This window comes from Photinus pyralis, unplaced genomic scaffold (genome assembly GCF_008802855.1).
Source record: "Photinus pyralis isolate 1611_PpyrPB1 unplaced genomic scaffold, Ppyr1.3 Ppyr1.4_LG1, whole genome shotgun sequence".
Classification (NCBI taxonomy): domain Eukaryota; kingdom Metazoa; phylum Arthropoda; class Insecta; order Coleoptera; family Lampyridae; genus Photinus; species Photinus pyralis.
The window spans coordinates 39,130,790-39,274,968 of record NW_022170249.1 but is presented as its reverse complement, the minus strand read 5'-3'; the positions used below and the strand labels follow the sequence as shown (position 1 = coordinate 39,274,968).

At 36.2% G+C, this 144,179-nt stretch overlaps 4 protein-coding genes across 6 annotated transcripts; 2 read left to right on the top strand and 2 right to left on the bottom strand.

The window, feature by feature from the left end:
• Positions 1 to 7,263: 7,263 nt before the first annotated feature.
• LOC116158787 (probable cytochrome P450 6a23) lies at positions 7,264 to 9,175 on the bottom strand. Of its 2 annotated transcripts, XM_031471628.1 has the most exons (4): positions 8,065 to 9,175; positions 7,914 to 8,016; positions 7,632 to 7,868; positions 7,264 to 7,587 (listed from the first exon to the last, which is right to left on the bottom strand). In XM_031471628.1, the coding sequence occupies exons 1-4, from the start codon at positions 9,034 to 9,036 to the stop codon at positions 7,376 to 7,378; spliced, it is 1,524 nt and encodes a 507-aa protein (XP_031327488.1). In that variant the 5' UTR covers positions 9,037 to 9,175; the 3' UTR covers positions 7,264 to 7,375. The 2 variants fall into 2 exon arrangements, with proteins under 2 accessions (XP_031327488.1, XP_031327487.1); XM_031471627.1 differs by having other exon boundaries at positions 7,914 to 9,173.
• A 55,945-nt stretch (positions 9,176 to 65,120) lies between these two features.
• Positions 65,121 to 95,432, top strand: LOC116159313 (protein Tob1-like). The gene is made up of 3 exons (XM_031472270.1): positions 65,121 to 65,276; positions 92,082 to 92,954; positions 93,035 to 95,432. Exons 2-3 carry the CDS (start codon positions 92,209 to 92,211, stop codon positions 93,414 to 93,416), a joined length of 1,128 nt encoding a protein of 375 aa, XP_031328130.1. The 5' UTR covers positions 65,121 to 65,276; positions 92,082 to 92,208; the 3' UTR covers positions 93,417 to 95,432.
• Positions 95,433 to 108,939: 13,507 nt separating this feature from the next.
• On the bottom strand, positions 108,940 to 126,500 carry LOC116160400 (zinc finger protein 184-like). Of its 2 annotated transcripts, none has more exons than XM_031473582.1 (6): positions 126,176 to 126,500; positions 112,884 to 113,045; positions 112,748 to 112,825; positions 112,556 to 112,700; positions 112,357 to 112,506; positions 108,940 to 112,312 (listed from the first exon to the last, which is right to left on the bottom strand). In XM_031473582.1, the coding sequence occupies exons 1-6, from the start codon at positions 126,317 to 126,319 to the stop codon at positions 109,353 to 109,355; spliced, it is 3,639 nt and encodes a 1,212-aa protein (XP_031329442.1). In that variant the 5' UTR covers positions 126,320 to 126,500; the 3' UTR covers positions 108,940 to 109,352. The 2 variants fall into 2 exon arrangements, with proteins under 2 accessions (XP_031329442.1, XP_031329443.1); XM_031473583.1 differs by lacking the exon at positions 126,176 to 126,500 and adding an exon at positions 119,592 to 119,836.
• A 689-nt stretch (positions 126,501 to 127,189) lies between these two features.
• Positions 127,190 to 134,413, top strand: LOC116160401 (E3 ubiquitin-protein ligase Bre1). The gene is made up of 10 exons (XM_031473584.1): positions 127,190 to 127,735; positions 127,788 to 127,974; positions 128,021 to 128,209; positions 131,010 to 131,497; positions 131,549 to 131,980; positions 132,027 to 132,212; positions 132,340 to 132,551; positions 132,604 to 132,757; positions 132,805 to 133,378; positions 133,954 to 134,413. The coding sequence occupies exons 1-10, from the start codon at positions 127,586 to 127,588 to the stop codon at positions 134,331 to 134,333; spliced, it is 2,952 nt and encodes a 983-aa protein (XP_031329444.1). The 5' UTR covers positions 127,190 to 127,585; the 3' UTR covers positions 134,334 to 134,413.
• The last annotated feature ends 9,766 nt before the right edge of the window (positions 134,414 to 144,179 follow it).

Below are 144,179 nucleotides of genomic sequence, written 5' to 3'. Positions count from 1 at the left end.
GCATCAGGAGGTAATCGCTCTCAGAAATCAGTAGAGCCACAAAGTCTGGGATTTGTATCGTATTTCATCTACGATTGAGTTATATTTACAGACTCATAGTGATAGCATTCAATATCATGGAACCTGCAAAGTGGGCATGTTTGGAAAAGACCGGAGAATGATTTATTGGCCTAACTCTAAGGGGTCATCCATTAATCCTACGATGTTTTTTGTAAACTTTTTAAACCCCTCTCTCCCCTGGTGATACGTGGTGAGGTTTAAGATTAACTCCCCTCCCCTACCCAAAATCACGTGTATTTTTTAATAAAAGTATCTTAAAAATCATCAGGATATCTTTAGATCCATGTAAATTTAATTCTGGAAAATGATAAACCGTGATAAAAATGTCTAGACATACATTAAGGTACACGCGATTATCGCACTCCTCCCCCTGTCCCTCCTTGTGATATTTGGTTTTTCTTCAAACCAATTTATTAGAAACATTTTTTATCGTGGCAACAAATGGCACTGTAATCATAGAAACTAATTTTAACTTTTTTCCATGACAGAGACAGATCAGACTATTTTTCCTGCCGCATCTGTCACTTTTCCGGCCGCACCTGTCACATTGCTGAATGTCTATAATGACTCCTGTCAGCATTGACATTAATCAAAAGTTCTATATAAAAGTTAAACTTTCATATTAATAATAATAACTTTATTGTCCTTACAGAACATTCAAATACAGGACAAAGTTTAAACAAATAAAGTAAGTGGAATAGCGAGTATACATGAAATTTAACTAAAATTACTACACCTACGTTTAATTAATTAATCTTACCATATATGTAACAAAATCATAAATTCGTAATTTAACATTACCTAAAAAAATGCGAAAAGAATAAATGAAAAAAGAAAAAAGAAGATGACAAAGGAAAACAGAAAATACCGGGTTTTATCCAATTTCTGACAGTAGAGATTTCAAAGAGGTGTTAAATATATCTGTATGGTGGACTAAACAATTGAACAATTAAAATAGGATTACGGGTAAAATTTACTATAAAACTCGTTTGTAAAATGACATTACTTGACCTTAAAACTTGCATCATACGTCCTATGATCAATTGTGTAAGTAGGTTAATTCCATTTTAATTATTGAAATGCACGTACAATCTGAAAGTGGAGATAATTTTGGTCCCACTCGAATGCAAATTTAGTATATTCGAACACATTTTTTGTTAATATTACGGAAAATGATTTACTAGGGGTTGCAAATTTTGTTGAAACGTCCTCATTCTGTCCTTCTAAGAAGAAATTGGGGTTAATTGTGCTTATGAATGGAATTTTAAACTTTTCTATTTTTTTTCAATTTTTATCATATTATATATATTTTTTTTCATAGGATCTTTCCACAAAACCGTTTAGAGAAAATTCCGTTTTTCTGTCTCTCTAACGATAATTTTAAATGGTAAAAAATAGTGTAGGTAAATAACAAGATATAGCAATAAATGGTAACTTGAAATTAAGGTTTGTCAACTAACAATTGAGTACCCTCACACTGTGCATTAATTATACCGGATAGTGGGACATAAAGAACTCACCTATTTAGGGAAGATAGTATAAATGTAAATAGATAAAGAACGCACATCATGCCATTTAAGAATTTGCAATAGTAAACTGTTTGAAACCATACGTCACTAAAATGGCTTTCACATAAATAAATAAATAAATAAATAAATAAATAAATAAATAAATAAATAAATAAATAAATAAATAAATAAATAAATAAATAAATAAATAAATAATAAATAAATAAATAAATAAATAAATAAATAAATAAATAAATAAATAAATAAATAAATAAATAAATAAATAAATAAATAAATAAATAAATAAATAAATGTCCATGGCTAACACTGAAAACGCCACGTATGCAGCATGCATTCAAGGATACTCATCTCCCCCTCACCCCTCTATAGCCTACAATAGTGACAATCCTAATCCTGCCCCATAGAACATGTATAGTAATGGAAAAATAGGGGAGATCTTTATGTCCCACCCTGTCTTAAGCATATTAGACTTTGTAAAAATTATTCATATAGATATTCATAAAAATACGGTTTACTCAGACATTGTAAACAAAAAGTTGCAATTTTGTAACACCCTGTATAAAACAAGGAAAGAAATTTGCACATTTCTCGACCCAAAATCTCATTCTTGCTTCACTCATCCACCGTCTTGTCTTGATTCTTGCTCACCAACCCCTTCCCTTACTCGTGCGCTCTGGGACATACTTGGCCACCAGAAAGCAAAATAAAGACAGTTACAGGAATTTAAGGAAGATCTGCTGCACTTGTAAAAACTTGTAAAAAGGCTTCAGTAATGAAGACAATACATATTTTTCCTTCGGGTGTCGCCTTTAATTTTATACAAGCATCAATAAAAACTTTCTCTTTTTTTACTGTGACCATCATAAGGGCAAAAACCGGAATTCATAAATAACAGAGACACTTTTGCCACATTTCTTCAGATGAATGTGAATTTTACGCCGTAAAATCTTTCAACGTAGTTTTTGGTACCCTTTTACCGATGAGCACGAATTTTCATGTTTGAAATTCGATTCCAACAAATCATTTTCGTATTATTTTTACCGAAAAAACGTCAAGAACACTTTCAGAGAGATTATGTAATTAAAAACTACAATAAGAAAATATTATTGAATAAAATATGTCAAATCGTCCCATCCCCCTGGTATATCCATTTTCACATTTTAAGACAGTTAAATCATGGAGATAAATCTCCGCCCTCCTACCCTTTCGGGCTTAAGGCACCACCACCCCCTCGCTAGGAAACCACGGTCAAGGGAACCCACATCCAACCAACCGCCAGCACCAAAATCAGCGGGGGAAATCCCTCTTTTGTTTAGAACAACTTCCAAGGACTGGTTGTTACTGCAAAATTCGTTAATTGGGATAAGTTATTTTGTTGGTAAAGTGTAATGCAGTTTACGTGTATATGTATATTGTCACTTATCCCGTCTAGGCTTGGATACGTTATTTTCTTTTATACATATTATATGCTCTTATGTCTTTCCGCCATAGTAGTGTAAGACCTGTATTCCTTGTGTGAGCTTTAAAAGTTTGTAAAATGGTGCATTTTAAATGACACATAAAGTATTTTTAATAAACAAGTTAGAAATTTAAAATTTAAAATCATATTATAAAAGGAGGACAAAACATACATGTTAAAAGAGGTTGTAAAGGGACCGTCTATATACAATTTGGGGAGACACTTTGTTTGGGGGGAAGGGGGGATGCAGATGAACCTTACCTAATCGTCTTCGTCCTCCGTTGGAACTATAAGCTCCTTAAAGAACGCTTCTAATGTTGCGATGACCTCAGAGTGTTTCATTTCGCCTAGGTTTAGCGTGGTCAGCTCTAATCGGGAGAGTTGTAACTTCATTTGGGCTACCTGTCTCGCATTGGTACGCTGTGGGTAGGGGCAATGATAGAATGTGTGCTCGGGGGAAGATTCCTCTCCGCATGCACATCGTACGTTGTGTCTTTTGAGCCTGAATTTGTTAAAATAGTGGCTGTATGGGCCGTGCCCTGTAATCGCCCATATCGTCTCCCTACTCCACCATGTGGTGGTTTGAGGTACCTGCGGCACAATCGCGTGCGTAAAACGCCCCTTTGTACTCTCATCCCAAACTTTCTGCCATTGAGCTAACATATCGTTCCGCGCTTTAGTCTTTAGGTAAGATTTCGGTACTTGCATTGCAATCTCGGTATTGGTACTGCCGTTTCGCGCCGCCCTATCCGCGGCTTTGCTTCCCTCTGACCGCGTATCTTTACTCTCCCATTTTATGCACACTTTGGTGCCGGAGTCCCATATGTTTGTAAGGCATTTGTGTACTGCGTTTATCTGGCCCGTTCCGGCTTTGAATACATTGACGGCGTTTACGGCGCTCTGAGAGTCGCTGATTATTGTGCTGTCTCGAGGATTGTCTTGAATGTATTCTAGTGCTAGATAGATAGCCGCTGCCTCGGCCTGGTAAGTAGTGGAGTAGTCTGGTAGCTTTGCGACCCTAATTTCGGTGGTGTGCGTACCTGAGTACGCAACCATCGCTGCCCTGGTGGCTTCCACTGTCTTAGACCCGTCGACGTAAATCTCTTGCGTACTGTTTATAGTATTATCTACCCACTGACACCTGTGAGCAGGGTGAACTTTGTCTTTAGGGAGGGGAGCTCTCTCAACGTTAGCCTCCGACATCGCGGCGTATACGTCGAAGATTCGTTTAGCCTCGAGGAAAAGAGGCGGAATATTGGATAGTACCTCCAAGCTTCTAGTGGGGGTGGTATTATATGCCCCTAGTATCCTTAAAAGGAATGTTCTTTGTATATTCTCAGAGATCCGTTGGACCCTAGAGTCGAGGCTTCTGCTACCCCATATCTCCGCTCCGTACAGGATTGCCGGTCGGAGGGCATGGAGGTACATAGTTTTAATGTTGTTTGGAGACGCTCCCCAATTCTCACCGGCAATATGAAACAGTCGACTAGACACCTTAGCCGCTGTGTCTTTTATCATCTTAACGTGGTCTATGAAGTAGAACTTCGGGTCTAACAAGATCCCTAGGTATTTAATGTTTTGCGTAGGCTTTATCTTATCGCCCGATACTAAAAGCTCAGGCGGACGTATAGCACTACCCACCGGGCAGAACATGTATTCAGTTTTGAGCGTATTGTATTCGCAATGGTTAAGCTTTGCCCAGCTCTCACACTCTCCCCAGGTCGTAAGCCAGCCAGCCTCTATACGCTTTGCCGAAGTGCCCGCCAACACCAGGACTTGGTCGTCAGCAAATGCCACGGCCTCGACCGACGCCGGCGCACACTCCAGCCCACGCATTGCACGGAGCCATGACTCCATCATTGCTACCCACAAGATCGGCCCAAGGCATGATCCTTGCGGGCAGCCACGGGACAAGGTGACAGCTCCTGAATCCGCCACAATTTTGCGATTCAGAAGGAAGCTAACCGTAGTGGCGTAGATGTTTCGTGGGGTCCCTATCTCTCCCAATCTGTTAACTATTGCCACATGCCAAGCCATATTGAAGGCGTTCTTTAAGTCCAAGGTGACTACCGCACAGTGAAGTCCCTTGTCCTTGTTCGCCTTGACTATATTCATCAAATTCTGTATAGCGGTTATGGTGGATCGACCTTCACGAAAGCCGTACTGGTTGTCAGAAAGATGACCCCCTTTCTCCATAAAATAAGTTAGGCGAGTAGCGCACCACTTATCCAGGACTTTGCCTAGTACCGGCAACAAACTTATTGGCCTCATAGATTTTCCCCCAGGCTGAGGGAGCCACACGATCTTCGCAACCTTCCACTCTTCGGGAAAGTGCCCTAGTGTGATACAGACATTGTAAAGGTCTAGCCACCATTTTGTGTTTCTCGTTATCATACGCTTGGCAATGGGCCACCCTATTCCGTCGTGCCCGGGCGCCTTGTGATCTTTTGCGTTTCTGACAATGTACAGTAGTTCGCTTTTGGTCATACAAGGATCGTCGGGTGACGTGTGCCGATCGTTACTTGAAATTATTCCCTTGAGATCGACCCCACTGTCGTCCGCCGGAAAATAAGTCTCAATGAGACCCCTTTCCGATTCGGACTCGCTTGTAGCCCAGACGCCAGTTGCCGGGTTTTGGTACGTCTGCGGGAACCGGTTGTGTTTTGCCTTTTTGGTGTTCAAGATCTTGTACACAACCCCCCACGGGTTATCGCAGCTGTTCTGTGTGAGGAAATTACGCACGCTGTTAGTCTTTTTGGCCTTTATTAGGTTTTTATACTCCCTGCGTAGTCTCTTATAATTTCGGAGGAGTTGCGTTGCGGAATCTCCCGCCCTACTTGTCTGATACTGCTTTCTGGCACGCCTGGCTGCTCGTCGGGCCCAGCTCCATCATCATTTTCGTATTATTTTTACCGAAAAAACGTCAAGAACACTTTCAGAGAGATTATGTAATTAAAAACTACAATAAGAAAATATTATTGAATAAAATATGTCAAATCGTCCCATCCCCCTGGTATATCCATTTTCACATTTTAAGACAGAAATAGATTTTAAAACTGTAAACTGCGTGGGGATGACGGTGATGGGAATTTAAAAATATCCGCCACCAAATCTCAGAAATATCGCACCGAAATTGTTTCGTATATTTCAATTACAACGTTTCCTTTCAAACCTCTAATTGAAAATAAAATGTTACGCGATTTACATAGATTCACTCTAGCTTAGCTTAGCTTGGCTAAGAATCCTTCTCTCCCACCCAATTTTTACTAATGTACTCGTCGAGCCGAAACGATCCCTACACAAAACAGGATTCGGCTACTTATAAACACATGCGAAGATCAGATGTTCCGGGTTTCCAAAAATCAGTACACCAAAAGAAATAATAAAAGAAAAAATAAGGTTTTGGACCGTGTCAGTAAATTAACAGCCATATTTGCTCGATTATAGGTTGGTTTGGCCAATCGTTGTTACAGTGTAATTTTGTAATCTTTTCCTAGATCCTGGATGACGACAGAATGAAGGAAGCATGCAGGAAAGTTAAAGGAGGCGTTCACCTCCTTGCCCCCCACATCAACAAATATAACAAATAGTTATTATAAACCCGCAGTTTTCTGTTACATTACATCGGTACGCGAACTCTTTGCTTTTTAACCTTTACCTTTCTGTTCTTTATATTCTCAGACAAAGCCATCAATTCAGTTAAACAAAACGATAGTTACATTATCGGAGAAGTATACAATACCTTGTAACGATACAATATTAAAAATATAAAATATTGGATTTTTCCCATCTTATTTGACGGAACGCGAGGTTTGTAAAGTATAATGCATTTTTTTGCCGCTTTCATGTCTGTATATAAATAAGATATTTCGATTTGTATAGCTTATTTGTAACAAATATCTTCGAGGGTTTCGCGATTTGAATGACAGGTTCTGTTAAAAATCTCGTATCTGTAAAACGATGTTGAAATTGGATTAATTCCGTCAAATTCTCAAGCACAATTTCAGCTCGACGAGTACTACACTCATATTCCAGCATGTGCATTTCAATCCGTTTTACATGTAAAAATCCGATACAAGATACAACTGAATACCCAACCTACTTAGTACCCAACCATCCTCAAGTGTGATTTTGAGCTGTAACTTTTTTGGACCGATAGTCTACATAGCTGAACAAGTGTGGATGTGCCGAAACGCTGAAGCTTGACAGTCTCCCAATCAGTAGCTATGGTAGGTAACAGAATTTGTAAATTATTCCACTTGCAAATGAAAATATTTAATAATTACTAATTTGATTCGGCAACATGTTCCGAAATACATCCCATGATTTATAAATCGCAGTCAAAATTCTGTTGATGATTATAAGAATCATTACTAGAAAGTTTTTCAGGAATGACTAATATAGGCGATGATGGATATAAGAGGAAATTTTTGCAATCAAAGGTCATGGGAGTTTTGGTTGACGAATGCAAAGCAAATTTGTAATGCCTTAATAAAGTTACCAAGGCATACTTCACCTGGAGAAGTCCAAACCTGTAAGCTAAAGATATCGTCGAAAATTGTTATGCGCCGACTAATCATTACCTATGCAGATTCGCGGACCGCATCCCATTGGCATCCACGCATCCGAAATCTTATTGGAATATCTTTCTGGATCAAAAACCTCAGGGTTGGGAAAATAATCTGGATCCATATGAAGTCCGTAAGTTGGTATAAATACCGTTGTGCCTTTCTCTATGACTACCCTAGAGCCCGGAACCACGTATTCCTTTGTACATGCTCTACCGTGAATCATTACCGGTGGATACATTCTAAAGGTCTCTGCAGATGAATCTTAAAGATTTAAATTTATAATTCATATTTTACCATAAATGCATTGATCGATGAAGGTCATTTCCGAAAGAGCATCATGAGAAATCTTCCCCTTGTATTTCTTCAACACGCTTCTAATTTCTTCTCTGGCTTTATCCTGGAGTTCAAGATGTTGCGACAGTACATAGATGCAGAAAGAACTTACTGTCGATGGTGCTTCAAGGCCACCCAACAAGAACACGAAGCATTGTGCTACAAGCTCTTTCAAACTTAAACCGTCAGTCGATTCACTTGCCATATCAGGTTTGCTCACTTCGTCTATTTGAAGAAGTATGTGCATAAAGTCATTGCGCACTATTTCATCTTTCTCACGAATCGCAATAATTTCCGTAACGAGCTTGGTAAAATAATCCATCATTTTTGCATTACAAGTCTTTAGCTTTATAATTTTGAAGATATTTGGAATAACATATGACAGTATATGAATAATGGAGCCCCTTAGCGACTGATCGTGGAAAAAGTTCAACAAATGATTTTTAAGTTCAGCATTTCCCTCTTTTAAACTATTGCATTCAAATCCAAACGCACAAGAGGCAATTATATCCATGTTTAGTTTACCAATAATCTCGTGAACGTTAATCACTCCATGGATTCTTGTTTCTCTATCTATTAACTCCATAAGCGTATCGGCATACGTTTCCGGTAAAGTTTCAAGCATCATTTTCGATTTCAACAGTGTGAAGGCTGGGGACAACTTCATCCGCAGTGCTTTCCATCTTTCCCCTTTTAAAGCGGGAAGATATCCAGTCAGTGGATTTTCTTCTTCGTCGATATGTAAGGGACGGTCAGTGAAATGTTCAAAGTCGGTAACCATCACGCGCTTAATTAGGTCTAAGTCTGACACTACCAAAACAGGTTGTGTTAGGAAGTAATAACCACCAAAAGATTTTCGTTGCGCCTTTAGGTCATCATAATACTCTTTAATTTGTACTCCTAGTGGCTTCTTCTGTAACATAATGTCCATCGCATTACCAAAAACCAGGGTTGGCTTCCAAGCGTATACATTCTTTCGTTGCCAATACTCATTAGCCCTCTTGCAATAAATTAAGCACAAAATTACGAACAGAAGAGTTACCGATATAAATCCATAGAATGCATAATGAAGAAAAAACGTCATCTCACTAACTTTACAAAGAAAGAACTCGATTCACAAGGAATTGCTACCCTACTACCGTGGAATTTACTATTTCAGCGCAGTACACAATTTAAGCCCCGTAATCAACAATTTCAGTGTCACTAAAGGTCGACCCTGTTAATACAAAACATCTTTGGCAATTCCACAAGATACGAAGTATCGCATTTGATTTATTTGTGAAAGGTTATCATTGCTTGTATAAAGAATAAAGAATAAAGAATCCCTTTCCGTTTGCTACGGGGGTTCCTTCTGGATTTGAAGATTACCATCGGTTCCGCCCGGCAAGGCAAACCGTCTTCTTCTTAGGCTGCTCAATCGATAAAAAATAAATGCTCCGGCTAACTCACATCGGTGGGCTTTTAACTCTTTTGAAACTGCGTAACAAACCTTGACCTGCCGCCTACCAATCTCCTGCCTCAACTCCTACTCCTCCCTTTCCTACCCCTCGTTCTTCGTTAAAGAACCCAAATAGATAATATATTTAAATGATATTAGAGATACAAACAAATTACAGGGATCTAGCAGTTCTTCTCTCCTCCTTGTAAAAACACTAGCTTAACAATGACAACTAAACTAAATAACAAATCCTATCAGGTGAAACTAATTTACTCAAGGGGTGGCCATCCTCTACAGTTTGAAAATTGCAACAACAGGTAATCGGTTTTTAATCCAGCGTGGGCTGGGACTTATTTAAATAAACACAAAAATTTATCCTACTCTTTGGTAATCGTTCATTGGACTTTAATAAACAATCAAATCAAAAAATTTTTTTTTTTACTATAGCTTAATTACCAAAAAGTGGAATTTTACAGAATGTTACAAATTTAATTAGACTAACCTTTACAACATTTGTACAGCCGATCTTGTGAACTGCTCTTTCCTCTGGTACAGGGTGGATGTGATGAAACCTGACACTTAGGTCTCTGTGACTTCCTAGGGGGTGGCTTGAATTTAACACACGGAAACAAAAATCCACGGTGCCTATCCTTCCTCGGAACGAAAGCAAAGTTTAGCGTTTGAACTGAAACTTAGTCCAGGAAATCCTTCGCGTGGCGAGTGGGAGACGGCTAGTTGCCAAAATTTCTAAGCACGTGTCTTTAATTTTGTTTTATTAGTTTATTAGCTTTGACCGCCTGCGGGAGACGGATTTTTGAGTTAGCGGTACGGCAGAACACAAACTTTTATGATCACTATCCGACGGTAAACCGCGATGGTTCGACGTATTATTTCACCAGCTCTTCTTGGGGCAAATATCTCTCCGAAACGCAGCGCTCCTTCGACAAATGACCGTACGGCACTAGTAGGAAATTCCACCTGGGGCGGATCCCGAAATTATGCGCCTTGAGGACTAGGGAAGCACTTTGACTTATATATCCTCGAGAAATCACAACGTATCCTAACGCGATTCACTGCATCCAAAGTAAACTGGGGTGAAGCTCAAGGGTTCGCCAAAATATCACCTGATTGGAACCTGGGTCTTCTTCGCCAAAAAATCAACGCGAAAAGAAAATAACACTTCGAAACGGGTGCAAAAAGCACGCCACTGCGAGCAACCGAAATAAGCCGGTGGCTCAAACCGCCAAGTGTACCAAAACGATCGTTCAAGGTACGTGTTGACCGCTTGACGTACTAACCGCGAGTCTCTCCAAAAACGATCCCCTTCTTCAGAATTGAAATGACTATTCAATTCATCTAACATTTGTCACATTTCAACCAGTGAAATGTCTCGATTTCAAATTGCTGCGCCAATGGGAACGAATTATAGTGATAATTGCACGTGTGGTATTTCAGCGACAATTCAATGCGATTATTCAATGACATTTGTCAAACTTCCACCAGTGAAATGACGCGAAATTTTGTCGTATTAACCGGAACATTCTTCTTAGTTTGTTAATCAATTTCGACAACCGACTTATCACCACATCTTTTAATTTAATCACTCATAACGAATTAGCTTGGAGCACAAAAGTTCGAATAGAATCAATAGCAAAATGAAAAGCAACTTCCATAATTTATTTTGACGTTTATTGTTGTCATGGAAATACATTCGCGTGGGTAATTATGCTTAATTTTTCTTTTGATTCATTGGATAGTCCTCCGAATACCATTCGTAGTCGAAGTATTTGTAGATTATTTTTGAGCTGCTGCTCCACTCATGCTAGTTACGCTTTTTAATATTAATCAGCGTAACTAGCATTCGTGACAGCACCTCAAAAATATTCGACAATACTTCGACTACTTATGGTATTATATATGAAAAAACCACACCCAAATTACCATAAAACAAAAATGGCTCCCGCTAGAAATTCTCCCATTGGTTTAGATAAAGAAGACTTAACCCACTCTAACTTCGTCGTCAACCTCCAGGAACTGCTGAATAAACTGATCTCACGGTTTTCTGCTGACGACGTGAAAACTCCTTATCTCTTGATGGCTCGGTGCTATATCCGCTCCTATTCTCGGTCTAGACGGCGCCAAAGTTGATAAACGAACGACAAAAAACTCGCATTACTCATGATGACGTCAATCAGCTTTGCACTCTTCCCACGACGAAATTAAATCTGAGCGAAATTAAATCTATCGGACCATAGTCTTGAGCGAACCGAAATGCCCAAACACAAAATTTCTAACCGGAACAAATAATGAAATATACAGGGTGACCTTCACTATCATGACAAGAAATTTCGAAATTTTTAATGAAATTTGGCGCGAAATCAAACCACTCGTTACACGTTTCACATCCTATGCCAACCAGGATACGGGAAAGATATTCTGAATAGGAATTGTTCAAAAATGGCAAAAGTGCATTGAAATCGAACACGTACACGAGGTTAACTTTACAGTTGCGGGTATATCTGTGCTAATATGATAAGTGGATTTGTTTATTAAGGTGTTTTTGTAGTATTTTAGCATTGGAAATGCTTGTTTTGTATGGGTATGAATTTACCAGGTTTGCCGAGTAGAGAAGAAGACATGTTAAAGTTACTACCATTCATCCACATATTATTATTATATTTTAACTTCTTAGACGCTACGGCCTGATGATGACATTAATAAAGGGGAAATCGATCGCCTAAAGAGGAAATTTTAATTTAATAATAGGTAGTTCTAAATATATAGAATACACCCTTGCCCTCTAATATTAAATTCCGTTTTCAAAGTCGAAAATTAATGTAAACTAAAAAAGGAAACGTGTGTACCTCTTCTGCGATTTCTTATAAATAGTTATACGTGGTTGTATTTAGTAACAGGAGCCCTGTATATACAGCTTTTTATAAAAGAAACTGGCCCTACATACCCACATCACTGACTAAAGAGGTTACACCTAACATAAGATTCGACTAATTTAAATTAGTAGAGTAGTCCATAAGTTTAGGTTCCAAACAATGGGCCCATCTGTCCTCATTCATTCGTAATTCAAATTACAGAAGGTAGGTGTTCCACCAAAATCTCATCCCTCCCTTTCGCGAAGAGTGCAGAGTAGACATTTTCAATGCAACGCGTTGCAGAATACGGCTGGACTACCGTAATCTCCACAACTCCTACGGCAAAAGCCACGTATAGCTGTAATTGCTGGAAATTACACACGGTTAAATGTACTAGAAATTGGACAATGTGAAATTTCAAACCAAAATCCAATAGAATTACGTACATCGGAAAACGTCCTCCAAAACTATGTTCTGCTTATAATTATAAGCTTTGTGGGTTAATACTAAAGTGCAGAGATTCGTGTTTGTTCCACATGAGGATGTCGCACGTCGTTAATGAATTTTCCGTACCTATACATTCCAAAAGTTTCAATGCATTCCCTGCTTGTTTTCTATTGGTGCTGCGAAATTATTTAGAAAATAGTTTTACTCTTCTGTTTTGTACGTTGATATATGATCTAAAAAAGAAAACGAACTTAACTCGAAACAAATTCTGGAAATGAATGAAAAATTTGGCCGATTTATAACAGAATTTCAGCGAAAATCTTTGATAATAGGGTTGCTGCACGTTAAGATTGTTCCCCGGATAATTTCAGCTTTTGGCGGATAAAATTCTGCCTGGTGAATTTTCCGAAATCCTGAAAAAGTTCCTCTGTTTAACCATTAGTATACAGGCTGTTTCACCCAAACCGTTACCTAAAAATCTTCAGCCTTCCATTAATAATATAAATCTAGAAAATTGCATACCAACATAGTTTTTCGTGATCTATCAACAGAAAACATTATCACGATCGTTTCACTTCCGGTTCTAATGGATGTGGATAGCAACTCTCTTATTTTAAATAGAGCACCCTGTATTTTATCACATTTTCAAAATCTACATGAAAATCTACGTCGAAAAGGAGGGATTTTCTTACTATCAAAGTAATATTGTTAATAATAGAGACAATGATGAAGCAGTAAAGTGTGCTTCTTTAGAAGTTGGCAAAAACAAAAGGAACAAATTATCATATGCCTGGGCCCAATGTTTCGGGACCTAATAATTCAATATTTATAATTATACAATAATATAATAGGTACCTAATGATTATATAAACGTAATTGTTCATTAGACTTCATGTTGACCCTAATATCGGTTATGCATTTGAATTCGGTACAGGATTATAGTGGATTCTAGTTGCAAAACTACATATTGCCCAGATATGTTTCAAAAATTTAAGGCTCCTCTGTAGTCAATCCGCCATATTGGAAAAATAACTAAACTTTCTTATGAAATGCTGCTTTTGTAGTTGAAGTCTATCAAATTCTCGTTAGTGGATATTCTTTGCAATGATGAAAAGAACGGCGGTACTTAAAAAAAGCTGAAATATCGGTCTCAGTTTTTTAGGAAGATCGTTGAATAGAAAAATCGTTTTTCGTAAATAACAGCCGTTGTAATGGGAGTAGAAAAACCTACAGCACCAATTTGGAAATCCGACAGTATTTTTTACGGCGGTACTTAAAGATATTATTTCCATCTATTATGATAAGGCATATATTTTAAAAAAATAAGTTCCGCGATTTTCAGAAAAGAGCGCAACGTTAACATAAAGGTAGGCAACTCAAATTGCACTTAAACCCCTAAGGCGATATCTCATTACTTGCAAGGGAAAACAAAAGAAACTACCTGGCATTATCCTGGCACATTGTTACCTCGTTCCTAATGACATGGATTAGATAAACTACTATATAATTAGCTAATGTTTATTTTTTTTATAGAAATACTTTTTTATTTCTAAAACATTTTTCATTCTATCTAGATTCTTCAAGAAAGTTGTTTAGGAAGATATCAAATAGTAGCCCCATTTTTTAGCTCAACCCAAGCGGAATACGACCACTTATGTGTTTTAGATACATAGTGAGACGATTATACCAATAATTTGTTGGCTTCTTGTCGCAATTCAGGTGTGGTGTAAAAATGTGACTCCTTTTTGTTTTTTTAACATTTTGTACCATGAAACTGCTTATCTACGTGCATAAAAACATTAAAAAAATGTGGTAGGGCAGGACAAACGCATGACCTCGACATAAGGAGAAAGCACAATACCACAATTAGCATCAATTCAAAAGTAAAGTTTGTCAAGTTAGCGAGACACCACCAAAATGAATATCCGTATCAAAAAAAGCGGCATAATTCGTTGGTTTTCCCCGTTATTAGTGGCAGATATAAAAAATTCTCGCACTTTTAACAAATTTCGGACTATTTACTTTTTCCGTTTGAGTACCTATGCTTTTTGCGAGTCCCGCAATCTTCACATCAACTTTGCTGCGATTTTTTTTAATTTCCATTACTATGTGGCAACAGAAAACGATATGTTCTATATACTGTGTACTTATTTTTAGCGGATTTTTTTAAGAAATAAAAAAATGTGTAATTGTTTGCGTTTTGCCCGTCCGCCCGGGCCCACTTTTTTTAACTACTATTAGGGGAATGGTAATATATATAGTCTTGGAATTTTTTGCAATAAGTAGCCTATACCTTGGAGGTCCGCCAGACGGCCATCACTTTTAGATGTTTTAAGGCCCCCCTCTTTTTTACCCTTATCAAAATAGGGAGTTCGGGGAAGAGAGGGGCTAGTTTTATCCATACTCTAATGAAAGGTCTCAACAAAAGGAATCCATTTTTACCTCTTCGACGCTTCATCGTGATCGGTTATAATTTTTATCTCTATAGCGAATTGCCGGAGGAGGTACTCACAAAGGGCGATTGGGACGTGTGGAACAAATATATCCATTGGTAAGATCAACACGATAAGAGCGAATACAGTTTGTCGGAGGAGAGGCAGAATGAATCGTCTGGACGAGACATCTATTGATGAAGTCGAAGCGAATATCTTGACAACAGAAGAGCCTTATAACCCAACTATTTACTAAGCTATTTCGGTTTAAAAAATGCACTTTATCTGCACAAGAGTTGTGCACAATTTATAATTGTTTCAATATGATCTGATATCAACAAGGATGAATACTTGGTCGTCAAAGAAATAGAGGAATGCCCAATTTCAATTTTCACTACTGAATTAAGGATTTAATAAACCGAATTATGATACCGCACAAACGATGCCAATATCGATACTTACAGACCAAAAGGTGTAAATTCGATTGCTTGATGTCCATGTGATATCTCATGCTTTTTGGTGCCGAATATGGTTCTACCCATAAAAATGGAAGATAGGTTGCAATGACAATATGTATAGACATGTGTTATTGTGTTAGTTACATTTTTACCAGCAGTTTTGTCTGTTCGTAAAAAACCTTCATGGGCCGTGCATAAATAAAACGAATACGCTAGGTAACTGTACAATTATTTTTTGAAAAGATAAGAACTTTTTTTAAATATGTAAATTAATAACCTATTAATTATAAAAATGTCTAAATCAAAGTTAGCAGTAAAATTGATTAAAACAAATAACAGGAAATAATAATGTGTAATTAACTAACAATCTATTGGGAAATGTTAGCAAACATTGTGAATTTTCTCCACTAATTACCTTAGAATCAAGTAATTTACAGAAGATCTCATTATAGACAAATGGAGTAAAAGGAACAGGTATTTGTGTAGCTTTATTCGAATATTGACTACACCTTTTCAATAAACTTGTTTACATAATTAGTCCTTGATCATTATACCTGGTCTATTGTGTTTAACAATAAATGAAGAAAATATGCAAAACTGAAAAGGATAGAAATATACCGTTTTCGCACTCCACGAATATATGTAGAAGTGTGTATTGTTGGTGGTCTAACCAATTGCAATAACATTGAAATGCAAATTGACTACAGAGGAGCCTTAATCAATCATGTCAGCAATGTAGGTGCAAATAGCAGTAGCACAGGACGAATTAGGGGTATTATAAATAGAGTGCGAAAAACAAAGATGTTTGAATTCGTTGGCAAGAAGCGGTAGCTATAATTACAATTTTTAATTTGCAACTAAATAACACATAACACATTGTAATCCACAAATTCCTACAAATTTTGAGCACTCCTACAAAGTTGAAAATTCTCATTTATAACTTTTAATGTGCATTTACGGTCACCGTGCCACCCAAAATTCATTCTTTTACTAAACGATCTAATGAAAACAAGCCGTTTCTAAATGCGGAATGACGTCAGAGTTTTTACTTTTCCAATTTAGTCTAGCACGAAATTTAAGCGTGGTTGTAAGTGACAATTATGTAAAAGGAACACCTAATGAAATGTGAAAATAGTGAGTTGACGTATTTAGATGGGATGTGTATTATATGGAAATAAAGAGAAAAAAAGCGCTTAAATCATCCTTCTTTTTGGTTTTCGGAAGTTCCCGTGTCATTGTTATCTACTTTAATGGCATGTAGTGTATTTAGCCTGAGGTGATTTCGACGTAGTATGTAATAGATTGTAATACATTTTCATATCGAAAAATGTATAAAGATTGTTATATTAATCTACCAAAGAGGTTTCGTGAATAATGCGTATAAAGCGTGGGACGAGATCGAAAGTGAGCTTAGAGAATTTTGCATTTCAGTTCTCAATCTTGATAAATCGGTAGAAATATGAACTTCCTCCAGTTAAATCGTTCAAAATCAATGTTTTTTCTTTTGCTCTTCCTTGTGTTCTCGAAATATCAATAGATCTAAAGTTCTGAACAAAAGTCACAAATGAAAGTCCAAATGTTCTAAATTCTAGGAACCTCTAAAATTCCTTTTATTTTTACGAAAATGGTTAGAAACACTTGAACTCGAAACTTGTACAAAATATCTGCTATTTCGCAGGGACCACCGTAAAAGCAATAACTCCATTGCAAAAAAAACACAAAACATTTCTTCTATATACTTATAAACCTTAATTTTAGAAGGATTCTAAAAGTCTTATTATTCTCTGAGATACAGATGCGTGCATCTCCACCCGTTATACCTATAATTCTGGTATACTGAGTATTTTTTTGCACCTCGAAATGGAGTTCGCGGTTAAAGTTACAAATGTGATCAAGAAATTAAACATGGTACTGGTAAACGCTCGGGGAAACCTTTACATAACGGGTTGTAACCGGGACGCATATTTGAAAATTACTTTCTTTTGCTTAGCCAGGTTAGTTCGTAGGGCATAAAAATCTTCTTAACCTCCTCGTAACTTACCATGAGGTTGAGTGCGACCCACTTTTGAAAGTGTGACTCTCTCTGTCCAAAACTGGGAAGATGCCAAGGAAAGCAATAAAACCAAAACCAATGAAAAACTGCTATATTTGTCTGCAACAAAAATGAATATCACTTCATTAAACTTATTCAAGTTTCTCTATTTAATACATAGCGTACGTTTATAAAGCCCCCCAGGTATGATCATGAAATTGATAGAAATGTATAAAGGGCACCTTAGTAACACGTTTAGAATTTGCGGAAGAAGGCCTAAATTTTCTACAATCTACGTACATTTTGTCATTCTTAAGTGGGCAAAACTGAAAAATTTTATGTGACAGCTTTGTTTATTAATTTATAGGTTTTGTTAACTTCTTCATCTACTAAATTGAAATATGCTGGATTTAACGTGTATATTAACAGAATGTAATAAAACTAGTATAAAAGGTATAATATACAATACAATTTTAGGTTTTGTTCGACTTATACAAAGGTTTACTTTGCGTCGCTAACCAACAAAACCATACATTTGTCTCTATTGGCTATTTCTAATGTTGTACTAATGACAATGATTGTATAAACGCACCATAAGAAAATGGCGGCCACTTACGTATTTAATAAATCCAATTTAAAGCCTCCAAAATGAGAGAACTGGAGAAACTCCGTCCAAAACCATTTCGAGGGTCCCACAAACAATAGGTTAAATCACCAGAATATGATCACATTTAAAAATTTGCAACTAAATCAAAAGAATTTATTAATTATACTCGCTTAGGTTTGGCTGTCGACCAACGAGCTCGTAAAGAAGAACGAACAGGACACAGCTGAGAAGACTCATGCTCAACAATCTTCAGATTATGTGGGCGCATGTACGATTTCGACTACCTTTCTCTCGAATCAAAAAATGCAGTTAAACTGTTTTTGAAATTGTAAAACCTAATTTTGGAAAACATGAAAATTTTCAAAATATTGCAATTCTCGAGGGCCCTTGCTGCTACCTTAAGTGACATTTTTTGTCCTATTTTACACGACATTACAATACCGAAAATTAGGTACCTATTTAACGCATTTCATTCCAATTTGAAAAGAAAATGCGCTATAGTCAACACCTTGCCTATCCAACTTTTTGTTAAATACATAAAAGTTTATAATGTCAGGAGCCTCTCCTACGACTGTACTCATAGATTCAAATATTTCTAGATTTTCTTACAGAAAAATTCAGTCTTGGGTGCTGTTATGAACAAGTACAATAATCAGGGCCGGTTAAACCACAAGGCGAACATAGGCGGCTGCCTGGGGCGCCAAGCTTCAGAGGGCGCCAAAATTAAGCAACATCTTTCAGCGAAAGCGCGTCGGCGGCTCCAAAAAACTTCCCGGTACTTTTTAATGACGCTTCCAGTGTCCGTGGCGAGCGGAGAACGCAGTTTCTCCAAGCTAAAGCTGATAAAGACATTTTTGCGGTCAACAATGTCTCAGAATAGGCTCGTGGACTTGGCAATGATCTCAATTGAATCGAAGGAGGAATGGAATGTAAATTTAGAACAGATAGTCCAGCAGTTCGCGAGAAATAAGGCAAGGAAGATGAATTTTTGATTTTTTATGTGTATATCCCTACCCTAATATCTTTGGATATGCGTTTTTGTATACCTACACCGCCTACACGTTATGTCGTTATGTCATTATGTATTTGAAGAAAACACAATAAAGTATTTATGAACGCCACTTTCTATTTTTTGCCTGGTACTGGTACCTAGGAATAACCTCCGGAAGGGCGCGCTGAGAACATCTCGCCTAGGGCGCCAAATAGCCTTTCACCGGCCCTGACAATAATTACGAACTAATGAAGGTAGTATAATATTATAGTTTAGATAAACAATTTATTTCACAAAAGACAATACAAGTACAATCGAACTTCTTAATTTGGACACACCTTGTTTACTGACAAGAGTGAACCGCTGCTTACGTGCACAATCTAAGTGTAAACTAAATTACTCCAATTCAAATCTTGCAACATGGCACATGCGGTTTGGCTCAATGATGAACTAAATGTACATATCTAAATTACCGTCGCGGGTTTCTCTAAATGAATTACCTTATTATGAGATAATTTAATCAGCGAATCATTTACGGTCGCAAACATATTCGTCAACGGCAAATATGGCTTAAATGAATTATACCGTTTCCGTGTTTTGGCGAAATTACGAAATGTGCATGAGATTCCGACGTTTGATTTATCCCCTTTCACCTGTTAAGACCAGAGTGGGCAGAACGGTAGATTAAGGTCTCGAAAGAGTCTAAATTCTTACATTAATTTATAACTTTATACCCTTTATGATTGCACTAAGACTTTGAAGACTAAGGTAAGATAAACTGATTTAAAAAGCATTATTGGACAAGAAAATACAGGTGTTGCCGTATTTGTTTTAACATACGTCACAATTGGTCAAAAAAGAAACTTTCTAGCCTAGTAATTCACGTGATGAAGAGGATTCAATTTAGACTGGTCCCAGGAAACATGAAGTAAAATTTTTTTTTAACTGAATCAGTTCAGGCGTTTGGTAGTTATCGTGTTCACGGACAGACGGACAGATGGACACCATCGACTCCCCTATAAAGCTTGCATCGCTTTGCTCTGCCGCTTAATAAAGTATAATCCGTGAAATAGAAATGAAACATTCTAGAACCATTCCAACTTCCAGCAGGTGTGTCTCAGGGGAGTAAGTTACGTTTGAAACATAATGCTTATAACCCCCATTTCCCCCATGAAGGATTAGTCATCGGCGATATAGTAGAGAAGGAAGGCGAATGTGACGTAATCTTCCACGGAAATATGATGTGTATTGTTCTAGAGCATTCGAAGAGACTCGGGAATACTCAAAACATTCGGGTTTACTACATAAGCAAATCTAATCGCGATTCAGGGGAGTTCCAATTTCGATGCGCTTGTGATATGTTATAGATTACAAAAGATAAATAATAGTTACTGTTATAAATTAATAATCACAAGATAAAGTGACAGGTGCAGCCAGTAAAGTGACAAGCGGCAAGAAACGCAGTCTGCTCTGCCTTTGAATGAAAAAATAACTGGATTGCTTGCAAGTCAAAATTTATGAAGCCAACATCAGCAGCGCCATCACAAGGCAGTTGTGCGTTTTTTGAAACGAAATTTGACATACGTCAACGGGATTTAATGTGTGTTTTATGCAATTTGTGTTAGTTGTGTTACTTTTATATGATTAATTAAAAATGGAACGCTGAAGTTGTTTTGTAAAAAATTGTGATGCAGTTTATAACATCAAAAACAAGGACGTTAAAACAGAAACGTTTTTCGAGTAACTAAAAGGCTAATTCGGTTCCTTAAATTTTTCCAAATCCATCAATTGAAAATGTCGATAGTTTCTCTGACCAAGAACCAGTTGAAGAAATGACAGTAGATGGAAATGTAACACTTTCCCTGATCATCAAAATATGGATCTTAATCGTTGTGTAATACCCTCACCGTCATGTACTACACGTTATCCTAGGAATTAGTGAGATGCTGCAATAAATATAGTACATTTGTTAAATAAAAATTATTCCACGATCTATTGTTATCACTATCCAAAAATTATATTATTTATTATATAACTTAATTCGTCAGGTATAAAGTTAAACAGTTATCGTATAAATATTTTGTGTGGATATACTTGTCCTTGCAAATTTCATATTTAGCGCCTCAGATTTAGTTCTTATTTTAGTCATACCAAGTGATGGCGCTGCATATGTTGGCTTCAAGTTTTATATTAGATATTATACGACGCTAGCAGTCCAGGTTTAAATGGTCGAAGGCTCTTTAAGAAGTTATTTTAGTTGCATAAAATTAGGCGTCCCTCAGAATAGATTTTGCCATTTAAAAGAACACATAGAGAAAAATAATATACGTAAATCTCTATGTGTACTTCTTAATAAATAGCACTGTATAAATTGACTCACATTCTCTGCAAGAATGAATTAATTTCGTAAATTAATCTCTTTACGTACCTATTTGATTTGTGAACGTCTTTTTTTAATTTTGATGTTCGTCGTAATTTTTGCAGATACATACAAAACAAATGCTCTCTTACCTCCATTACTACTGCTTCTCGGCAGCGGAGTGGCGCTTTGACTGAAGACACAGTTCTAGTTTCAATGGCAGTCGCAATATCCATAAGAAAGATTAAACGAAGATACCAGCACTTACGAACAAACATCTATTGAGTCCGATCTCATTTTCGATACATCCGCGATTAAAGCAATAAAAAGATAAATTTCAATTTTCGTTACGACGATTTTCCGTGGAACACTGCAGTGAACGATTGCTAACGCAATGAAGTGTAATTTCCATTCAATTTCATTTCAAAGAACGTACCTAAATGTCAGGTGTAACGTATTCTAACTTTAATTAATTAGATAGTCGCCCATCTGAACCACCCAATTTACAATTATCCTTGAGTATATTCAGTTCAGGTCACATTAATGGATGTCGTTGAGACTTTTGATTTTTTGCAACAAGATAATGCCTCATTTTTGTGATAAAAGCAAATATAACAACCCTAGGGGCTTTGTCAAAGTACCTACGTAAGTGCAATTTGTGCTCGTTTGGTGACGATCATCCATCATATACTAGAGTTTTGTTGAAGTTAGCACCTTTACCGTCAGTTAGAACTACGATATAGCAATGAAACAGCCCTCTAAAGCGATTATAAAACAAAAATAAAGAAAAATTATCTCAGTGTAACGGAAATAATGAAAAATGCCAGCATTTTTCACGACTTTCGCGTTGCTCTTTTCATACAATCCTGACAAGAAAATGCATTACCAACGCAAGCACGAAATGAAATAGTGCAGCAAAGCTCCGAGTATCAACTTCCTAAATTTAACTTACACTTTTCGAAAGCTGCGTACGTGGAGATAGCTGTTCGGAATTTAGATATATGTTTTAAACTAAGATCTTTATTCTGGATACAGGATAACTATAAGAAACACTATTTATTTAATGTGTCGGATGTAACGGAATGTTTGGTTTAGTGGAAAGAGGCAAATACAAGTTTTCATCCCTTTAGTAGTACTTTTGATATGGGAACCACTATTGACGTAGCACGTTATTAGATTAGATTGTAAACGCTTGCTCTGAAAATTTCACGTTTAATGGGTTATTTCTATAACCAAAAAAACCAGTGTGAAGTTATCAGCTCGCCAAATTGCCGATATTATACATAGAACACTTTAAAGTCGATTTAACCAAATTTGCGTAAGATGGATTAAAGAGTACTAAACTTAAAGGTTAAAGCTATCTCTTCTACTACCAACCATTAGCGACTTTACGTAGATGTGAGATCCACCCTTAAGGAACAAAATAATTAATTAATTAATAATAAATTAAAACCCAGCGAAAGAGAGATTTCAAATTTTAATGATTATTGACATTAAGATTCATCTTCTATACTATACTATATGAAAAGAATTGGCATTCATTTAACGATCGTCCGAACGAGTTAGAATATCATGAAAGAATGAAAGTGGAAAAGAGAGAAAACAAGTGAAAAAGTTATGGTAAACGATTTACAAAAAGCGCATTTCCACTTGCATTCATTTCCCATTTGTAAGATGCAACTTCTTTTAAACTGCATGCGCAAATCTAAATTTTGAAACTAACGTTAGATTTTCTCTCGGATTTTCCTTTGTTCCAAGCGCCTATGTATCAAATTTCATTGAAATACTTTTATAAATAAAAAAGTTTGCAATTCGGTTGAGTCGAGATGCGGAAAGGGCACTGTGAATTTTGAATCGATTCGACTCAACTTTTGGCATTGCGTATTATATAGATAAAGCTATACCCATATTGAATTTCATGCAATTCAGTTCATAACTAACGGAGATCTAAAAGCGATCGGACATTTTTAAACAAAATTATCGTTCACACGGACAGATAGAGGGACAGACAGACAAAGGAACAGACGGACAGACCAACAGACGACAGACAGCAATACAAAATTATAAACGATCTCTAGGATCGTTAATAAACGGTAAAAGTATCAAATTATGGAACATGTAAAAAACGGTTTTTTGGTTTTTTTACAATAACTTTTTTAGCAATAAACGCAGAAAAAATTGCTTCCTTGGTGCAAGCCTCGACACCATAACGAACCAAACAGAGAAAAAAGTAGAAAAATATAGCTCGTAAGATAAAGAACTAGTAGCGTCTCAAAGAACGAGCGGACGGACGGACAAAGTGGCCACAATAGCAAATTTTTTTTTATTTTTGTGGAAATGCGCTAAAAAGACAGACGACTGTATACAATGCCAAATGGTACTCGATATGAGGCTGCATAGATTTTGTACAGGATTGTTGAGTAGCGCCTACATTTAGTAGTAGCACAGATTTATACTTGCTGATTCGTATTTTTTTTAAATACTAGTATCATGGTAGCAATAATTGTATTCATATTTTCATGGAACATCTCTCTCAATTAGCGTTTTAACACAAGTGTGGTACTCCGGGTCTCTTCAAAGATCCAGAAACATAAATATCAACCTTAAAATGGGTTAAAAACCAAAAGGTAGCATTTTTGGTACAATCAGAGCTGGGCAGTATTCGATTTTGTAAATACTTTTTAGTATTCAAATACTTTGTAATTAAATACTTTTATGGAAGCAGTATTTGTATTTGTAACTCAAATACTTTCACAAATATTTAGTATTCGAATACTTCGCAAGGTATTTGAATACTTTGAGAAGTATTCGAATACTTCGCATAGTATTTGAATACTTAACCTTCCTTTTTTACCAAAAATCGACTGCACCAAAATTTCTCGGGAAAACACTTTTTCTTATTAATTTTGGTGCGTAGAATCCAAAATAATTCGTACTTTTTCGATCAGACTTCTCAATCAAAAGTTATAGACTAGAAACCAATTTCGAAAGAAAATTCAAAGGGCTGTAACTTTTGAATTAGTAGCCCAATCTTGGAACTGTTTGAAATTATGGATTCTACAGGCCACATTCTATAAGAAAATTTTTTTTCCGGGTCGATCTGAGACAATTTTTTTGAGGGCCTCAAAAAAGGCAGTGTACAACCTTCCTTTTTTACCAAAAATCGACTGCACCAAAATTTCTCGGAAAAACACTTTTTCTTATTAATTTTGGTGCGTAGAATCCAAAACAATTCGTACTTTTTCGATCAGACTTCTCAATCAAAAGTTATAGACTAAAACCAATTTCGAAAGAAAATTCAAAGGGCTGTAACTTTTGAACTAGTAGCCCAATCTTGGAACTGTTTGAAATTATGGATTCTACAGGCCACATTCTATAAGAAAATTTTTTTCCGGGTCGCTGAGACAATTTTTTCTTCGTGCCTCAAAAAAAGGCAGTGTATAACCTTCCTTTTTTACCAAAAACCGACTGCACCAAAATTTCTCGGGAAAACACTTTTTCTTATTAATTTTGGTGCGTAGAATCCAAAACAATTCGTATACCTTTGATAGTATTAGAATACTTTTGAAAGTCTTTTATCTAGTATACTATTTTAAATTTTTAACGTATTTGAGTGACAAGTATTCGAATACTTTTCAAAGTATTCGAATACTTTTTATAGTATTCGAATACCTTTGATTGTATTAGAATACTTTTGAAAGTATTCGAATACCTTTGAAAGTATTCGAATACTTTTGAAAGTATTCGAATACATTCTAAGTATTTGAATACTTATTTTTTTAAATATTTGAATACTTTTCAATGTATCTGTATCTAGTATTCGCTTGTGCTGGACGTAAAAGTATTTAGTATTCAAATACCTTTGATTTGTGTAAAGTATTTACTATTTAGTATTCAAATACTTTTTGAAAGTATTCTGCCCAGCTCTGGGTACAATACCTACTGTTCAATTTGAAAATTCAAAAGTTAACCACTTGGTACCTACTACCACAGATTTAATGTTTAATGTGCAATTAATTTGAAATAAACTGATACATACACGCGGCAGGGAGGACCACACAAACGTGAAAACACTCAAATTGACGCCGCTAACGTTGAAGCTATATCATTCATAATAAAGTAAGTAAGTAGGCAGGTATTCGATCGATTTTATCTTTTGAATCGCGACCTAAATTACCGTAAAAATATTTTCACGAAAACACACCGAAATCCATTGCGTTAATGGAAGGACCTCATGGAATATTAAAGAGATGCGATTTTCGTAATCGACGTAGTAAAACACTTTTATGCGTATCTGATATACATTTTTCATTTTAAAATACATTATTTAGATTTCTTTTGTTTTACAGTGACACACTCGGAACTTTGTGTATCAATATTATATTAATAACTCATTAGTTTTTTTGCGTTTGTATATAACTAGAAATAATTAAAACAATTTCCATATGTTTCCTTTTGGAAAATGTTGGAGAATTTTCACGATTGATTCAATGTCCCACACATCAGCGTGCCTCATATCCCCCAATTTTACTTGAAATGTTCTAAGTACAAATTTTAAATTGTCCATCACAATCCCTGCGGTTTACGCCGGTCGCCCCATAGTTCCTTCGTTATCTATATTACTATAACTCCTGTAATTACATTTTGGGCAGTATTTTCAATAGAGCTTAGGTACTCCCAAGCATTCCAAAAGTCTTATTTATTGAACAACCTACAAGCATCCCGTTAGCGTTACAATTACGTGTTAAACAACAGCCCTTAGGTGTTACACCTGTAACCACGGAAATATATGCACGGTCTCTGGCGGGAAAATAAATAACTTTTGTAAATTAAGCCTATAATTAACTTAAATAAATACCTTTTTTATTGTGGACTTGAAAATGGAACGAGTTCGTTTCGAAACGATAACGCAGATAGTAAAACACTGAAACACTGAAAACTGAAAAAACATCGGACTACCAATGAACTTAAAAGGTTACTACCTAAAACATAAAATACGGGTTGATCAATTTCACAGTATTGTTTTATCCTTCTTATGTAATGTTTAATTCTGACGTAAATGCCGTCTTCAAGTGATTTACTCGACAACATAACGAACGGCTTTAAAGCATAATTTGCGTTGTTTTCCATTTTCATGGAAAATGACTTACTAATTCTTAAGTACCTATTCAAATCGTGGTGGCCAAATCTCATTGATTCCAACTGACTGCTCCGATTTTTGATGCATAATTCTCTTGCTTTGTTCAGAGTTCGCCACAAAACTACTGTTTACACTTCCATGTGAACAGTTCATAAAATTGCACCTGTACGAATACAAGCAACTGCTATTTTAACTTTTTTACACTAACTAAACATCCCAAAAAGTTACGTACCCATGCAGTTTCATTTTACGCTCGGCGACTGTTTAGAGATAAAAAGTATCGTATCTTTTATTTCCCAAACAAAAGCAGTTAAAACATTTTGGGGTTGCTGTTATTGTGTTTAAAATTTAAGCTCCCGAGACCGCTTAGTGAGCAAATTCGAACGTATTTATAAAAATGAGCAGGTCGCGAAAAATCTAGACAAGGTTTTTTTAGAGAATAAATATCGAGATGTTGTACAACCCGGCTGGTCGTTTGGAAGAAATCGAGCTTTCTATATACAGATGTGTATTATTACGGATGAATTAAAGGGAGTAATGCGTTTTTCGCAATTAAAATTTAATCAATGCGCAAACATGTACGGAAGACAATGTAAACAAACCTCCATCTAGGAATTGCTGAAATCCCGCTATGAGAGTAAAGCTAACAAGCATGTGCATTTTAGCGCGCTTTATGGCTATAATACCCATTTTATGTTTTTCGAAGTTAACTGAGATTGTCATTACATTTAATAGTCTTAGTGCAGTAAACTGCTCTAATTACTTATAAGAGAATCGTTCCCAAGCTATTACGCTAATGTACCTAAGAATATTAGAAAAAGTCTTGATTTAAATGTGAAGGTTAAAGTTGGAGTAGTGGGTCTACTTTAACCAAATATGCATAGACACGACCCAGGTAATTTTTTTATCACTTTGTGGCTCGGCTAATGGTAACAGCTTTATGGGATGTTAAATACTTACAAAAACGCCAAGAGAGACATATAATACACTTATCGGAGTATGCATCCCCTTAATTGCTTGTGCCAAGTGTAGACCCAATTTTTAACAGAATGAAAATCCGCATCTAGTTCATCCAATTGGTGTTTTCGTAACAAGGTTACGTGAGGATGATTCAGAACTTCAAGTTTTCTGTCTTGAAGGGGACGGATACACAAACAAAAAAGCATTTTGAAATTGTTGAACTTTTTCAGTGTTTAGATTATCAGTGCTGTTTATTAAGAAGTAGACATAAGTAATGTGTATTGTTTTTCCCTATGTCTACTTTTAAATGACGAAATCCTTATGAAGGGCGCCTAATTTTATGCCACCTAAAGAGCTTCTTGAAGCAAATAAAGATCTGGTTGACATATTAATTAATTTGAATATTGTTGCTTTGGCTTCCGTATTTCTATTTTCGTTTGTTTGCGATGTATTCAATTGAAGAAAAAGTTGATATTGTCAATTGTTATAGTGTCGGCAACAGTTTAAGGAGCGTAAGAGATTTATTTTCTGTTAAGCCAAACCAACAATATTCTAACTAATTAATATGGTAGCCAGATACTTATTTGTTTTATAAAGTTATTTTGGATGTAGAAAAATAGGCGCTCTTCAGAAGTGATTTTATCTTTTAAAAGTAAACATAGGGAAAAACAATGTTCGCATTAATAGTTATTTACATATGAGTATGGTAAATCAAGGTTTACGTTAGCGAGTGAGATGTTTACTGCCGAAGCGTAGCTGAGGCAGGAATTTCGAAACGAGTAACGTTAACTGATTTAACATACAAATAATGTAAAACATTTTTTAGGCTATCATCACAAAAACGTTGATTTTGTGGTCGCTTTTGCGGCCATAAAGTTTCACTTTATTGTACGCTTCTGTCAAACTTTACTTTATTGTACACATCTGTCAAACTGTATTTATTTGAAACTGATGTGTGAGAACCAGTAATCTGTTTGATAGAAAGCGTCTATCTGGTCTGTCCTCATCAAGGATTGGGTCCATCCACGTGCGTTTTTTTTCATTTTCAGACTTGTAGGAATGTTTCACACTATTTTGCGTAATCACAATGTTCACATTTAAAATTATAGTTTGACGTTTCAATCTTTGCTGCTCGCAGAGACCTTTTTGAAGTGTAGAACCAAAACATGAGGAAGGTGTTATTGCTTACATTATTATACGAAGAATCACCAGCAATTAACCGAGAACACAAGTAGCTACCTATACCTACCATCAAAGTAGGTAATCAGGTTTCTAATAATTGTACATTAACTATAAGGTCTTGGAAGCCACAGTTACGAAGGACCTATTGCATTTGACATTATTAAAATCTTGTGCACCCGAGGAAGTTGCGATTGTACTTTTACTCTCAAACGCCTGCTTTTATATCATATATGACTTAGGGTCGCAAGCGCAACGCTTGCAGCTTCCAAAATTTCATTTGGGGTATCTGAACTGTCGCTATCACCCATTTTGATACGCACAAAACACACGCAAAGATGCTAATTATAGTTTATTACATATGACAGGAAATGCTTTGTTTTTAATTGTCTAAGATAACTATGATTTTCAGAAAAAATATGTTTATGAGCAAATTTTTGAATTCTTTTTTGATGATCGCCTAAAAAATGTTGTGTGCACCTTGGCCAAAAGTGATTTGTTAGGCCTCATCTGAATTGCGGCCTCGGCTACCGCCTCGGCCACAAACAACAGCTTCGGCCAAAAAAGATCACTTTTACGGCCTTGGTACACAAATAACTATTATTTCATACTGTTCTTTCTTTTATTAAAATGCCATACAATTTTTGATTAGAATGTTGTACGCATTCAAATGAAAGCAAAAGTCGCTCACTTGATTTGTATGATCTGACAGTAGTTTGACACAGATTTATACGGATGTCAGTTGATATTTGCAAATAACAACGTGAATGAAGTATACAATAGTTTTATGTCAATTTTTAATAATGCTGTTCAAAATGGTCTTGTTCAACATACACAGCAGCGCAGAGTAAAGTTATTAAAACCTTGGATGACTGTTGAACTGTGCATACGTCAACAATGCAGAAATCTGTTATACAAGAAACTTTAAAAAATCCTCTAAATTGTAAACTTAAGCACGATTATGAAACATTTTCTTTAAATTTAAAAAACGATATGAAAACTCGAAAAAGTAACTATTATTTAAACTTGTTCAATGTGCATAAAAACGACACAAAGCGGCAGTGACAGATTATCAATAACATCTTGGGCTTTAACGAAAAAAAACTACACTTCATTACGTACACGAATTTGAGCAACCTACCATTATGCTAACAAACCCTTTTAACATATCAAGCGAATTTAACATGTTCTTTAAAAACGCTGTCGTTAATCTCAGGAACGCTTTGGATACTACTGATGATTAATTGATTACATTCTAAATGAATACAAAAAAATATTTCCTTGTAATTAAAATCAAAAATAGTTTTGCCTTTTACCCACATGTAAAGAAGAAGTTAGTTGTGTAATCACCAAGTTAAAGCCTAATAAGGCTCCTGGACTGGATGGAAGATCTGCATATGTGGTAAAAAGTGTGAATGATATAATTAGTCCAGTTTTATCAAAAATAATTAACATAAGCTTGCAGAGCGGTGAATTTCCAAGCAGTTTGAAAAACGCCGTTGTGGTACCCCTGTCTAAAAAAGGCGATAGAACAGTTTTAAATAATTATAGGCCGATGCTTTCCGTTTTTTTCAAAAAATTTTGAAAACATTGTTAAATCTAGACTTTTGAAATTTTTAAATATAAATAAGTTTTTTAGTAACAATCAATACGGTTTTGTTGAGGGCAAGTCAACTGAGGACGCTCTGTTGTCTTTCTGCACGGGTATATTCGGTGGTTTAAACTCCAAACAAAAGGTTGCAGGGCTTTTCATTGACATCACCGAAGCTTTTGATTCAGTGGATTCAAATTTTTGTATAAATTGTATTGTGGTTGAGCAGGTGTGTAAATAATAATAATAATAAAGTATCTGGGTATACATCACTGGATGAAAACTCCAATTGCAAGAACCATATAACTGGGGTAAAAAAATATATAAATATGGTTTTGAGGAAATTTTATTTACGAGTATTAAAGTATGTTTGTCCACTGGCTGTCTTGCGAACAATGTATTTTGCGATTGTAGAAAGTAAGATACGGTACGGGTTGTCCTGCTGGGGTGGGACCTATACTACCATCCTATTGTTGTAGCGCAAAAAAGTATTGTAAGACAGATTTTTCGCGTTAGGAGAGGTGAGCATTCATATCCATTCTTTAAAATTCTGAAAGTACTTCCATTTAGCCATCTCTACATCTTCAAAATTTTAGGTATTTTTTATTTAAGGAGTGGCCAATCAGTTTCAAACTCTCTGGTGTATTCAGCTAGGTTAAGAGGTTAAGAGTTGAAACGCGCCACTTTGTTTCTTTTTATGTTTTATGTACATACAGGGTGATTCCTATAGTACCTGCCACCGTTTGGGAGCGTGTAGGTGGTGCGTAGGGGAGTATTTTGATATAGGACACTTGGGGTCGGAAATCTAAAATAAGGGTGCCAGAGCCAAATTTACCTTCTGGAATTTCGGGCCTGTAGGTAGGCAACCCAACCGGCCGGCGGTGCACACGGAGCGATCTCAGGCGGCGATGTGTGGCTGACACTTGATCAGAATTTTGTTTAAACCCACGAAATTCCGTCTGCAACGACGCGTATCAAGTGAATAAACACTATGGCACGTTTTACTAACACGGAATACGCGGACATGCACTTCATGTACGGATTGGCAAATGGTAACGCACGAGCTACACGACGAGCGTACGCTGAGCGGTATCCAAACCGTCAGTTACCCTGCAGACAGGTCTTTCAAGAAGTTCACTTCCGACTGTGCGAGACAGGGCAATTGCAGGTAAGCTGACGGAGGCTTAACTTTACACACAGATTCGTGATGCACATCGATACTTGGGTTATTTAAGCACCCATTTCGAAAAGTTTGTTTGTTTACACCGACCTCCTCCTATTTCGCAGCCCACTAGCGCCCGTGTGCACCGCCGGCCGGTTGGGTTGCCTACCTACAGGCGCGAAATTCCAGAAGGTAAATTTGGCTCTGGCGCCCTTATTTTAGATTTCCGACCCCAAGTGTCCTATATCAAAATACTCCCCTACGCACCACCTACACGCTCCCAAACGGTGGCAGGTAGTATAGGAATCACCCTGTATATTCTTTTTGTTATGATTTTTGTTTTGTTTTGTTATAACAACTCGACCAAAAACATATTTTTTATATTCTTTATATTTGTGAAACTTTTAGTTTTAAGAAGGAGCAGCTGTCCTCTGAAAGATCTCTTTTTTTAGTTATTAATTATATTAGAAACGTACACTCAACACAGCCAGATGGCTCTGAGGTACATGCCATGCTTCACTACAACACAATTAAATAGTATGCTATTGTAATTCATTTGTGATTCATGGCAAATAATATATTCTATTCTATATCTGTGGTTCGACAAAGAAAATAACATTTGGAAACATTTAACGAATTATATTTCTACGAGTTTTAATTCTATGCTTTCTAATTGCAAGTTCACACTTATTTTTATCATCATTCTCGAACTGTAGAGGACATAACAAGAGCAGAATCTACGAGCGAATTCATGGTTATATGATTTCTTTATTTTATATTATTTTATTTTGCCTTTATTTTTGAGTGGGCGGGGTTTCGGCCAAGGCTGCTCTACCATCTCAACCCACTATACATTTACAAATATCCATGTCCGAACTCGGATTCGAACCAAGGACCCTTAACACCACAGTTCAGCTTTAACTGAACTGCGCCACATGGGCCGACTTTGTAACATTTGTGTAAGAATTATAATTGCATTATAGTTGCAGGTCACACTTTTATTTTTTATTAAACTGAGGGATGTGTAACGGACTTTCCGTATACCGATAATATTACAGTGCACACTATTTCAGTTACTTAACCTTGGTTAAGTTGGTTTTTGATTTAACCGTAAAAGGTAATTGGGTCGCAGTGTGCAATTGCAATTTTATTCCAGATGTAGGTAAATAAAAAAAAACATCTGATGTAATTATTTTCACTATTTAACATTAGGGATTTGGTAATTATTCCTTAAAAGTAGCTATCTTGAATTTGTTTACATCAATTCTAAATTAAGGGGTATCAAAGACAGTAACTATATAAAACTTTTTTTATATCTCGTATACTTTAGATGATATAAGACATTGAAGGAAATGACCAATTTTAGTTTTTTTGAAATTACATTTTGAACTTCCACAAGTAAATTTTAAATAAGCATCTAAAACTGTAAAACATTGTCCATTTAACCAAGAAAGTTACTCATGCAATCTCACGCGATGTGGGACACACTGTATATTGAAACGTTAGCAATTTATTTCTGTATTTCGTGTACGTATTTAATGTAAAAATCATTAATTGCTTCTGTTTATGTTTAATGCACCATACTAACTAGAATTTCGGTATTGTCGTCTAAACTCATCTCACACCTACTAATTTTTCGATATGGTTTTTAAAATGATATTGAAACGTCAATGAAATATGAATTACAAAGATACACGTACCACTTTGTTGAAAAACGTGCTGTATACGTGTAGTGTAACACATGTGTAACAAGGTAACTTATTTGACATTGCAAAGCTTCCTTTTGTAAGCAGAGAGCCATTCAAATGTTTGATCATGTGGAATAAACACATTGGCATTGCAATACACCTACATAGGTACATTAAGAAGAAGCAATAAAATAAATTGGGCAGGGGTAGTTTAGCCGGCTTCTGCTGTTGTCAACTACTTACCTACCGACAAATTACTTGTGTTAAATTTTGATTATCTAACAGAGAAAAAATCCGAGATTAAATTAAATACTTTTGCCGCGAAGGCGGTGAACAAGAGGTGTTCATTTTTCCTTGCAACGTTGAACATATCCCCGTGAAGTCTCACGTGCCTAGTTGACCTTTCAAAAATATTCGAAACTCTGACGTAATATTGAGAAGATAATAGGGGAAGGAATATAATCCAACAAATAAAGCATGCTACACCATCGTATTAGCCAGGTTGCGGACAGCATTTTCCGTTATGTTAGACGGCCATTTTTTCTTATAACATAAGAAATATAAATTTTTGTAGAAATAATTTACGGTATGAGGGCTTTTTGTACGATATATTTATAAATAGCGGAACCAATGAAAATGAAGTTCTTATAATGTGTCACTGCGCAGTACGTAATCACCAGAGACTTTCCATGTCTCTGGTAATCACTCATAAAAATAACATTTTCCTGCTAACCTACAATTGTGCAGTGTTTATGTTGGCGGTAGTTCTTTTCTTTTTGTCTAAGAGCATAGTAGGAAGGAAGGCTTTATAAATAAGGATAAGTACTTTCAATGTCATCAACTTCTAAAAAAAGGAGTTCATTTTCACCAACTTTGGACATTTTAACACAATGTAAAATAAAAGTGAGGTTAAGCCTCCTTCAAACTTATAAGCAAAATTGAACACGCCCAGCACACACCGCAACTTAACTTTGCTATAAAAATGTTTTATACTTATAAACTTATATTATAAGGAAAAATGGCCGTCTAACATAACGGAAAATGCTGTCCGCAACCTGGCTATTAGCATTAGTATAATTTTCACTTAGGTACAAATGAAAACATCGTTCAGCCACGTGTAGTACCTAAACCTACTCAACGTGCTTTTAATGAACTATTTGAATGTCTAATTGGAATTGATCCAATAACAATGTATGTGACACTATTTTTACGGTACAGTTACTGAACGGTAGGTAGTCTGTTTGGCGTCAATTGGCGAGAATGCATGGTTAATTAATATCTATCAACTAACATTTTGAGCAGTTTTCTACAACGCTCTGAGAGGCCCACATTAAGTAGATTGGACTTATCATTTTGAGTCCTAATTAAATTTTGATTTTATGCCAAAATTTAACGAAGACGTAGACGGGCGACACTAAAATTATGTTTTAAATTTCGGCATTAACTCGACTTTCCTGTTTTAAGTCCTGTTGTGTTGAAAGCCCCAACTTTTACAAACTGGAAAAGGAGTTATGGCCCAAGGAATTATAATATTACGCCAAAAAGTCACATTGGCAATAAAAGGGTTAAATGAATCCAATGGTTTCAAATAGAATCACTAATAATTGACAGAAACACCTTTACACTACAAACGGAACTTAGTTTTTTGGAACTTCCTTCACAGGAAATTTAATGAATCCTTTTGATTCCTTAAGAAAAAGTTTGATTAAAGTGGCCAACAAATTCAGGAGGTCTTTTGATAACAATACACATAAAAAAAGACATTATCCTCTACCACTTGAAGATCCCTGATTTAAAGTTTTAATCGACCTTATGGATTAGGTAAAAATTCACCTTTTTACAACCGAGAGTAAAGCTGTAAATTGACAAAAGAATACCAATTTATGACTAACCTCTTTATTTACAATTCATTCTTCGAGCTGAAAGGTCTGGAATAAACCACCTTTTGCGCGGCGCGCTTCGAAGGGTAGTCGACTTTGGGCGCCCAAAAGTTTCTTACAGCGCGAATCGCGGTCTCCCTTTCTCGTGTCACTAATAGAAGGTCGAGCTATGTGAAGTACCCAAAAGTTGAATACGATTTTATGCCGGGATTTTAGCGAAATCTAATAAAATGTGAATTATGAATGAACGGGACGTCGGAACTGTGTATCGACAAAGGGAATGTGGTAACCCCCGACGAGATCTTACTGATGGTGGAGTCAAAACTTCAAACGCGAATTGCGAGTGCACGGTAAGTGAGAAAATGGTACCGACAAAGTGAACGTGGTAGCACAGATTTGTCTGTGGTGGTAGCTTTCGGCAAGATCTTATTGATGGTGGAGTCAATATTGGCTAATAAAACACTGATCTGCCACACAAAAATGCGCTGAAGTCCCTTCGATCTCACACGAGGACTTTGATCATTTTTTTGCTTTGCGGCACAAATATGAACTTGAATTTTTGGTTTTACTAACAGTTTTCTTTGCTGTAATTTCGTTTTACACATAAAGTGAAACTGAACTCCCTTTTACTTGAATACACTGCGTCGACACGCGGTAAAGTTTTTAAGAAGTTTGCTGAGGGACTATGTTCTTTACTCACTGAAATCGACCCTATTACGAGTTTTTCAAACTCCCAGACTGGAATGCGTAAATATCCCTTGGTATAGGTTTCTAACAATTTTATTCCTTGTGAACTGGCACTTCTTTGTTAACTGTACGTAACGACACGCAATTTAGTGTCGCGGGTTTATAATGCACTTTTTTTCAATACTCCAGAATGAAATTTGGACTTCACCACGTAATTTTTCCACTAGGACAGATGATAATTTTCTAGAAAACTACTGGTTAAAAAACACTGCGGTCGCCTTGAAAACTACTCGACTGTCTTTTATAAGCTCGATTATTTCCGAACGCTAATAAAGCATCACACATTGGAATCAAAAACAAAACGGCACGAATATAATCATTAGCCAATTATAAATGGGTCTTCAATGAGATACGAGGATCGTTTAATTAGCCTTCTGTTTCGTAACGTTCAGATTTATAGCGTGAGTAAAGTACGTACTAGTTACAATATCAAGCATGACACGACATTCGTTTAAATGGGCTTTAGTTAGCAATGCATACATTCGGAATTCAGGGTGTGATATTGCTATCCCGGTAGTCTAGCATTACCCACACAAAAATACAAGATACTAAAATGTCAAGCAGAACTTCAGAACAGTTATCAAAAATGAGACTGTCACATCAACTATTCGTCAGTAAAATGACTTCAGAGACCGCAACTAGATTTACAAACAAAATCAATCAAATAAATACGCATGTGTCCAATTTCAATGCTTTGCCCGTGACACAGTCGGGGTTTAGACCTGGGCATAGTTGTGTCACATCGTTGCTTAGCATAACAAATGATATCATCAAATCTACCGATCAAGGTAAATTGACAGCATTAATATTGTTAGATTATTCGAAGGCATTCGACACTTTAAACCACAACATTCTTGTAGATGTATTGCACCGAACCGGATTTGGTGACAAAGCTTGCTCTTTATTACGTAGTTACCTTACAAACCGTAGGCAGCAGGTTGTCAAAAAGAAAAATGTTTCACATCAACTGTTCACTACATATGGGGTACCGCAAGGCTCAGTTCTTGGTCCGGTCTTATTTTCACTGTACACTTCCAAATTTCAATTCGCGCTCAAACATCTATCGGCATATCAATATGCAGATGACACACAATTGTTGTACAGTTTCCACGCATCTGATGTTGCTCAAGCAAATGATAATATGAGCTCTGATATTGATACCTTGTAGAAATACCAGAACTCCACGGTTTAAAAATTAACACTTCTAAGTGTTCTGTTATGTTGTTTGGTCCAAAAAAAAGATAGAGAGTTGGTCAAGAACTGCATATCGATTTAAACTCAAAACTCAATAATAAAAATAAAAGAGTGTGCTAAAAACTTGGGATTGTACTTGGATACTGATTTGCGATTTGAAAGACACATCTGGGAAGTTTGCCGGAAAGGATACATAAACCTAAAACTAATATTTGGTCATCGACAGTTTCTTAATCGTAAAGTGAGGGCAATGCTGTGTGAAACATTAGTTCTTTCGCCGTTTAACTACTGTGACCAAATCTTTGGTCCTTCGTCTGATTTTTGGAATAAGGAAGCATGAACACATCTCTCACAAGTTAAAAAAAATTGATTGACTCAATATGTCGAAAAGAAGATTATTACATTCTGCATCCTTATTTCATAAAATCATCTCTACTAAGATGCCTACCTACCTGTATGAAAACATTAAATTCAGTTCTAGTAGTCGACATTACAAATTAATTACCCCTCCACTACATAAAACGCAAATGTTTAAGCGATCTTTTTCATACAATATAGCAAGTGTATATAACAATATTCCCGCGTGTATAAAAAGAAAAGAACAAGGCGCATTTAAACGAAATTATTTTCATTTACTTCTACGCGAGCAAAACAATTGATTATTTTTCTTCCCCTTTTCCTTTTCTTTTTCTTTATTTAGAACCACGACTGATTTATTTACCCCTCTCTCCCTTTCAATATACATATTTTTAAGTTCATTCCACTGAATGTTTTATTTTCTTAGTTTAGGGTGGGATTAAGTGGTAGAGCAGTTCTAGGGTGTCTCACCACAGAACTGAACTTCGCCCCGTTAGATTACAATATATCTATAGACGTAACTACAATGATTTTTGTATTTAGTAATTATTTTAATTTTAATTCAATTGTTTGATCAGCTAAAGCTGTGAATAATCGTTTACTTTTGGTTGTCTTATGAGATTTTGTGTATCTTCGGTTTGCAATATTTATTAAACCGAATTTATTTTTGCGTATCTTGCATATTTTGATATCCTTTGCATTTACATGATAGAATTGCATATTTTAAGATGTATTTAAATTTTTGTTAGATTTAATCGATTTTAATTTCAATTTTTAATACATTTTTTCGGATTTTTATAACGGACGCGATAATGAAACATACTGCAAAAGCCGAAAGGAAGATTTATTGATTTAATTGATGTTTAATTTCATCATTTCCAAACTATTTTATCTTTCTCTTTCTCTACTGTGATGATGGGTGATATTGTGGAAGGTTTGGAAATTGCTCCCAATAGTTTGTCCTTTTCTAATGCACCTATTACTTTAGTTGATGTAGAGTATAGTTTCTCTGCTTAGTGCTTATAAATTAATTCTTAGCGACAGGAGACAATCATTTCGTGCAGAAAACTTAGAGAAACATCTTATTGCTAGTGTTTATCGTAATTCCTTTTTTATTAGAAATTATGCAACATATATAATTTTGTATACGTGTGCATATATATCAAAACTGTTTGCATATTTTTCACTAATATTCTGCATATGCGCATAATTTTACCATTCATTGTGTATTAATACAGGCAGTAAAGAACATTCGGGAAACAATAAAAAAAAAACATTTTTTTAAATTACTTATTAACAGTTGATTTTATCGAAAAAGTACTAATAACAATATTTATAGCACATATAAAGAGCTTTCATTAAAAAAAAGATTAATGAAATTGGATCAATAATTCCAGAGATATAGTTTACTTTATAAAACTCTACATCCGCCATCTTTGATTGGCCGCCATTTCTATTAGCTACCGCTTTGAGATGGCAATCATGATTTTTTGGCATCCTAATAAACCTGTATAACCACTGTAAAAAGGAAAATTGGTACTCCCAAATTATACCGTCATGTCGACTGGCCCATGGACTAAATGGTTATGTGGTCTTTACGGCGAATGTTAATGTTATGTACATCTGTGCGAAAAGTTATTTTGTTATAAAGATAAGGGGGTGACTTAAAGGTTACGATTTTGTGAAAAAGAACGGAAGCACGAAGTAAGCGCCTTTTCTCCATGTTTAACCATTTAATTTCTGATAATTTATGTGAAATGGGTAGCCTTCTCCTGATACCAAAAATTAGTCTTAGGCACGATTTTTGTACAACCTCTATCCTTCTAGAATTACGGTCAGTGAGACAAGGGCCATACACTGTAGAACAGTGGCTGAAATGCGAAAGAACCAAAGAATTACATAATAGAATTACAACCCCTCAATCAGAAAGGACCAGGTCTGCTGAGTAAGCTGCAAGTGTTAGTTGCTCCCAATTAAGCAATTCCTTGGGCAGTTTTCCGCCTGGCCTCGTATTGCGGGCGTTTTTGAAGAAGTGCACTGTTCAATCCGATTAGGGTTATGGGGGTAACTGTTTCGCCAGGTTTTAGAAGCTCATAATACCAAATGATACCACGATGATCTCAGAAGACACAGAGAATTAACTTCAAAAAAAATTTCTTTCGTACGTGGTGAGCAGGATTTCAGAAGTGATTCTTCGGTTTTCTTGCTGCCGTCGCCTTCGGTACTTGTAGGCACAAAACTCGACATAATTAGCAAAAGAAAAAAATGCGTTGATGTACGAAACTTGAACTTTTGTGAATTGGATATTGTTGCGATCTAGACAATTTACACACCATGCATTTGTAGCGGGGGCCATATATTGGTAATTTTCGGTTTCATATTTGTAGATCTATTTACAAACTTTATCATCTTACAATGCCTTATCAATGTAAGTAAAAGCATCTTTCGCATCTTTATGTAATGATGGCCTAAATTCACAGATCAACGAAAATGAACCATCCATACCCTAATTAGTTCTTGAACAAAATAATTACGCAAACTAATATTATGTATGTGGTATCACAGCAATCGCTCCCGGAAAGTTTACCGAAAACAGTTAACCGAAAACAGTTAACCGAAAACAGTTAACCGAAAAACATTTCACCGAAATGGCAATATACCGAAAGAACAATACGTCGAATTTCAATTGACCGAAAAGCAGTTTTACCGAATCACACTCTACCGAAAGGAAAGATTACCGAATATTAACATAACCATCGAGGTGGAAATGTGCTCGCCCGAAAAGATATTTTTTTTTTTGTAAAATTCGCCATCCTCAACCAAACGATCTTACGCCCAATTTGCAAACTGTTGACAGTTCAGGTGGTCCTAGCCAGTTCATAATTTTGCAATGTCTGTTCATCCGCCTGTCTGTCCGTTAGCACGATATCTCGAAAACGAACGGTCCGATTACAATAAAATTTTGCAGGTGGATTCTTTATCAAATTTGTAGATCGGAGTTCGTGAATTGGCAATGTAGGTCAAAAAAATGAAGGCCACGATCTTACTGATGGTTGGGTCAAAACTTCAAACGCGAATTGCGACTGAACGAGACGTCGGAATTTGGAATATTGTTAATGTACAATTATATTAAACAGGAAAGGTCCAAGATGACATTGCTGATACAATTATTACATTAATACTATCAATAGTTAATACTATGTTTCTAACAACGGTAAATTAATGTGAAAGTTTTAACTTGATTATGCACCGTTTGCGAGATAATTAGAAGGGGTTAGTCTCCTTCGTTTAATATTTCATTTTTTTTCAAAACGGGAGAAATTTTCGGTAAACTCTCCTTTCGGTAAACTGTGATTCGGTAAAACTGCTTTTCGGTATATTGAAATTCGACGAATTGTTCTTTCGGTGAATTGTTTATCGGTAAACTATTTTCGGTTCACTGTTTTCGGTAAACTGTTTTCGGAAAACTTTCCTAGACCCCACAGCAATACATCTTTTTCTGTAGAGAAAATGACGAAGGATATTTGCTCAAAAATATCCGTTACATTCGGAAGCACGATTTAAGTTCATATTAACTACAAAGAGGCTTTACTATGCCAAAATTATTATAATCAGAGTGTGTCATATAGGACCATAAATTACCCTGCAGTATAAAACCGCGGCGATTTACATTACTTGAAAAAGTACATTGATATGATTGCTGCAACACTGCTGCAATCACCTTAAAAGAGACAATCACAGATTGGATTTACATATTGCACTACCTCTTTCTAATAATGCATATCCTGTGTAAAAAGGTACGGTACAACAAATATTTTGAAATATTGAGAACACTTTACTTATTAATTTGTTTATATGTTAGGTACGGTTGATATTGATATTAGTCGGTGAATTCGTACGCACTTCAATTTAATCAATTGAATATTTATTAGCGTTGCACGCAAAGAGCCTGCTAGTTCGCGATTTGCAAATAGCTAAACATAGTTTACAGCACCAGATTATGCAAATGGTGACAAATTGATCAAGCGTCGCAATTAGAATAAATTATGAACGTACTCAATAATAAATTGCGGCGACTAGTGAAACTCTGTTGTCGTTACTTCTCTAATCACCCACGGTTTCGTTAGTTAGGTGCGAGATTTTGAAGTACACAAAGTATAGTAGAAAACCAAACGTAAATAAATAACATTTGTGTATACAGGTTCTTTATTTCTAAATGAACCACCGACTGTAACTTGTACTGTAATTAAAAATTCACATTTTCAAAGACACACCAATTCAGATATCTAAGGGGAAGGTTTACCTACTGTTATCATCTCCGCACCCCCGGCTAAAAAAAATCAGGACCCCAATTTCGCATAAAACTTCTGATGCATTGCATTGCTGACAAAAACTGGGCCAAGTGAAGTTTGACGTCCTGATTTGAAGTGAACGTTTTCGCGTCGGAAAAATTTGCTGAGACCAGAACAAGCAATAGTCCCAAGGTGCCAAATCTGAAACTAGCTAGAAACAATGTCATCAAACGAAACAGAAGTGAGTGAGAAGTGCAGTGGGCTAGCTTCAGCCAGCCACGGCATGATTACCCTGCTGGGAAGTTCTATAAGCAAATCCATGAATTGGTCATGGTCTCATGGACTACAATGAATTCCTCAACGCCGTGTCAACGGCAGCTCCGGTGAGTCCGAACGAGACAACGTCCCAAGCGAAGACAAGCCAAGGGCAAGGGGCAACAGGTGCAACTACTATACGGCTTTCCGTTCTTTATATTGGGCCTCTGGGTCGAGTTTTCTGCACCAGAAGAGAAAGGTGACTCAAAACTGCCAACAAAGCATAAATGTTACGTTTACATTTATCTTTTCGGACAATTTGGAAGTGTAACAACAGTTTTAGCTTATTTTTTCCCATGGCATTAAAAAAAATTTGGCATGGATGCATTTGTGTGGCCGTTTGCTGCACGAGCGCGTGTCGGGCGTCTTTATTTGTACGAGTTTGGATCGTTTGCCGTTTGAAAAATGTAAAAATAAATATAATAAATGAGTTAAATTTGGCACCACCCCAATCGTGCGAACATCTACAAATGTATCCTGTCATTATAAACAAATACATCTTTCAAAAGTTACACAATTATAGCACGCCAATTTAAACAATTGGAAAATATTTCTCGATTCGTCACAAACAATAGCAACCCACAATTATTTAGTGAGAAGAGGTATTTTTGGAGTGAAAGTGTAAACTGGCAGGTTAAGGAAGATGTAATCGTTAATAATTCAATCGTCATTAAATATTACTCAGGCCCTTGGGAATTAACTTGTCAACATTTCAAAAGTACTTTAACATCTCAAATCTTCATGTATTTATAACCTAGTAGTATTATACCTACGTAAGATTTTGTGTAAAAATTGCATTAAATATATACGTAGTAAATAACAACTAAAGGTCATGGTGATAATGCGGCAGAAAAGTAGCAAAACCGATTTGTTTATTTAAACAGTGACAATTAACAATACATTAGGAATAGTTTAGAACTACTTATACCATACTATACACGCTGTTTCACGCAAACCAATACCTCAAAGTATTCAGGCTATCTGAATCTGAACATGTGCATACCAACATAATTTTTCATGATCTATCGAAAGAAAATAGCGTAAAAATATTTCACTTCCGGTTTTACCGGATGTGGATAGCAATTTTCTTATTTTTTTATTTTATTGTATTTTCGAAATCTAAATGTAAATCTACGTTCACAGTCGTTGCATGGATTCCTCGAAATTGTGCTTGGAGTGTGTATACTAACTTTGTAGTTCTATGGTTGAGCTTTGGGCTATAAAGTCGGAGGTAGGGTGTTCGAACCTAGACAGAGGTAAGAATTTTCCATCTGTGACAAAGATGGGAATTTCCTTCCAGCTTCGAGCATTCTGCCGGCAAGTTACCTACTCCCATTTTTTTCATTCCTTTATTTGTGCGTTTGTCCCATTATTTCGTTGCATATCGTATCCTAAATATTTAAATTATCTTACATCTTCTACTTTTTCCACTCCTCACTTCCATTTTACCGCACTTTTCTTTCCGCACCCCTTCCCAAATCTCCTCATCTTCAATTTATCGGCATTTAATTCAATTCCTTTTTTTCCCAGTATGTCTCCATTCTTCCCATCATTTCGTTCATACCTATATGTTCCTCTGTTGCCATTATTAGTCAGCGTATGCCAGGGACCGTATCTTCCTTCTTCTCACTACGATTCCTCCACTTTGATCCTGTTTCAATATTTTCTCCATATCTCTTACGTAAAAATTGAATAAGGTTTGGCGAAGAGAACATCCCTGCCTCAGTGGTTTTATTGCACAGAACACCTCAGACTTCTTTTCTCCTATCCTTACCCTATCTTTTGTATCTCAATATATCTTCTTGGATCTACCTATTTTCCCATCTTTTATCATTTTCCACACTTTTTCCCTTCCTACTCTGTCAAACGCCGACTTTAAATCCATTTATGCAAATGTATCATAGAGTTGTATAATTATTACAATTTAGAGAACCATTGTGTCAACTGCAAATGGAATGATTCACATACGATTTTATTCCATAAATGCGGGCCAAAATAGACTTGCAAACTTAAAAATAATCAGATGTGAGAAACGATCTAAATGCAGAAAAATGTGTTTCATATTTCGCGTAACGTTTAAAATTAGTGCACCACGTGACAGAACTCACGTGGGCATACAACACATAAATATCTTATGCTAAATTAATTTTCCATCCGTCACCACGTTTTCAACGTGTAAATAGCACACATCGCTTTGATTTCAAAATAAACCGCCTCATTAATTCATAATTTTGAGAACAACACAAACTTTCACAAATAAACCGGCGCGGCGGCGTATACCTTCTACTGAAGAAAGTTTACCTTGGTGCTAAGCATTAATCTTTGCCCCATCCATTATACTCACACGAAGATTATATGTGATCTTCATCAGATAAATACAAAATTTGCAACTCAATGAAAGGCAAGGAGGGCACAAAATTTGATGTTTTGCCGTTTTGCCGACAAAATTTCTCAAAATGTATCACTTGATATATTTATAATAACCTCGGAAAAAAAATAAAAACAATTTTGCAAAATTTCCGAAAGTAGTATGAATTGTTTCTGTTTCAAAACGGTATTAAATACGAAACTTGCCCAAACTTACACTACCTACATATCTCTTACAGTTTCCGAGATGGTGGCCCGCACGAATTTAAATCACCCTGTCTAATAAAGTGATGCATCAAGATTTAGGAAATTTTACACTCTTCGTTCATATGAAAAAATGTAGTTTAGGGTTGCCCTACCGGCCAAACAATTAAAGATGGTCGAATTCTGTTTGTGTCAGTGATTTTCCCTTTAAAATTGAACTCAAATACCTAAGTCTACTTTTTTCCATCTCTTAAAATAAAGTGCGTTTCCATAAGAAAGTGTCCAATTTGGACAATAGTGTACATAAGCGCGGTTAGAAATGCAATTTTATTTCAGATCTAAATGGAATGAGATAATAAATACTGCTTTACGATGAGACAGATTTTACTACGTGGATATCTATGAATACATGTATGGGAAATGATTATTCGTTAAGCGGCTTTACATAGTGCAGAATCTATGCTAGTTGTGTTCGCAAAGCGCCCACGCATTCTTCCACCAATCGGTCGATTTGGTGGATTCTGAAGAAAGAAATTAAGCAAAGAGTGAGCCATCAAGTTATCTTCACGCTGCGGACGAAGATCTTTTGCAGCATTTTCCAGAAGAAAAACCAAGTTGAACATTTCCACGGCGGAGAAGCGACGCCCAGAAGTTCGTGATAAATCCGTGCGTTCCGAACAATATCCAATTCCCGGGAGCGGAACTAAACCCTTTCCATATTGAAGCATCCACGAAAACGTGTCTAGAACTCTTGGTGCACGAACGCTGGAGTTATTTATGAACGTTATTGGTTTAATCGCTTCGTAGTGTTGCCACTTCTCCTAGTTATTACCATTTTCGTAGTTTTCACCTCGTTTTAGGATATAAACAGCCTTGTAGCTACTTTGAAGACGATTTAACCACGTACTTGAGATTTGAATGAGGTTTGTGTTTTTGTGGACGCTACTTGCGGGTAAAGTTTTAGACGAGCACCTGAAAATCCTTAACATATATGGGGTATATTGTAAATAAAGTTGAGTATTTTCTATCAATGCGAAGTATGTTCTTGCTAATGAATGAAGTTTGACCATTTACTTTCCAGGATGTTTTCGATACACAAGGTATCATTTCTTAGGCATCGATCAATCGAGTTCGGTCTTTTCCCAAAAAAATTGGTGCATAGATAAGGATTTAGATCGACGTTAGGCCATAAAGTGATGGGTACCAAAATTAATCTTTGATAGTATGGACATCTGGAACTCAAGCTTTCATACAGCGAACATCGGAAATCGATACGAGATCTTCTTCCCAAGAAAATCGATACATAAATAACGATTTTGGTATTTTTTGCCCAAAAATATATTCACATGGACCACTTGGCCATTAAGCAATCGAGTTTCCCAAGAAAATTAATGCATAATAAAGAATGCTTTGACATCCTTTGGGTAAAAATATTTAGGTGACCAGAAATACACATGTATCTATAACGGACTTAAATCCCTTTTATAATAATTATAGGTATACCTATTATAATAACTTTCAAAATTCCTAAGAGATTTAGTATCAGATGTTGATCATAAAACGATATAGTCCAGGCAACGAAGGAAAAATAGCGGAAATAATTCATGTAGAAGCCAATTTTTGCACACTTGTAGAGGAAGGTGTTCTTAACAACATACTAAAAGTCCTGGGGGGTGAGGGTGGAGCTAAGGGTGCAGGGGGTGTCTAAAGGTCCTATTTTTCAGTTTTTTGTCAATAACTCGTAAAATAATGCCTCTAGCAAAAAAATGTTGGTATACTAAATTAATTAATCTACATAAAATTCTCTATAAAAGGATCTATACACTTTTTTGCTAGGATCAATGCTCAAGGAGATATGGAGGTGGGAGGGGGTGTAAAATTTTAGAATGTTTTTTTTTTAAAAAGAAATGTTTTAAGTTAAAAATAACATGTTTATTGTTAAAAATGAAGTGATTAGTGAATTAATTATGTATCTTGACAATTAAATAATTAATTTTTCAACAATAACAAAACGACAATAATAATATCATTCAAATTTTTTTTGTTAGTTGCAAAATAGTGTACATGTTTAAATCAATGCTCGTGTGTTGACAGGTGTGCCTATTGTTGTGTGCGTCGTTAGAGCCTGAGACGGAAGGGGTGACTGACCAACTCTCCGTACCACCCCTCCCTAAATCAGTGACAGGTAGTTTTTACGATGACCATTGCTCATTGCTCGCCCTTAGTCAGTTTAACATTAACCGTCTTGCGGTTCGTGAGTTTTAAAAATACGTACCTAGTTTGATTACATGAACATTTCCACGCGTTAAGACTATGGCTGAGAAGTGTTTAATTTGTGAAAGTGAAGTTGAAAGTGATTTGTGTAACATCGGTAAAAAAGGGATAATTGGTTTAGTGAAGGCAAGTGTGTTAAGGAAGGATGGAAAAGAGGCAGGTTTCAGGGATAAGACAAATGGTGTTGTTCATAGTTCTTGCAGAAAAGAATACACCAGAAGTGACTCAATAAAGAAGTTTCTGAGAGACACTCTTTCAGATCAACCTTCAACATCACGTGACGTCTCGTGCTTGCGTTCAGGTCAAGAGAAAGTTGATTTTAAAACAAAGTGTTTTTTATGCACAGAATCGTATGACGAAGAAAAGGAGAGAAAGAAACCTTATGCTAGGCGTCGAACAGTTTTTCGTGTTCGTACCAGTGCGTTTCACAATTCCATTATCGATCAGGGGCAGAAAAGAAGGGATGAGTGGGGAAACGACGTAGTAAGACGTATCTGCACTGTTTTTGATCTACACGCAGCAGATGCAATATATCATGAGGACTGTTACAAAAGATTCTTGTTGACCTCCGTACCTTCCAAAAGAAAATCTGGACGTTCTCAAGATGAAGGGATTACAAATGCAATGGAAGAAATCTTCGATTATATTGAAGGTACTGATAGTTGCCAATATTCTATGGACGAGTTGTTGGAACAAGTTATTACAGGAGAACCACCACATGTGAAGACCATTAAGGAGAGATTGAAGGAAAAATATGGGGACCAAATTTTTTTTAGTACAATTCTCACCAGACAAACTGTCGTCTCCTTTCGTAGTTTTAGTGCTAAAATCTTGAGCGACTCGTGGTACACCTCAAGATGTAAAGATGAACAAAGGGAACGATGTCTATGCATGACTGGGTGTGGGGTGCGCTGCGGTTGCCGAAAGGCAGGGATTACCTGCTCCGGTGCCTGTGGATCGGCTCATGTACGAACGGAGCCCCCGTCGAAGAAAGCATCGATGAAGATTTAGATTTTGACGAAATTTAATTGTCAAGATATATATAATAATAATTCATTCACGAATTACTTCATTTTCAGCAATAAACATATTATTTTTAACTTAAAACAGTTCATTTTAAAAAAAACCGTTTTTTTTAATTTTACACCCCCTCCCACCTCCATATCTCCTTGAGCATTGATCCTAGCAAAAAAGTGTATAGATCCTTTTTTATAGAGAATTTTATGTAGATTAATTTAGTATACCAACATTTTTTTTGCTAGAGGCATTATTTTACGAGTTATTGACAAAAAACTGAAAAATAGGACTTTAGACACCCCCTGCACCCTTAGCTCCAGCCTCACCCCCCAGGACTTTTAGTATGTTGTTAAGAACACCTTCCTCTATAAGTGTGCAAAAATTGGCTTCTACATGAATTATTTCCGCTATTTGGTATTTTTTGGTCTTCGTTGCTTGGACTAATATTTGATTCTAACATTGTTCAAATGCCTGTCTCTAAAATAACCTATAAATACTGCCGCTCTTATAGTTCTGCAAATATGCATGTAATTATAAGTAACAATCTCTAGAAATGATAGACTTATGAGCACTTCATCAGTATGCTAATATCGATGAAGCTTTCCTTTACTCCTACAACATTCTTAATAATGATTATGAATTCAGTTTTCTCTTAAGAAAAGTATGCAACAACAACATTCCCACTAAGTGGGTGAGTAGAGAAGTAAAAATCTCATCGCAGAACTTTCATGACATAAGTATTTTAAAAAGGCTGAGCTTGTAGAATTATATTCCACAAGAGAAAATAAATTAAAACTAAACTGAAAGACAAAAATTCTGCGAGAAGCGATAGAATTCCATCCTTGTTAATAAAGCGGTTCCGCTGTGCTTTTAGTACACCATTAACAAATTCTTGTCAACTTATCGTTTACGACCGGTAAATTTCCTAGTAAATAATAGTGCTCCAGTCTAGAAAATGGGTCCAAGCGCGGATTTAAAGGGGGGCGCAGGCCCTCCTAGACAGTGGTAGTTACACAGGCGGTCACCTAGTGACTATTAGAAAAGAGTTATATATTCCAATTCTTAATCATATTTTAATAAAATCGTGTTAAGGAAAAAATTATTTTCAGCAAGATGGTGTACCTGCGTACAATGCCCTAATCGTATAAGGAGACCTATATTGGACAAATTTCGTGGAAAGTGGAAAAAAATCGATCTGCACCGACAAAAAGAAAGCTCGCGACTTTGACATTTAGCCTTTTTCTGGTTTGTTCTTTTCTTAGTTATGAAGAATTAGTTATTTGTTCAATATATTATGTATTATGCCGAAAATGTTCTATTTTTAAACGTATAATATATTCTTGAAAATTGTATGCGCCCCTCCCTAGACCAAATCCTAAATCCGCCACTGCAGTGTTATCTTCATAGATTGCAATCATTTACTGATAAGTATAAACTCCTGGCACCTACTGAGTTCGGATTCTAACCCAAGAGATCGACAAATAATGCACTACAATGGTATCATACTCATATAAAGGGGAACACCGGTGAGGAAAATGTGACTTGACAATAAAATTTGATTGTGTCAATATTAACCACTCATTGGTAATATGGCGTAGGGGGTGTAGCTCTGCAATGGTTATCCACCTTTTTACAGATTGTTATATTGACTCAACATCAAACCGGATCATACAGTAAATACATAGGTATGAAGTTCTGCAACTGTGAGATGGGCGTCCCACGGGGGTCCCATTTTCACTCCATGTTAACGATTTAGCATCTTGGCTTAATAAAGAACTGTTAGTGTGCTGTATGACAATATATGACAATGATTCTCTTCAAGCAATATTCGACCCAAAGGTCGACTTAGATTTCGAAGCAACTAACTATGAGGATTTTCACGTCAATCGGACCATAAACAGCAAAGCTACTGTGGTGAAAGTGGCGTTACTTATGCATTTGTACAAAAGCGTCCAAAAACACAACAGTCGAAGCTGGCAAAGTCATGGCGTCAGTTTTTTGGGATGCGCACGTTATAATTTACATCGACTACCTTAAAAAGGTAAAATCTGTCAATAGCCATAGATATTGGTGCTTTTGAAGGATGATATCTAAAAAAAACAACCGCACACGAAGAGCAAAAAAATCATCTTTGATCAAGACAATGCCCTGTGCCACAAGTCAATGAAAATTATGGTGAAATTGAACGAGTTGGACTTCCTTCACTCTTCTTCCCCACCCTCCATACTCTCCAGATCTAGCCCCCAGCGACTAGTGGCTGTTTGTCGATCTCAAAAAGATGCGACAGGGAATTAAATGAGAAAGTCATCGCTGCAACTGATGCTTATTTTGAGGACAGGGTCAAATCGTTACAAGCATGGTATCGAAAGGTTAGAAAAGCGTTAGAATAATTGTATAACTCCTGAAGGTGATTATGGGCGGTAAGTGATTACCAGGGCGTTTACCATGCACTAGTTGCGTCTGTAATTAGGTATCGACATATCCTATATGTATGTCCATAAGGATCATCCATAAAATCAAAAAAACATATTTCTATCTCTGAGAATAGGTAATTACGATGTATCAATACCTGCACGAATATCTTCAGGAAACTTCTTACCATGACCTGCGTGGCACATAATTTGAAATATCCCTGGAAATATCTAAACTTACTTTTTTTAATCAGAAACAATTAAAGACAAATAGAAATGTGCATTATTATAATTTAGGCAACAATTTATCAGTTCAGGACATCAGAATTGGGGAGATCTAAAATGGGACAAAATTCTCCAATTTACAATAATATAAAAAGATAACTTTAAAGTCAGTACGTGTTTCTACAACCTTTCTTTGTTTGTTTGTTTGCCTGAATGTTATACAATATTCCATACAGATCCGAGTGTCGCCGGCGGATATTAGAGGCACAAAGAAACTCATGGCAAAGATACGTTTCCACCATCACACCGGAGACAACCATTGGCGAAGTCTGGAAGAAGGTAGGAGCAATATCCGGTAAAATCGGTTGCGCTTATCCCAGATTTCTGCGTAACTCCGATGGGGTAGTTACCAACAACCTGCAGGAAATAAGTAACATTATTGCGGATCAATTTTATAAAGTTAGCAGTTCACTCAATTATCCTCGTACTTTTCTAGAGGCTAAAATCGAGAAAGAATTGACACCTATAAACTTTGATACCGATGAAACTCTAGATGATAACTTACCCTTTAACCTAGAAGATCTAGATGAAGCAATCCGTAACACCAAGTCATGTTCACCGGGAGGAGATGGTATCCATAACCAGATGCTTCGTCACTGTAGTGCTGAAATGAAAGAGATCATCTTAAAATTCTTTAATACCTGCTGGATCGAATCAACTTACCCTTCTGAATGGAAACAGGCAGTTGTAGTCCCTATACCGAAGCCGGGAAAAGACCCGCTGTTAGCACAACACTACCGTCCAATAAGTTTGACCTCTTGTCTAGGCAAACTGTTGGAAAAGATGGTAAACGGGAGGTTGCAAACGTTCCTCGAACGTAACAATATATACGTCCCATATCAAACCGGTTTTCGGAAGGGACGATCAACTATTGACCATCTGGTCAAGTTGAGCGATCGTATTCTGAATACGTTCGACAGTGGCGAGCACCTGGTTGGGGTCTTCTTTGACATCAAGGGTGCATACGACATGACTTGGAGGTATGGTATACTACAAAATATGTTCAAATATAATCTACGAGGGAATCTGCCAAAGTTTATACAATCTTTTGTGGAAAATAGGAAATTTGTCGTACGAGTTGGCGACGCTTATTCAAACGAGCACGTTTTAGAGAATGGGGTGCCGCAGGGCTCCACACTTAGCTGTTCCCTGTTTGGCATTGCCATCAACGAGATAGCTCGAGGTGTTGCTGACGAAATCGGAAAATGTTTATACGTCGACGACCTGACGATTTTTTGTGCAGATAAGACCGTCGGTATTATAACACGTAAATTACAAGTGGCGATAAATCAAATATGTAATAATGCCAACGTTGTTGGGTTTGTGTTATCAGAGGAGAAAACGAAGGTTGCACATTTTTGTCGACTTCGCAAACCCCATTATGACCCGGTTTTATTTATGAATGACCGCATAATAAGCGTGGTCCAAGAGGTCAAGTTCCTGGGTCTAACGTTCGATAGAGAGCTACGCTGGTCCGCGCATATACAGAACGTTGCTACTACATGTAGAAAGTCCCTGAATGTCATCCGAGTCTTAGCTCACCACAAGTGGGGAGCGCATCCCAAGACGCTGCTAGACCTATATAAAGGTCTCATACTATCAAGGATCGACTACGGATGTTCTGTGTATTCTACATGTAGTAGTAATACGTTGCTTGGCAAGCTGGACAGAATACAGAATCTTGCCATAAGATACTCCCTTGGAGCCTTTCCGACCAGTCCCGTCGAGTCACTATACGTTGAGGCAAACATTCTTCCTCTAGCTCTTCGAAGAAAGCAGATCGTGGTAAATTATTACCTCAAAGTGTCGATGGATGGTAATCATCCGAATTACCATCTGTTAAGAGACGTAACCACGCGCGCCCGTCTGTATAGATGTAGGTCCTTAGGAGAAAGAGCTAGAGAGGAGTTTGCATATCTACAACTGGAATATGCCGACATTGTAGACATGACTATGCAGCACGACGTGGGGTTGTGAAAGCGCGTGTGTATGAACGCTGGAATGGACAGTGGGCGGAGTCTGATGCCTTTCTGAAAAGGGTCAAAGCTGAAATAGGGCCTTTGTTTCCTTTAGGCATGACTCGTCTGGCCTTAACGAGACTATTCAGACTTCGACTCGGTCACAGTGCTCTGACCCACGGATTTCTGTTGGCGGGTGATGATCGGCCACAATGTGACCACTGTGGAGTGGATTTATCTTTGGAACACATACTATGCGTTTGCCCGGAATATAGGAATGCGCGAGATTTTAACAAAATAAGTGATACTTGGGCGGAAAATCTTAATACCAATGACAAATGCCTAAATACTCTACGTTTTATTAGTAGCATTGGTTTTAATGATAAACTGTAATACTTATAGTATGTTGACGGTTTGTTTTGTGTGTAATTGAAAGGCAAATGGCCTTAGAAGCCGAGCCTAAGGTGGGGTTTTAGTGGGTATACCTGATAGGAGAGCCCCACACTACTCCGGAAATTGTCCCTCCGGAGTGTGCTTAAGGAGCATTTCCCCACCTACCAAAAAAAAAAAAAAAAAAAAAAAAAAATAGTTATTTGTGGTTTGAAGGAATTAAATATTGAGGTGAATATTTCTTAAATGGAAAGTACACAAAACTGCATAACATTGACCTATCATCAAGAACGCTAAAGATACCCTTAAATTCCACTCTGGGACGCCTTTGCGTCCTTTACACTACTCTACTATTGAATAAAATATTATCCGAGCCACGTACAGTTTTACATTCAAATCAAATGCCAATTAAAAGTCTAATATCTTTTGTCATTTGTGTTGCATATGAAACACCATTGCCTATAACCGAATTCGCCAACTTTTATCTTCATTACAGTTGTTTTGCTCTGAACTTTTTGCGTCTTTCATCGAAAACCGAAAGTGAAACTTTTTGTACAATAATACAGTTAATTAGTGTGCGACGTGTGTACTTTTTGCGGAACACCGTGCTGTTCGTGACTTTACTTCGAAACTTTAACGTAAACCAAAACCTCATGTAAAAACTTACTTCGTAACCCGACGTGTTAATGACATATAAAAGCGGTAAATAATCTACTTTGGGATCAAAATTTCCTGTTTTGATCGGAACCCTTGTTTGTAAATATAGTGCCAGAGCGATAAAAACGAATTACCTACCACTCAAAATATATTATTTTTCATAAACACACATTATATTATATGTACTTATTATCTGGTCGAGATGACACTGAATTATACAAAAGGAAGCGCAGTAACTTAAGGGTTGATTATGGATACTAGAATAATTCACTACTCGAAAAGTCATTGAAACGATGCAGCTAAACTTCGCCAACATTAAAAAAATTTAGCTGGGTAGCTCCTTTCCAGAAAGGAATTTTCAATTTTGAAAATTATAAGAGAGGTCAAAACTTGAAACAAGACTTCAAAAATTAAGTACAAAATTTTCTCCGAAATTCCGAAAATTGTCCAAGAGATTACTTTTTTTTTAATAAAATGCAGTAATGTCAGTTATCCCTTCAACCACAATCCCGAGCTCCCCGGTTTCACCTATTGATCTGGAATAGCAAACCTTTCCTGTTTAACTTGACGTTCATAGCATGTTAATAGAAGGTAATAGACTCTCGCATGTTTAATTGATCGTATAGTGGAACTGTGTATGATCCATATTTTTTGCAAGATTGCAAACAATTCAACGTGACTGCATTTATAACACCGTCAGTCGGTTCCAGTAAAGCAAATAGAAATTGCCAAAGTGTTTGTTACAAAATGATTCGATGATTGAAAGTTGTTTACGTAAAAGGAACACGTTTCGCTATATTTTTCGGTTCCCTTTCAATAATATTTGCTCTCGTCTGTAAGTAAATTACACTTATGCAGGTTGGTAACCAAACCTCACCACCTCATCGCAGGATATTTTTTTCTCAGAAAACCCGCAAGGAAAAAAATAGCATCGCCGATAACAGTACCTACCTGCTAACCTTTTATTTTTAATAATTAGGGTACAAGGCTTTCATTTCAAAACGAACCACCGATTGTACTTAAATAGTCAAGAGGAACTTGAATTTACCTTAGTTACCCCCAGATTACTCCCACGTAATTATAATATGCACCCTCTGCATGTTAAATAAACAAGTTGAGAATGAGCATATGCATGATTAAAGCGCATTTTTGATAATACAGATCAGTATTTTATTAGCAAAGTTTAAACTTATCGATCTCACGAGCAATGTAACGCAAAGTAGACTAGAGCTGAGATCTCAGCTGGACAGCCAACGGGCCATAACGAATATAATAGGGTATTTTTTTTAAAAAGCGATAAAAATTTAATACCCACCTTAAAGATTGGCAGGGTTATTCTAAATTTACAACAAAGTGACAAAGTGTACTTATCATTTATTCAATAGTTATTTTTCTGAAACTGCTATAGAAACAACTACTTTCGTCTCTAAAAAAAGGCGAAGAAAATGTGATTTTCCCTCGGATTTTCCTCTCTAGTGATGAAAGTAAAAAACAATTGCTGCGTTAATCTTAATCGTGACATTGTTTCAAAATCCACTCGTGGGTATTGCCGCGTAACACAACTGTAAATGATGAATAACGGGCAAATATAGACCATAGTAGCTATCAATTAGCGAAAAACCGAACTTTCTAGGCGGCCCAGGGGACAGACAGGCAGTCAGACTACGGAAAATCGAGCTCATAAGTATTACCTCAATTTCGTTGTGTTATGCTAAATAAAAAATACATAAATTTGTTCACGGGATAAACTCGTGTAAATCCACCTCTTCAGCAATACAAAAATGACTTCTAGCAAAAATTGTTAGATTGTAGTTATATTTCTCCTTTGGAAGGCAGCGGCAATTTAGAAAAGTTGATAGTGGAATGCCTTCAGCAATGGACCTGTGTTACCAGTTGAATTGAGTTGCTTGTGGAAAATTGATTTTAAAAGATGCAGTTTGATTCAGGAATAAACCGTGCTTCAGGCTTACTTTGATTAAATTGGTTAAACTTTGATGTATCCACAGTTTGTTACCGATATTCCACAATGTATCAATGTCAAAAAATGTACCCTTGTACATATGGTTTTAACAGCAAACAGAAGCTTGATTTAATTGTCATTAACCTTTTTACAGGTAGTCATTTCAATTTGTTGCATATAAACAAATTGGATGCACAACTTTGGTTAATAAATGGATTTTGGCGTGACTTGCCGCTACAAATATGGCGCAACGGAATGTTTGGCACCTTGTACCCAAACGCCTTCGCAGTAACAATTTATTTAACCCAAAATATCCACCGAAACGAGAAAAGGTTCGTTTCGTTATTAATACGGCAACACTTCAAGCACGTTTGAAAACTATAGTAACCGAAAAAAGGTACTATACCTAGAGCTCGACCGGCATAAATTCTCTTCAAAAATTTGCGTAAGAATACTGGTCTCTAACCAGATTTTTACTTAAACACCTCGCCGAATCCATGTACGAAGCAAACCCCTTTTTTCTGAACGCAACTTTTGTAGAAAGCGTACCCTCTTAGCCAATGCAAATCCCGCATTTTCCTCATATGCTCGACTTTTCGCAAAACGGAACGAAACTTTTGAGATCTATGAGATCGTGCAAACACTGTGACACCCACAACACAAGGGGGCATACTGCTAGACGAAGAAAATTTGCACTTTCAACAAGGTGGGGCTCTACCACATTATGCTCTGGCTGTTGGATAGCGGCTCAATCGACCGTATCCTGGTAGAAGGATTGGCAGACAGGGTGTCAAAGAATGACCAACACAGTCTTCCGACTTGACACCGCTTGATTTTGACTTACGTACTTTAGCAATAAATCTTGTATAATCCGTAGACGAACTGGATAGTATACAAATCAACCAATATTCGTAGCAATTTTAGTGATACGATGAGTATCCATCAAAATAAGTATACCTACATTTGGATAGTTTACATACAATCCATCTAGTTCCGATTACTTCCGAAGATATGCCAGAAAGACCGAAATTTGCCGATTTAGTTTCTTTTTTCGGATGTTATTTGAACAGATACAAAACAAGTATAAATTGTGAAGATAAAGGGAATTTTTTAACAGAAGCGCCTTAGTAAATAGTTGGGTTGTAAGAGGTAGCATGCTATATTCATCCTTATTGGTAGATTATGGAGATCTTTCCACATAAACATTTAAAGGCCACCCCGGCATAATCAACAAGATATAATGCAAGAAGAATTAAGACCTTTCGAGAAATTGTCATAAATATTGCATTTTCCCTTTATGAGTGCCCTCCTCCGACAATCCGTTCTTGAAATACAAGTGATTCATTAGAGTGGCGTGAAAGATAAAATCAAAAACTACCCACGCCTTCCTTAATTTCTTCTCTTTTCTTCTCTTAACTTGTATTGGTCGGCTTTGATTTTCTTTTCCAATTGAATTTGGATTTCAAATCCTGTTGCACTTCTTCAACCATTGCATCTACTTCCTCTAGTTTTTTAGTTTTTTCTGCACCTCTTTGAGTTTCTTTTCAAACTTCTTGTTCTAGCCTCTTCCATTCTCTTCTCCAACCCCTTCCTATTTCGCGTGTAAAATGCAAATCCGGGGCCTGAAATCGCAATTAGGATTCACTTCAAAGACGTTTTTGAGCATAGAAAATCAGTAGAAATTACGAGATTCAGAGGCGGTAAATTAGAAAAACGTAAAATAATGAAATCAGGAGATACTGCGGTATTATTGTAAAATTGGTGCAAGTCTGTCGGTTTTTCCCAGGATGGAGAGTGCAATTTTGTATAGACATTAACTACGAGTATTTAAAAATCTATTGTAACTTTTTTTGTATTGAAGGTAAAATAATATTTTGCAGATGTAGATACATTTGACCACCCTTTGTGTTGCATTATTTGTTGTTAAAAGTCAGAAGGAATTCTTCGTAGTTTATAATGTTGTACTTAGTTAATGACTCGGGGATTTATTTGTTATGTGTTCCTTTTTTTGTATGTAAATTTCATTTGTCATTTGTCGGGTAATCAAATAAAGGGCGTTTTCATTGTTTGGTTAGGCGTGTATTTAAAAAACAGTGTGAGAACTAACCACTCGTTTTTTTATTTTGTCTATTGAAATTATTGATATAGTAAGAATTAGAATTTAAATCGTTTTTTTAATTAATATTTGGTAACTGCCCAAGTAAAGAAAATTAGCACCTCAAAAGAAGTGTGATAACGTTCCAGTTTGCGTTATATAACTGTAATAAGGTATTTACCTAACTTATTTACATTTATTTAAACAATATTGAGGAAACAATTACTAACAGATTAGCATTGATTTATGTAATTCATGTTATAAATTATATTCGAATTTATGTCTTGCATCACACGTTAGTCCTAAAGACTACAACTGCCTTGTCGTGGTGTATGTCTCGGTCCATCTTTGTTGCTGATCCTAAAATCTAAACATTTTCGAAGGATCCAACGCACATTTTTCTGATTTTTTGTAAATACGAATGCTATATGACTGATGGAAAATTGTTCTAGGGTAAATTCGTTTTGTTACAATATAAAGTATAAACATCTTTATACCATCAGTTAGTCCATAGAAGGAGTCTAAAGCATGCGTATAATAATGAGATCCTTCTCAAATTAAGTTTGATTTGATTTGATTGATTTTATGTTCACCAAAAATAGGCTCAAACAATCTACTCATTACTACTTCTTCTCCTAGTATATAAATAGGTGCACTTTCTTCCCAGAAGTATACAACTAAATGTATGAAAATGACAGGTTTAATAAGTGACGTTTTAGTTTGAGCAAAAATCGCAGATGTAACTTACAAAAAATGCCTCGTTAACATAATTTATTTTTATAGCATAATATATTATTTTTAACTATTTGTGTTTCTAATTTGTTCGAGATGAAAAAGAAAGCTTTACACTGTACCTATTTAAATACTTTTTAGAATTATCCTACTCTAATCCAAAGCCTCATTTTTTTCCAACGTTTTACAGTTTGACGTATCTATGATATCAAATATCAAATAGATGCAAAATTGAACGTTACTTCCTAAAAAGGGGATTCCGAGTCTCGACTATTGTGTTGCCTTTTTCTCTCGATCTCTTCTCCCTTCCATTCCTCATCTTTATACTAAGTATTCGTTTTACTCCCTTTGCGTGAAATCACTCCTCGTTCTTTAAATTTCTTCCTTGTCATAATAATATCTATAATCTTTAAATAGTTCCTCAAAGAGTGAAAGCAATTTCCTGTATGGGAAATGAAAGGAGTAAATTCATTATTTCTGACGGGAAAAATCTTGAAACCCGCCGATTTTATATTTTAAAATTACATCATAATTTGTAAAAATGTCATCCCTCAATTTAATACCCTTAGAGTGAGTATTGCAATCCCTAAATTTTTAAATAGGAAGACGGGGTTTGTGATACATCATTTGAAATGGCAATTATGAACTATAGTAACCTTTGATTTTGTTTTTTTGTTGATTTTGTTTTTCTTTTACGATTCCTGGAGCTGCCGTCTACTCTGATTGAGTTTATTAGCTACTACCGCGGACCTTGACCAGAGCCCCTTGGTGGCGCCCGAGTCCGTCCGTCCGTTCCTCTGACGTCACTTGCAGGTTACTGCCGACTGCCGCTACGTGATTTATTTACGATAATTTTAGTCCAGTCAAATTACAGTTTGGGCTGGATGTTGTCACTTCACTCAACGACACCAAGCGTATCCTATGTAAAGAAATCCGCTAATTCCGAAAATCATAGTCCCCCTGGCCGGAAACGACCGGAACGAAGAAAAAATGGGAAAATGTCGTGTTTTTTCACATTTGACTTCGAATATCTCGTTAACTATTGCTCGGAGGGAAAAAATGAATAGAAATGAACTTGTTTAGAATAAAATTTTCTATAAGATACAGTTGGTCCGGAACGCTCAACGCTTCAACTGTTATTGTTATTTATGGAAAAATGTAAAAAAGTAATCTCGAAAATTAACATTTTGTTAGTACTAAGTAAAATTCATCCGATCTTTTTGAAAATCCGTATTTAGTAACTTCTTTTGATAACAAAACAATATGACAAACCATATCACCGTAGGTTTCATACTCATTGATTAATTAAATATACAAGTAGAAAAAGGGATGCTTTGTCTTTCAAACTGGGGGACTACAAGAGTGTTCCCAATTTTTTTATACATAGTGAAACCGTAAAACAATCTTTTCCAATAATTGTCCCGATCATTTTTGCAAATCAAAGGACTGAAAATTTTTTTTAGTTAACTAAAAAATCGAATAGCTTCCGAGTTTGACAAGAAAAGTAACTCTATAATCGGCCCTTGGCACTCGGATTAATAAAAATCATTCATTTTGGTGAAATAGAAGCATGAAAAAAGTTCACGCTGTAAAGAATCCATCGGTGCGACCCGATTTGCAAAATCATTTTTGGTTGTTTAGAAAACTGGCTTCAAAGTCAAAAGCTGGTATCTCGTGAACTATTAATCGGATTTGGACGTATTTTTTTTAATGTACGGCTTTCCGAGAGCTTTACATTCGCCTATTATTTATATTTCGGGAGTTATTCCATTTGTTAACTAAAAAAATTCTTCAGATTTTGAAAAAAAAATTGCACAGTCCGTCGATTTGCAGGAATCATCGGGACAATTATTGGAAAAGATTGATTTAGGGTTATAATATGTATAAAAAAATTGAGAACACTCTAGTACTCCCCCAGTTTGAAAGACAAAGCATCCCTTTTTCTACTTGTTTATCTAATTAATCAAAGAGTATGAAACCTACGGTGATCTGGTTTGTTATATTGTTTTGTTATCAAAAGTAGTTACTAAATACGGATTTTCAAAAAGATCGAATGAATTTTACTTAACAATAACAAAGTGTTAATTTTAGACATTACTGTTTTTACATTTTTCCCTAAAAACAATAACAGTTGAAAATGAGCGTTCCAGTCCACCTGTATCTTATAGAAAATTTTATTCTAAACAAGTTCATTTCTATTCATTTTTTCCCTCAAAGCAATAATTAACGAGATATTGGCAGTCAAATGTGAAAAAACACGACATTTTCCCATTTTTTCTTGGTTTTTTGTTTATAACAATATGTTCCGGGCGTTTCCGGCCGGAGGGACTATGATTTTCCGATTCAGCGGATTTTTTTTTACATAGATTACGCTTGGTTTCGTTCAGTGAAATGACAACATCCAGTTTATACTACTTTTAGAGCTAATTTGACTGGACTATTTGTAATTTGTTAATATACGAAAAACTTGTAGTTTTAAAGATAATTTTTTTAAGAAAAAAATAAATTTTATTTAAACAAAAAATTAAAAATTTCTAAAGATCAAACATTCATAATAAATAATAAATTTCTTCCATTTATTTATTTATTTAAGGATAATTCGATGTATAAGAAAAATGGGGCATTTGCAAGCGTCAGTTTATTGTCAAAATTAATCAATATTATTGTCTAATCGAAACCCATTTACTGTGAACACAGATGTCCTCGAGACAAGAAAAAAAAACTAAACAAATAATTCACAAAAATACAAAAATTCTATACCTTCATCATCTTATATCTATTATCAATTGAAATAAAAGCAATAATTTTGCATTTTTTTATATAACATAATAAAATAATTACGAAATCTGAAATTATAAATCGTACAATTACACGTAAAATTTAAAAAAAATGTATTCAAATACAAAAAAAATGTACCTTATTAGCGCCCTACTTTATGAACGCACTCTCGTAACATCGATAAATGTATCATTCTTACAACCCAATTATTTACTAAGCTATTTCGGTTCAAAAAAATGCGCTTTATCTACACAATAGTTGTGCACAATTTATACTTGTTTAGTTAAGTTGCACTGAAGATCACCATCAGAACTAGCAATTAATAAGACTGCTGCGAATACAACAAAAAGAAGTTCACATAACTAACTTATACCTATGCTGTTTGATTAGCATTAAATTTGTTTCAGTTAGATTTAATTTAGATAGTGTTGGGGAAATATGGGGTGTTTGTAATTATTTCTAGATTTTGTCTCGTGTGTTTACAAACTCAGTGAATTGAGAGTCTCATGTAATTTGGGCAAGCCGGTTGAGTGATTTAAAAAGAGAAATAAATGTTGCTTGTAAATTTAGTTAGTTTTAATGGCACTCATGTTCTGCGTAACACTTCAGTATTTTGTATTCTGGTGTGGGTCATATATTGGGCTACCAGATGATTCACACAGCAATATACCTCCTAAATCTATAATAGTATATGAAAAACAGCATAATGACATGGCATATTTGCTGAACCGTCGAGAGGGGGGGGCAACAGAGGTAAGATGCCTCGGGCCCCAACAATTCCGAGGGCCCCGTACGGCACCGTTGTATTTGTACCGATATGTGATTGATATCCAGTTTCTTACCAATAACTTATCAAGATTATTATTAACTTAACGCACCTACTCCTACCGGTATTTACAAACTCTACAATTCCAAAACTGTCAGGCTGGCCGGCCGGTTGGTTGACTAGCTGACAGCACATACGGGAGCCGTGTAATTGACAGCTTTACGGACGGGAATACATTATATGGGGTCGGGGACAGCTTTTCATTTTTTCCTTTTCAACACTGTTGGTCCGATTGTTTGCAAATTGATGTCATTAAAAAGTCTATTTTTCTCGTGTCGCCAATAGAAGCTCGAGCTAAGGGAAGTGCCCCAAAAATTGAGTACTATTTTGTGGAAAGTTTTTAACGAAATCCACCAAAATGCAAATTGCGAGTGAACGGGACGTCGGAAACGGGTACCGACAAAGCGAATGTAGTAGCTCCCGGCCAGATCTTACTGATGGTGAAATCAAAACTTAAAACGCCAATTGCGGGTGGGACGTCGGAAGCGGGTATCGCCAAAGGGAATGTAGTAGCCCCCGACAAGATATTACTGATGGTCGAGTCGAAGCTTAAAACGAGAATTGCGAGTGAACGGGACGTCGGAAGTGGGTACCCAAAAATGCGCTGAAGTCCCTTCGATCTCACACGAGGTCTTTGATAATTTTTTTTACTGAAATACACGTTTTGAAGCACTAGGAATCCGAATCAAACAAAATGTTGATGATGGCGGTCTGTCTGTCTGTACTCTCATTTCCCGCTAAACGGCTGAACCGACTGGAACCAAATTTGGTACACATATTCTTCGACATAAAAGGACGAGCTGAAATGCAGAATGCACATGTGCTGGTGTGCGGGTGGTATCTGTGCTAGCATCAGTAAATTGTTTTGCTTACATATACAAATAAAGCTATTCCAGTAGTCATAAATATTTTACATCAGGGGCCCCGCGCACTTAGGTTGCCTCGGTCCCTGCTGCAGCTCTCGACGACCCTGCGTCAGTTCAGTAAATTTGAATAATTCAAAAGATGATTAATTTGGCACTTCCAATTCCACTTTTTGTCAAGCCAAACCCCTAGAAAACAGATATGATCCCTAAGAGGAAATTTAATATTGCCTAATATAATTTCTGAAGGTAACTGAGTTCTTTTCCTGGTAAATGTGCATATCCCAGATTTTGTTTGGGATATATTTATATTGTTTCTAAACGCCCATTCAAAAAACTGGGTGAATGCAACATCAAGATGTTTATAGGTGTTCAGGTGCTTTTTATCTTCTGTGTATACGCAAATATCATCTGCGTATTGTAAAATCTTTATATTTGGGCTAAATATTTGTTCGAGGTCAGTTACGTACAAAATATAAGAGAAGATATGATAAGATACTCCCATGTGGTAAACCCAATGATGTTTTTCGGGGCCCAATTAGACCTTCGTTTGTTTTTACATACACATTTCTGTCAATATATAGGTTGATGATATTTCTGATGAATTTGTCCTGGAGTCCAAAATTCCTTAGTTTATTCTTTAATAATGGGAGTTGGATACCATCATACGCTTTTTTTTTCTAAAAATAGTGCTGAAACCGAATTCCCTGTTGAAAAAGCTATCATTATATCAATAACAAATTGAGCAATGCTATCGGTTGTGGCCCTACCACGCCTAAAGCCATTTTGAGAATCGGGTAGTAACTTTCTAAGTTCTGCACACCACTCTAAACGTCTCTTAATTAGTTTTTCAAAAAGTTTAAGAATGCATGATGCTATTGATATAGGGCGATAGGACTCAACTTTTTCTGCAGCTTTATTGCATTTTAAGATTGGCTGAGCAATATAATTTTTAAACATGTCAGGATACCTTCCGTCTAACCTAAAGCTGTTTAAGTATTTCAGTAAGTATACTTAATCACGTGGAGTACAGCTTGAAAAATTTATAGTTAAAAGTTGGGAACGGGAAACGCGCCACGAAATTAGTGAAAAGTCCCCACAATCCTGCACAGTCCAGTCAAATTAGCTCCAAAAGTAGTCTAAACTGGATGTTGTCACTTCACTCAACGAGACCAAAAAATCCGAATTCGAAAGTCATAGTCCCCCTGACTCGAAATTTCCGGAACATGCTCTGAGGAAAAAAATGAGAAATGAATTTGTTTGGAATATAATTTTCTATAAGATAATACAGTATACAATATGTTCCGAGAGTTTCCGGCCAGGGGGAATATGATTTTCAGATTCAGTAGATTTTTTTACGTAGAATACACTTCGTCGCTACGGGCACTGCATATCGTTTAGTTTAATTAATTATTACGTATGTTGAGTACCTATAACTTCTCTGTACTTTGCGAGCACAAATTTGAATTAAATATCTATTTCCCAAAATAGAGGAAAGAGAGAATCATCTACACAGGGAAATTAATTAATTACGTTAATTCTCGTTCTGTTTTGAAGCCTTATTTGTGTTACACAGGGATTTCGTTCTCTATTTGGATGCACGCAAATTGAGAATGTGAAATGGTTTCGCACTGCTTTATAGGGGATCCCAGTCCGTTATTCTTTACGACTTGAGGATCTGTTGCTGCCAAACCATTCCATTTGCATATTATGACAGGTGTGGTAAATGAAATGTTTAGATTAAGGTTTTAACGTACGCACCACTTGCAAGAAATCGTGAGGTTTATAAGGGAATGCTATGACTTGGGGTTGCTTCTGGAAGTTTTGTGCTCAAAGACACTGCAGTCAATCCTTTCACCTTCGTAAAGCTAGAGTGCGGGTACCGCCATATAAGGCATGAAAATTTAAGGATCACTTTTTGTATGCGTTTATTAAAGAGCATCGTTATGGCGAAAAATCTATTTTAGACAAACACAGGGACGAAAACGAAAGCTGTTTTATGTTGTGAATGTGAGTATAGTTTAATGAACACGATATCCAGGGGCACTAACTTTAAATAGGTTTCCCAGGGTAGTGGATGATTGCACATATGACGCAATGGGTGGCGAGTGTCTGATCTAAACAAACCGTTACCCCGGTAACAGTCGTACGACGTCAGGTGTGACGTCAGCATCGGGACGCTCGCAGAGTTATATATCGACGGCGCTGCTTACGAGCGTCATTGTGCTGCGCCGAGCACGAACGCGAGTGCGAACGTGAAACTGCTAGTCCACACTTTTATATTTTTCTACTTTTATATCTAATATTGTATAGTTTGTTTACTTTTTATTAATTAGAAGTATATTTTCTCATCATAAATAAGCTTCTGGTGAGTGTCTTGGCTACTTATTATTATTTTATAAGCAAATTCATTTAAATTAATGACTCTAAAATACAATGTCAGATGAGACAATTTTCTCTAGGTCACCGTAATTTGTTACTTCCAGCATAATTAATGCGGCTAGTATCACAATAATCTCAGCTGATTGCAGATGAGCGGGTAGGGATGAAATTGAAGTTCGTGGGCGGATTTAATCGAAATCTACCCCCTTCGAAGTTTAATAAGGGAACTGCGTCTCAATTCACCGTAAATATTTGAATATCTCGAGTCTTACATGATAAAAAAAAAGTTACAATCGAGATTAATTTTCGAGAACGTAATGTTTGAATTGTGAAATTTCCACTTGATAAATACGCGTACGTCACGGCGTGGTAATGTGTGTTGATTAATTTAGATAACTTTATTAGCATTAATGCTGCTAATCTGTGTATGTACTTTTTCTTTTCGGTTTTCGTGCACGGGAATGTTCACTTTCTTTAATTAGTCGTTGTCGCACTTAGCACGGTTAATAGTAAAAAAAAATGCCCTTTATCAGCTGGCATAAATTACCTAGCAACGTTCCGATAATGTTCTAATCGGTATAGGGAACAACGTTAGAAACTTTATGTAGTGTAACACATTTCCAAACCCGTCCCTATTGACACGGATGCCCCAATTCGAAAAAGCAGGTGATACTTAGCAGTTTTCATTAACTATATCATTTCTAGTACAAAACAAAGCTTATTGATTGGCTCTGGAATTAGAGCAGCGATAATCTGTGCTATAAATATTATGTACTTCTGACATTCTACTTAGAGTAGCAGCAGTTTCGGCAAAAAGCGTGTAGTAAATTCCGACCATAGTAAATTTTTAACGTATTGAAGTAAACAACTTTTATTGGTTCGACATACATCTAATGCTACGATCAAGGTTGCATGCGACAACACTTCATAAACAACCATCAATGGTTCAAAATTCATTGTTTCCTACCCGACCGGCACGTTCATCACTCGAATTATGATGAAATGACTACTTACATAAAACTGCTTATTGCAATAATATAAGGTTGTTTATTGTTTTAAGGTCATCTTCATAGAACTGCATCAATATAAAGTGTAATTTACCTTACTATCTATAGATCATGAATCTCTCCAGATATCTTGGCAAGCGCATCTATCCCTTCATAGTTTCGACTTGTCAGTGGGCCAACATCTGACACATTTGGCAATTTACAAAGGTAAATAACAAAATTTATCGCGCTTAACTTTGATCACCGCCACGAAATTTTCAATAAGTTACCTTTGCAAAACAAAAGCACATTCCGGCACTAATGCCATTTGACCTTTATGAATGTATAATAATCTTCGGAGATTCTAAACAACACTCATGCATTATTCAAGTGGGAACGTTTGCAATTGTTGTTGGGCCTTCGAAAATTCGGGGTTAATTGTAAAGTACAATTATTTAAAAATAATCGATTTTGGAGTTGTCCTTATGACCCAGTGAACCAGAATTATTCAACACGCAAAAGTCATTTGTTAGGCACGGCAAGGGTCATGTTTTGTGAAAAGAAAAGATAATCGATAAACTTTTGGTAAATATTTACACTTACCCATCGCTATTACATAAGATAACAATGACCAGAAAATCGACAATGGGATCTTGACGAATTTATTCGAAAAAATGATAACGATGTGACGCTACCTTTTGTTTATTGATAATAAAAATGTGTTTTTGATAATAGAATTGTACACGTGCAATCAGTTTTTTAGTCCCGCTCGGTTCTGGGAGATAAAAGGCGTAATTTCTCTTTACTCAGTTTTCACGTAAACAACTCGCACTTTGTTTTGAAAACAGCTATCCTTCTGATAATGTGTTCATTAAATGCACGGATTTTCGGAACCTAACGTCATATCATGTGAACAATAATAACAATATTTTCCAAAAGGGAAATTAATTCTTATGTTTTTTAGCACGTGCATCTCAATTTCTTATTACTAACTCAATTGTAGGTATAAAACATTAAAATCTAAAGGGGAAAAAAGTATAATAGTATCGCTTTAAATGAACAGCATCCGCACCATAACCAAAATGTTCTAAAAATGGAAAAGTATCTGATTAAAAGCAAGTGAAGATAAGAAAATATGAGATTTCAATGGCTTACCTCCTGTTGGTATAAGAATTTAATGCAGTCTTGCATTTTTTTATTTTTTCTTACCTTAGATTGGCGGTTGTGTTGCCGAATATTTTCTAACGACATAAACGAAAAGCCAATGTATGTGCAGAATGTTTTAGATTTGAAAAATACATCCCCAAATTCAGGAAGGGAAACATTTCCAACAATGTCTCATTATCGTATCACCCCGCGTAAGATTTTATAGGCTGTAGCCACGTGGCTAAGGGATGAACAACTATACACTGCGGAATGTTTTAGAATTAAACGATACCTCACGATATTTAGGGAAGGAACCCTTTCCAATACTGTTTCCTTTGTCTTATCATCCCGTTTGAAACGAATGAGATTGATCGTCCCCACTAGCCTAAAATTAACGTGTTCCAACGTTTTTTAAAATCGATTTTAACTAACCATTAATTATCTTATACCTCTAAAATCTCGTACAAGTGCTTAAAACTCTTAAAAGCTTTCATAGGAATCAAAAAGTTCGACTAATAAAGTCCGGAAAGCAGAGACACATTGATTATTCTGGCAGACTCTTTAAAGAGTTTCTAAAGGTCTCTTAGGAGAAGAGTAATAATACTTTCAAAGACTCAGCTTTTAAAGACTGTTAGATGTTTTTAAGGCTCGGCTGAAGGAGCATATAGACTCTTTGAGGCTCTTGTACACTGTTGGAGACCATGATTTTTTAAAGATTTTAAATATCTATAACCGTTTTCAATCAACTCTCTTAAACTACGTCTCTTACACACTCATAATGAATTTTTAGAGGCTCTTAAAGACTCTAAAAGTCAGCAAAGGATTCTCGTAAACGTTCAAAACTCTTATAGGCCCTTGAAAGCTTTTAAATGCTTTCGAGGTTCTCAAAATTTAATAACAAACTCTCTAGGCTCGGATTTAAAAAAAAAGAAGGGAATCCTAAGGACTCAACAAGATTCTGTAAGACTCTTTTGTGATCTTGGAAGCTATGGAGATTGTTTGCAACCCTTAAGGACTCGTTAAAGACCAAAAGCCCATAGAAGCTCTTGTGTTGTTTTCAAGGTACATCTAAAATACTCTTAACCTACTAAAGACCCGTAAAATTAGTAAAATCTTAAAGATCGTTAAAACACAAAAGCTCTTAAAGGCCTATTAAGTATTAGATACTGTAAAGACTATACTGGAAGGTGTCGGGTACTAATTTTCTTTATTAAAGTTGTCAAAGCTTAAACATAAACGAGGTAAATACGTTGAAAACTATAAAAAGGAGTTTACGACTTACGGACGGACTACTAAAATGGTGGCAATGGTGTAGTGCGCTAAAAAGTGTTTATTATTCTCAAATGAGGCAACAGGAAGATATTTATAGATGAATTTAAATGGTACAACATCTAAAGGATTTACCTAGATATACTCAGAGGTGATCTGTCCTCATTTAATCCATGCATAAATCTTTTTAAACGCGCAAAACTCAATTGGTCATAATTTACATTCATGAAGACTGCCTTTTTAGGAACATCTGTCAAGCTTATAATTGGAAGTAATTAGTAATTCAGGATTTTAAAAGGGCTTCAGTTTTTCAAAAGGCGCTGACCTTTCTTCAGAAAAGTTAAATTAGGAAAATTTGATGCAATGTATAAAAATACCTTTTTATGGAAACAAGACTTTTACAATGAACAGTCATTTAAATTGCAATAAAGTTAGTGTGAGTCACTCGATTATTTGAAATTGAAAATACGTAGCCTGGAACCACGCATGAACGCTGAACAGGAAGAAACTAATACATCTTAAAGAAGACAATATCTAGCAAAGATTGTAATAAGAAATCGGTCTCATGATCAAATTTTACTGAAAAATTAAAAATCCATTTCTTAAAGGTTTCGTGCGAGGTTTCGTGTGTTCTTTGCAAAAATTTCTAGGGCGTTTCAAAATATTTTAAAAAACCGGTATTACATCCCCGCTTTTTTTCCGAAATACGCAATTTAAAGCACCAGTACTAATCCGAATCAATCAAAGTGCCGATGATATCGGTCTGCCTGTACTCTCATTTTCGGCTAAACGGCTGAACCGATTGGAACCATATTTGGTACACCTATTTTTAGACATACAGGGAAGAGCTGAAAAGCTTTTGGGCAGAATCGTCCATACACAGGTGTATGTGTGGTATCCGTGCTAGCCACACATTATTTACTTCATGTCACAGTTTATATACGAATTTTAAATTCCAATTCGCCACCCCAGAAACCATAGAAACGTAGAGAAAATGATTTATAGACTTTTGCTCACGTTCCACTACCATTTGCATCTGCGAAAAGACCCTTTTAGAGTTTAAACCGGTTTAAACATTAACATAACATTTCTGGTCCACCAAAGGTTTGGTGATCGGCTTAGGGGTTTAGAATTTAGTATGACAACTAACACAATTATAATGTAGACATTCAAAAATTGTTATACCCAGAACTCAAAAATGTTCGTACTGGCAAATGTCGGCCAATGAGACCTTGTAAAATGCCTTGGAACTGAAACTCTAAACTAATTTATGTATGAATGAATCTCAAATTACCACAACAAGAACTGACACGCTTTAATGTTTGCTTGCCATGACACCAAAATACGACTTTTTTCTCTGAAGTTAGTAAACAACCTGTTTTCCTATAGAGTGGTTATAATCAGTTACTAAAACAACATTGGGAAATGTAGTTGTTTGCATGTTGAAACAAGGAGATATCGCAAGATATACAGCCCTTTCCGGTTATAATGTGGTAACAGTACCTATCGAGGAGGTATTGTATTTTTATAGGGTTTCATTTTGAGTGATGTGCCCTATTTTAAAAAATTTCATAAGTGTACCCTAGGCTTTATTTATGTGCCTTCAAATGAGTTGCTTGAATATTATAATGTGACAATGACTGCAATAATACATCAATTTGGGTTGTTCTTAAGTTTCAAAACGCCCTTACATTGTTTCTGTATTTGTTTAGCCCATTAACCAGTCACAACACTTCTATTTTGAAAAAAGTGACCGGACCCCGTGGTATAAATCAACATCGGGCCTGTTGATACATAAATTCACCCGTGAGCCAAAATTTACATTGGCATATTTAAAAAGATATAGATGAAGTATAAAAACAGGCTGCCAACAAATATATTGAATTTGATCCACCCTGAAAACACTATTTTCACTTGGTGGACGAAATTACTTTGCGCGAGGTGCGTATTTCTCGAGAACTTATTTTTAATATTACTTATCGGATAATAGAAGACATAAAAGGTAGTACACACCGAATAAGCCTAGCAGATCTAAAAATAAAAGACATTGAAGTAATTTTAGATCAAATCCCATTAGCCGATGGGTATCTGAATCAACGGCACGAAAATAACTGCAATAACTATTTTATGACATAAACATATACACAAACAAGCAGACTTTCAGCACAATTAGATGAACCCGCTGCAACTTTCTACTTACCAAAATGCATCACAAGGAAGGGCGGCAGGCTTTGAAGCAATGCCACGAAAATTTGTCTCCTAATTCTAATCTAATAATTTAAACGAGAGGGAAACCATCTCTGTTATTTTGTAAAAATATTTCCTCATAGAGGAATTTCAGTCTATGTTTCCTTATATTTCCTCTTACAACCTAAACATTTTTTTACTAGAATTGATCAGCAATGCCTTTATCACTTGAATTTTTGCCACATATTTCTTTAATTTTTTTTCAGCAACTATAACCTAAAGTAGGGTGGTTTTTGCTATTTTTTTAGGTTTTCGGGTTCTGATTTTGTAAAATGGTTCTACAAATCATACCCTAAGATGGCGACGAATCTGGGTATTTACATGAAAATAACGAACACAACTTAGATTTAAAAAATTCAACAATACTTGACACGACAACGAAAAAATCGTTCGATTCGATACTAGTTCGATGGCTAGATCACACGACATAAAAAATGTTTCACTTTAATATTAAATGACCTGTTAGGGACGTATTATACCAAAATCTACATTCGATTTGAGTACCATTTACCATTTCTAACAAGACGAAAACTATTCTAGTTTTGTTCTCAAATACATAGGGCGCACCCACCAAAATTCATGAAAAAAAAATTTTTTTGGATCGGCCAATAGCTGCAGTTGGATTATTTTGAATTTGTTAAACACCACTAGATAATAAATTTGGTCGAGATTAGAATTTTTTGCCCCCTTTAAAGGTGGTTAAGAACTAAATATTCAAAAAAGACATACTGAAAAACCAATGAAATATTGTCTATCGTCATTCGATTTGCGCAAATGTGACCATTTTTGGCGAGGAGAGCACATGTTCGAAGAAAAATAGATGCTTTCGACAAATTTTTTTTAAAAAGTCCCATGAAAACACTGTTCTACAATTTTGTTCGCAAATTCGCATATATACATATACAGTGTGTCCACCAAACTCTGGTCTGACTTTTTGTGGTTTAAAAAAACTGCAGTGGAAATTTGTAATTTTCAAAAGCTAATTTTAAATCTGTTATTATCATATTTAAAAAACCCAGGTACCAAATTTCGACGAAATACGATGATATACCTCGGTTTACGGGTGCCACCATCTTAGGTTAGGAATTTTTAAAAGATTTTTTACAAAATCCTATTGATTTCAGTAGTGCAATATCGCATAAAAATAAATAAGAAACGTCAATTTTGAGACTTGCGAACTTAGCTTTTAAACCACACACTTTGCACCTTCAGTTTATTTGCAAAAAAATGCTTGTTTTGATCTCTTGACTTCGAAACACTTTTAATGTTTAATTCTTATACGTTATACAATGAACGGCTAAAATATGGAACAAATTCCTTTAAAATCAGGGCTTGGAGGGTTTTTAAAAAAATGCTCGTACACGTCTATCACAATTTTTTATTCCGCATTTTTTGCACTAAAGAGAAAATATACAGGGTCCGTCAAAAAGTAGATTTTGATACCAAAGTTGATTTTTTAAATGGAACAGTATCGAATTATGTTTTGGTATCAAAATCAACTTTTTGACGCACCCTGCATATTTTTTCTTTTAGTACAAAAAATGCCCAAGAAAAAATGATAAATGTGTGCGAACATTATTTTAAACCCCACACTTTTAAATAAATTTGTTCCTTATTTCAGCCGCTCACTGTATAATAGTTAGGCACAATAGGGCCATTTTATACAGAGGATTACTGTATTATTGAGTAGCATTAAATTAACATTATTGAAGACTTGTAATAGCAGACAATTTTAATGCATTTTTATTTATATTCTATGACCATACATAATAAGTACTTGTGGAAGTATTTAAATTAAGGCGGTAGGCGAGAGAACATTATGGGAGTTTAAAATCTTCCAGAGGTATATAAAGATATTTGAAAAGAATTATCAACATGGCCGTAAAATTAAAAAAAACCATATTATGTTCTTCTCACAATGAATACTGCAAAATAATATTTTGGATGCCCTATTTGATATAATTATTCTACCGTGTCAATTGGAACAGTAGAAAGTTGCTAATACATTAAAACATACGGGGCGTGTTTTTTGAAGATAAAAACAAAAAGAGAGAAAATTTTCAAAAACCAATTCTACATAGGTATTTTTCTCAATTCAAGTTTATAGCTTGCAACTCTGTTTTAAATACCCTCTTCGTCGAGTTGCAACGTATGAGAAGTGTTTGGTAAACTTGGCAACTATGTATAATTTGAAATTTGTTTTTTGAAAGTTTTCTTTATTTTTGTTTTTATTTTCAAACAGTCTTTACTTAAAAAACACGCCTCGTACCTAATTCTTTCTTTTAAATTCGTATTTCAACATTTAATTGTTGTGTGATTTTAAGACGAGGCGCTTAATTTATGTTTTTTAAATGGGACACCCTGTATTGATTTTTTATTTCAAGATAAAATAATGACATCCCACTCGTCAATGTTTGTCAGATTTTTTATCCAGAGAGCTTTGAACCATTTGAAATGGTTCACTTTTTTGCTACACACACCATTACAGACGCATTCAAAGTTTATTCAAAAATCATAATCTTTACTTTTACTCAATTTTTTCAAATGGAAACACTGTGTGATTTGGATCTTAAAGAAATAGATTTTTTCTATGAATATTTTGACACCACACGCGACTATCCACTTTAAATATTGTTCAAAACACTCTAGCTAGATAAAAGAATAAAAAATGATATGGGAATAGACAGTCTGTCAAAAAGTGACAAGTGGGGTGGCATTGTACTCAGAAATTCTTACTTCGATTGTCAGTGAAGGAATTGTTTAGCACTTGCATTCGAAAACACGACTCGGCTCATATTCAATAGCACTGGTCCGAAGACTTTACATCGCTGTCTCTTTGCGTTCTCGAATTAGTGAGAAACACACACAGACGGACCGACAAAACCATCACACCATTTTTTCGAAAAAAATTTTCGTTTCGGGAAACACCGGGGTTACCATGTTATGCTATTGACCATGAGGTCGATAATTTAGGTTCTCTTTCAACATTTCCATGTATGCAACTCTTTATTCAAAAGTGAATACTTAAACCGGTATCTTTTACAATAAAATTGACCCCTAATCTCTTAGGTAGGGTACATACCTATATTCGGGGATTAATAAAGGCCTTTTTCCATATGTTATATTGCGGACGTTAATAGACTACCCTTTTTTCAAAGCGTTGTCCACGATCTGTTTCGCTTTCAATCTATAGAGACTTGTTTATATAGTATTGTATCTGTGATTGATAGACATACACGCCGGTTTTTTTTTTGCGTATGCGATAATCGTTATTGCAAAAGCAGATGCCCTCTTCATTCATTGTAAAAATGAGGTCAAAAACGTGTACAATTTCCTCATACCTACGTAAATTACGATGTGGAACAATGGTAGGAAATGCCTACTAAATTCAAAGACAATTATTACACCTGCCCTGTACTCGAGGGTTAATATTCAATAGGTTTAGGTTAGCTAGGCTATCGAACGTTCACAGTTGGAAATTTCCTCTATGCATGTCATAATGCTTATATGGCCACTAAAATGTGTAAAAATGAATGACGATTAAGATTGCGAATTAACTGCCACTTGCAACACACCACGTCTCTATTAATAACTTTACAACCTTTGTAATCAACTCGCCTATCAATCTCGTTTTGTACAAAATTGATTGGTGGTTCCTTAAAAATTAACAATGCGGTGACGAATTGATTAATTTTTTCGAAAAACTATTGCACCAATGCTATCCCATTCTGTTTGTAAATAAATAATGTACACGGTACACCCGCGCCCGATTAGCTCTTTTGCATAATGATAGAAGCACATTGCCAATGCCATGTCGGAAACGGGTGCTGCATATTATTTGGTAATTTTTTATGGCACGATATTCAGATCCTGTACTGGATATGCATGACCGCGTTATCACTAATAGTAATCAACAATATAACTGCCAAATATACTTTTTTGACCTTTAGATTCGTTATGTTAATTACCGGCATGCAACGTACATACTTAATGCGTGATACGCGTTAATTATTGTTACCGTTTTAATTGTCTTTGATAAAGAAGTCCGGTCGTTAATAGAATTTTTGATGGAAAGTAGAAGTAGTTACGTAACAAATTTGTCGGCATCATCGCTCTGACCCATATTGTCTGGTAGCATTAGATATTAATAATATACAAAACAGAATGCGTAATGTCGGTTAATAATAGATAAAAAGGCCAATTAAGAAATTCACGTGTTTTCACATTTTGCCGAGGATTACTCAACGTTTGGCAATTGTTCCGAATTATTTAAGATCGAGAAAATCAATTTGCAAATACATACTCTCCGTGAAATGCGCTTTTATTGTATGATCGAATATTTAGTACGTGCGTGCGCAATTTGCTACCCTGGTTACGGGGGTGACTGCCATCTTTATGAAGTGGCCTGTTACCATCCCAAACCGATTGTGATCTAAAAGTAATCGCAATGATTTCGCCTTAATGCAAACAAAATTCGCATATTTGCGCGATTAACCATGCTAGTAACTATGTATAAACATCGTTCCGTAATTCTAAAAATATAATAAAACGAGAAACGTAGTTTCAGATGTATAGCGAATACCTCATAATAATACCTTCGCCAATTTTCCAAAAGTAATGGCGAGTCTAGTCGCCAACCGTCTATTTATAAATAGGCATCGGGGCGTGCGGGTTAATTTGAGACTATGTTTCTTCGCGACGTTACAACATCCTCATACTTCGCACATTAATAGACGTAATGTTGAGGCGATCGCCGAAAAAAAGCCAAAACAACTTAAAATAATTCGAAAGCGTGAAACAATCGATATCTGCTCTAATAATCGACAATATCGTTTCAATTTAGCGCCACGACATTGTTGCTACAATACCGGCATGTTTTAGCGTAACTCGCAGAAAACATAACCGGGATGGTTAACGATGCGTTCCGTAAAAACTTCAAGATAGTAGTAGTAGTAAATTTTAATCTCGAATGCAATTTTAAAATTATAGCGCATGAAGTATGTAATCATAATCATTGACACCGAGTTCATAAAAAACATAAAACGTGCGAGCATATCAAATTATTGACAAACATAGTAATAAAGAAAGTGGTATCGCACTTACTGCCCACTGGATAATTAGCTCTGTGCCTACAATTTTACACAATATTGCTTCCAGGTATTTCCAAAAAATGACTTGCGAAAAAGGCCTTACTGATCGTTTTGAACCTAGCACATAAGTAGCCTTGCAATTTTTTTCATATAACTTTATGCAAATAGAAGTAACACGAGTCTCTGATAGCATATCAACACATTTTGCTTGCATATGGATGTAGAACAGTAAAATAATTAAAGCTAGAAGTTGTAATCCACCTCCATCTTTGTAATACCGAAACTAGGCTCCGGCCCTTGCGAGAAACAGGTGTAGTACGATCCTTATTTGGTATGACCTAAATGAAAAAAATTTACCCCAATTAGGTACATTGTATATTATCAATTTTTCTGCAGAAAATGTAACAAGGGAGTTTTACATTTATGAAGGTTTGCAAGAAAGTTTTTTGTCCTGGAAAGAATGTTTCAATGAAAATAAGACGGTTTTCACCGGGTTACTATTGTGGGGAGCGCTAAGAATTCTTGAAACATACGAACAATATTTTTGCAAATTGAATTAAACCTATCCAAGAGAATCTACAAGGTTCACAAATATATATGTATATATAATCAAATTATCCCTTCTACCCTTAGGTGTTGGAAGTATACACAATATGTATCTATCTACATCAATTAAGAGATCAATTATTTACAAAAAGTGCCCACTCTCTCCTGTTTGTAGCTTTCTCTCCTGTTGACTTGCAACAGTTTCGTCCCGCGTATCTGCCTCTTCTCCTTTTACGACCCTCTCCCTATTTTCGGGCGGTCGTTCTTCTCTCATTCGTTGTAGATAGTCCAACCAACTCAGTTGTATCTGGTCTTGAAAACTGACATTTTCGTTTTCTTGGGAGATGCTCGTTAGCCTGGGAAACATCTTGTTCATCATATGGTACATCTTACATGTCTTTTCACATCTTTCGATTATATCCCCCAGTTTGTATGATCATTCCCAAGTATTTAAATTCGTCTACGTGCCCAATCGGTACTCCAGCTATCCTGATGTCCATTAATTCTCGAGCTATTGCCATTACTTTGGCTTTTCGTTTATTTGTTTCCATTCTTCTTCTTTTCAGACATTCATTCCATACATTCAAATTATGTTGCAAATCATTCACGTCTCCTGACATTATTAAAATATCTCGGTGAACGCTTTTTCCCGTTACCTCAACTCTTTGCATATTTCGATGTCCTACCACGAGCCCTTTAACCTTCTGGTGACACTTCTTTATTATTTCGTCCATAAATATTGTATACAGCACAGGACTCGGTACCCCTCCTGGTCTCAAAGTCTCTTAGTCTTCTTTCAAATTTCTTCGAGTCCATATTTTTGGTAACGACATAATACAGGCTCTTGACAGCTTGTAACAACTTTCCATCTAACTTTCTGTTCTTTAATATGTTCCACACTGCTGTCCTTTGTACCCTATCGAACGCCTTCTCTAGATCTATGAATGGAAAGTACCCAGAGTTTTCCATGTATTCCAGAAAGATGTTTCTACGAAAATTGCTGAGGAAACTACTGAGAATATTGCCAAAAAAGTTTCTAAAGTTTCTGAAACTCAAAGAATCTTTGAAAAATTGTTTGTAATGTTTTTAACAGCTCCAGGAAGGGAGTCTATGAAAATTAACAAAAACACACCCTTTCTAAAGTTCCTGTTTCTCTCTCCTAAAGAATTTTATTTTCATAATTCCATTTATTATGTGGACTTCAAGGAAGATTTGCGGGATGATTTTTATGGGAAAAGTGACTACAAAATTAATATATCTAATAATAAAATAATAAATTTATTTAATTCGAAAATTCCTTCACAAAAGACTTTTTTTGAAATTTTAAAACAGCGGTTCTAATGTAATGGCTAGGAAGACCTTTTTCGTCTGTTTACCAATTTGGGCTTGTTTTAAAGGTGAAGAAAGGGGAGATGATCGTCTGTTTCTCCCTCGGCTTCTCCTCTCTATCTCTCTCTTTGATTTACTCTTCATAGAACAACCTACGTATAAACTGTGCAACCATAAAATTGGCATTCTTGGGCGTGGAGTGACATATGAGCAGCGATTTTTACATCTGATTACACCTTCGTTATTCGTAGTGTCGAACTCTGAAAAAAAGCGCAGTCTCGCCAAAGAGATAAAACCTCATTTGCGTTTTCACAGTGCGTACGTAATTATCCATAATTAAAATCTCGCGGAAGTACTAGAAAGAAACCTTTTGAATTTCAACTAAAATTACTGTCGTCTCGTCTAATAATTGGAAGTCATTTTGGAATTAAAAAATGAATGTTCGCTTTTAAATTTGAACGGTTAATAAACGTTCATTTAAACCTATTTTTTTGATAATCAAACACTCCATTAATCTGTAACAATCAGTTTTCGTTAACAAGTCATTTCCTTTGCCTTACTTAGAGTAAGTGGTGTAACTGGTCCTGGCAACACACGTGTACCCGGAATTCAGGAGAACTGATTTTCGTACGCCGCTGGTTACTCTTAGGCTAAACTCTCAATATCACAAGACTTGACCAAGTCATACGATACATTGTGCTTGTTTTCGTCCCTTTGCTATTAGAATGACCATTTATCCTTCAGCTGTGAAAAACCAGTTAGATTTTTGTACAAAGAATTTGAGATGTCGGTGGAGTACTCGTACAACAAAAACAAGGAAACGTGAAGAAAAAAAAATTAATCAAGGAGAAAAGTCTAGTCAGGATGTGAAATGTGTGGCAAGAGATAATTTCCTCTTATATTGATTGATCACAATTATCTCCCGACAAGATAATGGCCACTCCACATAATCTTAAGAGTAGTGCGCATCTGCTGCTAGTCCATTAAATTTCTTGGCGATTTGCTAATTCACATTTAATCTCCCACAGTTTTTTCATGAGAATTTAATCTTCTTTCAGTCTAGTTTTGTAATCACACGACCGGCTTTTGCTTATTCCGATATTGCTGTCGTGAGTTTCTCAGTTTTTTTATCAAGATTAGTTCGTTTGTGAGATAAAGGAATGGGAGATTATTACAACCAAATTTATTGGCGTTCCAGTAAATGGGGTGAAATAATCTGCATGTATACCACCCACCTAACACAGCGAGATACTTTTCTTTGAGCCTTTGGGTTTCACATTCTATTTAAGGCGTAAGATAATTGGAAACACATTTTTTTGGAAATTTGGGGTTTTACGCATCCTTTCACATTTTACATTTGTATGTAGATAATTTTGTAGGTACCACTTTTTTTAAACCGCTAGGGCCAAATCTCAACAATCCCTGCCACAAATATTCATAAAAAATGTTCTAAAATCATTCAGTTTGTACTAATTTTGCATTATTCGGGATACATTTCGACATTCTAGAGCTAGACGGTCTCGTCCGAATCGTTCATTTTCCCGATTCGCCTCTAAATCAAAGGCATTTTGCTGGCCCGACCCGATCGTAAATTGCTCTAACAATTTTATTCCAGCTTTACATGTTTAACCTCTGATTTCGATTTAACAAATCCGATTCAAAATATTGTTTTCCTCTGAAAACCCCGAACAACATTGTACCAATCTGCTGAACTTTTAGAGTTTCTAAACGGACATTCGTGTATACAGACTCACATGATGCATTTAGGTTCAAATTCTGAGTTTGTATGTAAATTATAAAATCTGAAATTTTGGCCTGTAAGTCTCTGTAACCGCCATCTATGAAATGGGGTCTCGCTAAGCCCGGCGAGGAGAGCACTATAGTTACTCAGGTGCGACAGGTATGAAAATTTGACATCTTCCTAACTAGTTTATAAAGGCTGCCGTTTGATATGATCAAAAATATATGTAATTAATTAAATATGAAAATAACAATGGCAGGCGATTATCGCCGTTCTAAGGTCATGGCAGACATTCTTTTAAATTGACAACAGTTATGGAATTTCAAAAGAATCTCATTTTTCTATATCTTGTTTATTGGGGGCATTACACGAGTCTATCACACAGACGTTTGTTTCGGTTCTAACATCCCAGATTTTAATAAAAACGTAAAAGTAAAAAGTGTACTTTTAGGTTATGAAAAACATTTCGCAGTTATACTCGTAGAGGGTGAGGGCAAAAATTTGCCTATTTTAAAAAAAAAGTATTACTGAACTTTAACCTTAAATAGAACGCCCTGTATATTGTGAGAATGTTTTTTAAGCTGAAGCTCACTAGTTGAAATCGCAATTTTCTATATGTTTTATTGTCTACGGTTAAAATGTGTCAATTTCAACTGGGACACGGTGTATTTCTAATTGTAAATACCTACAGAAAATGATTTCGAGCATTTCCTAACCCACATCTGCCAAACCTAAGATTGCCGGATTTCACATCAGGCAATGTCCGTAATACGAAATAACCTCGAACGGTCCGCCAATGGTAGAATTACCTAGGCAAACCTAAGTTTAGTGACGTAACGGCCTTTGCCTTATAATATATTTCTTCTGTCTTATATGTGGATTGTGGAGCACCTTTCAACAAACGTTGTTAGAAAAATTGTAATACGACGATACAGAATTCGCGCGACAAAAGCATAGTTTGTGGTGATCAAAGAGCATTCGGAAATAAACGTTTACCTATTTATTTTGTTTTGTTTGTGTCTTTACTTATAAAAGGCCGAATTTCTCATACTATACTCATAAAACGTCCATACCTGAACTCAGATTCGGCAGGTTCTTCATCGTATAGTCGAACATCTAACCTACTCGAGCAGGGACGTAACAACAAAGAGTACAACTGGCCCAGGTCCCGCATGGTCCGGGGTGTCTCAATGGTTTATGTATGTTTAAAATATCTCCACATCTCGTAGTGAATAGACAATTTCATTATGGTATAGGAAAAAGAGTTAAAACGGTATAGGGAAGGATTTTTTAAAGAATTTGGTTACTGTATATAGGTACTTATATTCTGTTTGCATTTGTATCTCCTCACCAGCAAACTACAGAATACAGACATCACCTTCGCAAAGTGGTAAAATTGATGTACAGTATCACCAACAATACCCAAATTCTTTTGGTGAACAATAAGTAAATTAAAGAAAAAAGGGTTTTAATGCGGAAAAAGGTGATACAACTGAAGAGTTTACGAATCTTTGAAACGCTGTATCTCCGAAACTATTTGACTTACAGAGCCCATTAAAGGCTTGTCAAAGTATACTATAATAATTGCTTTAAAATATGTCCTTCACGACTGAAACCAACGGACGTCGAAAAATAGTAGAAAAAATGGTGTATTTTCGAGTGCTGCGTCGTTCGCACATATCTTTGGATGCCGACAACAGGGATTTTTCACCCATATGCACCATTAAACAAAAAAATAGATATAACATATCTGATACAATGAATTGTTATTTTTTTGTCTAAATTGTCCGTATATTATATGAGGATCAATGGATAGGGTATTTTTGCGGGTGCCGATATTGCTATGCTTAAAGGCCGATACCGATAAAACATCGGCGTATCGGCCATTTTTTAACGATTTGTTTCAATTCGCGAGTTGCGTCGTTCGCATATCTTTGGATGCCGGGGATTTTTCACCCATATGCACCATTAAACAAAAAAATAGATATAACATATCTGATACAATGAATTGTTATTTTTTTGTCTAAATTGTCCGTATATTATATGAGGATCAATGGATAGGGTATTTTTGCGGGTGCCGATATTGCTATGCTTAAAGGCCGATACCGATAAAACATCGGCGTATCGGCCATTTTTTAACGATTTGTTTCAATTTAGTTTAAGTTGCGTCTTATCACGGCCATAAGTTTTTAATTAACACATTTTGCAGTCTTTCTTCTACTATTTCTCACAGCACGCTTTGCGGATTTTCGTGTTCTATAAGCTGCTCAGCTGTGCAGTACTCCTCGTCATGGAATATTCGTTAAAAATGCACACGGCACGGCTGCAGCAGGCCAGTAAAAGCATGCACAATGGAAACGGCTACATAAACAGCACCGTTATCAGGGGCTTTTTGGACGCTTAAGCGCAGATAATCTGGAGTGGTGCATTTCTCATTAAATTCCGTGATAATTTCTAGTTCATAAAATTCCCTGACTATTCCATGTTTACCCGATTTATCCCGCCCTCGCTCCACTTCGTAATTATATGATTGTATCGGCCATTCGCACCCGATACATAGATATCGGCCGCTATAATATCCGTATCAGTCGATCCCTAGTAGTGTACCTATGTTAGAGTTGACCCTGGAGTTGACTTTTTGAATGATACTGCCCGCATGTTTGGTATGTTGCACCAGGGCCGACTTGGCACGTCCCTGCACTGGACTAGACCAAACTAAAAACAATTAATTTTATAGCAAAATTAAATGAACAATCCATTTTTTCAATTACTGGAAAATTAAATAATAAGTAGCGGATTATGTTGTTTTTATTTAAATTGCGATTTATCTACAGTCCAATAATTAATAAGTAACAAATCATCGATCAGTACGACGAAAGGAAACTTGTCAGTGAGTCTCCTTCTCAAACTTTCACGCTATTGTAAATAATACAGCACAATTTTTAATGAAGGTGGCGAATTAAATATCGATTACCTAACGCACGAATTGCTTCAGTCCAGTTCACCTAAGTAATCAGTTATAAAATATTCAATCAATCGATAGTCTCTAATTATGAACGGTGTCTTTGTGATTTTTTTGATATTAGGTATACGCGTTTGTTTCACCAAATTGTTTAGAAACAAATTGTTGGAATAGGAACAAATTATGCCACAGAAATAGCCTTTTCCGTTGCCTTTTTGGAACAAGGATACTGAAAAATGCTTAAAATAATATTCGGGTATTATGAAATCCGCCTGTCTGTGTAATGACGGAAGTATTCTAACCGTGCAGAACTGCAGAGAGACTAAATATTTGCAATACAGGACTGTGGCATTCGTGATCAAGATTAAATTTTAAAAATGTTATACAATCGCTATTTGTAGACCAATTTCACTGCATTTCCACTGCCCATTAAATACAGGTATATTTTATTACCCATTTGCTTTTTGACCAAGGAATGTTCAATCGTAACAGTTTCGATTGTTGATCGTATCAACAGATATTCTATATTTTGAAGTATTTTGGAATACGATGTTCCATTTGCCATTATCTACACGCAAATCTTTAGGTACCATACACTTTTTGTAAAATAAGATGAGATTTCGTCATTACAGTTCACTTTTAAGTTATTGTTACGTACAGTTTAACTTTTGAGCAGAGCACTGAAATAAGTGCATAATAGCCATTTTAAAATCGCGACATGCACCATTACATCGAATAATTTCATTGCAAATTGTCTATTGGTTTTGTACGAACATTACTTCCTGTAGATAAATGGGATCGACTATTTATAAAGCCGTATTTGTGCTAGCAGCATTAATCTCTATAAAAGATCATTGATTGAAGACGCTGCCCGTAAATTGTTATTTACCGGTAACATGTAAAAATCGCTTGTTATTTTTGTTTTGTTGGTATAGTGTTCGGTGTAACGAATTTCTATCGATTACATTATTATCTAACCGCATGTTTTTTCCTGGATATACCTACTTGTATGTACGATTAGTGATATTAGTTCGATGGAAGTTCCCAGCGGATTGAACAAAGACAAGGTCACCTTCGAGAATTTCCTCGGGAAAACTGTAGTTTTCCATAGCCGGTTTCGGCTGTAAGATAAATTATGTACAACAGGTGACATTTTACCTACACTTTGAGTGCAGTAAAATGTTACTTTAGGTATACAAGTAATAAACAGGCATGTGAACGTTCTGAAACGGGGTCGTTCTGAAGAGATCAATATTAAACTGCCAACGCCCGGTTGCCTAGACACTAACACAAACATTTTTTAAAGAGTAGAAGGAAAGTGTCAATTGGAAATGTCTCTTTACGTCGAAAACCAGGCAAAATGATCGCCGGCATTGAACGACGAATACCTAGCATTCGTCTGCCAAAAGCTCGCCATTTAAAATTGCTATTTTCCAATCGGCTAAAAATGTTTACTCGTAGACAAATTTCCTCAAACCTCCAACGGGATGATTCGCGAAGAGAGAGGACTCGCTTAAAATATCGCCGAAGTTATTTGTGTCAAAATAACATTCCACCTTCATTGGTTGCGATAAACAAAATTAAAAATAGCCAACGATGACGAAACTCAAAGGAGATTTCGGCGAATTTTATGTCAAAATTGCACATCATACGCTCGGATCTATTTTATTTCGATCCAAATGACCAAAAGGGGCTGAAGAATTTTGACAAACGCGTGGTGGTTGTAATTTTAGACCTCTATATTTTTAAAATTTTGCCATCCCGAGACACGCAATCAATTTTTGTCAATTGTAATGACCTCATAACATTTTTTCACCATTTAACGCTTACACAACGCGAACGTGAGAAAAATAAATACGAAAAGGTTCAAATTAAATTTTCTTAGCCAAATACGCCGTACCTTGATTAAATTAGCTCAATTTAATTTATGGTGACCTCGTTATCACAAGACATCATATTATCTTGTTAATTATTTGTTCAAGCATCTTGATACCTTATGAAATTAAACACGCCTCATTTGTACGTCAATTACACCCCCACTCGACAAGGCGAAATTAAGATCATTTCTTGACCACCTTTACTGGCTGAGAATAGATGTTTAAAAATAGTCAAAATTTGTAACAAAGATCTCGCAACATTTCAGAAAAATACGAAACAGATCCAGATCGTACAAAACGTGTAGGTGGTCGAGCTTTATGCCGAAATAAACCCTCATGATATTTTCGCATGCATGGATTTTGAAATTGAACCGCCACAATGTGTTTTCCACTCCTTTACGTCTATGCGGAATCAAGTTTATGGGGTAGTGTGTGACGTTCGCTTCATATAATCAACATACTTAATGGACATTGAAAATGCACGTTGTTACTATATTGATATGCGCAATAAAATCAATATTAATTTAATTAGTAATGGCTTAGGAGAGCAGTCGGTCAAGGTGAATATGGCAGGTGAATCCATAAAAATTGAAGGCGTGACAGGACGAAACTAATTACGGTTTTCAATGGTGTACACATCAGGGACGTAACTACTATTATTTTCTGTAAAACAAAATCATTAATAGTAACAGTACGGCCAAAGTCGATTTAAAAAAGTCCATTATTCATGTACGTGACCGCCTAACTTTTTTAAAAACTTTGTTCCGTTTTATTGGCGATGTGGAAATCTTTGCGTAAATCCATAATTGCAAATAATCCTCGTTATAGTTGCAATAAATAGCACATTAAATCAAAGACACCACATTAAAACGGTCGAAGGTTAATTCTCATTATTTGTACGTGACAATTCTAATGGAAAATCGTTTTTTTTCTATTTTTACATTGAACAAATTGTAAGCAAGTAACGCAGTATTTATTCTATTGAATCTCCTCATGCCCTACTCTTGTTAATTCATAATAAAGCAACTTCCTTGCAATTACCTACTCTTGTTGCATTTAATGCTTCCAGTGTTGAACGTCTCATTTTGTAAATTTCCATGTCAGCACATTTTAGCGTTAAATTGGGTAACTTGATTGTTGAAGGATTTCGGTACTCTTACGAAACGTGATTATACGTTTACGCTGAATGCTCATTTAGTAGCAAAATGTTAGTTAACTGTGCATTTTTTTCGAGATTTACCAAATGCGTAATTGATACGACACGAGGCAACGCCACCGATTGTTCTCCGCAATTACAAGATTCCCAAGGAATTTGGCATTCAAATATACGTGTGGGTAATTCGAATCAGAAAGTCCCAAGAAAATGACAAAAAAGCGTTTACAATCGAGGGGAAAATCACAGCGCATCTCGAACTTCGGTAACATTGGTACGAACAATTAGTATTAAAATTTTTAAAACGATTTATATGGCAACTACATTATTTATAAATTCTCAGGAGAATTGCGGAATAATTTTTTTACAATTATTACCTATTGTGACGGTTACCAACTTATCTTAAATAAAAGTCACTTTTTTCATGTTTTCAATTACGTAAACCGGTGACCTAATTATGTTTCAGATTTATTTCTTTTGCCCAACAACTTATATAAAAATATCCTAAATATTGTATTAATAAATTAGGGGTTTACGACATTAATTGGGATAACTTGCTGTCTCCAAGTAGTTTGTTTTGTCCGTTGCACAGATTGTCCCTATAGTAGGGGAGCTAGCACGATATCCACTGAACGAGAATGATCAAAATTTTAACTGATGGAGTTCCATTTTGTCCTATCAGAGTATGCTAAAATCGATCGTCTGCCGCCTCAGGTCATATGACTTAAGGCGCTGCGGGTACTTCTTGCGGTACCAATTCTGAAAGGTTGTTTTTGGAGAAAATAAGTTATACACCAAATGAAAACGTTGATAATAGTTCTTAAAAAAATATTTTAAAAAATCGCGCACATTTGGTAACTCCGTAAAAAAACAATTCTTAGTCGGTTTTTCACGAACTTTCTACGGAGATAACTAGGTTACTGTTGGAAGAATGAAGCTGATTTTTTTTACAGACTAATGATAGGTACAGCCAATGACTATAAGAGTGTTTCTTTTTTAAATTTTTTCTCTAATTATAAGATATCTTATAATGTTAAGATAATAAGATAATCTTATAATTAGAGAAAAAATTTAAAAACGAAACACCGTTACGTCATTAGTAGTACCTATCATCAGTCTGTAAAAAAAATCAGCTTCATTCGTCCAACCGTAACCTAGTTATATCCGTAGAAAGTTCGTGAAAAACCGACTAAGAAATGTTTTTTTACGGAGTTACCAAATGTGCGCGATTTTTTTAAATATTTTTTAAGAACTATTATCAACGTTTTCATTTGGTGTATAACTTATTTTCTCCAAAAACAACCTTTTAGAATTCGTACCGCAAGAAGTACCCGCAGCGCCTTAAGTCGTATGACCTGAGGCGGCAGACGATCGATTTTAGCATACTCTGATAGGGCAAAATGGAACTCCATCGGTTAAAATTTTGATCATTCTCGTTCAGTGGATTTCGTGCTAGCTCCCTTACTACTAGTATTTCATTTACAAATCGTGAAAATTATCGAAACCACCACGAATCTTTCAGTTTTCTAAAACAGAGATCGTCAAAGTATATCCATTAAAGAAAAAATCAACCGCCTTGGGTTTTCATTTAGCAGTTCTGAGGAACTGTGAAACCCAAATGTCGTCGTTTATATTCGAGGAGCTTAAATTAATAAATAATTCATTAATTATAATAATTAAACCATGTTGATGTATTGACGAATAACAAATGTAGGCAAAGCCCCCTAAGTACCCCAGTTTTTAAATGTCACTCATTGAGATTAAAGCATTAATTTTGACGCGATCGTAGATAAATGCGATTTGAAGAAACGAAAACAACGAAATTATGTTATTTACAGAAGCCTAATTTATAATATACTATACAATTGCATAATGAAGTGTAACCACCAAACCTCAAAAGTGTAACTAATCTGTTCTGAGAACAGTTGGACTTGTCTGAAGTAATTTAATCATCTAAGGACTTTTAACTCGTATCATAGAGGAAGTCACTATAATAGGAAAGAGTAGGAAAAGTAATAATAAGTAAAAATGGAGTATTTAGCGATTGTCACCACCAAACCTATTGATCTGCTTGTAGAATATTTAGTTCCAAGTGATTACTTGATTGCTATTTGCACTGTTGATGTTGTAGGCTGCGCATTAACAAAATGTGTACCCAGGGAAATTCATTTTTTTATTACCCCAGGGATGTTTTGTATTCCTAATCTAATTCTGCGATACATACACTAACATTGAATACGCTCATACTAGAGCATGCACGAGTTAAGCCCTGACGATACATAATCAAAATTGACATTACGTTTGATATGGTACTGGCTATGGCCTATGCCCAGTCTGAATTTCATGCAATTCGGTTCATAAATGGCCGAGATGTGAGATCGAAGAGACTTCGGCGTATTTTTATGTGGCACTTCACAGTAATATCTAGTCGGGAACTACCATATTCCCTTTGTCGGTACCGACCTCCGTCGTCCCCTTGACCCTGAAGTTTTTTACAAATAAATTTGCAAAAATACACTAAAAAGGCACTGTAAATGTTGAATCGATTAGGCTCATCTTTTGGATTTGCTAAAGTCCAGTTTCAATTTCATGCAATTCGGTTCATAACAAACGGATATGTCAGAAGGGCCTTCCTTATTTTTTGGCCAATTCACGAACTCCAATCTACAAATTTGATAAGGGATCCAGCTGCAATATTTCATCGTAATCGGCCTATCCGTTCTCTTTTGAATCGATGGACATGAGGCCATCGAGGAAGCGAGCGTTCGCTTAACAACTCGACGCCAAAATTATAGTTTGAAATAGGGTAAAGCTATAAAGAACAAAATCAGAATTATTTTTGACACCAACTGTAGACGGTTTAAACTTCGCATATCCGCACTTTTTTAGTATTTATTCTTTGGTTTCACTTAGATTTAAATCATGCATACCAATATATGCAATTCATTGTGATTTAGAATTTAATCTGCATTAATAAGCTCACTACAAAGTCCATGTATTTGTAGTCCACTTACCATTCAACACAATGTCCATCATTTTATGTTATAAATACTGTACACGTTTTCCCACTGCACAAATGTTGTACTAATTCAAACGTAACAACCAATGGTACCTCGAAATTACAATTCACTAGCCAAAAAATCTATTGGTAACTATCAGAAATTGTCAGAAATCATTCACAGTAATCGGACATGATTCGCAGTTGTAGGGAATCGTTGAAAATCCGGCGTATACAAATGCAATTCATTCCTTTTCGACCACCCTACACGATAAACTTGTAACAAATAGTGGTGGCCCAGGAGGTCGTTTGCTATATTTGTTGTAGACCGACGGAAGGACAGAAGCTCCTGGGTCACTGAAAATGTAATCAGTTCTTCCTTGGGCTCCTGTCCGTTCGTCGGTCTGTAACAAATATAGCAAACTACCTACAGGGTTACTGCATATGTAATCAGTTCTTCCTTGGGTAATGTTAAATATAACACTAAAAACAGAATTGGAAAATTCGCGAGTTATCACGTACACAGGCGGACTGACGGAGCTCGTTAATAAGACTATTGGATATCTCGACGATAATTAACTAAAAGATGTAGGGAAATTGAGATACTTTTGCCTAACCTTGTATTTATTAGTTTGTGGTCTAGATAGATCTCTAGATGCATAGAAACAGAGGTTTTGCTTCAGGTGCCAGAAATACGAGGGAGTTTTTAAGTTTCTACCTAACTATAAAGGAAAAAATCTATTTCTCTACCTAACTATATGCCACATCTACCCAAATACCGGGCGATTCTTTAGAAGTGATGATCGTTTGATTTTCGCGCTTAAAATTCTATTACCGTTAATTGTTGTGCTGTGTTGTCTTTCATTAATTTTCCAATTTTGATAAATTTTAGTGTCAATAAATTGATACATCACTGCTATTAAATAAATGATCATCAAGTAGTACCAACTTCAAAATTTTTTTGTTTTGCGGAAAATGATCGTTACTTCTAAAGGATAAGCAGGTTCTTTCTTTCTTTCACCATTTCGTTTCCCTTTTGAATTGATTCCGATTTCATTTTTAACGTAGGCATTTTTCTTGAGATGTAGCTAGTACTGCGGCAATTTTCGCCACCCATTCGTCTGACGGTTTGAGAGCAACTCACATTTATTTATTAGGTTAAGATAAACCCAAATTATACTAGACCAAATGTTATCTAAGTCAAACTGTATAGCGTCCTGGATCACTCAAAGTCAATACTGTTAAATCATCGGCAAATATTAGGTGTTAGGTACTATCTCAGCTTATGACAGGGAGGCTGAGGCTTCTGTCTTACGAAACTCGTTACGTTACTATAATAGAGAAAACAAAAGACAGTTTGTCAAGGGAACAGTGGTGCTTTTAGAATGAATCCACATTATAGGTTTTTTTGGAAATCAAGATCTCGCTTATGACCAAGCCACTGGGCCAAGAGTTCGTGATTTTTAAATGTCAATGTCAGTGGTAAAATTATCACGCCACAAACTCGTAATAATAATTAAATTTTCTATCACTTACGGTGTTAGCTGCGTATAAAAATCAATACGTACAGTCGCAGCCCACGATTTAATTTTCGTGATGTAAAATAGAGCACAATTTTAGCCAACTCGGAAATTTTAATGATTGCAATTTTCTTTGGCCAAAGCGTCTTTATTGAAAATGTGCAGAATTTGGCTTCCTCCGCTTCATTACGCGATCGTTCCAATATTATTCCAGAAATTATAGAGAGAATAATATTAGACAATTTCTCCCGTTTCGAATACGCCCATGCGATTATTCCCCTACGAATTTATTGTTTTCCGCGAATAAAGGATTCGGTCGATACGTTTTCACTATATGTAGTGCATGTTGCAAGATGGAAAGATTGGCAAACCCCTTATACAATATGCGTATATTAATGAAGTGGTGGCACATAAATCCAAAAGAACGGTCGAACTTCGCGTGGCCCATTTCATTAATAATAATAGCACCTAATTAAGGTTCCATAGTAAAAAAAGGTCTGCTCCGTAATTATTTCGCATGGGTACCAGCAATACCATGGAACCATAATCGATATTCTAGCATGAGACATTTAAAGAGAATGTATTCATTCCAAATTGTATTTATGTAACCTAATTATTTTATATTGTCCGATTTTGGGGTGCTTCAGATTGTTTTGGGACATTTTCTGAATATCTAATCACTTATAGTAGGGTTTCCGAGTCACGTTTTGCGAACGTTTATTCAGTTTTGTTGGGTTTTTACGAATCTTAAGGACGTTTTTCATAACGAACGACGTGACCCAATTTGTAACAATAGTCGAAAATACAATAAGAGTTTTGTTTAACACGGTTAGGCAATGTGAATACATAAAATCTCTTTAATCGAATGGGGTTAGAAACTGAATTTAAAATATACACATGCTGGTAGCCTTATTTCGCAAGGTTTACGTGATTAAACATTAAATTAAGATAACATTATGAAGTGCAACTAACATGCTGCAATATGACACAAATTAATGTTTCCTCTAATGTCCTCGTCTAAGTACTATATCCGAATACCAATGCGGGCGCATAGCTTTTCGTTCGCACAGATTCTAAATAGAATATTTTCACCCTCTATGACTAGCCGAAAACCTTGCTCGCGACTTGAGTTTTAACCTAAATTGTTCCTAGACAGAATTCAGGAGCACTATTGATTTTAGGCAAATTCGGTTAAGCAGTTTGACCTTTTAGGCGGCAGTAATCGTGAACACATTTGGCAAAGGTTTCATTTAGAAATTTCAGCGGTTTTTAATAAACGGGGTCAGACTAAGTAAAGGGATTATATTTACAAAGCCGTTTGTTATTGATCAAACGAGGCTCATGTGCCGACGAAAATCGTTTCATTAAAACGCCCAAAGTGTTATTCCTGTTCACATTCTCATTTATTTTCATATGGTGGGTATCCAAAAATTGAGTCTGCAAAACCACACCTACGCCTAATCGCCAACACTAAAGAATCCATATAAAATCGATTAGTATTTAGCAATTGAGTAAGTAGTAGGTAACAAACCCACATACTCATAAAATATGGCATAATCGATATCATCAATTGAACGGTTTCGTAAAATACGTATTTTTATTTTTCTGTGGGTTTCTATGCGTATGCGACGTTAATTTTCTAGACTATTAATACTCTCATTCAAAATAAGACTGGAATAAGAAAATTGTTTCATTCGAATCTTGGAGCAAGGATGCCATTGAGGCCCAGTCTTGCGTAGACGGTAGAAACCCTCAGGATCAATACACGCAGTTCGCCCTCATAACGAATATATAAAACTGGGTCGCACCCAAACATCCAGGCTGACACAGATCTGAAAATCCAGCTCGCTCATCTGCTCTTACTTTAATGATTTTATTATTGTCAATTTTTTGTTCGTTATCGTTTTCATTGTTCCTTTTGTTTCAGATCACGTACCTTAATTTCGAAACTCGCAACGTTTTAGATAATTACACGTTAATGAATTCAATGTTTTATTATTAAAAAAAAATCAAGTTTTTCATAACCGAATAACGAAACGTAAACACTCACTACAATGCATATAGAAGTACAAGTAGCACTAAACTTCGTCATTTCGTACCTGTACAACAAACTCCCGCGACGAAGAGTGAACATATTCGGAGAAGAACTTGAAAAAGCCTTAAAAGACAAATTTCAAGGACATTGGTATCCAGATAAACCGTTCAAAGGTTCCGCGTTCAGATGTATAAAAACCGGCGACCCAGTTGATAAGGTGTTAGAACGAGCTGCTCGAGAAAGCGGCGTGACCATTCAAGACATTTTGGAAAATCTTCCCCAAGAATTAGCGGTATGGGTTGATCCAGGTGAAGTCAGTTATAGAATCGGCGAGAAGGGGGCAGTTAAAATTCTGTTTAGCGAGAAAGGCGATCCCCAAGACGAAAGCTCGGCCGATAGAGAAGTCACCAAGACATTTAACCCAGAAGCTCAATGTTTCAAACCGATCGATTCAGTTAGTTCGAGTTTAAGTAATCTAAGTTTATCTCCAAAATCTTCACCGTTTACCTCTCAAGCTGCAATTACAACTCCACAAGTACCTGCTAATAGTATTGTCCAAAATGCAAACCAAAATATTAACCATCTTTCGTCGCCCTCGTCCGCACCGTCGCCGACCTCCGTAGGAAACTCGTACAAGGGATCTCCGTCGCCCGTCCCTTCCTTTATTCCGCGAACGACAACGCCGCTCACATTTACTACGGCCACCTTTGCTCAGACCAAATTTGGAAGCACTAAGTTGAAGACCAGTAGCAAGAGAGCAAACAGGTATGTTATACCCCTTTTCTAATATACGCGCGACGCGTCGCACTGTGTAGTTCGGGAACCAATTACTGTCTTTCTTACAGAATGTCTCCTACGGAATTTTCAAATTACATCAAACAACGTGCTATGCAACAACAAATGCATCAACAGCAGGCCCAGCACCATTCTCCGGGAGGTCGAGCGCTCTCCCCGGATCCCTCGGCATATTATTATTCTCACGGTCCATACGCGCACCAGTTCCCCCATCGCTCCATGTTTGAGTCTTCCAATCAGTTCCTTAGCGCTGATCTGTATCCAGGCAAATTACCTTTTGATCACACACCTCTGGGATCGTACTATCCCAACAATGCAACAATGGGTGCCCCAACAACGACGCCCAATACTCCACAAGATAGTAATAAATTGTTAGATAATTGGCCGTATCCCTCTGCGGGCCAATATCAGCACCTCTTGGTGGCCAACTGAGGCCTGTCTTAGAGTTGTTTATCATTTTCTCGGTTATATGCAGTTACTTATTCATTAGTTACCATGTGGTGCTATCAATTGTGGTGCGAATTAATCAATTTTGATAACACGCATTGTGGTATCGAATGTGTTTTAGCCGTAGTAGTGATTAACGTTAATTTCTTAATAAAATGAATCCCAGCTTGAAACTTGATAGTTCTTTTTATAAAACTTTAGGTATAGACTAGATGTTTCTTACTTTATATATGGTGTTTACAGTATTCTTATAGAGTAGTACGTTTTCTAAATTTTTTATAAATAATGTATTTTTTATTTTTGTAAAAAAAAGAAGCTCAAGCTGTCATCTAGTCCCAGAGATTATTATACATGTTCTATTTAATGTTGTAGGCATATCATGGCCGGTTTTATAAACTGCGTGGCCGAGATAATAAAAGAGGTCCCTTGTTCTGTGTTATTTTTTAAGTCAGTATTGCTAGTGCATGCCATAGCCTGAGTTAAATGCTGGGTTCCTAGATGCTTCCTCCTCCAAAGCTACAAGCTATTTTATACTGCTTCAATTTTGTTACACTTTATTTTTTCACCATTGTATTAAATTGTATAGATTGTTAAATACAATATATATTTTGTTAATAGTTTGATTGCACTTGGTTATTTTATATGTACCTGACTGACATTGTTAACTATCTTTGTAGATCAATTGTTCTCTAGCCAATTTGTTACCTAATTAGGAAATTTATAAGGGATGATTTGGAGAAGTGATTTCAAAAATCATTATCTGTAAACGTTTTCTACTATCTATTTGTAAATGCAAATGGCTTGTCACGATTATAAATCACAATCAAAATTGTTTGGGCTGTAACATTATGCAATTGGAAAATCCACGTCACAAGTCTAATGGTACTTCATTGTAAAACTGTAGTTAATATGATAAGCACGTGTATTAATTTATTGGATGAATATTCTCCTTTAGTGATAAAGTATATTTTTTCTAAGGAATAAAAAGAGAGGCGCTTATAAGTTGTAGGAGTTTAAATACGGGACGTGTTTGCCTTCTTAGATGGTTGTAAAGAGTTTTTCAACGGTGTCAGCGTTACCTGTTAGTCTTTAGCTAACGCGGAAATAATTAATTCTTTCATTTTTTTAATAAGATCACATGTAGACAATTTGGAAGAGTTACCCAACAATTTAGGCGCATATCAATGGGTTTCGTTAATCCAAATTAAAGTCTTAAAATTAAAATGAAAGGGATATATTTCGGTAGCAAGACGTAAGTTACAAAATGTATATGATTCAAATTATAGATTACTCAATTATTTTATATACTTGCTTGTACGTATTTGCATTTTATCTATCTAAGATCTGTATATAATCGTAGTTAACTTGTTGTTCATGTATCTTTGTAACCGTGTAGCCTCATTAGGGTATGGTACAGATAAAAACACAGTTCTGTAGCAATTTTTTATAGTTCTATTTTGATGAATTTTTACAGTTTCGCAAGTGGTCGCAGTAACATTGTGTACCGAGCCAACTAATGTAGTAGTATAATTTTGTAAACAATGTGGGTCATATATGATAATATAAGTAGGTATATAATGTGAAATTGTCGGGAACAGCGAATGGTAATTACATATTGGCTCGCAATGTTGGTTACCACTTGCTATGTTATTTATTATTACGGATACAATATTAAGTAGGGACTGAAGCCCAAAGGAATGTGATGGCTCTTTTTTACTATTATAGGTAGCTAGGCTAGGGAACTTGCGACAGGATCGCTTTAATCCTTCGGTTAAGGATTAAAGGACCAACCTGCGCAGGCCTACATATTGTGTATGTCGCTACTATCTGTGTTAGTTTGTTATATCTCTATCTAAAGTCGTAAAGTTGTAGTTATCTACATTGATATAGTGAGAACGGATTTTTCCATCCCGTTATAAAATAAATATGTGTATAATAGTCTATAATTTTTCATATTGTTGTACGATTTTTAAGTTTATATTAAAATGTTTGTGCATTCATGATACGCTTTTTCTTCAATAAATATCCTTTTTTATATTTATCAGTACTTTGAATTTACAACTGTCGCAATGTAGGTCACGGTCAAGGAGAAAATCAATATTACTAACCCTACTCATAGTCATAAAAGGGACGAAAAAACATCCAAGTTAACATATTTATATATACTTTAAACGTCGTTACCCAATTGGATTTTGCTTATTTATAAATTTAAAGAATAACAGAGACTCCAAGACTCCAGCAAACTTATAAATTTTTGATTTAAAATAAATTTTTAGTAATTAGTAAACAATTATAACCTTACATACTCGTATATATTTTAATTATGCTACCTTGAATTTTAGATTGGGGACTTTTTCTTATTTTGCGATTAATTATTTCCTCAATAATTCCCGGTATGTTTCCATTATGAAGTACAGACATGCAAATGACAACGCGAGTGACAACGTTTATCAATATTACACTAACCTACAATAATTAAAGAAGTGGATAATATATTCCCCATAGTACCACGTTTAAATTTGGCTAGAACTTACCTATATAGTTTTGAAAAATAAACTTCAGTTAGGTAGGTACCGGTGAGTTACAAAATATGTTTTAGCTGGATAAAAACAAGTGATTTGTAAACTGCAATGCATAAGATTACAAATTCTGGATGAGATATCAACTATACTTATCGAAACATTTAAATTTGCATTTATTTAATTCTTTTATTACTGTTTTTCCCAACGTACAAGGACTTTCTGGAAGTATATACGCTTTTGTAAATTTTTTCAATTCAATTACGTGTGAAACATTTACAGTGTTTTCATGTGACGAGGATCTTAGCGAATACGTGTTGACACTACCGACGCATCAAAATTGCAAACTGGTTACCCGGTCCGTAGACAGTTTGAGTATGACGTGGCCAGGACGTTGGTAAATTTTAATGCAATCAAAGATTTGGATAGGTACATTTACTAATGAATTAATTTTCGTCTCAAAATATTCTGTACCTACCTATGTTTCGATTCCATAAAATGAGCAGCACATTCATGCAAAAACAACGAAATATTATAATTATTTCTGCTATTTTGTAATATAAAAAGAAAAGGACTTAGATATCCTACCGATACATTGGCCCGTATGAATAAAAGTAAGCAAATGCTTATACTTGCAAAATTCAAAGTAAATACTCGTAAGTGCCCCTTCATACTGATAGCAGCGCTGCACTGCGTCCTGTCCTTCTGCTTAGAAGCGCTGCTAAGTCGCCCAGTGCGAAGGAGCACTTACGAGTATTTACTTTGAATTTTGCAAGTATAAGCATTTGCTTACTTTTATTCATACAGGCCATTGTGTGAAAAGAAACTGACGATATATACTTATGACGTATTTAATAACATTTTGGAAAAAATTGTAGAGTAGGAGAATCTATTGAGCCTAATTGACAACCTAGGATTTACTTTAAGAGGTCTTTACGTGAATTAAAGAGCTTTAAAAGAGTGTTTAATCTTTCGAAATGTTAAAAAATCTTTTAAAAACCTCAAGCTCCCTAAAAGTCTTGAAAGATTCTTAATTACGCTTTACCTAATTGTGTTAATAGACCAAGAGATTTTATAAGCTTTATGATTTTTTAAAAGCTTATTATTTGGGTAGGTAGTCGAAGTCTTTGGGGACCTCTAGATTACAAACAAGTACCTAGTTGCTGACACGTCACGCAATTTTCAGATAATGCAGTAAAATCAAAAGTCTTTAAAAATTACTAAACTCTCAAGCTGATAGTGCAGTAATAGACACGGGCGTTCAATATTTTGTTTGGTAGTGGGTAGTTTCTACCACGAACGTAGAGTAGTGGTTGAAAAGTGCGTATGGTTTGATGTACACTGTCAAACATTTAAAAAAACATGCGCGTGTGAACTAAAACAAAAGGAAAACACTTCCAAGTTAAGAAAATGATTTTAATTTGTAAAAATGCACAGATATTCGAAAAGTATGCATCAGCAAGTTAAAAAGCGAAAGATTGACAAACACAGGCGATCTAATGATTGGACGTCCGTTAGGTGATAGCATTGTTTAAAACAATGGTGATAGCCCACGCATTGTGACAAATAAAGTTCATTTATGGAACTCATTTTGGGATCGTTAAATGTATCTATTCAGATGGTAATTAGGTGCATCTACACAAATTAAATTTGATCAGTGTGTCCGACATTCAATAAAAAAGTTTCACTGCGATAACGACGTAATTAAGGACCTGTGTTCGGCGAGCTACTCGCATAAGTGTATAGTTTTTGTTAACTATAAGTTGCCACTACTACCGTAAAAATAAAATATTTAAGACTCGATATTCAGTGCTAATAAAAAGACAACCGTTTGATGGATTTGAATTCGCTTGATATTAAACCCCTGCTTAATTTTGTGCTGTTTAGGTGTAGTTTCATTGTTTGTAATTACATCTTAATTTATACCTAATGGATGGTTTTTTTTATAATGTGGAACAATTCGAACAAAACGAAAATGTGTGTAGCGATTGCAACATTTTTAATTAGTGGCTGGATTTAATACTAATAATAATGTCTCCATTTAGGTGCAGGTACAAAATATTGGTAGGAAAACGATAGAAATAATTATAACTCAAAGGGTGCGGGTGGAGATCAGCTTGTAATAACGATTACTCGCTGCTCTTCCACTCAACCCATGATTGTTTTAATGATCACATAATTGTTTCATCATGCAACAAGAAAAAAAAAGAAACATTGAATGAATAAACCATAAAATATAAACTGTAGCAACTACGATTTTAAAAATTATGGGAGGGGTTATACATTTGAGGACGTCAAAAGTGAAACAAAAGTGAAGATGTAATGTGTAATGGTGGACGTATCAATCCCCTAACAATCAAATTTAAAGTGTGATTCTGTAAGTTATTTTATCATACAAATAGGTAGGTACGCCGGTGTTTGGTTTAGAATACTTGAAGGATAAAGCGCAAAATTCCTAGATCTCTTCGATTAGGCATATTCAACCACTTCACTGCCTTTAGCTTATAAGAAATCATTAATTTAATGTAACAATTAAAAAAAGAGATGCTGTAGTGTCTTAAAACAAAACACACATAAATATCTTGTACTTGACGCATAATATTTTTAGGTGAAGCTACGGTATAAAGTAAGAGGGGAGGACGCATGCTCCCCTATCTTCATTATGAGCACAGTGTAAGAAAAACGGTAAGCTTGGGCACACTTCCACTAGTAGACTAAGAATAGTCATGGTTTTTTCTTACGAAAATCGCAATCGCGATCCTTTGGTTTAAAGTTCATACCATGCTGAAAGAGATATGAAGAAATTCACGGAAGATGCAATGCGATCTAGATGCAACGATGGAGTGGAGTAAGGAAAATGATTTGCATTACAATATTAAAAGGTGCAAATCGTTGAGCTTTTCGCGAAAAAGAGAGGATACAGTATTTCATTACAAGTTGGCCTTTGGAAACTGTAGATTACCAAGACGATCGTTTTTGATAAGAAATTGTCTTTTAACATTCATATTGAAAACAAAATTAAAGCAACGTATTCAAGTTTGGACTTCATTTTCAAATCTTCCATAGATCTTAAAAACGCAAGTAGGTACGTATAAAATTCTTTACCACACACTAGTCCGGCCACATCTTGAATATGCATCCATCATATGGCCACCATAATATGTAAATAAATACCAGCAGGCCATAGAAATGGCCCAGAAAAATTCATAAGACGTATACAGGACAAAGTCTCTGATACAGTAACCGACTGACATCAACATAATATCCCCTCTTTGACCACTATTCGAATCTTTTGCAAACAAATTGTATACGTAGAAGAAATTTTCTTTTATTAACTATTGAATAACCAAGTAGTGAGTTCATCACATTTGCTATAATTAATGAATTTCAATGTTCCGGATGATGCCATATTATATAAAATGCCTCAATCCATATCAATTTCATTGAATCATACAGCACCGATTACACGCATAATGGCAATGTTTAATAACTTTAACTTTTTTGGAAATTTTCGATGTAACATTATCGCATTTCAAGAAACAGTTAATGTCTATTTAGTTTTTCATTATTTCGTTACCAATTATTTAATCATAATTATCACGGAATATTTAAGGATTATTTCAGTCCTCAAAACTGTTATTGGATACAATCTATCTGTTATTTTGAGTATTTCAATAAATAAATAAATAAGTAAATATATAATTAACTAAATAAATAAATAAATAGATAAATAAATAAATAATATAGAAGACCAAATTTCCCACACAAAAAATCAGCGACCCTCTGCTACCCTTCTGCACGGAGAACAAGGATATCTCCCCAAAACTGTCATAGACAATTTTAGGCGTTTGATAGAACGTTCGGGGCACTTCCAACTCGGAAACGAACTTATAACGCGCTAAAGGTCGTTAGAAACCACGTTACCATGAAATTATATGGCAATGCATAAAAAAATAATGAAAAGCTTTTTGAACACTTAGTGGGTTCTGAAAAAGACTAGAAGACACACTTAGACTATATAAATTTCCAGTCGATTTCCAGAGTCCTCTATGTAGAGAACTTTGTCAATAATTTCCAGAACTTACTACTTTTAGACACTTAAACATTCCTGCTGTAAATTACCAGCAGGTGGTTGAAACTCCTTGAACTCCTCAGAAAGATCAGGCAGCTCTTTCGAATTCCCAAATAAACGTGTGTATTTACCGTTAGATCTGTAAATGAATTTTTTTTAATCTTCTGCGCTTCCGTAGAAAGCCTATAAAAGGTGACAGTTCTAGATATTGTAAATGGTATATGAATTTAACCTATTTAATATTAAACATAAAACTGAAACAAATAGGCGATACAACATAGTAACCTACGGTATAAGGAATTAGGGATAATTTGGGATGAGACGATGAATTTGAAAAGGTTCGAAAAAGTTATGGAATCATTTTCAACAGTAAGTAAACACGTTAGTGTTTGCATACCAAAAAGAATTCTAGAATCGAAGTTCTTATCATATGTGTCGTCATTCGTCAAGAATGAGGAAAATTAAGAGGTGTTTCTCAAAAGAGTTGCACTGAGCTATGGTTGGTTTTGCTGACAGTTGTTATACGGCACAAACGAGCACAAACGAAGCACAAACGATTGCAATTAAACCCGTCGTTTGTGCTTTAATTTAGTGCGTGAAGTCAGCTGACCATTTTGAATTGCCCATAATTTTTGTATGGGTGGTTTTGCTGACTTTTGTTATACGGCACAAACGAAGCACAAACGATTGCAATTAAACCCGTCGTTTGTGCTTTAATTTCGTGCGTGAAGTCAGCTGACCATTTTGAATTGTCCATAATTTTTGTATGGTTGGTTTTGCTGACTTACTTTATACGGCACAAACGAGCACAAACGAAGCACAAACGATTAAACCTAAATCCGTTGTTTGTGCTTTTCATGGTCAGCTCACTTCACGGACCCACGTGGTATTAGCCAGGAAAGACGGGCTCGGTTAATATACAATTGTCATTTATTTTTGTTAGATAAAATCCTGTCTTTTAAGATTGAGGCTGGTCTAGCTTCAAACTGTTTACGAGTGTCATCGTCCAAAATGTTAAATGTTGATAAACATAATTTTGGGTTTTCTTCATTTCTTATGAAAGTTGAAACTACGTTAAACACTATGCCAAAAAATTCCTGTTTAAAGGGGCCTATCACTTTATGCTATAAAAATTGCTTAGAAAGAATTGCTACTTAAAGAATTATCGATGACGTCATAGATCTCTCAAATATTACTCAACAATTTTCGAGCTAATGTTACAAAAGGGCAATTTTTATATTCTAATCGACGTGTTTTTGGATTTTTCTAAAAACACAACAGTAAAACAGATACGAATTTTTTGCGTTTGTTTCGGGACGCTCGCTGTTTGATCTACATCTAGATGGATGGCTAAAAGCGTCATCCAATTTTCGTTAGGTACTTAACGAATCTTTGAAGAACAAAATGACGAAGTAACCAAAGAGCTTTCCTCATTTCAAGCAACAAACGTATAAAACGTACTTACATACACATTTGGATCTTCCATAACAACGAAAGGAAAAAAATTCAGATTTTCTACTAACGGAGCACCACTTCACAAATTGTTCACCTCACTTTTCCAAGTTACACCACAACTAAACAATATATAATCAAAAATGTCAACCTTCACCGTCGCTTTTGCTTGACTCAATAGAAATGTCCACTTTGCCGGTTGCATTCCGAATTTCCCGTTCTTATCAACCGATGGCATTTAGGGGCGGATAGGTCACACAAATCGCTTATAAATTATATTTGTTCTAGCAGATACCTTAACTGCGAGGCTTTACAAATAATTCAGTCGAATTGTTTGAAGCCACCATGGCAATAAATGTGGCAAAATCTACCAATTCCCAACTGAGAACTTGAAATACGAGTAGATTGTCTACATGTCTTTCTACGTGTATTTTTCCATTTGTCGACTGTATTTTTATACCTAGAGCAAAAGATGAAGTTTTTGTTATTAAATTTTGGATACAGTGAGCGGCCGGAAAATCTGACAGCTGCCGACGGCCTCTCACGTCGCAAAAAACTCGCTCGTTTGTATCCCATTATTATTTCTTTAATTTGTATGCTATATGTGTAATACATGGGTGGCGCATCTAAGAGGACTTATTTCAAAAACACGTCAATTCTAGGTTTGATCTCTTCTTTCCATGGCGCTGCGACATATGCTTGGAAAAGCCTTCTTTGCCTAAATTTGGGACGCTATTTCTTTGTAGATTCGGTTGGTTAGATTTCAACATACTTAGGTAATATGGAAAGGACAAAAGTACAGAGTTCTTACTTTGTTGATGCAACTAGAAAGACGTTTACACGAACGTTTTTCTCCACCAAAAACCAAAACATAGCAAAATTAAATTTAGAGGGGTACTTTATATCGCTCGTTGTCTATATTGGTGCAGTTTATTAACGAGCTCCTAGCGAGTTCATGATTTTGGACTTTCTATCTGTCCGTCTGTGGAGAAGTTAACTCCCGAACGGTTTCGAATTTTCCAATTCTGCTTTCAGTATTTTTGCATCATCACCCAAGGAAGAACTGATTAAATGTTCAGTAACCCAGAAGCTCGTTTGCTATATTTTGTTACAAGTTTATTTATAATGGAGCGGTGAACGGTGAGCATCACGGTTGCGCAGTTAAAGCCTATTATCAAAATGGTGAATAAGGGGGGGGGGGGGGCTGTTTTTCTTGAATTAGCCAAGTTTCGCTCCGAAGAATAAGCGAAGGACCATGTAGGGATGGTGTAATAATTGGAACTGCAAATGCAAACACGTGTATCGTAACATCGTACCTATATGGCGAACGTTTTTTCTTTCCTTTTACCATGCAGTATTTATGAAAGTGTCGGGTGCTCTACTCCTCTCTACAAACAAATTAACAAATTACCTTCCTTCCACCTACCTATGTATCCAAATTCGCAAAATGTTATCCCTTGAAAGGTCTTAAACCACTCCTTACACTCATAATACCCTTTTTTCTAATTATACAATGTAGTTATATTTGATAGGGAATTGAATTCTATACTACATTGTAGTTTTTGCCCTTGCTCTCCAGATAAATTCAGTGCATATCCCATGCTTTCGTTTTAGGGAAAAAATCGACTTAGCTTTTTCCTACATCCACTTATCTTATACCTACACCCATTTTGGAGAAAGAGCGACTTTTAGGCGAATTTGACACCCTTTCAGCTTTCCATTCCATTTGATTCTCTAAGTCTGCAAGTAAGCTCGAATAAATGTTTATGGAAGTATTTTATTTAATTCTACGTTATTTTCACTTGAGGTACCTACCTACCTACATACTTTTATTTGCGGATACATCCACTTCAATTGCAGGCACTCTTGCTTGGCATACCAAGAGTTATTTAACGTAAGTATTGTTGTAACCACTCTTCATACAACAACGGCTTCCTATGTAGTTTAATAGGTATAAGTACCTATACACGGTAGGTATAAACATTTCGCAGTTGCAAGTAAGGGTAGTACGCCTATATTTTATATTCAAAGGTGCAATTTATAATGGCTCGATGCGTTTATTAGATGATCATTTCAGCGTCTCAATTTATTTAGCTAAGTGCTGTACGTGCGGGTTTGATCATCGACGTTTGCAATTTTAATTAAACGCTTGCGTTTAATTTGAAATGTAGCACCGCGACTGAGTCCTACAACATTTTTTTTCTATTTCGGTGTCACAATGATGATTTTGTACAACTGTTTTTGGCCGAAAACAGTTGTACAAAGACAGTGATTATAGTCGTTTTTTTTTGGTAACTCATCTCTTAAGTTAGCAGTTACTATTTATTACAAGTAGGTACTTCGTTGGGTACTTCCATGTTTGAACTTCAAAATGTCAGTCTTACTACGCTGCCAACCTAAAACTTAACCGCATAAAAAGTGTTCCCAACATAAAACATGTTAGTTCTAATGTTCCCTATAGTTTCTGATAATGATTTTTTTAATTAAATTAAAGCACCGAAATAGAAAAAATAGTATGAAAAACGCGTGTTACAATGCTTTATTGTAATACTCCTATCTTGCGGACACTCGTGGCTACGCTTCGCGTCGCCACTCGTGCCACAAGATAGTCGTATTACAATAGGTCGCATTGTAACACTTGTCTTTCAATATACTATTTGCGTAAACTGGTTAAAGTTTGTTTCCCTTACTTTCTGTACACATAGATCAGTTATGAAATGTATATTAGCATAGAGTAAATTTACTCTATGATATTAATGAGTGTCCGCACGTGTAGATATCTAGGTATATTGATTAATATAATGTAGATGCAAGTACAAGCGTAGGTAAGCGCATACAACATAGGTAGGTAAGTGGGTATTAGGTAGATATTTAATCATTGAGGTGAGGTACCTGAAAAATGTCTTGAATGTCTTGAAAAGAACATGCCCGCATGGTGACGATGCTGTCATATAAATTTGTCAAAATCATTTTTGTTGATTTTCGTTGCATGGAAAGTAATATTTTCCTGGCGTGTTATTCAAATGAGTTTAAACGGCGTTCGCGTCGGGTTCAGCGCCAATTGACTTTCTATTGAATACCACAGACTGCATTCATTTCCCCTTATAGTATTATTACTTCCCTTATAGCATACCATTATAATGCACTCTCTAATCGTATACCCCCAATTTGCAATACAATACCAACGTCTATTTTTCGTTTACCCGTTTCTTAAATAAAGAATACTGCAATGTGTACCTATAGTCCATCCAACGAAAACTGACTTTACGCCTACACTTACCCCAATTTGTAGTTTTTTTATTCCTTTGTATTTTTCATACGGCCGACAGTGGTTTTAATTGTGTTTCTCAAGATTTGTTGACATTACGTTACAGGTGACATGGGTATTAGCTGTAATGAAGATAATTGTAATCAGCAAGGAATTGCAAATTACATCTATTATAACTTGGATTTAGTTAGGTATTTTAATGGGGGCAGAAAAAGCTCAGCCTGAAAGATGTAATTAGGTAGTTATCCTTAGGTTTACGTTACCTAGCACCAACAATATTGAAATGCGAAAAAGTATTGCCACGACGATGACATGTAGAGGGTTGAAACTCGAAACTATATGCTACACGGGGGGACGATAATTAGGTTGGGTAATAGATTACCTATTGTTGTTATTTAAGTTTGCTTTTATGTACCACGTTCGTAACAAGTGGGCGTCACTGATTTAGAATTTGGACACATTTCTCATAAATAGGTATAGGTAGGTATAGATCCTTCACTCAACGGTAGGTACCTATAGTTGCGACAGACATTTTACACACAAAAAAATTTGATATAACTATGATTTAAACCTCGAGAGAAAACATTTACTTAAAACGAGGGAATATCGTGCATGAGCAGGTAGTAATAAAAAGTACTGTAGTATGCGTACGGACTTATTGTTTGTAAACTAACATTTTCGCCTTGAAGAGACGGTCACAGCGGTGGAGAAACTGTAACCAAATGAGTTACGACAATCTAATCTGGGACTGCTCTCGAGTCTCAACTATAGGCTGGGAAATCCCGAACGAGGGAATCTCGGGGGCAAGATTACGCTAATCAAAAACTCTTCGGTTTAGAATCTATGTGTGATAGCTACCACATATTTTTGCCGACAGTTGAATTTGCCTACAAGGCCATGTAATTTCCCATCTTGCTTTTAACAAAAGGACTTTATTGCACAAAAGAAGAGTCACATCCTGTAGCCTTCCTCAGAATTTGGGTACCTGCTTGCCTGCCCCATTGTTCCCAACATTGTTTTTAGCGTCGAGTGTAACCAACATTGTGTATATGCATTTACTATCTTTGTTAACTTCTGCTTAAACTTTTACAAATCATTTTGTTAACTAATTTTTGGACTGTATTAATCAAACTGCGAGGTTTTTCTACGTCGTACTCTTTTTACCGTTAGCAGTTACTTTTGCGAGAGTACGACACATTATGGCTTAGTTTACATTAATGTACATCACCTAAATTTCCGGGCTTTCACAATCTTAATAATAACGATCATTATTATAAACAATAAACTTTTCACAATTTCAGTGTTTTATTTTACGTTCCTTCTCTACTGTACTTCAGGTCAAAGCGTTGTTTACAACTAACGTAAAGGGGCGCCCTACCTTAGATGTTTTATCATGTGCCATCTTTTCAAATTTAAGCGGGATCTGGTTTAGTTTTGGAGGGAATAGTCATTCGGGTGGCTATTTTTAAACGTTGCCGGGTTGACTTTATTTCCGTGTTTTTGTAGTGTTAAGTTAAGTACACTACAGGCTTTTCAGCTCTTCCTTTTACCCTTTACTTCTAAGAATACAGTATCAAATTTAATTTCAATCGGTTCGGCCGTTTAGCCGGAAATGAGAGTACAGACAGACAGACCGACATCATCGAGATTCTGTTTGATCGGATTCCTATGGTGCTTCAAAACGTGCATTTTGGTCTAATAAATTAGTAGGGGATGGGTTTACTAACCTGCGGGTGATAATTTACTTACCTCCACCATAGAGTAATATTTACTCTATGCTGTCGCGCTTCTGTTGTTCCCATATAATCGGCATTGCCGTAGCAGCGCGATAGAGAGCGCTTGCCGATTAGTTTTCCGCTCTCGCTACCTGCAGTATCCGCTCTTAGTATAGGCACGCGCAGTTCATTTCTATGTCGTGGTAGGTAGCTCTCTCGGAATTCGTAGTACGAATAGAACTTATGCGTGAGTCAATCTGAACGGGGATTGAATAAAACTTTAGTTTTGTGCGTAAGAAAAGATAACAAAAGAAATATCTGACGCACACAAAAAGGGCAGGAGAAACAACCTAAATTGAACAACAAAATCTGGCATAACGCATAAAAAACAAATACAAATCAACTAGTGCAACAAAATGCGAAAGAAAAATACACAAATCAAATATCTCAAATTGCACAAATAAAATGCCGCTATAAACAAATTAATAAAAACGAAACCCATGAAAAACAATATAAATGAAAGTAGTACAAAAACATGTAGGGTCCAATTTAGACAAAATAAAAAACCTGTAAAATGATAAATGGCATGTACATAAAAAACAAAAGGAAAAGGGCATGGCTCCACTCCGATAACGGCTACCCTTAATTTAACACGAAAAGTACATGTAAAAATGCCCACAGTATTCATGTTTAAATAAGCCTGACCTATCAAGAACCCACATACTAAACCGAAGAAAAATTAAGTTGAGGGCTCCTGTGGTGAGGCCGTATGCACATCCGGCAGCAAACTAGACGTGCTGTACCCTCATTGGTCAAAACGGCTAACCGATGAGAGCGTAGCGTCCCTGGCTGCAAACGTTTAAAAGAAGAGCTCCGAACTCTGCAAAGACTTCCTGCTCGATCTCGCGCAACGCTTCACCAGCCATCAAAAGACCCGCATCCGCGCTTACAGCGCTTAACGCACTATTTTGTATATAGTAAATATATTCCATAAAGCGCAACACAAACTAATTTAGCGTCGCCCGCACAGTATATCCTCATACTGTGGTCGCCCGCTAAAGCCCATCTTCTCGTATTGCTAAGACACGAGCTGCAGTCCGTACAAAAAGAGGAAGCAACATGATACAGCGAAGATTCGGAATTGTATGAAGTACTTTCTCCAAGAAATAAACGATTAACCAAACATACAGGCGACATTACACTGATAATCTACTATGTGAATACGTAAATCTATATAAATACGTATGCGATGAAACTGTGGAATGGTTGACCGTATGTCCGCCAAGGTTTCCCGTATAGTAAACGGGGGCGAGCTGAGGTGGCGCAGCCGCCGAAACCGAGGATGTCTCATATATTCATCCCATTGTGAGGAATTTTGGGGAATGGCTGGACGCGTATACCCCTAAAGTTTCTGATTTAGTCAAATTGCGCGAAGCGAACCGAACTATGTCCCATGCGGAAGCGGGACATTGACTGATAGCATAGAGTAATCTATGCCTCCACATACTTTTATTATACCTACCTACTGCTGATTTGGACAAAAGTGAAACATAATGCAGGGTTTTAAAAAATACGCAACATAAATATTTAGCAAAATCTTATAAATAAAATGAAACCCCTTGTGGTGCCATACCTACGGTTAGGCAACCCACCTTACATCTCAAAACATGGCAGTATATGGGACCACTGTGAAACGCTCTGTTACAATAATCGTGAGGAGTCGAGTCTTCGACTTCCACCGTTCTGCACAAGATGCCGAAGAACAGGGATTTTTGCGATGAAGCTTATTTGGTCTGTTTGAAAAGTGTATAATTACATGTAGTAATCAATCATTTTATTCTTTCTCGTACTAACTAACCATCAATCCTTGAATGTTATGTCACACTTTGTGACAAATTGAAGCATGGTGCTCCACGTTTTCGTTTTGTGTACACAGAATCATGTTTGCTATACTGTACAGGTGGTTGTCTTTTATTTTATTAAGTACTTGCAGACCCGGCGAACTTCGTACCGCCTATCCGCATAGAGTAAATAATATTACTCTATGGCGATAGAGAGCGGTTGCCTCTTAGTTCCACTCTCGCTCACCTGCAGTATCCGCTTAGTGTTGGCACGCCCAGTCCCTTTTTGTTGATGTTTACTACACAGATTGGAAACCGCCGCGAAACCTCCGTCGTTTGGAGATACAACACCAATCTATTGAAACATTTGCACTGACAGAATAAATGAGATCAACTGATCACCCCAATCTGAATTACGCCATGGTCTCTATAGCAGCTATGCAGCAACTAATATAATATTGTTTGGTGTATTATGTTGATGTCAATGCGGAAGCGCATCCCATGAAAGTTTTGTAACGTGTTGGACCAAATCAAGCCTTGTTTGCAATGAAGTACCAATATAGGCGACAACTGCAGACTGCCATACATTTCTACACCCACTTCCATCTGTGAGGCACCCCTCGGTAGGCGCCCGCCACTAGTTTTCGAAAAAATATAATTTATTAGAAAAATGTTTCCAAACATTTTTACACTTGTTCAAAAGTACAAAGATTGTAGTGATATAAATACAAAATATAATAATAATAATGATAGCTAAAGGTAACAATACCTCTATATAATAAAAAAAAATGTATGTATAATGAACTTAAAAACTTAGGTAGTAGCCTGTAATTCACAATGAATGGAATAAACCCGAGATTTTCACAGGTGCCCCAACTCACCATTTGTACTGAAGTATTTAAAATCAAATCGGCATGATAACCAGTGTAACCAACAACTCGTACTTAGTTACCGATAACAGTTTCAACTTTTAATACTAGAAGATCTAAAATTAATCAAGCATATAAACAAGCAGATCATTATTTCAAGTATAAAAAATCTAACGATTCAGATCTTAAAACGGATGCGCAGAGAGGACGTGATTTCGCAAATCTTTGGCTAACGCAAATCCTAAATCGCAAATTGAACAAAAATAGATACTTTTGTTATGGCTTGGTTTAGGAGAATTGGTTTCGCCCGTCAACTTCTGGCGATCGTGCGTTTTTAAATGTACGGTCAACGCGTTTTGCTTCTCAAAGTTGCGATCGCAATGCACACATTTGAATTTATCAGACAGGAACTCTCTGTGATTCTGTTTTATGTGTAAATTCAGGGTGTCCGCCCTACTAAAACCGGCGGGGCAGTATTTGCACGAGAATGCTTTCGTCGATTTGCTCTCCACCTGCTTGTGTAGTTGCATGTGAATATCGAACGCGGATTTTTTGTCGAAGCTCATTTTACAACTGTTGCATTTCATAATTAATACGGTTGTGTTGATATTCCGATGTGTTTCGAGGATGTGGATTTGCAAAGTTGAATCTGTCGGGAAACGTGCGGGGCAGTTTGAACATTGGAACTGGTACGAGGCTGATGGTTTGCTTTTCTTTGCGGCCATTGCTTTAACAAGTTGCTCCTGCGCGCGCACCCGGTTGAATTTGACTCTCTTATGCCAACCTTGGTGGGAGGCGAGCGCGCCTGGATTGTCGAAAATTTTCTTACATAGTTTACAGATATGTTTTGTTCCAGGTACCTGTACCTTTGGCTTGGATGTCATGTCGCTATGATCCTTGTCCATATGGTCATTTAAATCGCTGACACTTGGGAATGGTACTTTGCAATACTTACAGTACACTGACACTAGCTTCTGTGTATTTTCCACTCGCTTGATATGTTTCTCTTGATGTCGCGCAAGGGCTATGTTTGTGGGGAATGTTAACGAACACTCGTCACATTCGAACACTTCTTTGCCATCATCAGAATCTTCCTCTTGCTTTATAGTTGTTCGATTTTCCGATACATGTTCGCGTTTGTGCTCCTGTAACTCCGCATAACCTGGACATGCTTGATGGCAAATGTTACACCAGTAAGTTTTTATAATCTTCCCGGTCTTCGTACTGCTGCGACTCGGATTGAGATTAATACCGTGGCATTTCATGTGATTCTTTAAGTTGTATTTGCTTGAGAATACCTTAAAGCATCGCTTACAGGTGTGATAAGACTCATCATCGTCATTACTATCTGGTGCCGATTGTTGCTTTGAAGATCGTGACTCTTCGCCATCTTCTTCGACGTCCCGTTTCATGTTAGCCAAACGTTCGTGCATTTTCTCATGGTTTGACCACGCCCCTCTCGATGAGATTACTTTCTCGCATAGTCCGCACTTCTTTGGGTACTCTGAAGTGATTTGTTGATTAGGGTGATGTTTCTTGTTGTGATCCCAGATTCCACCATAGCTGACGTAATGCTTATCGCACGGAATACAGCTGAATTTCTTGCTCAAATCCACCTTCTCCTCTATCAGACTACCATCTTGAGCACTCAACACTGGCATTTTCTCGTGCAACAACTTATGGTGTCTCAGTTCGCTTTTATTCGCAAACGACTTATCACATGTTTCACAAATTAACGAAGGGCTAACGATGGCACTTTTATAACCTTTGGTCTCAGAATCCCTGTAGACTTTCAGATTCAAATGAACGCTTCTGTGATTATCCAATTCAGACTGAGAGGCGAACTCTTTGTCACATTCATCGCAAACTTTCTTTGGATGCGTCTCCATATGCTTGGCCCAATCCTCCGTATTGCTAAAGAGCGCCCCACAATCGGGACAGGAGAAATTAAACGGACGTGAGGATGCATCAAAACTCAGTTCAGTTTTGATATCGTCTTCCTCGCCGTGCTCGTTCGCTTCGTGATCCTTCAATTCGGTGATCAGTCTGAATTTTTCATCACAAAATCGACATTCGAGAATCCTCCCTGCTTCGTCATGCGATAGTTTATAATGACGCAACATATTGTGATAAGTCGAATAGGTCTTTCCACAGTCTGGGCAGGTTGCCGGATTGGACGACTTCAAAGTGGGTAAATTTTGTAGAACCTTGGGTTGTTCGGGCGTGTAATCAGGATCTTCCTCATCCAAGTCGGGTGTTGCCTCGGACACTTGACTCGAATTCTCAGATGAAGGCAAGTTTAAGGTTCTGCGTCTAGTTAATTGGCGCAAATCGTCATTTTTGTCTCGTCTTACAATTTCACTCTGCAACGATCTTCTGGTAAGGAGAGACGGTGTGTCGGCGCGTGACTTTGGTTTACTAAACGGATCGTAAGGTTGTAATACGCCCGGTTCCGAGTGGTCGTGTTCTTCCTCGCAATGGCTCCGAAACTCCTCCACCGAGGGAAACACTTCGAAGCATATGTCACAAAAGTAACGCAAAAAACACGCGATGTGCAAGTGCTGGCGATAATCGTCCATTTCGTCAAACGATTTTGAACAGAAGCAAACATAAGGCGGCGTATTCTGCAGCAGTTCCATGTGGTCGACATCAAAGTGACTGCAGAAATCCTCGTAAAATCCGAAAATACAGTTACATCTTAGACATTTATAATTTTGATACAAACGAATTTTGATTTCCGGGTTAACTGGCGATTCCACCAAACGTCGTAAATTTTGCAATACATCCTTTTTACAGCAGCAAAAATGCTTCATGTAGGCAGATCTCTCGGTATAAGTAATCATACAATTGTAACAGGTAAACATGGCAAACCACTGCCTTTGCTTTTTCAAGTGAATATGCAAATCGCGTACCTGGTCGTAGGTTTCATTGTGACAGACGCAAGTTAAAGTATCAGTCATCTTTATTAATATTTTGCATCGTTCCAAGTAGCTCAGTTCCACCTTCGTCAAAGCCATGTCTTCTAAGGGAACTGGTTCGGAATTCTCCGAACGCTGCTTCAACTGTAATCCGGCGGCGAACTGTATCTTTTGGAGCTCGATCTCACCGTTAGTGATTGTGGCTGGTTTTTTGTTAGGGGTCGATGCTACAAAACAAACTAAAGTATTCGAATCGAAGAATTGGGCATACCTTTAGCTGCCTCAGCTTTTCGTTTATTGCCACGATGGAAAACAGCATCGTGTCTGTGTCGGTTTGCAACACTGCTGAACGTCTTATTACATGTTATGCATGACTTACCATCGGAGATTACTTCCTCTTCCTCCTCTTCTTCAACGGGCGCTAAAATCTCATTAACTTAATTCAATACAATTGAAACCCTAAGTCTTACCAGGACCATTCTTCTGACTCGCTATTTCAGCAGGTGGGCTTAAAGATGGTGGATAATCGTATCCATCGGAATGTAATTCGGTTTCCACGTGGTAAATAGCATCCATCGGATCAATGGGCTCAGATTTTATGCGCACGTCATCCTCCTGCAAGAATTATAAAAACATTCAAAATAATTCCTCAACACACTTACCTCGCCACCGTTGTTGGTAGTGGTTGCGCCTTCCTCGTCTTCATTATCATCCATCACTTCATCTTTAATTCTGATGCTCTGCAATGAAATAGTATTAATAATTTGTAAACAATTTTATTCGCGCTCCAGCCCCTACCACGTCGAGAGCGTCATTGGGACTATTCGAATTCCAGTCGTTCATCCACGTCTCCAATTTCGATTGATTTTTCATGCATAAATGCCGAAAACTTTTCCACGATTTAACTTGATTAGTGCACTTTTCGCAGATCATCGTGGATAATTTATCATCGGGCTTTATCTGCAAAAGAAAGTCAAATTTGTGACATCCATTTAGAAACGCAGTGAGATTTATGCCTTTTTTCAGTTTTGCTCCTACACGTCCCATGGGAATAGAAAATAAACAATAAGCTCATTACTCAAGGTTAAATACATTTGGGACAATAATGTCGGTGACTTGCCACATGTGCTATAATTATACTAGGTTGGATGGCTGAAACAGTGCGTGCCAACACTATTCGCTTTTATAATGCGATAGCTAACAAGCAATGACCAGATCCCAGTTAATCAGTCATTGTCATTTAGTTAGAATAAGAGTTATCAGTTTAATTAGGCGCTAATCGCTGGAGGAAAAGGGAACTTTGACGCTTATCAGCGGAGCACTAGCACTTTATTTACACACCTACATAATAAAAAGTGACACAGGGATAAGAGAGGTAATATTTCCATTTACTTAAATGGGAATCGAAGTTATTTTGGCGTTTGGTTCGACTGTAGCGCAACAAGTGCAAATAACTGTTTGTAGGGTTTATTGTTCATTTCTTGCACCAGTGAGATAATTCGTTTCTCATCACCAAGATCTTTACAGCACAGCTGTATCTTTGGTAATATATTACCACACTATGCCTGCCTACACACTAGGCCCGATCTGTTCATCTCCCTCAACTTAATCTCTGCATATTCCATGGAAATCATTTAGACATGTACATAGGTACGTTTTAATTTCTTTCTCAGAAAAGTATGCATACTCACACATTTAAACATACGTTAATATTCTTTTTAAAAGCTTTTACTATGCATTTATTATTTCAAGTCTATTTTGTGTGCTTCCTATTGATGTTACCGGTCATATCCATATGTACGACGTACGTACAGGTATACTCCTCAACTCTGGCTAAATAAATAAATAAGATATATTCATAAATTAATCAGTTTCAATGACTGCTACCACGGCAAGATAAAATCTAACAATACTCTATGATGGAAAGTCAGGGGGTAGCGTTTACGATTAATAAACATTTTACAAAAACCATGAATTTCTTAGTTCTAGTTGTAATAGTGTAGCGTAGCGCATTAGGTCAATCTTTCTCTCGCCCTTGTTAATAAGTAAATATTTAAATAGGAACGCAATGTATGAAGATAACGCAAGACTGCTAATAAATACCCATTTCACTTGTGCAACATGCTAAGTGGATTTATTATTATAATGCTCTTTTCTGATTACTTACTACATATTTACCAAAGGCGTCTATTAAAACAATAGAATCCATTAATTAACTACAACTATTAATAGCAACAATGTTTTATCTGGATGTGGATCGCGTATAAAACAAATCCAAAGAAAATTTAGTTCATCGAGTTGAATGGCACAAGTGAAGCAAGCATGATTTGAAATTCAAATGAAACGCAATTGTGTTTGCTTGCTTTAGTTTACCATTGTCGATGATGTAGATACCATACCAGAATCTATAATTTATTCATTTCGCACTACAGTGTTTCTAATTTGGGAGGTACTGTGCTGCTCCCAATAGCTTATGGGAAAGAAATTATTTCTAGCAACTAGGTATACCGATCACAAATGCTGATATACCAGGTGTCCAAGATCAAAAAGAACATCACGAGGTTTTCGGATATCGTAAAAGTTAGACATCCGTATTGCAGTCATCTTATAGAACTATAAAAATTGCAATGAGAAAGTGTCTTATTTCTTTGTTTCTGTAGAAGTAACCTAAAAAGCAATAATATCGAAATCACGATATTTCGTATTTTTTCGAATATCTCGGGAAGTAAGCATATAATTTTCAAATGGCCTGAGCCTCGGTCTGAATGGCATTTTATTGGCTCCTTAATTCTGAAATTTTGTTTTACAAATAGAAAAGTACCCCCCCCCCCCCCCCCAGTTAAGTGAAGCAGTAGCATTCCACCAATAGATTTGTCAACACCCAACGCAATTACGTTTTGCACACATGTCATAGCGAGCGTACTAGTTTGTACATCGAATTGCAGGAAAAGTGCAAAGCGACTAAAAATAATAGCGGTGTAGGTAAGTGCCAAAAAAAATGCATCATTTAGTAATCCCAATGACGGGGAATCTGTAACAAAAACTACCCTTCCCACTGTGCAAAAGTAACACTTTCATATTTCATAAATTACACAATTTTATGATGAATTTATGACCCAAAAACGTGGAAACTATCACAAGAATATGTCTTTTATTGCCATTAACTAACAAGACTTTAAACTTACCTCGCTTCCGGCTCATCGGCATAGAAAAATATCCAACGAAATTCGTAAATAAAACGGTTTTTGCTTGTTTGGCGAGTTGTTTGATAAAGCGAATTGTTAACTTTTCCTTATTTTAACAATTCACTAATTTGCCGAAGCGCTTTGTAACCGTAGCTGTAACTTAGGATCTAGTTTTTTTTGCGAAATGTTTGTGGTAAAGTTAGGAGTTCGGAGATTTGGTAGTGGTAAGAGTAAATAATCAAGCATTCGGTGGAATGGAAGATTGTTCTTTTGCATCTTTTAATGTTATTGGGCATTGTTTTCTTAATGGATTCCGAATATCTGGAGACAAGAAAAATAAAATAGTCCAGGATTAGGTATTGTTTAATCCGGTATTAAGACATTTGATTGGCTTTATATTGCAGTAGGCAGCCAATCAAATGTCAAAATTCTTGTTTAAACTCAGATTTGGCAAATAATGTAGGATTTTGATTATAATTCGCTTTCCTGCAACCGGCCGTTAGGGATATTTAATTACAACTGCGAATTCGGCATGAGGTCATTGCAGCATTATGGAAACGGCAACGTAGCATATTTGGGAACGATTTTGTACCTTAGCTTTTTTCGAGGCTTTTTTATTTGGTTCGTAGGGCGAGAAATAAGCAAACTAATTAACGATTAAAAATGGCTGTCTTCGTTAATACGATGCCATTTTGTGGACGTTCCTTAATTAATAATGAATGTAGGGGATTAGTTTTGAGGAAAATTCTTAAAGATTCGTGCGAGACCAGTGCATAAGTCTTAGAACAAATTTAAATGAATCAATTTGCGATTAGTCATCATTGCGACCAGTTAGTTATTAAACTTTTGATTATTTCGTGTCTGAACTACGGAAATTTTAACCGTACATTTGAAACTAATATATTAATTCGGATCGGAAACTACCAAGGAATAATCACGTAGTAAATTGAACGCAAGATCCGCGAGTTTTACAGTAGAATCAATTAATATGTAGAAGGTGATTAAGGGACTGTGCCATCTATTACGCCATCAAGGGAATTATTGTAAAACCAGAGGACGTTAAAACCTCACGCGCATTTTCATCGCAAACATTCTCTGTATTCGAAATGAAGAGTGTTACTATGTAAAAATAAATATATCGTATCGTTTAAATTTTTAAGAAACCGGCCAGTAAGTGACAAAAATAATCCTGTTTGCAGAATTACTGCACACTCGTTATTGTCTGAAAGTATTTCGAACTTATTTTAGGCGCAGTAGTTGACAGGAGAGCAAGCAATCGCCAAAAGTTTGCCAGAAATCCTCATTTAGCATCGTAGGGCTAATCAGAGAAGGCGGTAGTTGAGCGAGTCATTCTCTCATTTTAGGTAGCGGTCGCTAAGCGCTTCGCCTGAGGAACGCACCCAATGTTATTAGTAATCGGCGATACAGAAGGAAGGCTGATGTGACGCAATCTTTCCGGGAAATATGACGTATTTTGTTCTAGAATATTCGAGAACGTTCGGAACCATTCGTAAAGACCGACGTCTGCTATATAAGCAAATCGAATTGCGATTCAGTTCCAATTTTATCGCCGAAGTAATAAATAATTCGCGCTGTTATAAATTGTGGATGTGTGAGTAATAAATAATACTCGATTTCAAATCAACGATTTAACTAATACTAACAATGCACAGTAGCAAAAGCATAACACAGATCAACAAGTAACTTAACAACAAACATAATATAAAGTAACAAAATGCGAGCAAAAAGGATTGATTTTGGATGTAAATACATGTAAATTCGTCATTTTGTGGGGGTAAGTACTTGATACAACTATACAGGTTTTTAAGAAATAAACCCCGACATAAACAATCAAAACATGAAATGTGGCAAATTTGTTAATGTATTTTGAATTTGGCTTAACAATGAAATTATTCAATAATACCTACTGAAAGATTTACTTCTTGATTTCATATTTAAACAAGTTAAAAGTAATCGTAAACGATTTACATAAAGCGCATTTCCACTTGCATTCATTTCCCATTTGTAAGATGCAACTTCTGTTAAAATCGTAAAAATCCGCCCACAAATATGAAAGATAGCATTGCACATGGGCAATCCATTGTTGACGTGCTACTTCAATTTCAGTTTATGCGAAGAATTTCATTTCAATGCTTTTCTAAATAAGAAAGTTGGAACTGCGCATTCGCAAAATAAAATTTTGAAACTAGCGCTAGATTTTCCTTTTTTCCAAGTGCCTATGTATCACATTTCATTTAAATTCTTCCATAAATAAAAAAGTTGGCACTGCGCATGCGCAAAACCAAATTTTGAAATTGGCGTTTGATTTTCCTTTATACCAAGTGCCTATGTATCAAATTTCGTTTAAATTCTTCCATAAATAAAAAAGTTGGCACTGCGCATGCGCAAAACCAAATTTTGAAATTGGCGTTTGATTGTCCTTTATCCCAAGTGCCTATGTATCAAATTTCGTTTAAATTTTATAAGTAAAAAAGTTTGCAATTCGGCTTATAAATGGTCGAGATGCGAAAAGGGCACTGTGAATTTTGAATCGATTCGATTCAACTTTTGGCATTGCGTATTATATGGTTAAATCTATGCCCATATTGAATTTCATGCAATTCAGTTCATAACTAACGGAGATGTAAAAGCGATCGAACATTTCTAAACAAAGTTATGGTTCACACGGACAGATAGATGGACAGACAGACAAAGGAACAGACGGAGAGACCAACCGGCAGGCGACAGATAGCAATGCAAAATTATAAACGATCTCTAGGATCGTTAATAAACGGCAAAAGTGAAAAATTATGGAACATGTGAAAAACGGTTTTTTGTTTTTTTTACAATAACTTTTTTTGTAAGCGGTACAGAAAAAATTCCTTCCTTGGTACAAGACTCGACACCATAACGAACCAAATAGCGAAAAAAGTAGAACAATAGCTCTTAAGATAAAAAACTAGTAGCGTCGCAAAGTTAGCGGACGGACGGACGGACGAAGTGGCCACAATAGCGCATTTTTTTTTTATTTTTGTGGAAATGCGCTAAAAAGGCAAGAAACATCGGCACGATAATAAGGTGTAAGCTGTATAAGTGTATACCCTCGCCATATACCGAATAGGTATGCTGTAGATATAGATATAATAAAACATATTTTTATATTCTATACAAGTTTCGAGTAAACAAGTCGTAGTGTAATTAAATGTGTGCGAATATTGCATAATTTTAATTGGCGCAAAAACATATACGTCTATAGGAAACGGAAACGCAAAAATTTCCACATTAGTGCTAAGTACCTACTCAATAAGACCTGAAATAAATGCAAAAAATCGTAAAATGGACTTTCTTTGATTTCTAATGCAGTATTGATTAATTGTTCCCTTGAGAATATCCGAAAAATGGAAATAATACGATAAAAGCTACACCTTTTCAACGTCAGAGGTACGCCATGGGATAATGTGCATATGTCACGTCGGTTATATTCTCCTTTGCATTTACCTACCTATATATTTATAAACTGAAAAGTATGAATTATAAAGAGATTATTCATATAGATAGTTACCAGTAACTCTACAAACGTCTCATCAAAAAATAATGCACTCTGCCCTATTGTTCTTAAATGCAATATCCGAGTGCATAGATCGCAATATCTAGCTATTTGTTGAGCACAAACAGAGATAACAAATGTGGGAAATCACTTGGACAGTGTATGTCAATAGATCATATAGGAACACGAACAGGTGTCCAATACGCACAAATCAATAGCTTGAATTACGCTTAGTTTTAAAGAATAACGTCGCAATTTTATAAGGCATCTTCAAGAACAAGAAAAGATAGGTATGGATTAAGTCGCCTTGAAACATCACACTGTATTTGATTCAAAAGTGCTTCCCAGGATTCGGCTGGACAGTCGACAGAACCACTGGCCGTTGCGAGTGACTTTTACTTTGTCCATTGAAGGACACGCGGGCAGCAATTCGAGAGCAATTACCTTACCGCAGCAGATGTTGGCAGATACCTGCTTGTCTAGTACCTACCCAAAGGAGTTGATTATAAATTCCTAACGAATTTGAAATGTCAATGATGAAAAGGAAGGACAATGGTGTTAAAGACCGAGGCAATTAGCCTCTGGGTGGAATGCTCACAAAGAGTTAAGTTAAATCTGCCAGTATGAGATTAAAATCAATTGTAACTTGGCCATATCTGCCAATATGATTCATTTTATCACGCTACAAGGCATGAATCAACAAAGCAGAACCTGAAACTGAGTACGTCAACAAACCGATAATGTTCGAATTCGAATTGAATGTACTGCACTTACTTCGACATTGACACATTCTTGAATGTTAATCATCATGTCTTGGCCAATTGCTGCGTCATCAAAAATGGGTTTCAACGCATCCAACTTTTCCGTCAAACACAATCTACAACAGAAGCTAAAATTGCCCCACCCGCATTCACTCATTTCACTGCGTGTTATTAAATGACCACAACGAAAGTAAGTATTGATATTTAGCTTGGAATTAACGCAATACTCAGGAAAAACTGAATGGAAACTGCGAGCAATTTCACTTCCCGCAAGCTACAGTTTCATGGAACAGAACAACGCCATGTCTGAACTCTCTGAATCGGTATCCCATCCCCACTACGCTCGACTCTATATCCAAATCCAAACGTTTCAATGGATGGAGGCAGAAATGTGATGATTTTATAACAACGCTGACATCATTCCCAAATTGTGGAGATTAAATCTTGAAGCTGAAACGCATTGGCGGGAAGAGAGACTAGGCCATTGCTCAGATGAGCATTGGCATACCTACCTAAGTACATCCTTGCCTTGCGGCTCCGTAGGCAAGGAACGTTTCGATTTCGCGTGAATTTCGTAAATCCCTTTCGTCCTCCTGGCGTTCTCACCTCCGCCGAACTTTACGTAAAAATTATTTGAAAACAAGATAATCGGCTGTAGTCGAGTTAATGGGATTGAAAAATCGGACTTTACTGGCGTAATTTAAATATAAAACGTATTCTTTGGAAGTCTGTGGTTTTGAAAAAAGCGGCCAAATTATTACCTAAGGACAGGTTGGAAGGGGGTCATCAGCTGCATACGATTCAAAACCGCTAAAATATAGTGTTACTTGGTGTTACTATACCTAGTATACACCTACATTTCATGCACAAATTAACGTAATCATTAAAATTTAATTTGTAGATAAACATTACTGTTCTTGTTGACACTCCAAACTCAATCTTCCGGGGATAAAATAATCACGCAATAAATGCTCACCCCACATTTGAGCCGAGATTTGAGCATATTTCCGCGCAAATTTGTTCAAGTGAGTACTCAGCTTAAAATTTTGACTAGAGCACAAAACCAATGGCACTTCTCCACAGTCACTTTTAATGCTCTTCAAGGTGGATTTGTTAATTTTTTAATCTAACGTTGCGTCTTTGCGAAGCTGTCATCAACTTCATTTCTTTAAATGCGACCTGATATTCCGACATTACCTATATTTACTATTGATGATTATTCTGAATGTATAGTCGAGTGTATTAGTTTAATGTAAGGTTTAATTGCGGTTTAGCCTTTTTTTCAGGCTTCTAAAGAAAATTCCTAGTACGGACCTAAACCAAGTAATTTTTTCCAATGAGGGGAATTGATACAACAATTTAATAGAAAAATGTTTCAAAACCCACTCGTGGATGTTGCCGCATAATTGGTAAACGATAAGTAACGGACAAATATACAGATACACGACAGCAGCTATCAATTATCGAAAACTCGAAATCTCTAGGTGGCCCAGGGGCCGAGATCTCGATGGAATAGATAAAACCGGGGATAAAACAGACAGACAGACGACGGAAAATCGAGCACATAAGCGTTACCTCAACTTCGTTGTTTTACGCTAAAAAACACCCGTTATATCAGATGAACACGCTGGCCTGGGTGTTTCCGAATGTCTGCTATCACTTTTTCTGGAAATCTCATTGAAAGCTACTCTCGAACGACTCTAGAATTATGTGCAGGTGCACCATCGTGTAGTTGCAAACTGTCACTAGAAGCATGTTATCAAGAGCTGTCTTCTCTTGAAAATCAAATAATTAGATACTCGATTAGATATTTTAGTAAAAACAAACTGAACAAGATACGAAGAATCGCATACGATTTTCAGTAGGAACAAAACCATTAAATAAGGGAATTTTTTTCTTTCAAGAAAAATCCCCTAAAAAGTCATCCTAAAATACAGTTTTATGGCCATATATTCCATTATGAAGTTCATTTGAAAGCTCCGATGATTTTCTCTTAAAACAGCAACAGGGTGTTCATTTTGGGCTTCCTTTTTAGTAATTTTGTCCCATTAACCAACATTGTATCTCTTAAGATAACAGAAATTCGCGTTGAAAGGTCTGAAACATGATCTCATTGTTCTATTAATATTACAGCTTGATATACATTTAGAGGACTTCAAGTACTAATGGTGAAAAAAATAGTATGTGCTATTCATTTAGAAGTAAACGTAGGGATTTCCTATGTCTAGTATTAAACGAGAAAAACTCTGCTGAAGGACGCCAAATTTTATGCAACTAAAATAACTTCTTAAAACAATTGAAGATTTTGGCCGCGGTTTTGGCTTGCATATTTTTATTTTTGTTCGTGTACGTTCAACTGAAAAAAAAACTGGATATTGTCAATTGGTATAGTGGAGGTAGTAGTTTAAGGAGCGTAAGAGACTTATTTTTTGTGTTGATCACTTTAAAGTTAGTGGTTATTGAAATGCGATCCACGTAAAGACACCGTAACCACCGTCTTTCAGAAGAAATTAGACATCGGAAATCCCTATGTCTACTTCTAAATGAATACTACGTACATTAATATATAAGATTCTCAAGTTGGCTGTATCGCGAAAAAACGTGCACAAAGAGATGTCCGAATAACATCCGAAAATGTAGAAAAAATAGGGGGTTCCTATTTAAAATAACAAAGTTAATGCCTACTTCCCGTATTTATTACTGATATGAAGTTTACAAGGCCTTCTCTGGCCAATTTCTCTATATTTTTTATGTCCCTATCATTTATCATGGATAATGGTAATATGCAGGGTGTTCCTAAATATGATGTACATATGGAGAAAGCTATTTCTTTGGCTTATTACAGGGGTGGCCAAACAAGAGACATTTCTTTTTGTATGAAATTTGCGAGAGCCACACTTCCCATGATTGAGGAGAGGGGGGGGGGGGTCTAGGGTTTAGCAAAAGATTTATTTATCATTCTTTGTGGTTATTATATGACTCAAGTTCATATAAACAAAACCTTCGTTACCAATATACAGGGTGTTATAATTGCAGGATACAATTATAAACATATACATACAGATACTTACAACTTTAAAAATGCAAAGTGTAAAAATCAACAAAAATAAGAGATTATCCAAATAAATCCAGGGCCCATTTCACCATTTTAAAAAATTTACTTTCACATAATCGATAATTGAACTGTAATTTTTTCCCGATAACGGTCCAGATACGAAAAAATTACAAGAGGCCAAAAAGTTTCCAAACAAACCAGAAAACGAATCTTTCATTTTACACTGTCTGGCGCACCGAAAAAGTTCAGGCGCAGAAAATAGAATATGACCTCTGAAAAAAACATCACCCTGTAGAGTCTCACTACCATTGACATGACCAATGAGGTAAGGTTTTCAGCTTTTAAATGTGAGCTAAATATCTCCAAAACAAAAGACTTACAAAATCATATTAAGCAACACCCTGTATTATCATATCAAATGTATGCATATAATCAGAAATCTTGAAATTTAATCCAGTTGTTACGGCATCAATCATTTTACGTATACAGTATACCATTAAGAGGGAGATAGAGTAAAAGTAAAACGTGCATAAGTTTTACAACGTAGATATGCCTCTAGTATTATTGCCTATTACTGCTAGTACTATTTCTTACTCTGAGATACTGCCCGCATACTGCTTGCTTAGTGAGGTGTACACCTACCCTCAGTAGTGGATATAACCCCTCGGGTAGGGATATGAGTTTAAGCGGACAACATTATGAGTGTAGGGATCAGGCAATTGGCAATCCTATATTATGTAACTACGAGATTAGGTAGCATCCTTGGGTTCACCCCTCGGCTAACCGTGTATACAGTGAGTTTTTCTTACATGCGAACATACCATTTTTACAATGTAAGTAATATCTTCACTTAAAAAAACGCGAGTGTTGTACTTTGCCATGTCTGACCTAAGGCCCTTTTCTCACTTATTTTTTCCCTTATTGGAATAAGTTGATTTTTCTTTCAAAGAGAAGATTGAGGTAATTGCATTGTATGTCCGCTTTTAAGAAATCTCACTGTATGCATCGCATTTCCAAAAGTTACGCGATTGTTAAAATATTTATTCGTCAGTGAAATACCAATCACAGGAAAAACGACGTAGAATTGCACAAGACAGGCATGACGTTAGATAACTAGTATGGCGGCGTCTGTTAATATTATATAATATGTATACGTCGATTGTCAGCAGATTTTCAATGATTTTTCTGTGACTGGCGTGCGACTTACGGTGGATCTTCTACATACAGTATGTCCAGGTAGAACGCATCACAGGAAAACGGCAAATTAGCAATGTATTTTTTCGCGAAGGATCCGTACGAGGCCTCTGTCTCTCACGGTACATATTGTGTTAATGAAACAATCTTCGCGTTAAGTCATTCAATAGTCTACATCTGACAAGAAATCTGACCGAGTTAATTTCCATGGAAACAATAATTCACATTTAGGAAGTCATCTTTCAAATAAGTTTAACCGGATCATGAGACACTTCCTCACTCTTCAAATGCTAAAATAATACAATAAACTGATAGGGCTATTCAGAGGTAAGGTATTCAAAGATAATACATATCTAACTACTTGATAAACTATCGCTTGTAAGTATAATTGCTTTGAATTTTAATCTCGATTTTAATGAAACTTCATCTAAACAAGTAGGAAGTAATGTACGTAATTAGTTGGGCAATTAGATTACTAAGGGTCTAAGAGTTAATTTGCATAGAAACAAATGCATTCACATGGGATAAGTAGATACTCGATCAGATAGTTTACCTCGAGGATTTACCTAAAAAGTAGGAGACCGCCTCCAAATAATTTCAATATTACGTACTTATATTGTTTGCTTACTTTGAAATTACAAATTTTTATATAACAATGGAAATTATTCGATAAAGAACCTTTCGCACTCGATAATCATATATAAAAAGCATAAATGAAACAAGAACTTCAATACAATAATAGCTTTAGTTAAGAAGAACGCAACGAAAAGATGATGATAGCTTAGATGCATAAGTATCTCATGGTATAATAGTATACTCTCGAGTATACTATAATATGGATAAAATGAAACATATTTTTAGACTATCTGCTTCATAAATTTAATTGCCATTTATATCGTAAACACTTTTTTTCGTAAAAGAATACAAGTTATTGTTTTCAATTGAAGATGGCGCGTAAGAAGGGATGTGCATTAAAATCAACACGCTCATTATAAAAATTAAAAAAATAGGTCACAATAACAAATGTACGAAAAGTAGTTTCACATTTTTTTTGTGCTACACCTTCCGCGTCCTGGCGCATATCAAAAAAATTTCTCCATTATACAGTATGTACACTATAAAATAATCACTGAAACAAATGAAAAGACATCCACAGAGAAAAGGGCTCGGAAAAGGGTTTTTATTTTATTCCTAAAGCAATACATATTAATTTATTTAAGTACTGACTTGTATTTGCAGTTGCAGGAGATAGATAACGGGCGATCAAAAATGAGTTGCTGTCAAGTCGCCTTTGAAAGTTCAGGTTAAATACGAATTCCCCTGTAAACAAAAATTCCAAAGGTGACTCGACAGCAACTCGTATTTGATCGCATTGTACAACTGCGGTGGTGTTATTTATATGCTATACTTAGGGAGGTACAATGTGAAAATATGCATATGTCACGTTCGCCGTTTTTTCCTCGAATTTCCGTACGTATTTATAAACCCAAAAGTATGAATTAGATATTTAGGGACCTTTTAGATATCGACCAGTATCTTCACTCCTCATGAAAAAAGGAGTGGAAAAATGCCAATATCACTTTGCACGGTACAAGTAAAGATAACATGGGAAATCACTTGGGCAGTGAGCAGTTAAATCATTTAAAAACAGAATGATTTTGCTTAAAATTGTCCACTGCGCACAAATCAATAGTTTGAATTTAGGCAAAGAGTAACATCTTATAAGGCAGCTTCAAGAACGAGAAAATTGATTGAAACGCTCTCCCTTTGTCTTCCAGTCACCTGGAAACACTTCGCTTTAAAAGACCGAAAAATTAGACGTTTTGCAAAAATTGGTCGAAAAGTACTTCAGATTCAGTTGAGCAGACCTACACAACTGGCTTTGCGAGAGAAGATGGCTGACCGCGGTCGCGGTGACGTTCACTTTGTTCACTGATGAAGGACGCGCGGGCAGCAAATTCAAGAGCGATTACGTTTATGCAGCAGATGTTGGCATACACCTACCTGCTTAGTACCTAAAACACCTGATTATAAATTCCTAACGATTTTGAATGTCAATGCTGAAAAGGAAGAAAAATTATGGCGTTACGGACGAAGGTAATTAGCCTCTGGCTGGAATGCTCACAAAGAGTTAAAGCGAAACTTATCAGTTCTAGATTTTAAATCAGTTTCAAACAGGAAAACTTTGCCATTTGTGCCAAGCTTTAATGTGATTCATTTTATCACGCTACAAGAATGAATCAACGAAGCAGAATTTCAATACACCTACCTAACTCTTAATGAAAGAGGCTTACGTAAACAAACCAATGATGTTCGAATTCGAAGTGAATTGAATGTACTGTACTTACTTCGACATTGACGCATTCTTGAATGTTAACCATCATGTCTTGGCCAAGTGCTGCATCGTCAAAAATGGGTTTCAACGCACCCAACTTTTCCGTCAGACACAATCTACAACAGGAGCTAAAATTGCCCCACCTGCGTTCACTCATTTCACTGCGTGTTATTAAATGGCCACAATAAAAGTATTCACAGTTAGCTTGGAATTAACGTAATACTCGAGAAAAATAGTTAAACTGGATTGAAATTGCAAGCAATTTCACTTCCCGCAAGCTACACTTTCATGGAACAGAACAACGCCATGTCTGAACTCTCTGAATCGGTATCCCATCCCCACTACGTTAGACTCACCATATCCAAACGTTTCAATGGAATGGAAGCAGAACGGTGATCAACTAACCTGATTTTATATCAACCTAGCTTAAATCATTCCCAAATTCTGAATTATTAGCGTTTAGATCGCGTTTGAGAGTCAGAAATCGCGACCAATTAATCCTGCAGCTAAAACGCATTGGCGTGAAGAGAGGCTAGGTCATTGCTCATCTATCAGCATACTTCCTTGCGGGTTCGCAGGCAACGAACGCCAACACAATTGATGTTTCGATGTGAATTTCGTAAAACCTTTTCGTCCCGCTTGCGTTCTCGCCGCCTCCGAACTCTGAGTAAAAATAATTTGCAAATAGAAGATAAGCTGCAACAATTAATGCCAGTCAAATTAATGGGATTGAAAAGTCAATCTTCTGACTTTTGCCATGATCAGTAAAAAGTTCAGTGTTTTGTCCTTGTAAATATTGAGTAGAGTGAAAAATGTAGTTGGCCGTAAAGTAAACTGCGGCTTGGAGGAAATATCAAAAAAACCTCGATGATTTATTGGCCTAATTTAAAAATGCGCGTTCGAATAAAATGTAGTCTTTTGGAAGTAGATACCTACGAGTTAGTGGGTTTGAAAAAGGAAGCGGCCAAATAGATTCAGTACTGGTAATGAACGTGTTGTAATCAAGTTATCCGTGACTGCATCAGTTGTTAGCCATTCCTACTTGATACTTTCCACTTGTAGAGATGGGTGCTGTGCCTATACTATTTTTAGATTATTTAAAGGGATCTAAGCATAGATCGTTATTTGTCTCCCACTTGTAACAGTGATGCCATTATGCAAACTGGTAAAGCACAACAAAATTTGGAAAAACTGAGGAGGAAAATCTAATTATCGACATTGGTTGCGGGTTAACGGGTAGATTAGATTCAGTCGCCATTTGCAATGTCGATACTGCGGTCGGCATTCACAAAAACAGACAATCTAAGCGTCTTACACCATTCCTGTGTAAACAGTGAATGATTTTCGAAAGAAACAGACCACCAACGCCGGTTGCAACAAAAAACATTCAGCAAGAAGCTAACCTAAATCTGTAACCGCCAAGATGTCTAAACGCCATGCAGAAGAAACCACCAGCGCTGGCCAACCGGCTATTAAGCGAATTCACTTTGAACCTCACCTCATCGGCCCGGTATCGACATTGGAAGAAATGGATATAAAAGTCCTTCAGTTCCAGAACAAAAAACTCGCTCAGGTACACCGTCCCTTGTCCGTTTACATTGTACTCACGGCCCCTATCATTGTAGCGCATCGAGCAGCGGCTTCGCACCGAGTCCGAACTCCGACAGCGAATCGAACAACTAGAAAAGCGTCAAATGCAGGACGATGCCGTGCTGAACGTCGTGAACAGATACTGGAATCAGCTTAACGAGGATATCCGTGTTTTACTGCAGAGATTTGATGCAGAAACCTCGGATGAATCGGAAAACAAAAGTAAGTCTTCCCTTAACTGTTGTATGTTTATAATTGCTTCTTGTAGACGAGAATGAGGCAACCACCTCGTTTTTAACCCAACTGTCTACGTGGGATAAAGAGGAATTGGATGACAAACTGGCTAACCGTGTACAAGTTTCCAAGCGGGCCGTTGCCAAAGTAATTCAGGCTTTTGATCGTCTCATGCAGAGGAATGAAAAAATTACGTCGGTACTTAAAGGCGAATTGGAAGGACGTGAGTACGCCTAACCTAATTTTCTGTCTCGATTGAGAAATGAAATTGTCCGAGTCCTGCTATTCATTCTATTACAGAAACATAAGAGAGCTTAAAGGGAAACTGCCCTTTGATTTGAATTATCTGCCTTCCATAGTCTGACAGATTCATTGTTGCCAAATTTACATAAATGTCATTCGCTTTCATTGAAGAATTTTTTCTTATTGTCACAAAACGCTTGATTTTGGTGTCATTTATTGTCTAAAATTCTCCCAAAAGTCAAGACATTGTTCTTCCTAATAATTCACCTCCCATGCGTGAGCGATCTTTCAATTTAGCATTTGTTTTCAAGTTTACATTTTTTTTAGATGTATGCACAGGGTGTCTCATTAGTGCGTTGTCGGGTGATAGCTGCTACTGTCAAGTGATGCTACAAAAAAAGTTAAAATCGAGGTTAAAATACATTAATTTGTATGTACATACAGACATAGTGTATTCCAAACCTTGTTCTGTTAAATGCATACAGGGTGTTACATTTTCTTTTTCACCCTTTAGTTAGACCATGTTATATTTACATTTTTTTTCTTATTTTGACAAACACTATCAGTATTACCCCCTTAAATATCTGCATGACATTATTAAGACCCTGTACACATTTTTTTAGAAATTTTGACCACATTTTGAACACACTTTTAAGCCGCTATCAAGCACAAAATTAAAAAGATATTCAAAGAAATTATTAAAAAATTATTGAAAGTATTTCAAACCTTGTTTTGGTAATTGTATAAAATATTTTCAATGTTAGACTGAGTTTCTTCGAGTATATAATCAATTTTTTTCAAACGTCTTAATTTGCTAATTTGACTTCTTCATGAGGTTTATCTTTTATAAGCTGAGCACAATGAAGTTGAAGCTCAACTGCAGTGCCCTCCTGGTTCGGGCAGGGATTTTTGTAAATGTATAGTGCCCTAGTAAAAATAAAGACAACCAAAAAATATAGTCGAGTTTTTTATGTATGTATCTCAATTTTTTCAGCACTTTTGACCATTCCCTTATAGTCGGACACAAATTTGAAAGGTATCTGAAATTTGTTTAAATGAGTGTACCACAAAGTGCTAATGGTGATAGTGGACGTCTGAGATGAGATAGGTACATAATAATAAGAAAAAAAAAATTGATAATGAATTTTCCAATTTTTGAAATTGAATGTATCTAAAAGTTAAAGGATGAAAGTGGTACTGTACACCCCTAAATTAAAAACTATACAATTTAATGGGCGTTTATTGAACAGTAACAATGGTTCGATACATTACTCTGACCGTCTTGCTTGCATGTCGCATACTAAGGCCCCCCTGTGTGGGCCGCGTTCCTTCTGGCACCCCTGGTATAATAAAGCTGTCTTTAGCGAGCCATAATAAAACGTGACGTTTTTATATCTAACAAAATTTCACTTACAGGACCATCCTGTCATTAGTGCGTCCTCTCGGCGGTTTCTCGTGTTCATGCAAAACAGTGCTTTTTTGTTATTATTATTTTTTAAACGAGACTCGTCCTTTTTTGTTTTTTGAAATGGGTCCTGTCCTTTTTTTTTGGAATGCGGCCTGCCCTTTCTCGTTTTTTTTAAATGGAATTAATTGTGATGGGTGAGGTGTTGGTCCCTTGCTGTTTTGGTTTTTTTTTTGAAATGGGATTTATTAGAATAGGTTGATCATTGTCCCCTGCTCTTTGTTTTTTGAAACCGTAATGTTTTTGCGGCGCGAATTTCCCCTAATTTTTATTGTTTTTTTTTCATCATGATGTACTTTTTTTGTTTTTTCATTGGAATCTTTTTGTTTATCCAGGAATCATCAGAATGATTTTTATTATTCCGGAATTCTTTTTTGTTTTTTCATCGGAATGTTTGTTTTCTTCTCCAGATGCCTTCTTTAATTCCAGAATCAGAATGTTTTTTATCATTCTCGGATACCTTTTTTGGTTTTTTTTTCATCAGAACAATTTTTTTATTCCGGAATCATTGGAATATTTTTTATCATTCCTGAATCATAATTTTTTTGATCATTTCGGGCGACCTTTTATTGTTTTTTTTATCGGAACGATTTTTTTACCTCAGAACCATCGGAATGTTATTTTCATTCCAGAATCATCGGAATGATTTTATCGTTTCAGAATTTTATTCATAGGAATGTTCTTTTTCTTTCTCTGGAATAGTTTTTTCATTCCAGAATCAGAATGTTTATTATCATTCCGGAATCATCGGAACATTGCGGAATACCGTTTTTCATTGGAATGTTTTTTTTAAAATCATTCCGGTATCATCAAAATGTTTTTTCATTCCGGAATACCTTTTTTCATCATGTTGGGCTTCAAATTTAATAATATTTCATATTAAAGTATTAGATGCTCGATTAATTGTCTACTATCACCTTGTTCTAGCTAGTGGATCTTTCAATTTAAAAAAAAAAAACGTATACCTTGCCTGATATTAAAAAAATTTGCTGTTGTTCTGTTTTTAACTTGCAGTAGGCTGTTTGAATTTCTGTGAGTTTTTTAGAATTAAAATCAGTTTTTTGTAAACTCACATGTGTTTTCCAGAGAACAAGAGATATTGAAACATTAGTAAGACCCTGTTATAGAATTAATTCTGAACAGGGTACTAAAAGTTTTTGGGGAAAGTAGACACATTGAAACAGCATATAAAATGATTTTTGATTGATTGTGTATCTTTGGCTGCTCGAGTGCTCAATTTCACGTCTCGTCTGTATTTCGCCCACTTCATACATTAATGGTGCCTCAATTTGATTTAAGAAGCGTGAACTTTCAGAGGAGGCTCCGACAATAGACGAAGTTGTAAGAAACGCAAACATCGACGCACAAGCTGAAAATCGTAACTTACAAGCTTTGAACACCTCTCTACACGAAAAGTACCACACCATTAGTTTAAAAATGTCGGAACTACAAGATTCCGTTACAGCTAAAGAGACCGAAACGGCCGAATTAAAGAACCAAATTGACGATTTGCAGTATGAATTGGAAAAAGTTCGTTGCCGCAATGACAAATTGGAGAATCATCTTGCAGAAGCGATCGAAAAGTTAAAGACGTATCATCAGCTACATGGAGATCAAGAGAAAGATACAACCCAACAGGTCAAGCCAACTATTCAATCTGGCGTTTCTCAGGCTAAACTGGAGGATTTAACTAAAGAAGTTGAGGAGTGGAGGGAGTTAGCTAACAATCGTCTGCAGGAATTGGATAAGTTACACCAACAGCACAGGGAAACTCTCAAGGAGGTGGAAAAATTGAAAATGGATGTAGGTGAATGTACACTTTTATGTTTGTAATTATCTTCTGTTTCTGTTTAGATTCGTCAGCTGCCCGAAAGTGTCATTGTTGAAACCACCGAATATAAATGTCTGCAGTCTCAGTTTTCAGTACTTTATAATGAGTCGATGCAACTTAAGACGCAACTTGACGAAGCGAGGCAGCAATTGCAGTCGAGCAAAAACGCGCATTTACGTAACATAGAAATGATGGAGAGTGAAGAATTGATGGCTCAGAAGAAGCTGAGGCAAGAGGTCATGCAACTTGAAGATCTCTTGGCGCAGTTGCGTAAGGAGTACGAAATGTTGCGAATTGAGTTTGAACAAAATTTGGCTGCCAATGAGCAGACTGGGCCGATCAATAGGGAGATGAGGCATCTTATTACATCACTACAAAATAATACGACACAATTGAAGGGGGAGGTGCATAGATACAAGAGGAAGTATAAGGAGGCCAATGCTGAAATTCCAAAGGTAGGAGGGTGCTTTTGTCTTATGTAGGTGACTTGGTTTGTTGTAGCTACGAAAAGAGATAGAAGAGTTGAATACCAAATTAAGCGTACAGCAGACTGCTTGCCAAGATAGTAAAGAAAATATTAAGCAGGAGATTAAGGAGGAGGAAAGTACAAGTGGTGAAACTATGCAGATCAAAGAGGAGTCTGCCAATGCCTCTTGTATCAAGAAAGAAGGCGAGGAAGAGGTCGAGGTGATTATATGACCTTCATAAAATTGGGCGTCGCTAACACTGCGCGGGCCCAATTTGACCACGCCCAGTTAGCGTCGACCAAGTGTCTTAGAACATTATTACTCCGAATCTGTTTGGTTTTTCACAGGTTACAGAAGAACAAGAAGGTGATAAAGACAAAGGAACGGGTGCCTCTTCATCGCCTACGTCTAAGAAAGACGGAGCAGTGAAACAAGACAAAGGAGCGGTAAAAAAAGACCCGGGAGTTAAAACCGACAAAGACCATCGCGACGCTCAGAGAACCAAAGAAGCAAAAATTTTGGAAAATGAAGTGATACGAGATCTGAAAGCACAGTTGAAGTACATATGTTTCCCATGATTGTCACAATCACAACTAACTTTTATTTTTTAGAAAAGCGTTAAACGAACAAAAAGAAATGAAGCTTCTGTTAGACATGTATAAGGGAGTCAGCAAAGAACAAAGAGATAAGGTTCAGTTAATGGCAATGGAGAAAAAGCTTCGTGGGGAAATAGAAGACATGCGACAACAGCTTAAAAAGATGCAGGTAATTATTCCAACACATTCTTTCCATTTCACTTATTCGTGCGACAGTTCTATTTTCAGGAGAGCAAGAGAGAGGAGAGAAAGAAGTTGGCCGACGACGAAGCGCTACGCAAAATTAAACAACTGGAAGAGCAAAAGTACGAGTTGCAGAAACAGGTTCAATCGCAGAAACCGATTGAGGGCAATTGGCCCAATCATACTGCTTTGCACCAAATGCGGCCCTTCGTGGGATCACTCGAGGAGGAGGCCTTGTTAAACGAAATGGAAGTTACAGGCCAAGCGTTTGAGGACATGCAGGAGCAGAACTCGAGACTGATTCAGCAACTTCGCGAGAAAGACGACGCGAATTTTAAGCTTATGACCGAACGTATCAAATCAAACCAGTTACATAAGCTAGCGCGTGAGGAAAAAGATGTACTTAAGGACCAGGTTGGCACTTTGACTACACAAGTTGATTCTGCAAACGTTGTTGTACGAAAATTGGAGGAGAAAGAACGAATCTTGCAGAATACGCTTGCAACAATTGAAAAGGAATTATCTTTGCGACAACAGGGCATGGAAATGCATAAGCGAAAAGCCATAGAATCTGCACAGTCTGCTGCTGATTTAAAGTTACATTTAGGTAAACAAAATTTGACTTAATTCAGTAAAAATTACACATTTATAAACATGTCAATTAGACCTAATTGTTACCTCATCTAACAATTAGATCCAATTGAATCTTCTATCGTCCACTTAAGAGTTAATTGGCATGTCTATTGATCAAGTCAAAGTCCCTGTCAATGAGCACTATTTCACAGATTATTAGTTTGACACATGCATCTGTCAGTAAGAGCCAATATGGACACATCTAGTTCTTCTTTTCTATAAATAATCAATTGTTTTGTTTCACTTCTTTTGTTATCACTTCTATAGTAGACTATTGTGATGCTAAAGTAAACGAAGAGGCATTATGCTGTATACCAAAATTTCTATAAAATTTGAACTAGTCTATGCTTTCTATTATAATTGTAATGTATAAAAAACAGTCTGGTTAGTTACACCATTTATTACACTAATACAAGAACGGCTGGAACGATTTTCATGACCTTTGAGATATTGGATTTGTCTGCTCCCTGAATAGAATAACTTAAAACATGTTACAAATATATGTTAGATTTAGATTAACTACCTACTTGAAATTCTTTATTGTTACAGAAAAATACCATTCTCAAATGAAAGAAGCTCAACAAGTAGTCGCCGAAAAGACAAGTTCATTGGAAGCAGAAGCCTACAAAACAAAACGTCTTCAGGAAGAAATAGCGCAACTAAAACGTAAAGTGGAAAGAATGAAAAAGATGGAGATGGCGGGCACTACCCTCGACGAGGTGATGATGGAAGAAATTCGGGAGTACAAGGAGACCTTAACTTGTCCATCGTGCAAAGTGAAGAGGAAAGACGCAGTATTATCGAAATGTTTTCACGTATTTTGTTACGATTGTCTCAAAACCCGATACGAAACTAGGCAGAGGAAGTGTCCCAAGTGCAATTGTGCATTTGGTGCGAATGATTATCATCGTCTTTATTTGTCCAATTAATTTAATAGTTAATTTAAATTACTTTTTTTAATTTTAGTACCTACTATGTAACATGAAACAATAAAAAACATTAAAGTTTACCCAAGTGTATTTATTATATGTGTATTTGGATATGAGGAAAAAGGGAAAAAAAACATTAAAAGGAATTACAACTATAATACATGTACCTATATACATTTATTAAGACAGTTTTTTTGGCCATGTCGCAAGCTTTTAATATTTGATAATCTTAAATGGCTTGAAGTAAAAGATCGAAATTAGAGCATGGAAAAGGAATTCTTGTGTTGGACCTTCTAGAATTAAACTATATACAGATTTGCATTTTGGGAGCGTTTTCTGTTAACTGCAAAAGCCATAACATTTGAAAAATTATTGCATGGAGTTATATTTGTACTTTCTTATTGTCATGCCTACTTCATACATATCTACTACCTATGATACCCTTTGTCCATGGTCCTTATAAACAACAGTAAGAAACTTGTTTAAATGTCCGTAACAGAACAAATTAAACTAAATCCATAATACTTTTCTGGGACATAACCTTAGACTTTTTCAGAATGGCGCCATCTCTACAGGTTTCCAAGCGGTACTTCCCACCCTAATAAATTAATTATTTATTAGGCATGATACGAAGGGTACGTAAAATTAATGTCACGCAAGAGCATTATCAAGAATAGAAAGTTTAAAAAAATAATCAAAAAAGGTGTAGGTCTAACTATGTTGGTATGGCTACTACAGAATTCCCACTCCCAGGTACGATCCCACTACTGTTCGACACGGGGACTTTTGGCTGCTGGGTTTCCCCCCTGGCCCGGTGCGCCCCTCATTATGCAACCTGGACACCCCAAACTACTTCGGGTTGTCCATATTGATGCCAAGCTTAGTGCGGGCACCCGGTCAACGTGGTAAATACTGCACTAGGACTCCACACCTCAAGTCATCCTCTACACCCGACCCCCTAGAAGCTAGGTTACAGGAGTGCGCCACGCTCCCAGTCGAAAGATTCGTTTCTTTTTTGGCATAATCGGTACATTTTCATGTTTTTTATAATGTTATATACATGAATTTTCATAAGATTTTAGATTTTATACAGTAATAGAGAAACGAAAATACATATTAATATAACTAGTTTTCATTTATCGTGAGCACGTATCATCTGTGGTGTGTTGGTTGCCTAAGTTACAGTAGATGTGATCCGAGAATATTCGCACTACAATGCCCAAATCACACGTATGCCAAAAGTCCAAAACATGGAACCTTTGAATATAAAATGTATATTACATTCAAAAGCTGTAACGTTAAAGCATAGTCTAGCTAGATACAGTATCTAACTAGGCCGTGGTTAAAAGAGTACCGATACCATTAAATTTACCTATAATAATTAATACCTACTAGAATGTCTGAGCTCGCAGTTTGTTTTTTTTCCTTTTGAATATATATTTTTAAAGCATTTTTTTCAGAATGAAAAACAATGTGCGATTGTTTGCGCTTTGTCCGTCCGTCCGAACCCGCTTCTGCCGTTTTGAACTACACATACTTCTAAGGGAATGGTTCTAGAGTTCTGGAATTTTTTTCCGATGAGTAGCGTCACGTCATACTTATTCAATGGTAGCGTGCACCTTGAAGGTGTGCCGCAGACCGACATCAAATTTCGCTGTCTCAGTGGGGGGGGGGGGGGCATGAATTATTTCATTATTTCCTCAGATGCTGTTTTTGAAACGAAAACGTGCATCACTTTTACACACGACAACCAATTGGCTTCACTCTCAGATTTTGCATACGCATGCCTTGATGCCTTTAATGGTGCTAAGAAAACATTTTGAAAATGGGGGGAAGGGGGTCAACATACGTTCGTTCTACCCATCACAGTGTTCTAATGAAAGGTCTCATCGTAATAAATTACTTTGTATATCTATATTCAAAGGTACAAACTTTACAATGTCCGGACGAGACATATCTATTGCTGGTGATATCAAAGCTTTAAGCGCACATAAGAATGTATTTGCAGAATGGGGTGTCGGGTGATTTTTAATGTATGCCAGATGGCCTTTAAATGTTGTGTAAAGAGCCTCCTCCTCATTAATCATACAACAAGAAAGTAAACATCGATAGCATGGTACCAGTGCCGTAACTAGGAATTTTTCGAAGCGGTGCTGGATCAGGTTTTGGCGCCTTATCACTTACCATTAAGCTCTAATTAATAAAACACCGTACATTTTTGAGAGAAACTTTACACGAAATTTTAAAAGCACTGCGCTACTTAAATTTTAGAAAAATGCTTTGAATAATGAAGTCTTTCACTCAACAAAGAATAGAACATTTATTTATATTGTTTCCAATTCTCGCGTCAAATTTAGCTATGACATAGGGTACAAGTCGTAGAAATGATTGCGTCTTAGAATAAGGGTGCAAATGCTGGTCACACTAATACAGACTATTGTATAGATCACAAATAAAGTATTATTATTATTAGTTTAAATTTGCAGCCTTTTCCTACCGCTGTAACTTTGTTCTACAAGGGCGATTCAGAAAGTAGCAGACGGTTTGAAATAAAAAGTTAAGAAAGTGTAAGGAACAACTTTTATTACATACATTTGGAAGCTACACTCTTAGGCTATTTTTCAACAAAGTCGCCATTCATATTGAGGCGCATATCATAGCGTGGTACAAGTGTTTTGATTCAAACTTTGTATACCTCCGCCGTCTGTGGGGGCGTCAGAAGTGGGTACCGACAAAGGGAATGTAGTAGGCCCCTGACAAGATCTTATTGATTGTGGTGTCAAAACTGGCTAATAAAAGTACTGATCTGCCATAAAAATGCGCTGAAATCCCTTGCATGTTCCGTTCATCCTAAAGGACCGTAAATTTAGTTTTAATTATATTTCACTGCACCCTGTGTTCGTCTTTAGCAAACTATTAGAATTTAACAGTCGTTCTTGTCTTTTATGACTGGCCTATACGGTACACCGCGATGCCCATCACGACTTAGTGCCCTCGGTGCTTCAGCGCCTTCGGCGCGCCCTCCCCCATCCAGAGCGCGGTGCCGCGGCACCTTTGGCACCTACCTATAGTTACGCCACTGCATGGTACTACCTTATAACCCAACCATTGACTAAGCTATTTCGGTTTTAAAAAATGCGCTTTATCTGCACAAGAGTTGTGCACAATTTATACCTACTTGTTAATTATTATTTAACAGGGACAAATTATTAATTATAGGCAATTGGTGCTAAGAAAACATTTTGAAAATGGGGGGAAGGGGGTAAACATACGTTCGTTCTACCCATCACAGTGTTCTAATGAAAGGTGACCTATTGTAAGATTACTTCCCCAAATTGGTTAGGAGATCTACCCACCTATCACCGTTGAATTTAGTTATAAATTGCAACTGCGACTACTTATCATAAGTAATAAAATATCATCTTCTGAAATAAGCAATTCGCCAAATGAGTTAGGTAAACTAATGGGATACAATTTGGTTACAAACGCAAAGAACCAAAGACATTTTTGAGCATTTACCTACACAATTATTTCACCTACTGAATGTTGAAATGATGACGCAATGTAGCTAGGGGTGGCTACGGCCTATTTAGGCACCACATGCCTACTGTTGCCAGGGTTACCATTGATGCTCCGCAATCGATTTAAATTTGTGTACATGACGAAAAATGACGTAGCCGTGATTCAAAAACCGTTACAAATAAATATAAGATTCAGATTATTGTAGGCGGTTTGTGTGTATTTTTAAAAATAGTTCCTTAGACTCAGTCATATCGACATTTCAATTATTGCAAAGCGCACAATTTTCTCTTTTCAAATTTAGAATAACCTATCCCAATTTCCCCCATCTGAAACCGTACTAGAGAAGGATAACAGTAAGCAACGTGCGCACTGTCCATCTATTAGGGAGGGTTCCGTGCAGCCCCCGTTTTTCCCACCAAGCAAAACAAGATTGCATGGACTGTGTAGCGAGCAGAACGTTACGCGGCAAAGGCAGAACGTTGCATTATCGTTCGCGCATTGTTTATTCGAAATAATTTATTGTAGTGCCTGTGCCCTGTTTGTGCGTGTTTAATTTTCGAGTGTGTACGAAATTCCGACAACGACTGTGTTATTTTGTAAACTAATTTTTGTAAGTATAATTCACCCTTATCCGTTGAACATAAATAACATTGTAATGTAGGGTTGTGTGTGTCCCAGATTATATGGGCTAATTATAAGCAAATGAGTGAAAGCGATTTGTTTGCTTTTATTGCCGAAATGATCAATGCTTCATCGGTAATGTTTGTATTGATTCTTTAATTTAAAGAGCACGTGTGAATAATAGGCGGTTACGGTCTAGCATTTTAATTATAACACGTACTAACAGCAGTAGGTGCAGTCGTTAGTAATTTAATGATCAGATGAGGGTTATTCAACTTTTCACTATTTCCGTATACTAAGTTTGTCAATCGTTCATACGGGAAATAGCGATAGGTACACTCATTTCAGGGATTGTCCTATCAATAGAATTTTGAATGGGATTGTTATGCAGCATTGCACATTTATTGATTACGATTTACCTGCACAAAGACTAGGAAGTAGGTAGGTACATATTAACACGCTTTTTAGAACATCTATTTAACAGGAAAGTGAAGCAGGAAATAAAGAGATTAATGCTAAGTCATTATTAAATTGATGTTTTGTTATTATGATGCAAGTATCATAATTCATAATATTTTCTTTTATATCTGTAATGGGCACATCACGTACAAGTCGAGGTACAAGTATACCATACGCCCCTTAACAAGTGAAATTGCACATTTGTGATTCCAATTTACACCAAAAAAATTATACCTACTGATATTGAGGAAGATATCTTGCATTGGGTCAACACCCAAGCCCAACTTTAACCAGCTCAACCAAATCATTCAGTTGTGTTGTCACTTTCTTGTCATAGGTAGGTTTTTTAAGAGTGATGATTTACTCCTTTTTTAACTGAATTGTTGAATTCGGTATCGATAGATATTTGCAAGTCGCAATTTACCAGCACAAATGAATGTTTGATAAAATTCCAAGGATACGGCGAACAAAATCACTGTTTCATTTTTAAATTTTAACTTTCTTGAAAATGCAAAATCAAGAATTATACGTGTCTTTATAACACTTCACGAATTCCAAGTTAAATAGAGACGAAAATGATAGGACGAGAAACTATCAACAAACGTATCATCAAAAAGATGAGAATGTATATAGCCGAAAGGCATGTTATTGTACTTACCTCAATATGAATGGTTCATCTTTTCTCTTAGCTCCAATTTTTACGAGAATTTTTACGTAAAATGAAGAATTGAAATGTGCTGTCGTTGCGTTTTGTCCGTCCAGGTCCATCCGTCCGAGCGGTTCTAATCTACTTTTAGGGAATTCCCATAGAGTCCTGGAATGTTTGCCATAAGGTAGCGAGATAGCCTATACGCCTTGAAGGTGTGTCCGATGCCCATAAAATTTTGTTGTCTAAAGAGCGAGAGGGTGCGAATTAAAACAAATTAATTTCTACCAACCACACTCCTCCTCGACCACATATCGGTTATAATCCTCAAAGGAGGATTGCTGGAGGAGGATACTCTCAAAGGGCTATTCGGACGCCGGGAAAAAATATTTTATGGTGACGTCAAACCTTTAAAACCGAATATCTCGAAACAAAGGAATAATGAATCGCCTGGACGAGACATATTGCTGTGTAAACAATATCAATGTTTCAAATTATTCTGTTGGGTTCTTTACGTGTAAACACAAAGTGAGTATTGCGTTTCTAGTTGTATCCAAGTGGTTTGTTTTTTCTTGTGAAATATTATTTCCTAGAATTGTTACATGTAGGACAATTTATTGGTTATTGTTATGAATTTTGCTTTGTCAAAACATATAAGTGGCAGTTCAGTTTGCATTTATGGGCGATTTGATTACTTTTGTTAAAAGGTTGATATAATGTATTAGCGACAAGAATGCGTTTTAATGGGCCAAAACTGACTGATTTCCCTAGAAAAATGTTTTGAGAATGCCTCGTAAAAATGATACGTGACGCTAAGGAGGGATAAGGAACGTAGGCGGGATTGACTGTTGTTGTTGCTACGTGTCCGCTAATTGGATGAAGATTTTTGCAATTGTGTAAGAAGGGGGCCTTTTTTTCAATTTCGAGGCCTGGGTGTTGTTCGTTGAAAGCTTAGAAGACGCGCGTCTTGCGTTAAGTTTCGTGTTGTTTGTCAAGTAAAGTAAAGTTCATAACGGTTTAGTGAGGAAGTCAGCCGTGTTCGAGTGAAGGTTTTGAGAAGACGTGAAATTTGGGGGAAATAGTTTCATTGAAGTTATTCGTCGATTGTTTCGAACAGCCATCGTTTCCAGGGCGGACTGGCCCGTAGGTCATAATGACCCGTTGGAAATTTATAAGTATGTGCTGTATTTAGTTTCTTGCACTATTAATAAATTATTAACACGTTTCTCTCATTGGGGTTGATGTTAGGTTGTTCATTACAAAATTCTGTTTTTATTTAATTAATGAATTTATTATTTTTATTTTTATTTATTATTTTTTGTCGTATTTTGAAAGTGCTGAAACACAATTATAGGCGACGCGCCTCGTTTGGATTACCTTGTATTTGTTGTTACTTTTAATTATCAGCTGCAACTGCAAAAACTATATTCTAATTGATTTCGAGAAGGGAATACTTTAAAATGAAGCAAAAAATGTTTTTGTTGTGCACCGCAGAGCTCCCCCCCTCCCCCCCATCTTCATTACAGTAATACTTTAATGACCCGTAACCTATGCAATTCCACCTGGCCCGTAAGTACCCAGTCCGCCCCTGATCGTTTCATCGCTTTTGTGTTGGTTAGCCAATCAAATGTAATGCAGAAAAAATACGTTCCTTGGATCTCGAAGAGGAGAGACAAAAAGTGTAGTTCGCCAAGATTGTGAGTGCGTTAGTTCTTTATCGCAATTAGCGGTTGTTGCCCGGATTTTTGGAATTTAAACAGAAAAGTGTAAGTAGTGTAACATTGCATTAATTTGTTTAATTGTTGTCGGACCCTTATACGGGGTGTGTAAAATGGACTTTGGTATAGTCCATTTTGTTTGCTAGAATGTTGTGATTAATTTGATCTGTGTTTTTAGTTTTTAGTATAATTTTTGTCTGTGTTAATTCATGTAAATCGTGTGTTTATTCGAACCCTTTAACGATCCAGACGTCTGATGCATAATTATGATTAATTTTGTTGATCCGTACCCAAAGTTTATTTCAGATGTCTTCAAAATTTGTTTGAGTAATCATTTTGGAATTTAAGGAATTTGGTCGTGGTCATTATTTGCCGTAGAATTTTGAACTGGAAGTCGAGATTGAAATTTTTCCTTGTGCTGGGATTCTCCTGGGTAAATGTTAATAAGCGAGCTAGCTATGTTTAAGGTGTTTTGTGTATAGTTCATTTTGTCAGGGCAATCGCACACACCATTATTATTTGCTCGCCCAACGTGAGGCATTGCATTTATTTTTTATGAGGTCCAATGTTAAAAGGTCGCAATATCCATTGGTGAAGTCGAAGCGAATATCTTGAAAACAAAGTGCCGAAAGAGGGTACTCATAAAGGCCAAATGGAACGTCTGGACAAAACACATCTACTGGCGATATCAAAACTTTTAGTGCAAAGATCTACAGATCGGAATGTCCGAGGAGGGTACTCACAAAGAGCGGAAAGATCACTGGCAATTGGAAAACTTAATTGTGAATATGAAAAATGTTGGAGGAAAGTACCTAGAAAGAGAAAAACAACATTTCGGAGAATTTCTCTTAGGGCTTGATTCTTCTTGCATTATACAGTGCGTTTGAGATAAGAGGGTCACCTCAATATCTCTTTTATTTGGCGAGGTACGAAACATTTTTTTAAATATAATTTTATATGTGACATTATGATCTATCTGATCACATATTCAAACTTTTTAACGGACCGGAAATCGATGTAACCTTTGTTTTTCAAATGCAATGCCTATGTTTTTTTACGATATTTGAATAGAGCATTCAATTTTCTGTACGACAACATACAATGTGCATACCTATGGTTGATATATAAAAAATGGAGAAATTCGTGATTCAATCTTTAAAAAATGTATGAAATGTAGCATAAAATTCGGACTTGGAGGACGGAATAAAATGTAGTTCAGAACAGATAACAGTACTATTTCTATGAAAAAGACGGAAGCCAAGCTTGCAATTTTTGACGTCTTAAGTTCAGAATTTTCGTAAGTTTGATAAATATTTATGTTTTCTGATATAAAATAAAGTTTTGTATGATGCCCGACGATAAAAGGAAACTAACCATCTCAAAGACATCCTTTTATCGTCTTGTATAATACATAACTCTGTATTAGGTTCTTGATGTAAACTGAAAACGTTTTTAATTGTGAAAATCAATTGCCTAGTTTATGTTAAAATTGAAGGCCAATCCCGAGGTACAATTCCACCAAATTTAACGAGTTGAAGTCTGGGGGGGAAATGCTTGTTTCGGTCCCCTCTGCCACCTAATTTTATCAGTAGGTAGATCTACTGAAGTACTACACCTTCTATACATTTGTTACTGAGACGGGACAAATCCGCAGAAGGTGAAATTTCCGCAAGGGAGAAAATGCAGGGGGTTAGTCTTCCAAGTACAAATTTGGAGAGCAAATGTTCCGGAGACGGAGGGAGAGAATATTCGAGGACGAATGTTCCTGGAGGGAATTTATTTTACAAGAGACTCTTGTAGGCATAAATCTTCGGATGCTGATTTTGTTATAAAAGTAGAAGGGAGCACTAAGACTAAATAGACAGTTTCTTAGGGATCCAGCTTCTAAATGTAAATGTGGCAAGTTCCTGGTACATGTATGGGGCGGATGCAAATTTACCTGACGAATGTTCGGTAAATTTGTACCCTCTGCCCTGGAAAAATTCTTCTCCGCAGGACTACTTTCCCACCAAGAATGAACGAGGGAATGAATTTACCGGATCAAATTTTCATCGTATCACTCATTTCCGCGATTTTGCTATTTCCTCATACCTCCCGTATTACCTCTCTATAATATTAAGGGTATGTTTCGTCGTTTCCCATCGAAATTGGCGTCCAATGTCGTTTTTAATTAAATTTTAACTATAGATCGAATTTGTCGGACCTAAACAGAATGTTGAACTAAATCTCTGAAGATTCTGTAATCGAACTTGAATGTAAACAGCTGCTTGATGGAGAAATGTCGATAGGTAAAGATTTCATTTTAATTTTGAAACATAATCAACGAGTTGGAGATCAGGAATTCACGATCCACCTGACAATCTTTTAGTATCACATTACGTGCACCCATCGTAAATATAACAGCGTCAATGGCGTGTTTAGTTATGGGTGGATTTATAGAAAACGCACGTTTCACTTTAAATTATTCCGTTTGAATGACCTAAAAAAATGTGGCGGCACGCTAACCTCATATTTTCAAATTTCATCCTAAAGTTCAAGGGTGCGTGCCAGTTCAAATGAATTAATGTCTCTAACCCTATAGACAGTCCAACTTTTTTTGGAAGTATTTCAAATCCTTCTTGTGTACTGCATATAAAACGTCTGTGGAATCAAATGCATCTTCCAACATGCCACATGAAAAGAAGGCGATATGTGTGGAACAATATGTACAATGACACAATATAGTAAATGCCATCTTACATGTCGTACTTATAATGAAAGATAGCGTCATTCAACTGAGCAACTGAATATGAACGTCGCAACGCAAGTGTTCCATAAGAGACAAAAGCTAAAGGGCTTTTGTGACATCTTACAATAGGTTTAAAGACGCAATTCGATCAA

Excerpts from the sequence above, each read along its gene's own strand:
- LOC116158787 (XM_031471627.1), bottom strand. The coding sequence starts at position 9,036 with ATGACGTTTTTTCTTCATTATGCATTCTATGGATTTATATCGGTAACT. Across the intron at positions 7,869-7,913 it reads CATCGATCAATGCATTTATG|AGACCTTTAGAATGTATCCA; the intron begins GTAAAATATGAA and ends ATTCATCTGCAG. Across the intron at positions 7,588-7,631 it reads CGGTCCGCGAATCTGCATAG|CTTACAGGTTTGGACTTCTC; the intron begins GTAATGATTAGT and ends CGATATCTTTAG.
- LOC116159313 (XM_031472270.1), top strand. The coding sequence starts at position 92,209 with ATGCATATAGAAGTACAAGTAGCACTAAACTTCGTCATTTCGTACCTG. Across the intron at positions 92,955-93,034 it reads AGTAGCAAGAGAGCAAACAG|AATGTCTCCTACGGAATTTT; the intron begins GTATGTTATACC and ends TCTTTCTTACAG.
- LOC116160400 (XM_031473582.1), bottom strand. The coding sequence starts at position 126,319 with ATGAGTGAACGCAGGTGGGGCAATTTTAGCTCCTGTTGTAGATTGTGT. Across the intron at positions 112,826-112,883 it reads CCAATGACGCTCTCGACGTG|AGCATCAGAATTAAAGATGA; the intron begins GTAGGGGCTGGA and ends ATTTCATTGCAG. Across the intron at positions 112,701-112,747 it reads CTACCAACAACGGTGGCGAG|GAGGATGACGTGCGCATAAA; the intron begins GTAAGTGTGTTG and ends TAATTCTTGCAG.
- LOC116160401 (XM_031473584.1), top strand. The coding sequence starts at position 127,586 with ATGTCTAAACGCCATGCAGAAGAAACCACCAGCGCTGGCCAACCGGCT. Across the intron at positions 127,736-127,787 it reads AGAACAAAAAACTCGCTCAG|CGCATCGAGCAGCGGCTTCG; the intron begins GTACACCGTCCC and ends CTATCATTGTAG. Across the intron at positions 127,975-128,020 it reads GGATGAATCGGAAAACAAAA|ACGAGAATGAGGCAACCACC; the intron begins GTAAGTCTTCCC and ends TGCTTCTTGTAG.